Source organism: Pseudophryne corroboree, chromosome 10, assembly GCF_028390025.1.
Source record: "Pseudophryne corroboree isolate aPseCor3 chromosome 10, aPseCor3.hap2, whole genome shotgun sequence".
In the NCBI taxonomy this organism is placed as follows: Eukaryota; Metazoa; Chordata; class Amphibia; order Anura; family Myobatrachidae; genus Pseudophryne; species Pseudophryne corroboree.
The window spans coordinates 171,261,734-171,405,912 of NC_086453.1; the positions used below are offsets into that span (position 1 = coordinate 171,261,734).

Sequence of the window (144,179 nt, forward strand, 5' to 3'; positions counted from 1 at the left end):
ATGCACCTTTATTTTTACAGCACACAGAACAGTGCTGCTTTATTATTACAGCACACAGGACAGGGCCACAGTACCCCTTTACTTTTTCCTCCAAATTTTTGAACTACATTTTACAGGGCAGTACCCTTTTATTTTTACAGCACACAGAACAGTGCCCCTTTATTTTTACAGCACACAGAACAGTGCTGCGTTATTGCTACAGCACACAGGACAGGGCCACAGTACCCCCTTACTTTTTCCTCCGAATTTTTGTATTCCATTTTACAGGGCAGTACCCTTTTAATTTTATAGCACACAGAACAGTGCCCCTTTATTTATACAGCATACAGGAAAGGGCACCTTTATTTTTACAGCACACAGAACAGTGCCCCTTTATTTTTACAGCACACAGGACAGGGCCCGTTTAGTTTTTACAGCACACAACGCAGGGCAACAGCAACCCTTTATTTGTACAGCACAAAGAACAGTGCCCCTTTATTTTTACAGCACACAGGACAGGGACACAGCACCCCTTTATTTTACAGCACACTGAACAGTGTCCCTTTTTTACAGCACCCAGAACAGTGTCCCTTTATTTTTACAGCACACTGTTCAGGGACCCATTATTTTTACAGCACATAAAACAGTGCCCCTTTTTTAAAGCACACAGAACAGGGCCACAGCACCCTTTTATTTTTACAGCACACAGGACAGTGCCCCTTAATTTTTACAGCACAGGGACACAGCACCCCTTTATTTTTACTGCACACAGAATAGTGCCCCTTTATTTTTACAGCATACAGGACAGGGACCCTTTATTTTTACAGCACACAGCACAGTGAACATTTATTTTTACAGCACATAGTACAGGGCCACAGCACCCTCTTATTTTTACAGCACACAGAAAAGTTCCTCTTTATTTTTACAGCATACAGGACAGGGCCCCTTTATTTTTACAGCACACAGAACAGTGCCCCTTTATTTTTACAGCACACAGGACAGGGCCCATTTAGTTTTTACAGCACACAACGCAGGGCAACAGCAACCCTTTATTTGTACAGCACAAAGAACAGTGCCCCTTTATTTTTACAGCACACAGGACAGGGACACAGCACCCCTTTATTTTATAGCACACTGAACAGTGTCCCTTTTTTACAGCACCCAGAACAGTGTCCCTTTATTTTTACAGCACACTGTTCAGGGACCCATTATTTTTACAGCACATAAAACTGTGCCCCTTTTTTAAAGCACACAGAACAGGGCCACAGCACCCTTTTATTTTTACAGCACACAGAACAGTGCCCCTTTATTTTTACAGCACACAGACCAATGCACCTTTATTTTTACAGCACACAGAACAGTGCTGCTTTATTATTACAGCACACAGGACAGGGCCACAGTACCCCTTTACTTTTTCCTCCAAATTTTTGAACTACATTTTACAGGGCAGTACCCTTTTATTTTTACAGCACACAGAACAGTGCACCTTTATTTTTACAGCACACAGAACAGTGCTGCGTTATTGCTACAGCACACAGGACAGGGCCACAGTACCCCTTTACTTTTTCCTCCGAATTTTTGTATTCCATTTTACAGGGCAATACCCTTTTAATTTTATAGCACACAGAACAGTGCCCCTTTATTTTTACAGCATACAGGAAAGGGCACCTTTATTTTTACAGCACACAGAATAGTGCCCCTTTATTTTTACAGCACACTGTTCAGGGACCCATTATTTTTACAGCACGTAAAACAGTGCCCCTTTTTTTAAAGCACACAGAACAGGGCCACAGCACCCTTTTATTTTTACAGCACACAGAACAGTGCCCCTTTATTTTTACAGCATAGAGGAAAGAGCCCTTTATTTTTACAGCACACAGAACGATGCACCTTTATTTTTACAGCACACAGAACAGTGCTGCTTTATTATTACAGCACACAGGACAGGTCCACAGCACCCCTTTATTTTTACAACACACAGGACAGGGTCATAGAACCCCTTTATTTTGACAGCACACAGAACTGTGCTGCTTCATTTTTACAGCACACAGGAGAAATCCACAGCACCCCCTTATTTTTACAACACACAGGACAGTGCTGCTTTATTATTACAGCACACAGGACAGGGCCACAGTACCCCTTTACTTTTTCCTCCAAATTTTTGAACTACATTTTACAGGGCAGTACCCTTTTAATTTTATAGCACACAGAACAGTGCCCCTTTATTTTTACAGCATACAGGAAAGGGCACCTTTTTTTACAGCACACAGAATAGTGCCCCTTTATTTTTACAGCACACTGTTCAGGGACCCATTATTTTTACAGCACATAAAACAGTGCCCCTTTTTTTAAAGCACACAGAACAGGGCCACAGCACCCTTTTGTTTTTACAGCACACAGAACAGTGCCCCTTTATTTTTACAGCATAGAGGAAAGAGCCCATTATTTTTACAGCACACAGAACGATGCACCTTTATTTTTACAGCACACAGAACGATGCACCTTTATTTTTACAGCACACAGAACAGTGCACCTTTATTTTTACAGCACACAGAACAGTGCTGCGTTATTGTTACAGCACACAGGACAGGGCCACAGTACCCCTTTACTTTTTCCTCTGAATTTTTGTATTCCATTTTACAGGGCAGTATCCTTTTAATTTTATAGCACACAGAACAGTGCCCCTTTATTTTTACAGCATACAGGACAGGGCCCCTTTATTTTTACAGCACACAGAATAGTGCCCCTTTAGTTGGACTGCACTCCTTTATTTTTACAGCACACAGAACAGTGCTGCTTTATTTTTACAGCACACAGGACAGGGCCACAGCACCCCTTTATTTTTACAACACACAGGACAGGGTCATAGCACCCCTTTATTTTTAAAGCACACAAAACAGGGTCTCTTTATTTTTATAGCACCCCGTTATTTTTACAGCACACCGAACAGTGCCCCTTTATTTATACAGCACACAGCACAAGACCACAGCACCCCTTTATGTTTACAGCACAGGACAGTGCCTCTTAATTTTTACAGCACAGGGACACAGCACCCCATTATTTTTACTGCACACAGAATAGTGCCCCTTTATTTTTACAGCATACAGGACAGGGACCCTTTATTTTTACAGCACACAGCACAGTGAACACTTGTTTTTACAGCACATAGGACAGAGCCACAGCACCCTTTTATTTTTACAGCACACAGAAAAGTTCCTCTTTATTTTTACAGCATACAGGACAGGGCCCCTTTATTTTTACAGCATAGAGGAAAGAGCCCTTTATTTTTACAGCACACCGACCAATGCACCTTTATTTTTACAGCACACAGAACAGTGCTGCTTTATTATTACAGCACACAGGACAGGGCCACAGTACCCCTTTACTTTTTCCTCCAAATTTTTGAACTACATCTTACAGGGCAGTACCCTTTTAATTTTATAGCACACAGAACAGTGCCCCTTTATTTTTACAGCATACAGGAAAGGGCCCCTTTATTTTTACAGCACACAGAACAGTGCCCCTTTATTTTTACAGCACACAGGACAGGGCCCGTTTAGTTTTTACAGCACACAACGCAGGGCAACAGCAACCCTTTATTTGTACAGCACAAAGAACAGTGCCCCTTTATTTTTACAGCACACAGGACAGGGACACAGCACACCTTTATTTTACAGCACACTGAACAGTGTCCCTTTTTTACAGCACCCAGAACAGTGTCCCTTTATTTATACAGCACACAGCACAAGACCACAGCACCCCTTTATGTTTACAGCACAAGACAGTGCCCCTTAATTTTTACAGCACAGGGACACAGCACCCCTTTATTTTTACTGCACACAGAATAGTGCCCCTTTATTTTTACAGCATACAGGACAGGGACCCTTTATTTTTACAGCACACAGCACAGTGAACATTTATTTTTACAGCACATAGTACAGGGCCACAGCACCCTTTTATTTTTACAGCACACATAGTAGTTCCTCTTTATTTTTACAGCATACAGGACAGGGCCCCTTTATTTTTACAGCACACAGAACAGTGCCCCTTTATTTTTACAGCACACAGGACAGGGCCCGTTTAGTTTTTACAGCACACAACGCAGGGCAACAGCAACCCTTTATTTGTACAGCACAAAGAACAGTGCCCCTTTATTTTTACAGCACACAGGACAGGGACACAGCACCCCTTTATTTTACAGCACACTGAACAGTGTCCCTTTTTTACAGCACCCAGAACAGTGTCCCTTTATTTTTACAGCACACTGTTCAGGGACCCATTATTTTTACAGCACATAAAACTGTGCCCCTTTTTTAAAGCACACAGAACAGGGCCACAGCACCCTTTTATTTTTACAGCACACAGAACAGTGCCCCTTTATTTTTACAGCACACAGACCAATGCACCTTTATTTTTACAGCACACAGAACAGTGCTGCTTTATTATTACAGCACACAGGACAGGGCCACAGTACCCCTTTACTTTTTCCTCCAAATTTTTGAACTACATTTTACAGGGCAGTACCCTTTTATTTTTACAGCACACAGAACAGTGCACCTTTATTTTTACAGCACACAGAACAGTGCTGCGTTATTGCTACAGCACACAGGACAGGGCCACAGTACCCCTTTACTTTTTCCTCCGAATTTTTGTATTCCATTTTACAGGGCAGTACCCTTTTAATTTTATAGCACACAGAACAGTGCCCCTTAATTTTTACAGCATACAGGAAAGGGCACCTTTATTTTTACAGCACACAGAACAGTGCCCCTTTATTTTTACAGCACACAGGACAGGGCCCATTTAGTTTTTACAGCACACAACGCAGGGCAACAGCAACCCTTTATTTGTACAGCACAAAGAACAGTGCCCCTTTATTTTTACAGCACACAGGACAGGGACACAGCACCCCTTTATTTTACAGCACACTGAACAGTGTCCCTTTTTTACAGCACCCAGAACAGTGTCCCTTTATTTTTACAGCACACTGTTCAGGGACCCATTATTTTTACAGCACATAAAACAGTGCCCCTTTTGTAAAGCACACAGAACAGGGCAAAGCACCCTTTTATTTTTACAGCACACAGAACAGTGCCCCTTTATTTTTACAGCATAGAGGAAAGAGCCCTTTATTTTTACAGCACACAGACCAATGCACCTTTATTTTTACAGCACACAGAACAGTGCTGCTTTATTATTACAGCACACAGGACAGGGCCACAGTACCCCTTTACTTTTTCCTCCAAATTTTTGAACTACATTTTACAGGGCAGTACCCTTTTATTTTTACAGCACACAGAACAGTGCACCTTTATTTTTACAGCACACAGAACAGTGCTGCGTTATTGCTACAGCACACAGGACAGGGCCACAGTACCCCTTTACTTTTTCCTCCAAATTTTTGTATTCCATTTTACAGGGCAGTACCCTTTTCATTTTATAGCACACAGAATAGTGCCCCTTTATTTTTACAGCACACTGTTCAGGGACCCATTATTTTTACAGCACATAAAACAGTGCCCCTTTTTTTAAAGCACACAGAACAGGGCCACAGCACCCTTTTATTTTTACAGCACACAGAACAGTGCCCCTTTATTTTTACAGCATAGAGGAAAGAGCCCTTTATTTTTACAGCACACATAACGATGCACCTTTATTTTTACAGCACACAGAACAGTGCTGCTTTATTATTACAGCACACAGGACAGGTCCATAGCACCCCTTTATTTTTACAACACACAGGTCAGGGTCATAGAACCCCTTTATTTTGACAGCACAGAACTGTGCTGCTTCATTTTTACAGCACACAGGAGAAATCCACAGCACCCCCTTATTTTTACAACACACACGACAGTGCTGCTTTATTATTACAGCACACAGGACAGGGCCACAGTACCCCTTTACTTTTTCCTCCAAATTTTTGAACTACATTTTACAGGGCAGTACCCTTTTAATTTTATAGCACACAGAACAGTGCCCCTTTATTTTTACAGCATACAGGAAAGGGAACCTTTATTTTTAAAGCACACAGAATAGTGCCCCTTTATTTTTACAGCACACTGTTCAGGGACCCATTATTTTTACAGCACATAAAACAGTGCCCCTTTTTTTTAAAGCACACAGAACAGGGCCACAGCACCCTTTTATTTTTACAGCACACAGAACACTGCCCCTTTATTTTTACAGCATAGAGGAAAGAGCCCTTTATTTTTACAGCACACAGAACGATGCACCTTTATTTTTACAGCACACAGAACAGTGCTGCTTTATTATTACAGCACACAGGACAGGGCCACAGTACCCCTTTACTTTTTCCTCCAAATTTTTGAACTACATTTTACAGGGCAGTACCCTTTTATTTTTACAGCACACAGAACAGTGCACCTTTATTTTTACAGCACACAGAACAGTGCCCCTTTATTTTTACAGCACACAGAATAGTGCCCCTTTAGTTTGACTGCACTCCTTTATTTTTACAGCACACAGAACAGTGCTGCTTTATTTTTACAGCACACAGGACAGGGCCACAGCACCCCTTTATTTTTACAACACACAGGACAGGGTCATAGCACCACTTTATTTTTAAAGCACACAAAACAGGGTCTCTTTATTTTTATAGCACCCCTTTATTTTTACAGCACACCGAACAGTGCCCCTTTATTTATACAGCACACAGCACAAGACCACAGCACCCCTTTATGTTTACAGCACATGACAGTGCCCCTTAATTTTAACAGCACAGGGACACAGCACCCCTTTATTTTTACTGCACACAGAATAGTGCCCCTTTATTTTTACAGCATACAGGACAGGGACCCTTTATTTTTACAGCACACAGCACAGTGAACATTTATTTTTACAGCACATAGGACAGGGCCACAGCACCCTTTTATTTTTACAGCACACAGAAAAGTTCCTCTTTATTTTTACAGCATACAGGACAGGGCCCCTTTATTTTTACAGCACACAGAACAGTGCCCCTTTATTTTTACAGCACACAGGACAGGGCCCGTTTAGTTTTTACAGCACACAACGCAGGGCAACAGCAACCCTTTATATGTACAGCACAAAGAACAGTGCCCCTTTATTTTTACAGCACACAGGACAGGGACACAGCACCCCTTTATTTTATAGCACACTGAACAGTGTCCCTTTTTTACAGCACCCAGAACAGTGTCCCTTTATTTTTACAGCACACTGTTCAGGGACCCATTATTTTTACAGCACATAAAACAGTGCCCCTTTTTTTAAAGCACACAGAACAGGGCCACAGCACCCTTTTATTTTTACAGCACACAGAACAGTGCCCCTTTATTTTTACAGCATAGAGGAAAGAGCCCTTTATTTTTACAGCACAAAGAACAATGCACCTTTATTTTTACAGCACACAGAACAGTGCTGCTATATTATTACAGCACACAGGACAGTGCTGCGTTATTGTTACAGCACACAGGACAGGGCCACAGTACCCCTTTACTTTTTCCTCTGAATTTTTGTATTCCATTTTACAGGTCAGTACCCTTTTAATTTTATAGCACACAGAACAGTGCCCCTTTATTTTTACAGCATACAGGACAGGGCCCCTTTATTTTTACAGCACACAGAATAGTGCCCCTTTAGTTTGACTGCACTCCTTTATTTTTACAGCACACAGAACAGTGCTGCTTTATTTTTACAGCACACAGGACAGGGCCACAGCACCCCTTTATTTTTACAACACACAGGACAGGGTCATAGCACCCATTTATTTTTAAAGCACATAAGACAGGGTCTCTTTATTTTTATAGCACCCCTTTATTTTTACAGCACACCGAACAGTGCCCCTTTATTTATACAGCACACAGCACAAGACCACAGCACCCCTTTATGTTTACAGCACAGGACAGTGCCCCTTAATTTTTACAGCACAGGGACACAGCACCCCTTTATTTTTACTGCACACAGAATAGTGCCCCTTTATTTTTACAGCATACAGGACAGGGACCCTTTATTTTTACAGCACACAGAACAGTGTCCCTTTATTTATACAGCAAACAGCACAAGACCGCAGCACCCCTTTATGTTTACAGCACACAGAACAGTGGCAAAGCACCCCTTTATTTTTTAAATCACAAAAGGACAGGGTCACACCACCCATTTATTTTTACAGCACTCAGTACGGGTTCACTACGATATGCCGGCGGTCGGGCTCCCGGCGACCAGCATACCGGCGCCGGGAGCTTAACCGCTGGCTTACCGACAGTGTGGCGAGCGCAAATGAGACCCTTGCGGGTCGCTATGCTCGCCACGCTACGGGCACGGTGGCGTGCTACGTGCGCCCCACTATTTTATTCTCCCTCCAGGAGGGTCGTGGAACCCTACAAGGGAGAATAAGTGTCGGTATGCCGGCTGTTGGGATCCCGGCGCCGATATACTGTGCGCCGGGATCCCATCAGTCAGCATACAGAAGACCACCACTCAGTAGAGTGCCCCTTTCTTTTATAGCATACAGGTCAGAGCCTCTATATTTTTACAGCACACAGAACATTGCTGCTTTATTTTTACTGCACCTCTTTATTTTTAAAGCACAAAGAACAGTGCCCCTTTATTTTTACAGCATACAGGACCCCTTTATTTTTACAGCACACAGAATAGTGCCCCTTTATTTTGACTGCACTACTTTATTTCTATGGCACACAGAACAGTGCCCCTTTATTTTTACAGCATATAGGACAGGACCCCTTTATTTTTACAGTACACAGAACAGTGTCGCTCTATTTTTACAGCACACAGGACAGGGACCCATTATTTTTACATGACACAGAACAGTGCCGCTTTATTTTTACAGCACACAGGACAGGTCCACAACACCCCTTTATTTTTACAACACACAGGACAGGGTCATAGAACCCCTTTATTTTGACAGCACACAGAACTGTGCTGCTTCATTTTTACAGCACACAGGGGAAATCCACAGCACCCCTTTATTTTTACAACACACAGGACAGGGTCATAGCACCCCTTTATTTTTACAGCACACAGAACAGTGCCCCTTAAATTTACAGCACACAGGAAAGGACTACAGCCCCCCTTTAATTTTTGCAGCACACAGGACAGGGACACAGCACCTTTTTCTTTTTACAGCACACAGAACAGTGCCCCTTTATTCTTACAGCATACAGGAAAGAGCCCTTTTATTTTGACAACACACAGAACAGTGTCCCTTTATTTTTTACAGCATATAGGACAGGGCCTCTTTATTTTTATAGCACACAGAACAGTGCACCTTTATTTTTACAGCACAGAGAGCAGTGCTGCTTTATCTTTACAGCACAGAGGACCTGGCCACAGCACCCCTTTATTTTTACAACACACAGGACAGGGTCATAGCATCCCTTTATTTTTACAGCACACAGAACAGTATCGCTTTATTTATACAGCACAAGACCACAGCACCCCTTTATGTTTATAGCACACAGAACAGTGCCCCTTTAATTTTACAGCACACAGGATAGGGCCACAGCACCCGTTTATTTTGACAGCACACAGAATAGTGCCCCTTTATTTTGACAGCATACAGGACAGTACCCCTTTAAGTTTACAGCACAGGGCCACAGCACCCCTTTATTTTTATGGCACACAGAACAGTGCCCCTTTATTTTTCAACATACAGGACAGGAACCCTTTATATTTACAGCACACAGTACAGTGCCCGGTTAGTTTTTACAGCACACAACGCAGGGCCACAGCACCCCTTTATTTGTACAGCAACAGAAAAGTGCCCCTTTATTTTTACAGCACACAGAACACAGCCCTTTTATTTTTACTGCACCCCTTTATTTTTAAAGCACACAGAACAGTGCACCCTTTTTTTTAAAGCACACAGACAGGACGCCTTTATTTTTACAGCATATAGGACAGTGCCCGTTTATTTTTACAGCTCACAGGACAGGGACCCATTATTTTTATACCACACAGAACAGTGCTGCTTTATTTTTACAACACACAGGACAGGAACATAGCACCCCTTTATTTTTACAGCACACAGGAAAGGAATACAGCACCCCTATATTTTTTCCAGCACACAGGACAGGAAAACGGCACCTTTTTATTTTTACAGCACACAGAACAGTGCCCCTTTTATTTTTACAGCATACAGGAAAGATCACTTTTATTTGACCTTTTATTTATTCCTCCAAATTTTTCTACTCCATTTTACAGGGCAGTGCCCCTTTATTTTTACAGCACACAGAACAGTGAACATTTATTTTTACAGCACATAGGACAGGGCCACAGCACCCTTTTATTTTTACAGCACACAGAAAAGTTCCTCTTTATTTTTACAGCATACAGGACAGGGCCCCTTTATTTTTACAGCACACAGAACAGTGCCCCTTTATTTTTATAGCACACAGGACAGGGCCCGTTTAGTTTTTACAGCACACAACGCAGGGCCACAGCAACCCTTTATTTGTACAGCACACAGAACAGTGCCCCTTTATTTTTACAGCACATAGGACAGGGACACAGCACCCCTTTATTATACAGCACACTGAACAGTGTCCCTTTTTTACAGCACCCAGAACAGTGTCCCTTTATTTTTACAGCTTATAGGACAGGGCACCTTTATTTTTACTGCACACAGAACAGTGCCCCTTTATTTTTACAGCACACTGTTCAGGGACCCATTATTTTTACAGCACATAAAACAGTGCCCCTTTTTTTTAAGCACACAGAACAGGGCCACAGCACCCTTTTATTTTTACAGCACACAGAACAGTGCCCCTTTATTTTTACAGCATAGAGGAAAGAGCCCTTTATTTTTACAGCACACAGAACGATGCACCTTTATTTTTACAGCACACAGAACAGTGCTGCTTTATTATTACAGCACACAGGACAGGGCCACAGTACCCCTTTACTTTTTCCTCCAAATTTTTGTACTACATTTTACAGGGCAGTACCCTTTTATTTTTACAGCACACAGAACATTGCACCTTTATTTTTACAGCACACAGAACAGTGCTGCGTTATTGTTACAGCACACAGGACAGGGCCACAGTACCCCTTTACTTTTTCCTCCGAATTTTTGTATTCCATTTTACAGGGCAGTACCCTTTTAATTTTATAGCACACAGAACAGTTCCCCTTTATTTTTACAGCATACAGGACAGGGCCCCTTTATTTTTACAGCACACAGAATAGTGCCCCTTTAGTTTGACTGCACTCCTTTATTTTTACAGCACACAGAACAGTGCTGCTTTATTTTTACAGCACACAGGACAGGGCCACAGCACCCCTTTATTTTTACAACACACAGGACAGGGTCATAGCACCCCTTTATTTTTAAAGCACACAAAACAGGGTCTCTTTATTTTTATAGCACCCCTTTATTTTTACAGCATACAGGACAGGGATCCTTTATTTTTACAGCACACAGGACAGGTCCACAACACCCCTTTATTTTTACAACACACAGGACAGGGTCATAGAACCCCTTTATTTTGACAGCACACAGAACTGTGCTGCTTCATTTTTACAGCACACAGGGGAAATCCACAGCACCCCTTTATTTTTACAACACACAGGACAGGGTCATAGCACCCCTTTATTTTTACAGCACACAGAACAGTGCCCCTTAAATTTACAGCACACAGGAAAGGACTACAGCCCCCCTTTAATTTTTGCAGCACACAGGACAGGGACACAGCACCCTTTTCTTTTTACAGCACACAGAACAGTGCCCCTTTATTCTTACAGCATACAGGAAAGAGCCCTTTTATTTTGACAACACACAGAACAGTGCCCCTTTATTTTTACAGCACACTGTTCAGGGACCCATTATTTTTACAGCACATAAAACAGTGCCCCTTTTTTTTAAGCACACAGAACAGGGCCACAGCACCCTTTTATTTTTACAGCACACAGAACAGTGCCCCTTTATTTTTACAGCATAGAGGAAAGAGCCCTTTATTTTTACAGCACACAGAACGATGCACCTTTATTTTTACAGCACACAGAACAGTGCTGCTTTATTATTACAGCACACAGGACAGGGCCACAGTACCCCTTTACTTTTTCCTCCAAATTTTTGTACTACATTTTACAGGGCAGTACCCTTTTATTTTTACAGCACACAGAACATTGCACCTTTATTTTTACAGCACACAGGACAGGGCCACAGTACCCCTTTACTTTTTCCTCCGAATTTTTGTATTCCATTTTACAGGGCAGTACCCTTTTAATTTTATAGCACACAGAACAGTTCCCCTTTATTTTTACAGCATACAGGACAGGGCCCTTTTATTTTTACAGCACACAGAATAGTGCCCCTTTAGTTTGACTGCACTCCTTTATTTTTACAGCACACAGAACAGTGCTGCTTTATTTTTACAGCACACAGGACAGGGCCACAGCACCCCTTTATTTTTACAGGACAGGGTCATAGCACCCCTTTATTTTTAAAGCACACAAAACAGGGTCTCTTTATTTTTATAGCACCCCTTTATTTTTACAGCACACCGAACAGTGCCCCTTTATTTATACAGCACACAGCACAAGACCACAGCACCCCTTTATGTTTACAGCACAAAGGGCAGTACCCCTTAATTTTTACAGTACAGGGACACAGCACCCCTTTATTTTTACTGCACACAGAATAGTTCCCCTTCATTTTTACAGCATACAGGACAGGGACCCTTTATTTTTACAGCACACAGAACAGTGTCCATTTATTTATACAGCAAACAGCACAAGACCGCAGCACCCCTTTATGTTTACAGCACACAGAACAGTGGCAAAGCACCCCTTTATTTTTTAAATCACAAAAGGACAGGGTCACACCACCCATTTATTTTTACAGCACTCAGTACAGGTTCACTACGATATGCCAGCGGTCGGGCTCCCGGCGACCAGCATACCGGCGCCGGGAGCCCAACCGCTGGCTTACCGACAGTGTGGCGAGCGCAAATGAGCCCCTTGCGGGTCGCTGCGCTCGCCACGCTACGGGCACGGTGGCGTGCTACGTGCGCCCCACTATTTTATTCTCCCTCCAGGAGGGTGGTGGAACCCTACAAGGGAGAATAAGTGTCGGTATGCCGGCTGTTGGGATCCCGGCGCCGATATACTGTGTGCCGGGATCCCATCAGTCAGCATACAGAAGACCACCACTCAGTAGAGTGCCCCTTTCTTTTATAGCATACAGGTCAGAGCCTCTATATTTTTACAGCACACAGAACATTGCTGCTTTATTTTTACTGCACCTCTTCATTTTTAAAGCACAAAGAACAGTGCCCCTTTATTTTTACAGCATACAGGACCCCTTTATTTTTACAGCACACAGAATAGTGCCCCTTTATTTTGACTGCACTACTTTATTTCTATGGCACACAGAACAGTGCCCCTTTATTTTTAAAGCATATAGGACAGGACCCCTTTATTTTTACAGTACACAGAACAGTGTCGCTCTATTTTTACAGCACACAGGACCGGGACCCATTATTTTTACATGACACAGAACAGTGCCGCTTTATTTTTACAGCACACAGGACAGGTCCACAACACCCCTTTATTTTTACAACACACAGGACAGGGTCATAGAACCCCTTTATTTTGACAGCACACAGAACTGTGCTGCTTCATTTTTACAGCACACAGGAGAAATCCACAGCACCCCTTTATTTTTACAACACACAGGACAGGGTCATAGCACCCCTTTATTTTTACAGCACACAGAACAGTGCCCCTTAAATTTATAGCACACAGGAAAGGACTACAGCCCCCCTTTAATTTTGGCAGCACACAGGACAGGGACACAGCACCCTTTTCTTTTTACAGCACACAGAACAGTGCCCCTTTATTCTTACAGCATACAGGAAAGAGCCCTTTTATTTTGACAACACACAGAACAGTGTCCCTTTATGTTTTACAGCATATAGGACAGGGCCTCTTTATTTTTATAGCACACAGAACAGTGCACCTTTATTTTTACAGCACAGAGAGCAGTGCTGCTTTATCTTTACAGCACACAGGACCTGGCCACAGCACCCCTTTATTTTTACAACACACAGGCAGAGCCGAAACTAGGGAGGGGCTAGGGGGGCATGTGACACGGGCGCGGGATTGGATAGGGCGCTGGGATCAGCTGCGTCTGACACAGCAGAGAATCTAGTGAAGAAAAATGGGATTTGTAGTCATGTGTGCTACTGCTTACACTTTATGCGGTAGCATAGAGACTACAAATCCCATGAGGCATTGCACCCTGCAGTAAGATGGCCGCCGCTGCTCGAGCTAGGGAGTCAGGGTAACGTCTAGTTTCCCTTCCTCAGCTGCAAGCCGGAAAAGTATACCAGCCGCCCGCCCGCCCTAGCTATGAATGTGGTCATGCTGCTGACCTTTCTCTGGCCCCACACAGCATTGCATTCAGCGTTTCAGCCCGCTGACAGCACAGTGATGGATGGAAGCAGGACGGTGAGAGGATCGGAGGTAAACACACACACACGCACACACGCACACACGCACACACACACACACACACACACTCACTGTGACTGGTGTTAACCCCTGCAGCTCATTTAAACTAAACTTATATACAGTATATTGCCCTAATCTATAATGCTGAGACTGCTCATCTTCACCACTGTGACAGCTACAAATTTTATATACATTACATACATTTTATATATATATATATATATATATATATATATGCGGGTGTATGTGGCTGCGTACATATATACACACGTATGTATGTATGTATATATATATATATATATACCATGTGTGTATTACGGGGGTCTGCTGGTCTGAGGGATAACTGTTTTGTGTTTAGTTGTTTGTTTCTTACTTATTTTTTTTTCTATTTTATTTTATTATTATTATTATTATTATTATTTTATATATATATATATATAAATAATTTATATAAATAATTTATTATTATTATTATTATTATTATTATTATTACATTTTTATTTATTTATTAAAAAAAAAATTATTTATTTATTTTTTTTTTTGTGGGGGGGGCGCTAAATTTCTGTCTTGCCCCGGGTGCCGTTAGTCCTAGTTTCGGCCCTGACACAGGACAGGGTCATAGCATCCCTTTATTTTTACAGCACACAGAACAGTGCCGCTTTATTTATACAGCACAAGACCACAGCACCCCTTTATGTTTATAGCACACAGAACAGTGCCCCTTTAATTTTACAGCACACAGGACAGGGCCACAGCACCCGTTTATTTTGACAGCACACAGAACAGTGCCCCTTTATTTTGACAGCATACAGGACAGTGCCCCATTATTTTTACAGCACAGGTCCACAGCACCCCTTTATTTTTACTGCACACAGAACAGTGTCCCCTTATTTTTCAACATAAGGGACAGGGACCCTTTATATTAACAGCACACAGAACAGTGCCTGGTTAGTTTTTACAGCACAAAACGCAGGGCCACAGCACCCCTTTATTTGTACAGCAACATAAAAGTGCCCCTTTATTTTTACAGCACGCAGAACACAGCCCTTTTATTTTTACTGCACCCCTTTATTTTTAAAGCACACAGAACAGTGCACCCTTTTTTTAAAGCACACAGACAGGACCCCTTTATTTTTACAGCATATAGGACAGTGCCCCTTTATTTTTACAGCTCACAGGACAGGGACCCATTATTTTTACACCACACAGAACAGCGCCGCTTTATTTTTACAACACACAGGACAGGAACATAGCACCCCTTTATTTTTACAGCACACAGGAAAGGAATACAGCACCCCTATATTTTTTCCAGCACACAGGACAGGAAAATGGCACCTTTTTATTTTTACAGCACACAGAACAGTGCCCCTTTCATTTTTACAGCATACAGGAAAGATCCCTTTTATTTTGACAACACACAACAGTATCCCTTTATTTTTAGAGCATATAGGACAGGGCCCCTTCATTTTTATAGCACACAGATCAGTGCACCTTTATTTTTACAGCACACAGAGCAGTGCTGCTTTATTTTTACAGCACACAGGACAGGGCCACAGTGACCCTTTATTTTTTCCTCCAAATTTTTCTACTCCATTTTACAGGGCAGTGCCCCTTTATTTTTACAGCACACAGAACAGTGAACATTTATTTTTACAGCACATAGGACAGGGCCACAGCACCCTTTTATTTTTACAGCACACAGAAAAGTTCCTCTTTATTTTTACAGCATACAGGACAGGGCCCCTTTATTTTTACAGCACACAGAACAGTGCCCCTTTAGTTTGACTGCACTCATTTATGTTTATAGCACACAGAACAGTGCTGCTTTATTTTTACAGCACACAGGACAGGGCCACCACACCCCTTTATTTATACAGCACAAGACCACAGCACCCCTTTATGTTTACAGCACACAGGACAGTGCCCCTTTATTTTTACAGCACACAGGACAGGAACACAGCACCAATTTATTTTACAGCACACTGAACAGTGTCCCTTTTTTACTGCACCCAGAACAGTGTCCCTTTATTTTTACATCACACTGTTCAGGGACCCATTATTTTTACAGCACATAAAACAGTGCCCTTTTTTTAAAGCACACAGAACATAGCCACAGCACCCTTTTATTTTTACAGCACACAGAACAGTGCCCCTTTCTTTTTACAGCATAGAGGAAAGAGTCCTTTATTTTTACAGCATACAGAACGATGCACCTTTATTTTTACAGCACACAGAACAGTGCTGCTTTATTATTACAGCACACAGGACAGGGCCACAGTACCCCTTTACTTTTTCCTCCAAATTTTTGTACTACATTTTACAGGGCAGTACCCTTTTATTTTTAAAGCACACAGACAGGACCCCTTTATTTTTACAGCATATAGGACAGTGCCCCTTTATTTTTACAGCTCACAGGACAGGGACCTATTATTTTTACACCACACAGAACAGCGCTGCTTTATTTTTACAACACACAGGACAGGAACATAGCACCCCTTTATTTTTACAGCACACAGGAAAGGAATACAGCACCCCTATATTTTTTCCAGCACACAGGACAGTGCCCCTTTATTTTTACAGCACAGGGACACAGCACCCCTTTATTTTTACTGCACACAGAATAGTGCCCCTTTATTTTTACAGCATACAGGACAGGGACCCTTTATTTTTACAGCACACAGAACAGTGTCCCTTTATTTATACAGCAAACAGCACAAGACCGCAGCACCCCTTTATGTTTACAGCACACAGAACAGTGGCAAAGCACCCCTTTATTTTTTAAATCACAAAAGGACAGGGCCACACCACCCATTTATTTTTACAGCACTCAGTACGGGTTCACTACGATATGCCGGCGGTCGGGCTCCCGGCGACCAGCATACCGGCGCCGGGAGCCCAACCGCTGGCTTACCGATAGTGTGGAGAGCGCAAAAGAGCCCCTTGCGGGTCGCTGCGCTCGCCACGATATGGGCACGGAGGCGCGCTATGTGCGCCCCACTATTTTATTCTCCCTCCAGGGGGGTCGTGGACCCCTACGAGGGAGAATAAGTGTCGGTATGCCGGCTGTCGGGATCCCGGCGCCGGTATACTGTGCGCTGGGATCCCATCAGTCGGCATACAGAAGACCACCACTCAGTAGAGTGCCCCTTTCTTTTATAGCATACAGGTCAGAGCCCGTATATTTTTACAGCACACAGAACATTGCCGCTTTATTTTTACTGCACCTCTTCATTTTTAAAGCACAAAGAACAGTGCCCCTTTATTTTTACAGCATAAAGGACCCCTTTATTTTTACAGCACACAGAATAGTGCCCCTTTATTTTGACTGCACTACTTTATTTCTATGGCACACAGAACAGTGCCCCTTTATTTTTACAGCATATAGGACAGGATCCTTTTATTTTTACAGCACACAGAACAGTGTCACTCTATTTTTACAGCACACAGGACAGGGACCCATTATTTTTACATGACACAGAACAGTGCCGCTTTATTTTTACAGCACACAGGACAGGTCCACAGCACCCCTTTATTTTTACAACACACAGGAGAGGGTCATAGAACCCCTTTATTTTTACAGCACACAGAACTGTGCTGCTTCATTTTTACAGCACACAGGAGAAATCAGGACAGTGCCCCTTTATTTTTACAGCACAGGGCCACAGCACCCCTTTATTTTTACTGCACACAGAACAGTGCCCCCTTATTTTTCAACATAAGGGACAGGGACCCTTTATATTTACAGCACACAGAACAGTGCCTGGTTAGTTTTTACAGCACAAAACGCAGGGCCACAGCACCCCTTAATTTGTACAGCAACAGAAAAGTGCCCCTTTATTTTTACAGCACGCAGAACATAGCCCTTTTATTTTTACTGCACCCCTTTATTTTTAAAGCACAGAGAACAGTGCACCCTTTTTTTAAAGCACACAGACAGGACCCCTTTATTTTTACAGCATATAGGACAGTGCCCCTTTATTTTTACAGCTCACAGGACAGGGACCCATTATTTTTACACCACACAGAACAGCGCCACTTTATTTTTACAACACACAGGACAGGAACATAGCACCCCTTTATTTTTACAGCACACAGGAAAGGAATACAGCACCCCTATATTTTTTTCAGCACACAGGACAGGAAAACTGCACCTTTTTATTTTTACAGCACACAGAACAGTGCCCCTTTCATTTTTACAGCATACAGGAAAGATCCCTTTTATTTTGACAACACACAACAGTATCCTATATGCTGTAAAAATAAAGGGACAGGGCCCCTTCATTTTTATAGCACACAGATCAGTGCACCTTTATTTTTACAGCACACAGAGCAGTGCTGCTTTATTTTTACAGCACACAGTACAGGGCCACAGTGACTCTTTATTTTTTCCTCCAAATTTTTCTACTCCATTTTACAGGGCAGTGCCCCTTTATTTTTACAACACACAGAACAGTGAACATTTATTTTTACAGCACATAGGACAGGGCCACAGCACCCTTTTATTTTTACAGCACACAGAAAAGTTCCTCTTTATTTTTACAGCATACAGGACAGTGCCCCTTTATTTTTACAGCACACAGAACAGTGCCCCTTTATTTTTACAGCACACAGGACAGGAACACAGCACCCCTTTATTTTACAGCACACTGAACAGTGTCCCTTTTTTACAGCACCCAGAACAGTGTCCCTTTATTTTTACAGCACACTGTTCAGGGACCCATTATTTTTACAGCACATAAAACAGTGCCCTTTTTTTAAAGCACACAGAACAGGGCCACAGCACCCTTTTATTTTTACAGCACACAGAACAGTGCCCCTTTATTTTTACAGCATACAGGACAGGGCCCCTTTATTTTTACAGCACACAGAATAGTGCCCCTTTAGTATGACTGCACTCCTTTATTTTTACAGCACACAGAACAGTGCTGCTTTATTTTTACAGCACACAGGACAGGGCCACCGCACCCCTTTATTTATACAGCACAAGAACACAGCACCCCTTTATGTTTACAGCACACAGGACAGTGCCCCTTTATTTTTACAGCACACAGGACAGGAACACAGCACCCCTTTATTTTACAGCACACTGAACAGTGTCCCTTTTTTACAGCACCCAAAACAGTGTCCCTTTATTTTTACATCACACTGTTCAGGGACCCATTATTTTTACAGCACATAAAACAGTGCCCTTTTTTTAAAGCACACAGAACATGGCCACAGCACCCTTTTATTTTTACAGCACACAGAACAGTGCCCCTTTATTTTTACAGCATAGAGGAAAGAGCCCTTTATTTTTACAGCATACAGAACGATGCACCTTTATTTTTACAGCACACAGAACAGTGCTGCTTTATTATTACAGCACACAGGACAGGGCCACAGTACCCCTTTACTTTTCCTCCAAATTTTTGTACTACATTTTACAGGGCAGTACCCTTTTATTTTTTACAGCACACAGAACAGTGCACCTTTATTTTTACAGCACACAGAACAGTGCTGCATTATTGTTACAGCACACAGTACAGGGCCACAGTACCCCTTTACTTTTTCCTCCAAATTTTTGTATTCCATTTTACAGGGCAGTACCCTTTTAATTTTATAGCACACAGAACAGTGCCCCTTTATTTTTACAGCACACAGGACAGGGCACCTTTATTTTTACAGCACACAGAATAGTGCCCCTTTATTTTTACAGCACACTGTTCAGGGACCCATTATTTTTACAGCACATAAAACAGTGCCCCTTTTTTTAAAGCACACAGAACAGGGCCACAGCACCCTTTTATTTTTACAGCACACAGAACAGTGTCCCTTTATTTTTACAGCATAGAGGAAAGAGCCCTTTATTTTTACAGCACACAGAACGATGCACCTTTATTTTTACAGCACACAGAACAGTGCTGCTTTATTATTACAGCACACAGGACAGGGCCACAGTACCCCTTTACTTTTTCCTCCAAATTTTTGTACTACAATTTACAGTGCAGTACCCTTTTATTTTTACAGCACACAGAACAGTGCACCTTTATTTTTACAGCACACAGGACAGGGCCCCTTTATTTTTACAGCACACGGAATAGTGCCCCTTTAGTTTGACTGCACTCCTTTATTTTTACAGCACACAGAACAGTGCTGCTTTATTTTTAAAGCACACAGGACAGGGCCACAGCACCCCTTTATTTTTACAACACACAGGACAGGGTCATAGCACCCCTTTATTTTTAAAGCACACAAGACAGGGTCTCTTTATTTTTATAGCACCCCTTTATTTTTACAGCACACCGAACAGTGCCCCTTTATTTATACAGCACACAGCACAAGACCACAGCACCCCTTTATGTTTACAGCACACAGGACAGTACCCCTTAATTTTTACAGCACAGGGACACAGCACCCCTTTATTTTTACTGCACACAGAATAGTTCCCCTTTATTTTTACAACATACAGGACAGGGACCCTTTATTTTTACAGCACACAGAACAGTGTCCCTTTATTTATACAGCAAACAGCACAAGACCGCAGCACCCCTTTATGTTTACAGCACACAGAACAGTGGCAAAGCACTACTTTTTTTTTTAAATCACAAAAGGACAGGGTCACACCACCCATTTATTTTTACAGCACTCAGTACGGGTTCACTACGATATGCCGGCGGTTGGGCTCCCGGCGACCAGCATACCGGTGCCGGGAGCCCAACCGCTGGCTTACCGACAGTGTGGCGAGCGCAAATGAGCCCCTTGCGGGTCGCTGTGCTCGCCACGCTACGGGCACGGTGGCGTGCTACGTGCACCCCACTATTTTATTCTCCCTCCAGGAGGGTCGTGGAACCCTACAAGGGAGAATAAGTGTCGGTATGCTGGCTGTTGGGATCCCGGCACCGATATACTGTGTGCCGGGATCCCATCAGTCAGCATACAGAAGACCACCACTCAGTAGAGTGCCCCTTTCTTTTATAGCATACAGGTCAGAGCCTCTATATTTTTACAGCACACAGAACATTGCTGCTTTATTTTTACTGCACCTCTTTATTTTTAAAGCACAAAGAACAGTGCTCCTTTATTTTTACAGCATACAGGACCCCTTTATTTTTACAGCACACAGAATAGTGCCCCTTTATTTTGACTGCACTACTTTATTTCTATGGCACACAGAACAGTGCCCCTTTATTTTTACAGCATATAGGACAGGACCCCTTTATTTTTACAGTACACAGAACAGTGTCGCTTTATTTTTACAGCACACAGGACAGGGACCCATTATTTTTACATGACACAGAACAGTGCCGCTTTATTTTTACAGCACACAGGACAGGTCCACAACACCCCTTTATTTTTACAACACACAGGACAGGGTCATAGAACCCCTTTATTTTGACAGCACACAGAACTGTGCTGCTTCATTTTTACAGCACACAGGAGAAATCCACAGCACCCCTTTATTTTTACAACACACAGGACAGGGTCATAGCACCCCTTTATTTTTACAGCACACAGAACAGTGCCCCTTAAATTTACAGCACACAGGAAAGGACTACAGCCCCCCTTTAATTTTTGCAGCACACAGGACAGGGACACAGCACCCTTTTCTTTTTACAGCACACAGAACAGTGCCCCTTTATTCTTACAGCATACAGGAAAGAGCCCTTTTATTTTGACAACACACAGAACAGTGTCCCTTTATTTTTTACAGCATATAGGACAGGGCCTCTTTATTTTTATAGCACACAGAACAGTGCACCTTTATTTTACAGCACACAGAGCAGTGCTGCTTTATCTTAACAGCACACAGGAGAAATCCACAGCACCCCTTTATTTTTACAACACACAGGACAGGGTCATAGCATCCCTTTATTTTTACAGCACACAGAACAGTGCCGCTTTATTTATACAGCGCAAGACCACAGCACCCCTTTATGTTTATAGCACACAGAACAGTGCCCCTTTAATTTTACAGCACACAGGACAGGGCCACAGCACCCGTTTATTTTGACAGCACACAGAACAGTGCCCCTTTATTTTGACAGCATACAGGACAGTGCCCCTTTATTTTTACAGCACAGGGCCACAGCACCCCTTTATTTTTACTGCACACAGAACAGTGCCCCCTTATTTTTCAACATAAGGGACAGGGACCCTTTATATTTACAGCACACAGAACAGTGCCTGGTTAGTTTTTACAGCAAAAAACGCAGGGCCACAGCACCCCTTTATTTGTACAGCAACAGAAAAGTGCCCCTTTATTTTTACAGCACGCAGAACACAGCCCTTTTATTTTTACTGCACCCCTTTATTTTTAAAGCACAGAGAACAGTGCACCCTTTTTTTTAAAGCACACAGACCGGACCCCTTTATTTTTACAGCATATAGGACAGTGCCCCTTTATTTTTACAGCTCACAGGACAGGGACCCATTATTTTTACACCACACAGAACAGCACCGCTTTATTTTTACAACACACAGGACAGGAACATAGCACCCCTTTATTTTTACAGCACACAGGAAAGGAATACAGCACCCCTATATTTTTTCCAGCACACAGGACAGGAAAACTGCACCTTTTTATTTTTACAGCACACAGAACAGTGCCCCTTTCATTTTTACAGCATACAGGAAAGATCCCTTTTATTTTGACAACACACAACAGTATCCCTTTATTTTTACAGCATATAGGACAAGGCCCATTCATTTTTATAGCACACAGATCAGTGCACCTTTATTTTTACAGCACACAGAGCAGTGCTGCTTTATTTTTACAGCACACGGGATAGGGCCACAGTGACCCTTTAATTTTTCCTCCAAATATTTCTACTCCATTTTACAGGGCAGTGCCCCTTTTATTTTTACAGCACACAGAACAGTGAACATTTATTTTTACAGCACATAGGACAGGGCCACAGCACCCTTTTATTTTTACAGCACACAGAAAAGTTCCTCTTTATTTTTACAGCATACAGGACAGGGCCCCTTTATTTTTACAGCACACAGAACAGTGCCCCTTTATTTTTACAGCACACAGGACAGGAACACAGCACCCCTTTATTTTACAGCACACTGAACAGTGTCCCTTTTTTACAGCACCCAGAACAGTGTCCCTTTATTTTTACAGCACACTGTTCAGGGACCCATTATTTTTACAGCACATAAAACAGTGCCCCTTTTTTAAAGCACACAGAACAGGGCCACAGCACCCTTTTATTTTTACAGCACACAGAACAGTGCCCCTTTATTTTTACAGCATAGAGGAAAGAGCCCTTTATTTTTACAGCACACAGAACGATGCACCTTTATTTTTACAGCACACAGAACAGTGCTGCTTTATTATTACAGCACACAGGACAGGGCCACAGTACCCCTTTACTTTTTCCTCCAAATTTTTGTACTACATTTTACAGGGCAGTACCCTTTTATTTTTACAGCACACAGAACAGTGCACCTTTATTTTTACAGCACACAGAACAGTGCTGCGTTATTGTTACAGCACACAGGACAGGGCCACAGTACCCCTTTACTTTTTCCTCCAAATTTTTGTATTCCATTTTACAGGGCAGTACCCTTTTAATTTTATAGCACACAGAACAGTGCCCCTTTATTTTTACAGCATACAGGACAGGGCACCTTTATTTTTACAGCACACAGAATAGTGCCCCTTTATTTTTACAGCACACTGTTCAGGGACCCATTATTTTTACAGCACATAAAACAGTGCCCCTTTTTTTTAAAGCACACAGAACAGGGCCACAGCACCCTTTTATTTTTACAGCACACAGAACAGTGTCCCTTTATTTTTACAGCATAGAGGAAAGAGCCATTTATTTTTACAGCACACAGAACGATGCACCTTTATTTTTACAGCACACAGAACAGTGCTGCTTTATTATTACAGCACACAGGACAGGGCCACAGTACCCCTTTACTTTTTCCTCCAAATTTTTGTACTACATTTTACAGGGCAGTACCCTTTTATTTTTACAGCACACAGAACAGTGCACCTTTATTTTTACAGCACACAGAACAGTGCTGCGTTATTGTTACAGCACACAGGACAGGGCCACAGTACCCCTTTACTTTTTCCTCTGAATTGTTGTATTCCATTTTACAGGGCAGTACCCTTTTAATTTTGTAGCACACAGAACAGTGCCCCTTTATTTTTACAGCATACAGGACAGGGCCCCTTTATTTTTACAGCACACAGAATAATGCCCCTTTAGTTTGACTGCACTCCTTTATTTTTACAGCACACAGAACAGTGCTGCTTTATTTTTACAGCACACAGGACAGGGCCACAGCACCCCTTTATTTTTACAACACACAAGAAGGGTCATAGCACCCCTTTATTTTTAAAGTACACAAAACAGGGTCTCTTTATTTTTATAGCACCCCTTTATTTTTACAGCACAGCGAACAGTGCCCCTTTATTTATACAGCACACAGCACAAGACCACAGCACCCCTTTATGTTTACAGCACAGGACAGTGCCCCTTAATTTTTACAGCACAGGGACACAGCACCCCTTTATTTTTACTGCACACAGAATAGTGCACCTTTATTTTTACAGCATACAGGACAGGGATCCTTTATTTTTACAGCACACAGAACAGTGTCCCTTTATTTATACAGCAAACAGCACAAGACCGCAGCACCCCTTTATGTTTACAGCACACAGAACAGTGGCAAAGCACCCCTTTATTTTTTAAATCACAAAAGGACAGGGCCACACCACCCATTTATTTTTACAGCACTCAGTACGGGTTCACTACGATATGCCGGCGGTCGGGCTCCCGGCGACCAGCATACCGGCACCGGGAGCCCAACCGCTGGCTTACCGATAGTGTGGAGAGCGCAAATGAGCCCCTTGCGGGTCGCTGCGCTCGCCACGCTATGGGCACGGAGGCGCGCCCCACTATTTTATTCTCCCTCCAGGGGGGTCGTGGACCCCTACGAGGGAGAATAAGTGTCGGTATGCCGGCTGTCGGGATCCCGGCGCCGGTATACTGTGTGCTGGGATCCTATCAGTCGGCATACAGAAGACCACTACTCAGTAGAGTGCCCCTTTCTTTTATAGCATACAGGTCAGAGCCCGTATATTTTTACAGCACACAGAACATTGCCGCTTTATTTTTACTGCACCTCTTCATTTTTAAAGCACAAAGAACAGTGCCCCTTTATTTTTTACAGCATACAGGACCCCTTTATTTTTACAGCACACAGAATAGTGCCCCTTTATTTTGACTGCACTACTTTATTTCTATGGCACACAGAACAGTGCCCCTTTATTTTTACAGCATATAGGACAGGACCCCTTTATTTTTACAGCACACAGAACAGTGTCGCTCTATTTTTACAGCACACAGGACAGCGACCCATTATTTTTACATGACACAGAACAGTGCCGCTTTATTTTTACAGCACACAGGACAGGTCCACAGCACCCCTTTATTTTTTACAACACACAGGACAGGGTCATAGAACCCCTTTATTTTTACAGCACACAGAACTGTGCTGCTTCATTTTTTACAGCACACAGGAGAAAACCACAGCACCCCTTTATTTTTACAACACACAGGACAGGGTCATAGCACCCCTTTATTTTTACAGCACACAGAACAGTGCCCCTTTATTCTTACAGCATACAGGAAAGAGCCCTTTTATTTTGACAACACACAGAACAGTGTCCCTTTATTTTTTACAGCATATAAGACAGGGCCTCTTTATTTTTATAGCACACAGAACAGTGCACCTTTATTTTTACAGCACACAGAGCAGTGCTGCTTTATCTTTACAGCACACAGGACCTGGTCACAGCACCCCTTTATTTTTACAACACACAGGACAGGGTCATAGCTTCCCTTTATTTTACAGCACACATAACAGTGTCACTTTATTTATACAGCACAAGACCACAGCACCCCTTTATGTTTATAGCACACAGAACAGTGCCCCTTTAATTTTACAGCACACAGGACAGGGCCACAGCACCCATTTATTTTGACAGCACACAGAACAGTGCCCCTTTATTTTGACAGCATACAGGACAGTGCCCCTTTAATTTTACAACACAGGGCCACAGCACCCCTTTATTTTTACTGCACACAGAACAGTGCCCCTTTATTTTTCAACATACAGGACAGGGACCCTTTATATTTACAGCACACAGTACAGTGCCCGGTTAGTTTTTACAGCACACAACGCAGGGCCACAGCACCCCTTTATTTGTACAGCAACAGAAAAGTGACCCTTTATTTTTACAGCACGCAGAACACAGCCCTTTTATTTTTACTGCACCCCTTTATTTTTAAAGCACACAGAACAGTGCACCCTTTTTTTTAAAGCACACAGACAGGACGCCTTTATTTTTACAGCATATAGGACAGTGCCCCTTTATTTTTACAGCTCACAGGACAGGGACCCATTATTTTTACACCACACAGAACAGTGCTGCTTTATTTTTACAACACACAGGACAGGAACATAGCACCCCTTTATTTTTACAGCACACAGGAAAGGAATGCAGCACCCCTATATTTTTTCCAGCACACAGGACAGGAAAACGGCACCTTTTTATTTTTATAGCACACAGATCAGTGCACCTTTATTTTTACAGCACACAGCAGTGCTGCTTTATTTTTACAGCACACAGTTCAGGGCCACAGTGACATTTTATTTATTCCTCCAAATTTTTCTACTCCATTTTACACGGCAGTGCCCCTTTATTTTTACTGCACACAGAACAGTGAACATTTATTTTTACAGCACATAGGACAGGGCCACAGCACCCTTTTATTTTTACAGCACACAGAAAAGTTCCTCTTTATTTTTACAGCATACAGGACAGGGCCCCTTTATTTTTACAGCACACAGAACAGTGCCCCTTTATTTTTATAGCACACAGGACAGGGCCCGTTTAGTTTTTACAGCACACAACGCAGGGCCACGGCAACCCTTTATTTGTACAGCACACAGAACAGTGCCCCTTTATTTTTACAGCACATAGGACAGGGACACAGCACCCCTTTTTTATACAGCACACTGAACAGTGTCTCTTTTTTACAGCACCCAGAACAGTGTCCCTTTATTTTTACAGCTTATAGGACAGGGCACCTTTATTTTTACAGCACACAGAACAGTGCTGCTTTATTATTACAGCACACAGGACAGGGCCACAGTACCCCTTTACTTTTTCCTCCAAATTTTTGTACTACATTTTACAGGGCAGTACCCTTTTATTTTTACAGTACACAGAACATTGCACCTTTATTTTTACAGCACACAGAACAGTGCTGCGTATTTGTTACAGCTCACAGGACAGGGCCACAGTACCCCTTTACTTTTTCCTCCGAATTTTTGTATTCCATTTTACAGAACAGTACCCTTTTAATTTTATAGCACACAGAACAGTGCCCCTTTATTTTTACAGCATACAGGACAGGGCCCCTTTATTTTTACAGCACACAGAATAGTGCCCCTTTAGTTTGACTGCACTCCTTTATTTTTACAGCACACAGAACAGTGCTGCTTTATTTTTACAGCACACAGGACAGGGCCACAGCACCCCTTTATTTTTACAACACACAGGACAGGGTCATAGCACCCCTTTATTTTTAAAGCACACAAAACAGGGTCTCTTTATTTTTATAGCACCCCTTTATTTTTACAGCACACCGAACAGTGCCCCTTTATTTATACAGCACACAGCACAAGACCACAGCACCCCTTTATGTTTACAGCACACAGGACAGTACCCCTTAATTTTTACAGCACAGGGACACAGCACCCCTTTATTTTTACTGCACACAGAATAGTTCTTCTTTATTTTTACAGCATACAGGAAAGGGCACCTTTATTTTTACAGCACACAGAATAGTGCCCCTTTATTTTTACAGCACACTGTTCAGGGACCCATTATTTTTACAGCACATAAAACAGTGCCCCTTTTTTAAAGCACACAGAACAGGGCCACAGCACCCTTTTATTTTTACAGCACACAGAACAGTGCCCCTTTATTTTTACAGCATAGAGGAAAGAGCCCTTTATTTTTACAGCACACAGAACGATGCACCTTTATTTTTACAGCACACAGAACAGTGCTGCTTTATTATTACAGCACACAGGACAGGGCCACAGTACCCCTTTACTTTTTCCTCCAAATTTTTGTACTACATTTTACAGGGCAGTACCCTTTATTTTTACAGCACACAGAACAGTGTCCCTTTATTTATACAGCAAACAGCACAAGACCGCAGCACCCCTTTATGTTTACAGCACACAGAACAGTGGCAAAGCACCCCTTTATTTTTTAAATCACAAAAGGACACGGCCACACCACCCATTTATTTTTACAGCACTCAGTACGGGTTCACTACGATATGCCGGCGGTCGGGCTCCCGGCGACCACCATACCGGCGCCGGGAGCCCAACCGCTGGCTTACCGATAGTGTGGAGAGCGCAAATGAGCCCCTTGCGGGTCGCTGCGCTCGCCACGATATGGGCACGGAGGCGCGCTATGTGCGCCCCACTATTTTATTCTCCCTCCAGGGGGGTCGTGGACCCCTACGAGGGAGAATAAGTGTCGGTATGCCGGCTGTCGGGATCCCGGCGCCGGTATACTGTGCGCTGGGATCCCATCAGTCGGCATACAGAAGACCACCACTCAGTAGAGTGCCCCTTTCTTTTATAGCATACAGGTCAGAGCCCGTATATTTTTACAGCACACAGAACATTGCCGCTTTATTTTTACTGCACCTCTTCATTTTTAAAGCACAAAGAACAGTGCCCCTTTATTTTTACAGCATACAGGACCCCTTTATTTTTACAGCACACAGAATAGTGCCCCTTTATTTTGACTGCACTACTTTATTTCTATGGCACACAGAACAGTGCCCCTTTATTTTTACAGCATATAGGACAGGATCCTTTTATTTTTACAGCACACAGAACAGTGTCACTCTATTTTTACAGCACACAGGACAGGGACCCATTATTTTTACATGACACAGAACAGTGCCGCTTTATTTTTACAGCACACAGGACAGGTCCACAGCACCCCTTTATTTTTACAACACACAGGAGAGGGTCATAGAACCCCTTTATTTTTACAGCACACAGAACTGTGCTGCTTCATTTTTACAGCACACAGGAGAAATCAGGACAGTGCCCCTTTATTTTTACAGCACAGGGCCACAGCACCCCTTTATTTTTACTGCACACAGAACAGTGCCCCCTTATTTTTCAACATAAGGGACAGGGACCCTTTATATTTACAGCACACAGAACAGTGCCTGGTTAGTTTTTACAGCACAAAACGCAGGGCCACAGCACCCCTTAATTTGTATAGCAACAGAAAAGTGCCCCTTTATTTTTACAGCACGCAGAACACAGCCCTTTTATTTTTACTGCACCCCTTTATTTTTAAAGCACAGAGAACAGTGCACCCTTTTTTTAAAGCACACAGACAGGACCCCTTTATTTTTACAGCATATAGGACAGTGCCCCTTTATTTTTACAGCTCACAGGACAGGGACCCATTATTTTTACACCACACAGAACAGCGCCACTTTATTTTTACAACACACAGGACAGGAACATAGCACCCCTTTATTTTTACAGCACACAGGAAAGGAATACAGCACCCCTATATTTTTTTCAGCACACAGGACAGGAAAACTGCACCTTTTTATTTTTACAGCACACAGAACAGTGCCCCTTTCATTTTTACAGCATACAGGAAAGATCCCTTTTATTTTGACAACACACAACAGTATCCTATATGCTGTAAAAATAAAGGGACAGGGCCCCTTCATTTTTATAGCACACAGATCAGTGCACCTTTATTTTTACAGCACACAGAGCAGTGCTGCTTTATTTTTACAGCACACAGTACAGGGCCACAGTGACTCTTTATTTTTTCCTCCAAATTTTTCTACTCCATTTTACAGGGCAGTGCCCCTTTATTTTTACAACACACAGAACAGTGAACATTTATTTTTACAGCACATAGGACAGGGCCACAGCACCCTTTTATTTTTACAGCACACAGAAAAGTTCCTCTTTATTTTTACAGCATACAGGACAGTGCCCCTTTATTTTTACAGCACACAGAACAGTGCCCCTTTATTTTTACAGCACACAGGACAGGAACACAGCACCCCTTTATTTTACAGCACACTGAACAGTGTCCCTTTTTTACAGCACCCAGAACAGTGTCCCTTTATTTTTACAGCACACTGTTCAGGGACCCATTATTTTTACAGCACATAAAACAGTGCCCTTTTTTTAAAGCACACAGAACAGGGCCACAGCACCCTTTTATTTTTACAGCACACAGAACAGTGCCCCTTTATTTTTACAGCATATAGGAAAGAGCCCTTTATTTTTACAGCACACAGAACGATGCACCTTTATTTTTACAGCACACAGAACAGTGCTGCTTTATTATTACAGCACACAGGACAGGGCCACAGTACCCCTTTACTTTTTCCTCCAAATTTTTGTACTACATTTTACAGGGCAGTACCCTTTTATTTTTACAGCACACAGAACAGTGCACCTTTATTTTTACAGCACACAGAACAGTGCTGCGTTATTGTTACAGCACACAGGACAGGGCCACAGTACCCCTTTACTTTTTCCTCCGAATTTTTGTATTCCATTTTACAGGGCAGTACCCTTTTAATTTTATAGCACACAGAACAGTGCCCCTTTATTTTTACAGCATACAGGACAGGGCCCCTTTATTTTTACAGCACACAGAATAGTGCCCCTTTAGTATGACTGCACTCCTTTATTTTTACAGCACACAGAACAGTGCTGCTTTATTTTTACAGCACACAGGACAGGGCCACCGCACCCCTTTATTTATACAGCACAAGAACACAGCACCCCTTTATGTTTACAGCACACAGGACAGTGCCCCTTTATTTTTACAGCACACAGGACAGGAACACAGCACCCCTTTATTTTACAGCACACTGAACAGTGTCCCTTTTTTACAGCACCCAAAACAGTGTCCCTTTATTTTTACATCACACTGTTCAGGGACCCATTATTTTTACAGCACATAAAACAGTGCCCTTTTTTTAAAGCACACAGAACATGGCCACAGCACCCTTTTATTTTTACAGCACACAGAACAGTGCCCCTTTATTTTTACAGCATAGAGGAAAGAGCCCTTTATTTTTACAGCATATAGAACGATGCACCTTTATTTTTACAGCACACAGAACAGTGCTGCTTTATTATTACAGCACACAGGACAGGGCCACAGTACCCCTTTACTTTTCCTCCAAATTTTTGTACTACATTTTACAGGGCAGTACCCTTTTATTTTTTACAGCACACAGAACAGTGCACCTTTATTTTTACAGCACACAGAACAGTGCTGCATTATTGTTACAGCACACAGTACAGGGCCACAGTACCCCTTTACTTTTTCCTCCAAATTTTTGTATTCCATTTTACAGGGCAGTACCCTTTTAATTTTATAGCACACAGAACAGTGCCCCTTTATTTTTACAGCATACAGGACAGGGCACCTTTATTTTTACAGCACACAGAATAGTGCCCCTTTATTTTTACAGCACACTGTTCAGGGACCCATTATTTTTACAGCACATAAAACAGTGCCCCTTTTTTTAAAGCACACAGAACAGGGCCACAGCACCCTTTTATTTTTACAGCACACAGAACAGTGTCCCTTTATTTTTACAGCATAGAGGAAAGAGCCCTTTATTTTTACAGCACACAGAACGATGCACCTTTATTTTTACAGCACACAGAACAGTGCTGCTTTATTATTACAGCACACAGGACAGGGCCACAGTACCCCTTTACTTTTTCCTCCAAATTTTTGTACTACAATTTACAGTGCAGTACCCTTTTATTTTTACAGCACACAGAACAGTGCACCTTTATTTTTACAGCACACAGGACAGGGCCCCTTTATTTTTACAGCACACGGAATAGTGCCCCTTTAGTTTGACTGCACTCCTTTATTTTTACAGCACACAGAACAGTGCTGCTTTATTTTTAAAGCACACAGGACAGGGCCACAGCACCCCTTTATTTTTACAACACACAGGACAGGGTCATAGCACCCCTTTATTTTTAAAGCACACAAGACAGGGTCTCTTTATTTTTATAGCACCCCTTTATTTTTACAGCACACCGAACAGTGCCCCTTTATTTATACAGCACACAGCACAAGACCACAGCACCCCTTTATGTTTACAGCACACAGGACAGTACCCCTTAATTTTTACAGCACAGGGACACAGCACCCCTTTATTTTTACTGCACACAGAATAGTTCCCCTTTATTTTTACAACATACAGGACAGGGACCCTTTATTTTTACAGCACACAGAACAGTGTCCCTTTATTTATACAGCAAACAGCACAAGACCGCAGCACCCCTTTATGTTTACAGCACACAGAACAGTGGCAAAGCACTACTTTTTTTTTTAAATCACAAAAGGACAGGGTCACACCACCCATTTATTTTTACAGCACTCAGTACGGGTTCACTACGATATGCCGGCGGTCGGGCTCCCGGCGACCAGCATACCGGTGCCGGGAGCCCAACCGCTGGCTTACCGACAGTGTGGCGAGCGCAAATGAGCCCCTTGCGGGTCGCTGTGCTCGCCACACTACGGGCACGGTGGCGTGCTACGTGCACCCCACTATTTTATTCTCCCTCCAGGAGGGTCGTGGAACCCTACAAGGGAGAATAAGTGTCGGTATGCTGGCTGTTGGGATCCCGGCACCGATATACTGTGTGCCGGGATCCCATCAGTCAGCATACAGAAGACCACCACTCAGTAGAGTGCCCCTTTCTTTTATAGCATACAGGTCAGAGCCTCTATATTTTTACAGCACACAGAACATTGCTGCTTTATTTTTACTGCACCTCTTTATTTTTAAAGCACAAAGAACAGTGCTCCTTTATTTTTACAGCATACAGGACCCCTTTATTTTTACAGCACACAGAATAGTGCCCCTTTATTTTGACTGCACTACTTTATTTCTATGGCACACAGAACAGTGCCCCTTTATTTTTACAGCATATAGGACAGGACCCCTTTATTTTTACAGTACACAGAACAGTGTCGCTTTATTTTTACAGCACACAGGACAGGGACCCATTATTTTTACATGACACAGAACAGTGCCGCTTTATTTTTACAGCACACAGGACAGGTCCACAACACCCCTTTATTTTTACAACACACAGGACAGGGTCATAGAACCCCTTTATTTTGACAGCACACAGAACTGTGCTGCTTCATTTTTACAGCACACAGGAGAAATCCACAGCACCCCTTTATTTTTACAACACACAGGACAGGGTCATAGCACCCCTTTATTTTTACAGCACACAGAACAGTGCCCCTTAAATTTACAGCACACAGGAAAGGACTACAGCCCCCCTTTAATTTTTGCAGCACACAGGACAGGGACACAGCACCCTTTTCTTTTTACAGCACACAGAACAGTGCCCCTTTATTCTTACAGCATACAGGAAAGAGCCCTTTTATTTTGACAACACACAGAACAGTGTCCCTTTATTTTTTACAGCATATAGGACAGGGCCTCTTTATTTTTATAGCACACAGAACAGTGCACCTTTATTTTACAGCACACAGAGCAGTGCTGCTTTATCTTAACAGCACACAGGAGAAATCCACAGCACCCCTTTATTTTTACAACACACAGGACAGGGTCATAGCATCCCTTTATTTTTACAGCACACAGAACAGTGCCGCTTTATTTATACAGCGCAAGACCACAGCACCCCTTTATGTTTATAGCACACAGAACAGTGCCCCTTTAATTTTACAGCACACAGGACAGGGCCACAGCACCCGTTTATTTTGACAGCACACAGAACAGTGCCCCTTTATTTTGACAGCATACAGGACAGTGCCCCTTTATTTTTACAGCACAGGGCCACAGCACCCCTTTATTTTTACTGCACACAGAACAGTGCCCCCTTATTTTTCAACATAAGGGACAGGGACCCTTTATATTTACAGCACACAGAACAGTGCCTGGTTAGTTTTTACAGCAAAAAACGCAGGGCCACAGCACCCCTTTATTTGTACAGCAACATAAAAGTGCCCCTTTATTTTTACAGCACGCAGAACACAGCCCTTTTATTTTTACTGCACCCCTTTATTTTTAAAGCACAGAGAACAGTGCACCCTTTTTTTAAAGCACACAGACAGGACCCCTTTATTTTTACAGCATATAGGACAGTGCCCCTTTATTTTTACAGCTCACAGGACAGGGACCCATTATTTTTACACCACACAGAACAGCACCGCTTTATTTTTACAACACACAGGACAGGAACATAGCACCCCTTTATTTTTACAGCACACAGGAAAGGAATACAGCACCCCTATATTTTTTCCAGCACACAGGACAGGAAAAATGCACCTTTTTATTTTTACAGCACACAGAACAGTGCCCCTTTCATTTTTACAGCATACAGGAAAGATCCCTTTTATTTTGACAACACACAACAGTATCCCTTTATTTTTACAGCATATAGGACAGGGCCCATTCATTTTTATAGCACACAGATCAGTGCACCTTTATTTTTACAGCACACAGAGCAGTGCTGCTTTATTTTTACAGCACACGGGATAGGGCCACAGTGACCCTTTAATTTTTCCTCCAAATATTTCTACTCCATTTTACAGGGCAGTGCCCCTTTTATTTTTACAGCACACAGAACAGTGAACATTTATTTTTACAGCACATAGGACAGGGCCACAGCACCCTTTTATTTTTACAGCACACAGAAAAGTTCCTCTTTATTTTTACAGCATACAGGACAGGGCCCCTTTATTTTTACAGCACACAGAACAGTGCCCCTTTATTTTTACAGCACACAGGACAGGAACACAGCACCCCTTTATTTTACAGCACACTGAACAGTGTCCCTTTTTTACAGCACCCAGAACAGTGTCCCTTTATTTTTACAGCACACTGTTCAGGGACCCATTATTTTTACAGCACATAAAACAGTGCCCCTTTTTTAAAGCACACAGAACAGGGCCACAGCACCCTTTTATTTTTACAGCACACAGAACAGTGCCCCTTTATTTTTACAGCATAGAGGAAAGAGCCCTTTATTTTTACAGCACACAGAACGATGCACCTTTATTTTTACAGCACACAGAACAGTGCTGCTTTATTATTACAGCACACAGGACAGGGCCACAGTACCCCTTTACTTTTTCCTCCAAATTTTTGTACTACATTTTACAGGGCAGTACCCTTTTATTTTTACAGCACACAGAACAGTGCACCTTTATTTTTACAGCACACAGAACAGTGCTGCGTTATTGTTACAGCACACAGGACAGGGCCACAGTACCCCTTTACTTTTTCCTCCAAATTTTTGTATTCCATTTTACAGGGCAGTACCCTTTTAATTTTATAGCACACAGAACAGTGCCCCTTTATTTTTACAGCATACAGGACAGGGCACCTTTATTTTTACAGCACACAGAATAGTGCCCCTTTATTTTTACAGCACACTGTTCAGGGACCCATTATTTTTACAGCACATAAAACAGTGCCCCTTTTTTTTAAAGCACACAGAACAGGGCCACAGCACCCTTTTATTTTTACAGCACACAGAACAGTGTCCCTTTATTTTTACAGCATAGAGGAAAGAGCCATTTATTTTTACAGCACACAGAACGATGCACCTTTATTTTTACAGCACACAGAACAGTGCTCTTTATTATTACAGCACACAGGACAGGGCCACAGTACCCCTTTACTTTTTCCTCCAAATTTTTGTACTACATTTTACAGGGCAGTACCCTTTTATTTTTACAGCACACAGAACAGTGCACCTTTATTTTTACAGCACACAGAACAGTGCTGCGTTATTGTTACAGCACACAGGACAGGGCCACAGTACCCCTTTACTTTTTCCTCTGAATTGTTGTATTCCATTTTACAGGGCAGTACCCTTTTAATTTTGTAGCACACAGAACAGTGCCCCTTTATTTTTACAGCATACAGGACAGGGCCCCTTTATTTTTACAGCACACAGAATAATGCCCCTTTAGTTTGACTGCACTCCTTTATTTTTACAGCACACAGAACAGTGCTGCTTTATTTTTACAGCACACAGGACAGGGCCACAGCACCCCTTTATTTTTACAACACACAAGAAGGGTCATAGCACCCCTTTATTTTTAAAGTACACAAAACAGGGTCTCTTTATTTTTATAGCACCCCTTTATTTTTACAGCACAGCGAACAGTGCCCCTTTATTTATACAGCACACAGCACAAGACCACAGCACCCCTTTATGTTTACAGCACAGGACAGTGCCCCTTAATTTTTACAGCACAGGGACACAGCACCCCTTTATTTTTACTGCACACAGAATAGTGCACCTTTATTTTTACAGCATACAGGACAGGGATCCTTTATTTTTACAGCACACAGAACAGTGTCCCTTTATTTATACAGCAAACAGCACAAGACCGCAGCACCCCTTTATGTTTACAGCACACAGAACAGTGGCAAAGCACCCCTTTATTTTTTAAATCACAAAAGGACAGGGCCACACCACCCATTTATTTTTACAGCACTCAGTACGGGTTCACTACGATATGCCGGCGGTCGGGCTCCCGGCGACTAGCATACCGGCGCCGGGAGCCCAACCGCTGGCTTACCGATAGTGTGGAGAGCGCAAATGAGCCCCTTGCGGGTCGCTGCGCTCGCCACGCTATGGGCACGGAGGCGCGCCCCACTATTTTATTCTCCCTCCAGGGGGGTCGTGGACCCCTACGAGGGAGAATAAGTGTCGGTATGCCGGCTGTCGGGATCCCGGCGCCGGTATACTGTGTGCTGGGATCCCATCAGTCGGCATACAGAAGACCACTACTCAGTAGAGTGCCCCTTTCTTTTATAGCATACAGGTCAGAGCCCGTATATTTTTACAGCACACAGAACATTGCCGCTTTATTTTTACTGCACCTCTTCATTTTTAAAGCACAAAGAACAGTGCCCCTTTATTTTTTACAGCATACAGGACCCCTTTATTTTTACAGCACACAGAATAGTGCCCCTTTATTTTGACTGCACTACTTTATTTCTATGGCACACAGAACAGTGCCCCTTTATTTTTACAGCATATAGGACAGGACCCCTTTATTTTTACAGCACACAGAACAGTGTCGCTCTATTTTTACAGCACACAGGACAGCGACCCATTATTTTTACATGACACAGAACAGTGCCGCTTTATTTTTACAGCACACAGGACAGGTCCACAGCACCCCTTTATTTTTTACAACACACAGGACAGGGTCATAGAACCCCTTTATTTTTACAGCACACAGAACTGTGCTGCTTCATTTTTTACAGCACACAGGAGAAAACCACAGCACCCCTTTATTTTTACAACACACAGGACAGGGTCATAGCACCCCTTTATTTTTACAGCACACAGAACAGTGCCCCTTTATTCTTACAGCATACAGGAAAGAGCCCTTTTATTTTGACAACACACAGAACAGTGTCCCTTTATTTTTTACAGCATATAAGACAGGGCCTCTTTATTTTTATAGCACACAGAACAGTGCACCTTTATTTTTACAGCACACAGAGCAGTGCTGCTTTATCTTTACAGCACACAGGACCTGGTCACAGCACCCCTTTATTTTTACAACACACAGGACAGGGTCATAGCTTCCCTTTATTTTACAGCACACATAACAGTGCCACTTTATTTATACAGCACAAGACCACAGCACCCCTTTATGTTTATAGCACACAGAACAGTGCCCCTTTAATTTTACAGCACACAGGACAGGGCCACAGCACCCATTTATTTTGACAGCACACAGAACAGTGCCCCTTTATTTTGACAGCATACAGGACAGTGCCCCTTTAATTTTACAGCACAGGGCCACAGCACCCCTTTATTTTTACTGCACACAGAACAGTGCCCCTTTATTTTTCAACATACAGGACAGGGACCCTTTATATTTACAGCACACAGTACAGTGCCCGGTTAGTTTTTACAGCACACAACGCAGGGCCACAGCACCCCTTTATTTGTACAGCAACAGAAAAGTGCCCCTTTATTTTTACAGCACGCAGAACACAGCCCTTTTATTTTTACTGCACCCCTTTATTTTTAAAGCACACAGAACAGTGCACCCTTTTTTTTAAAGCACACAGACAGGACGCCTTTATTTTTACAGCATATAGGACAGTGCCCCTTTATTTTTACAGCTCACAGGACAGGGACCCATTATTTTTACACCACACAGAACAGTGCTGCTTTATTTTTACAACACACAGGACAGGAACATAGCACCCCTTTATTTTTACAGCACACAGGAAAGGAATGCAGCACCCCTATATTTTTTCCAGCACACAGGACAGGAAAACGGCACCTTTTTATTTTTATAGCACACAGATCAGTGCACCTTTATTTTTACAGCACACAGCAGTGCTGCTTTATTTTTACAGCACACAGTTCAGGGCCACAGTGACATTTTATTTATTCCTCCAAATTTTTCTACTCCATTTTACACGGCAGTGCCCCTTTATTTTTACAGCACACAGAACAGTGAACATTTATTTTTACAGCACATAGGACAGGGCCACAGCACCCTTTTATTTTTACAGCACACAGAAAAGTTCCTCTTTATTTTTACAGCATACAGGACAGGGCCCCTTTATTTTTACAGCACACAGAACAGTGCCCCTTTATTTTTATAGCACACAGGACAGGGCCCGTTTAGTTTTTACAGCACACAACGCAGGGCCACGGCAACCCTTTATTTGTACAGCACACAGAACAGTGCCCCTTTATTTTTACAGCACATAGGACAGGGACACAGCACCCCTTTTTTATACAGCACACTGAACAGTGTCTCTTTTTTACAGCACCCAGAACAGTGTCCCTTTATTTTTACAGCTTATAGGACAGGGCACCTTTATTTTTACAGCACACAGAACAGTGCCCCTTTATTTTTACAGCACACTGTTCAGGGACCCATTATTTTTACAGCACATAAAACAGTGCCCCTTTTTTAAAGCACACAGAACAGGGCCACAGCACCCTTTTATTTTTACAGCACACAGAACAGTGCCCCTTTATTTTTACAGCATAGAGGAAAGAGCCCTTTATTTTTACAGCACACAGAACGATGCACCTTTATTTTTACAGCACACAGAACAGTGCTGCTTTATTATTACAGCACACAGGACAGGGCCACAGTACCCCTTTACTTTTTCCTCCAAATTTTTGTACTACATTTTACAGGGCAGTACCCTTTTATTTTTACAGCACACAGAACAGTGCACCTTTATTTTTACAGCACACAGAACAGTGCTGCGTTATTGTTACAGCACACAGGACAGGGCCACAGTACCCCTTTACTTTTTCCTCTGAATTGTTGTATTCCATTTTACAGGGCAGTACCCTTTTAATTTTGTAGCACACAGAACAGTGCCCCTTTATTTTTACAGCATACAGGACAGGGCCCCTTTATTTTTACAGCACACAGAATAATGCCCCTTTAGTTTGACTGCACTCCTTTATTTTTACAGCACACAGAACAGTGCTGCTTTATTTTTACAGCACACAGGACAGGGCCACAGCACCCCTTTATTTTTACAACACACAAGAAGGGTCATAGCACCCCTTTATTTTTAAAGTACACAAAACAGGGTCTCTTTATTTTTATAGCACCCCTTTATTTTTACAGCACAGCGAACAGTGCCCCTTTATTTATACAGCACACAGCACAAGACCACAGCACCCCTTTATGTTTACAGCACAGGACAGTGCCCCTTAATTTTTACAGCACAGGGACACAGCACCCCTTTATTTTTACTGCACACAGAATAGTGCACCTTTATTTTTACAGCATACAGGACAGGGATCCTTTATTTTTACAGCACACAGAACAGTGTCCCTTTATTTATACAGCAAACAGCACAAGACCGCAGCACCCCTTTATGTTTACAGCACACAGAACAGTGGCAAAGCACCCCTTTATTTTTTAAATCACAAAAGGACAGGGCCACACCACCCATTTATTTTTACAGCACTCAGTACGGGTTCACTACGATATGCCGGCGGTCGGGCTCCCGGCGACCAGCATACCGGCGCCGGGAGCCCAACCGCTGGCTTACCGATAGTGTGGAGAGCGCAAATGAGCCCCTTGCGGGTCGCTGCGCTCGCCACGCTATGGGCACGGAGGCGCGCCCCACTATTTTATTCTCCCTCCAGGGGGGTCGTGGACCCCTACGAGGGAGAATAAGTGTCGGTATGCCGGCTGTCGGGATCCCGGCGCCGGTATACTGTGTGCTGGGATCCCATCAGTCGGCATACAGAAGACCACTACTCAGTAGAGTGCCCCTTTCTTTTATAGCATACAGGTCAGAGCCCGTATATTTTTACAGCACACAGAACATTGCCGCTTTATTTTTACTGCACCTCTTCATTTTTAAAGCACAAAGAACAGTGCCCCTTTATTTTTTACAGCATACAGGACCCCTTTATTTTTACAGCACACAGAATAGTGCCCCTTTATTTTGACTGCACTACTTTATTTCTATGGCACACAGAACAGTGCCCCTTTATTTTTACAGCATATAGGACAGGACCCCTTTATTTTTACAGCACACAGAACAGTGTCGCTCTATTTTTACAGCACACAGGACAGCGACCCATTATTTTTACATGACACAGAACAGTGCCGCTTTATTTTTACAGCACACAGGACAGGTCCACAGCACCCCTTTATTTTTTACAACACACAGGACAGGGTCATAGAACCCCTTTATTTTTACAGCACACAGAACTGTGCTGCTTCATTTTTTACAGCACACAGGAGAAAACCACAGCACCCCTTTATTTTTACAACACACAGGACAGGGTCATAGCACCCCTTTATTTTTACAGCACACAGAACAGTGCCCCTTTATTCTTACAGCATACAGGAAAGAGCCCTTTTATTTTGACAACACACAGAACAGTGTCCCTTTATTTTTTACAGCATATAAGACAGGGCCTCTTTATTTTTATAGCACACAGAACAGTGCACCTTTATTTTTACAGCACACAGAGCAGTGCTGCTTTATCTTTACAGCACACAGGACCTGGTCACAGCACCCCTTTATTTTTACAACACACAGGACAGGGTCATAGCTTCCCTTTATTTTACAGCACACATAACAGTGCCACTTTATTTATACAGCACAAGACCACAGCACCCCTTTATGTTTATAGCACACAGAACAGTGCCCCTTTAATTTTACAGCACACAGGACAGGGCCACAGCACCCATTTATTTTGACAGCACACAGAACAGTGCCCCTTTATTTTGACAGCATACAGGACAGTGCCCCTTTAATTTTACAGCACAGGGCCACAGCACCCCTTTATTTTTACTGCACACAGAACAGTGCCCCTTTATTTTTCAACATACAGGACAGGGACCCTTTATATTTACAGCACACAGTACAGTGCCCGGTTAGTTTTTACAGCACACAACGCAGGGCCACAGCACCCCTTTATTTGTACAGCAACAGAAAAGTGCCCCTTTATTTTTACAGCACGCAGAACACAGCCCTTTTATTTTTACTGCACCCCTTTATTTTTAAAGCACACAGAACAGTGCACCCTTTTTTTTAAAGCACACAGACAGGACGCCTTTATTTTTACAGCATATAGGACAGTGCCCCTTTATTTTTACAGCTCACAGGACAGGGACCCATTATTTTTACACCACACAGAACAGTGCTGCTTTATTTTTACAACACACAGGACAGGAACATAGCACCCCTTTATTTTTACAGCACACAGGAAAGGAATGCAGCACCCCTATATTTTTTCCAGCACACAGGACAGGAAAACGGCACCTTTTTATTTTTATAGCACACAGATCAGTGCACCTTTATTTTTACAGCACACAGCAGTGCTGCTTTATTTTTACAGCACACAGTTCAGGGCCACAGTGACATTTTATTTATTCCTCCAAATTTTTCTACTCCATTTTACACGGCAGTGCCCCTTTATTTTTACAGCACACAGAACAGTGAACATTTATTTTTACAGCACATAGGACAGGGCCACAGCACCCTTTTATTTTTACAGCACACAGAAAAGTTCCTCTTTATTTTTACAGCATACAGGACAGGGCCCCTTTATTTTTACAGCACACAGAACAGTGCCCCTTTATTTTTATAGCACACAGGACAGGGCCCGTTTAGTTTTTACAGCACACAACGCAGGGCCACGGCAACCCTTTATTTGTACAGCACACAGAACAGTGCCCCTTTATTTTTACAGCACATAGGACAGGGACACAGCACCCCTTTTTTATACAGCACACTGAACAGTGTCTCTTTTTTACAGCACCCAGAACAGTGTCCCTTTATTTTTACAGCTTATAGGACAGGGCACCTTTATTTTTACAGCACACAGAAGAGTGCTGCTTTATTATTACAGCACACAGGACAGGGCCACAGTACCCCTTTACTTTTTCCTCCAAATTTTTGTACTACATTTTACAGGGCAGTACCCTTTTATTTTTACAGTACACAGAACATTGCACCTTTATTTTTACAGCACACAGAACAGTGCTGCGTTATTGTTACAGCTCACAGGACAGGGCCACAGTACCACTTTACTTTTTCCTCCGAATTTTTGTATTCCATTTTACAGAACAGTACCCTTTTAATTTTATAGCACACAGAACAGTGCCCCTTTATTTTTACAGCATACAGGACAGGGCCCCTTTATTTTTACAGCACACAGAATAGTGCCCCTTTAGTTTGACTGCACTCCTTTATTTTTACAGCACACAGAACAGTGCTGCTTTATTTTTACAGCACACAGGACAGGGCCACAGCACCCCTTTATTTTTACAACACACAGGACAGGGTCATAGCACCCCTTTATTTTTAAAGCACACAAAACAGGGTCTCTTTATTTTTATAGCACCCCTTTATTTTTACAGCACACCGAACAGTGCCCCTTTATTTATACAGCACACAGCACAAGACCACAGCACCCCTTTATGTTTACAGCACACAGGACAGTACCCCTTAATTTTTACAGCACAGGGACACAGCACCCCTTTATTTTTACTGCACACAGAATAGTTCTTCTTTATTTTTACAGCATACAGGAAAGGGCACCTTAATTTTTACAGCACACAGAATAGTGCCCCTTTATTTTTACAGCACACTGTTCAGGGACCCATTATTTTTACAGCACATAAAACAGTGCCCCTTTTTTAAAGCACACAGAACAGGGCCACAGCACCCTTTTATTTTTACAGCACACAGAACAGTGCCCCTTTATTTTTACAGCATAGAGGAAAGAGCCCTTTATTTTTACAGCACACAGAACGATGCACCTTTATTTTTACAGCACACAGAACAGTGCTGCTTTATTATTACAGCACACAGGACAGGGCCACAGTACCCCTTTACTTTTTCCTCCAAATTTTTGTACTACATTTTACAGGGCAGTACCCTTTATTTTTACAGCACACAGAACAGTGCACCTTTATTTTTACAACACACAGAACAGTGCTGCATTATTGTTACAGCACACAGGACAGGGCCACAGTACCCCTTTACTTTTTCCTCTGAATTTTTGTATTCCATTTTACAGGTCAGTACCCTTTTAATTTTATAGCACACAGAACAGTGCCCCTTTAGTATTACAGCATACAGGACAGAGCCCCTTTATTTTTACAGCACACGGAATAGTGCCCCTTTAGTTTGACTGCACTCCTTTATTTTTACAGCACACAGAACAGTGCTGCTTTATTTTAACAGCACACAGGACAGGGCCACAGCACCCCTTTATTTTTACAACACACAGGACAGGGTCATAGCACCCCTTTATTTTTAAAGCACACAAAACAGGGTCTCTTTATTTTTATAGCACCCCTTTATTTTTACAGCACACTGAACAGTGCCCCTTTATTTATACAGCACACAGCACAAGACCACAGCACCCCTTTATGTTTACAGCACACATGACAGTGCCCCTTAATTTTTACAGCACGGGGACACAGCACCCCTTTATTTTTACTGCATACAGAATAGTGCCCCTTTATTTTTACAGCACACAGAACAGTGTCCCTTTATTTATACAGAAAATAGCACAAGACCGCAGCACCCCTTTATGTTTACAGCACACATGACGGTGCCCCTTAATTTTTACAGCACAGGGACACAGCACCCCTTTATTTTTACTGCACACAGAATAGTGCCCCTTTATTTTTACAGCATACAGGACAGGGACCCTTTATTTTTACAGCACACAGAACAGTGCTGCGTTATTGTTACAGCACACAGGACAGGGCCACAGTACCCCTCTACTTTTTCCTCTGATTTTTTGTATTCCATTTTACAGGGCAGTACCCTTTTAATTTTATAGCACACAGAACAGGGCCCCTTTATTTTTACAGCACACAGAATAGTGACCCTTTAGTTTGACTGCACTCCTTTATTTTTAAAGCACACAGAACAGTGCTGCTTTATTTTTACAGCACACAGGACAGGGCCACAGCACCCCTTTATTTTTACAACACACAGGACAGGGTCATAGCACCCCTTTATTTTTAAAGCACACAAAACAGGGTCTCTTTATTTTTATAGCACCCCTTTATTTTTACAGCATACAGGACAGGGACCCTTTATTTTTACAGCACACAGAACAGTGTCCCTTTATTTATACAGCAAACAGCACAAGACCACAGCACCCCTTTATGTTTACAGCACACAGAACAGTGGCAAAGCACCCCTTTATTTTTTAAATCACAAAAGGACAGGGCCACACCACCCATTTATTTTTACAGCACTCAGTACGTGTTCACTATGATATGCCGGCGGTCGGGCTCCCGGCGACCAGCATACCGGCGCCGGGAGCCCAACCGCTGGCTTACCGATAGTGTGGAGAGCGCAAATGAGCCCCTTGCGGGTCACTGCGCTCGCCACGCTATGGGCACGGAGGCGCGCTATGTGCGCCCCACTATTTTAATCTCCCTCCAGGGGGGTCGTGGACCCCTACGAGGGAGAATAAGTGTCGGTATGCTGGCTGTCGGGATCCCGGCGCCGGTATACTGTGCGCTGGGATCCCATCAGTCGGCATACAGAAGACCACCACTCAGTAGAGTGCCCCTTTCTTTTATAGCATACAGGTAAGAGCCCGTATATTTTTACAGCACACAGAACATTGCCGCTTTATTTTTACTGCACCTCTTCATTTGTAAAGCACAAAGAACAGTGCCCCTTTATTTTTACAGCATACAGGACCCCTTTATTTTTACAGCACACAGAATAGTGCCCCTTTTTTTTGACTGCACTACTTTATTTCTATGGCACACAGAACAGTGCCCCTTTATTTTTACAGCATATAGGACAGGACCCCTTTATTTTTACAGCACACAGAACAGTGTCGCTCTATTTTTACAGCACACAGGACAGGGACCCATTATTTTTACATGACACAGAACAGTGACACTTTATTTTTACAGCACACAGGACAGGTCCACAGCACCCCTTTATTTTTACAACACACAGGACAGGGTCATAGAACCCCTTTATTTTTACAGCACACAGAACTGTGCTGCTTCATTTTTACAGCACACAGGAGAAATCCACAGCACCCCTTTATTTTTACAACACACAGGACAGGGTCATAGCACCCCTTTATTTTTACAGCACACAGAACAGTGCCCCTTTATTCTTACAGCATACAGGAAAGAGCCCTTTTATTTTGACAACACACAGAACAGTGTCCCTTTATTTTTTACAGCATATAGGACAGGGCCTCTTTATTTTTATAGCACACAGAACAGTGCACCTTTATTTTACAGCACACAGAGCAGTGCTGCTTTATCTTTACAGCACACAGGACCTGGCCACAGCACCCCTTTATTTTTACAACACACAGGACAGGGTCATAGCATCCCTTTATTTTTACAGCACACAGAACAGTGCTGCTTTATTTATACAGCACAAGACCACAGCACCCCTTTATGTTTATAGCACACAGAACAGTGCCCCTTTAATTTTACAGCACACAGGACAGGGCCACAGCACCCATTTATTTTGACAGCACACAGAACAGTGCCCCTTTATTTTGACAGCATACAGGACAGTGCCCCTTTAATTTTACAGCACAGGGCCACAGCACCCCTTTATTTTTACTGCACACAGAACAGTGCCCCTTTATTTTTCAACATACAGGACAGGGACCCTTTATATTTACAGCACACAGTACAGTGCCCAGTTAGTTTTTACAGCACACAACGCAGGGCCACAGCACCCCTTTATTTGTACAGCAACAGAAAAGTGCCCCTTTATTTTTACAGCACGCAGAACACAGCCCTTTTATTTTTACTGCACCCCTTTTTTTTTAAAGCACACAGAACAGTGCACCCTTTTTTTTAAAGCACACAGACAGGACGCCTTTATTTTTACAGCATATAGGACAGTGCCCCTTTATTTTTACAGCTCACAGGACAGGGACCCATTGTTTTTACACCACACAGAACAGTGCTGCTTTATTTTTACAACACACAGGCAGGAACATAGCACCCCTTTATTTTTACAGCACACAGGAAAGGAATACAGCACCCCTATATTTTTTCCAGCACACAGGACAGGAAAACGGCACCTTTTTATTTTTACAGCACACAGAACGGTGCCCCTTTTTATTTTTACAGCATACAGGAAAGATCCCTTTTATTTTGACAACACACAGAACAGTATCCCTCTATTTTTACAGCATATTGGACAGGGCCCCTTCATTTTTATAGCACACAGATCAGTGCACCTTTATTTTTACAGCACACAGCAGTGCTGCTTTATTTTTACAGCACACAGGACAGGGCCACAGTGACCTTTTATTTATTCCTCCAAATTTTTCTACTCCATTTTACAGGGCAGTGCCCCTTTATTTTTACAGCACACAGAACAGTGAACATTTATTTTTACAGCACATAGGACAGGGCCACAGCACCCTTTTATTTTTACAGCACACAGAAAAGTTCCTCTTTATTTTTACAGCATACAGGACAGGGCCCCTTTATTTTTACAGCACACAGAACAGTGCCCCTTTATTTTTATAGCACACAGGACAGGGCCCGTTTAGTTTTTACAGCACACAACGCAGGGCCACAGCAACCCTTTATTTGTACAGCACACAGAACAGTGCCCCTTTATTTTTACAGCACATAGGACAGGGACACAGCACCCCTTTATTATACAGCACACTGAACAGTGTCCCTTTTTTACAGCACCCAGAACAGTGTCCCTTTATTTTTACAGCTTATAGGACAGGGCACCTTTATTTTTACAGCACACAGAACAGTGCCCCTTTATTTTTACAGCACACTGTTCAGGGACCCATTATTTTTACAGCACATAAAACAGTGCCCCTTTTTTTTAAAGCGCACAGAACAGGGCCACAGCACCCTTTTATTTTTACAGCACACAGAACAGTGCCCCTTTATTTTTACAGCATAGAGGAAAGAGCCCTTTATTTTTACAGCACACAGAACGATGCACCTTTATTTTTACAGCACACAGAACAGTGCTGCTTTATTATTACAGCACACAGGACAGGGCCACAGTACCCCTTTACTTTTTCCTCCAAATTTTTGTACTACATTTTACAGGGCAGTACCCTTTTATTTTTACAATACACAGAACATTGCACCTTTATTTTTACAGCACACAGGACAGGGCCACAGTACCCCTTTACTTTTTCCTCCGAATTTTTGTATTCCATTTTACAGGGCAGTACCCTTTTAATTTTATAGCACACAGAACAGTGCCCCTTTATTTTTACAGCATACAGGACAGGGCCCCTTTATTTTTACAGCACACAGAATAGTGCCCCTTTAGTTTGACTGCACCCCTTTATTTTTACTGCACACAGAACAGTGCCCCTTTATTTTTCAACATACAGGACAGGGACCCTTTATATTTACAGCACACAGTACAGTGCCCGGTTAGTTTTTACAGCACACAACGCAGGGCCACAGCACCCCTTTATTTGTACAGCAACAGAAAAGTGCCCCTTTATTTTTACAGCACGCAGAACACAGCCCTTTTATTTTTACTGCACCCCTTTATTTTTAAAGCACACAGAACAGTGCACCCTTTTTTTAAAGCACACAGACAGAACCCCTTTATTTTTACAGCATATAGGACAGTGCCCCTTTATTTTTACAGCTCACAGGACAGGGACCCATTATTTTTACACCACACAGAACAGTGCTGCTTTATTTTTACAACACACAGGCAGGAACATAGCACCCCTTTATGTTTACAGCACACAGGAAAGGAATACAGCACCCCTATATTTTTTCCAGCACACAGTCAGGAAAACGGCACCTTTTATTTTTACAGCACACAGAACAGTGCCCCTTTTATTTTTACAGCATACAGGAAAGATCCCTTTTATTTTGACAACACACAGAACAGTATCCCTTTATTTTTACAGCATATAGGACAGGGCCCCTTCATTTTTATAGCACACAGATCAGTGCACCTTTATTTTTACAGCACACAGCAGTGCTGCTTTATTTTTACAGCACACAGGACAGGGCCACAGTGACCTTTTATTTATTCCTCCAAATTTTTCTACTCCATTTTACAGGGCAGTGCCCCTTTATTTTTCAACATACAGGACAGGGACCCTTTATATTTACAGCACACAGAACAGTGCCCGGTTAGTTTTTACAGCACACAACGCAGGGCCACAGCACACCTTTATTTGTGCAGCAACAGAAAATTGCCCCTTTATTTTTACAGCACGCAGAACACAGCCCTTTTATTTTTACTGCACCCCTTTATTTTTAAAGCACACAGAACAGTGCACCCTTTTTTTAAAGCACACAGACAGGACCCCTTTATTTTTACAGCATATAGGACAGTGCCCCTTTATTTTTACAGCTCACAGGACAGGGACCTATTATTTTTACACCACACAGAACAGCGCTGCTATATTTTTACAACACACAGGACAGGAACATAGCACCCCTTTATTTTTACAGCACACAGGAAAGGAATACAGCACCCCTATATTTTTTCCAGCACACAGGACAGGAAAACGGCACCTTTTATTTTTACAGCACACAGAACAGTGCCCCTTTTATTTTTACAGCATACAGGAAAGATCCCTTTTATTTTGACAACACACAGAACAGTATCCCTTTATTTTTACAGTATATAGGACAGGGTCCCTTCATTTTGATAGCACACAGATCAGTGCACCTTTATTTTTACAGCACACAGCAGTGCTGCTTTATTTTTACAGCACACAGGACATGGCCACAGTGACCTTTTATTTATTCCTCCAAATTTTTCTACTCCATTTTACAGTGCAGTGCCCCTTTATTTTTCAACATACAGGACATGGACCCTTTATATTTACAGCACACAGAACAGTGCCCGGTTAGTTTTTACAGCACACAACGCAGGGCCACAGCACACCTTTATTTGTGCAGCAACAGAAAAGTGCCCCTTTATTTTTACAGCACACAGGACAGGGCCACATTGACCTTTTATTTATTCCTCCAAATTTTTCTACTCCATTTTACAGGGCAGTGCCCCTTTATTTTTACAGCACACAGAACAGTGAACATTTATTTTTACAGCACATAGGACAGGGCCACAGCACCCTTTTATTTTTACAGCACACAGAAAAGTTCCTCTTTATTTTTACAGCATACAGGAAAGGGCCCCTTTATTTTTACAGCACACAGAACAGTGCCCCTTTATTTTTACAGCACACAGGACAGGGCCCGTTTAGTTTTTACAGCACACAACGCAGGGCCACAGCAACCCTTTATTTGTACAGCACACAGAAAAGTGCCCCTTTATTTTTACAGCACACAGGACAGGGACACAGCACCCCTTTATTTTACAGCACACTGAACAGTGTCCCTTTTTTACAGCACCCAGAACAGTGTCCCTTTATTTTTACAGCTTATAGGACAGTGCCCCTTTATTTTTACAGCACACTGTTCAGGGATCCATTATTTTTACAGCACATAAAACAGTGCCCCTTTTTTTTAAAGCACACAGAACAGGGCCACAGCACCCTTTTATTTTTACAGCACACAGAACAGTGCCCCTTTATTTTTACAGCATAGATGAAAGAGCCCTTTATTTTTACAGCACACAGAACGATGCACCTTTATTTTTACAGCACACAGAACAGTGCTGCTTTATTATTACAGCACACAGGACAGGGCCACAGTACCCCTTTACTTTTTCCTCCAAATTTTTGTACTACATTTTACAGGGCAGTACCCTTTTATTTTTACAGCACACAGAACAGTGCACCTTTATTTTTGCAGCACACAGAACAGTGCTGCATTATTGTTACAGCACACAGGACAGGGCCACAGTACCCCTTTACTTTTTCCTCCGAATTTTTGTATTCCATTTTACAGGGCAGTACCCTTTTAATTTTATAGCACACAGAACAGTGCCCCTTTATTTTTACAGCACACATGACAGGGCCCCTTTATTTTTACAGCACACAGAATAGTGCCCCTTTAGTTTGACTGCACTCCTTTATTTTTACAGCACACAGAACAGTGCCTCTTTATTTATACAGCACACAGCACAAGACCACAGCACCCCTTTATGTTTACAGCACACAGGACAGTACCCCTTAATTTTTACAGCACAGGGACACAGCACCCCTTTATTTTTACTGCACACAGAATAGTGCCCCTTTATTTTTACAGCATACAGGACAGGGACTCTTTATTTTTACAGCACACAGAACAGTGTCCCTTTATTTATACAGCAAACAGCACAAGACCGCAGCACCCCTTTATGTTTACAGCAGACAGAACAGTGGCAAAGCACCCCTTTATTTTTTAAATCACAAAAGGACAGGGCCACACCACCCATTTATTTTTACAGCACTCAGTACAGTGCCCCTTTCTTTTATAGCATACAGGTCACAGCCCCTATATTTTTACAGCACACAGAACATTGCCGCTTTATTTTTACTGCACCTCTTTATTTTTAAAGCACAAAGAACAGTGCCCCTTTATTTTTACAGCATACAGGACCCCTTTATTTTTACAGCACACAGAATAGTGCCCCTTTATTTTGACTGCACTACTTTACTTCTACGGCACACAGAACAGTGCCCCTTTTTTTTACAGCATATAGGACAGGACCCCTTTATTTTTACAGCACACAGAACAGTGTCGCTTTATTTTTACAGCACACAGGACAGGGACCCATTATTTTTACATGACACAGAACAGTGCCGCTTTATCTTTACAGCACACACGATAGGTCCACAGCACCCCTTTATTTTTACAACACACAGGACAGGGTCATAGCACCCCTTTATTTTTACAGCACACAGAACAGTGTCCCTTAAATTTACAGCACACAGGAAAGGACTACAGCCCCCCTTTAATTTTTGCAGCACACAGGACAGGGACACAGCACCCTTTTATTTTTACAGCACACAGAACAGTGCCCCTTTATTTTTACAGCATACAGGAAAGAGCCCTTTTATTTTGACAACACACAGAACAGTGTCCCTTTATTTTTTACAGCATATAGGACAGGGCCTCTTTATTTTTATAGCACACAGAAGAGTGCACCTTTATTTTTACAGCACACAGAGCAGTGCTGCTTTATTTTTACAGCACACAGGACATGGCCACAGCACCCCTTTATTTTTACAACACACAGGACAGGGTCATAGCACCCCTTTATTTTTACAGCACACAGAACAGTGCCGCTTTATTTATACAGCACAAGACCACAGCACCCCTTTATGTTTATAGCACACAGAACAGTGCCCTTTTAATTTTACAGCACACAGGACAGGGACACAGCACCCCTTTATTTTACAGCACACTGAACAGTGTCCCTTTTTTACAGCACCCAGAATAGTGTCCCTTTATTTTTACTGCATATAGGACAGGGCACCTTTATTTTTACAGCACACAGAACAATGCCCCTTTATTTTTACAGCACACTGTTCAGGGACCCATTATTTTTACAGCACATAAAACAGTGCCCCTTTTTTAAAGCACAGAGAACAGGGCCACAGCACCCTTTTATTTTTACAGCACACAGAACAGTGCCCCTTTATTTTTACAGCATAGAGGAAAGAGCCCTTTATTTTTACAGCACACAGAACGATGCACCTTTATTTTTACAGCACACAGAACAGTGCTGCTTTATTATTACAGCACACAGGACAGGGCCACAGTACCCCTCTACTTTTTCCTCCAAATTTTTGTACTACATTTTACAGGGCAGTACCCTTTTATTTTTATAGCACACAGTGCAGTGCACCTTTATTTTGACAGCATACAGGACAGTGCCCCTTTATTTTACAGCACAGGGCCACAGCACCCCTTTATTTTTATTGCACACAGAAAAGTGCCCCTTTATTTTTACAGCACGCAGAACACAGCCCTTTTATTTTTACTGCACCCCTTTATTTTTAAAGCACACAGATCAGTGAACCCTTTTTTTAAAGCAGACAGACGGGACCCCTTTATTTTTACAGCATATAGGACAGTGCCCCTTTATTTTTACAGCTCACTGGACAGGGACCCATTTATTTTACACCACACAGAACAGCGCCACTTTATTTTTACAACACACAGGACAGGAACATAGCACCCCTTTATTTTTACAGCACACAGGAAAGGAATACAGCACCCCTATATTTTTTCCAGCACACAGGACAGGAAAATGGCACCTTTTTATTTTTACAGCACACAGGAAAGATCCCTTTTATTTTGACAACACACAGAACAGTATCCCTTTTACAGCATATAGGACAGGGCCCCTTCATTTTTATAGCACACAGATCAGTGCACCTTTATTTTTACAGCATATAGGACAGGGCACCTTTAATTTTACAGCACACAGAACAGTGCCCCTTTATTTTTACAGCACACTGTTCAGGGACCCATTATTTTTACAGCACATAAAACAGTGCCCCTTTTTTTTTTTAAAGCACACAGAACAGGGCCACAGCACCCTTTTATTTTTACAGCACACAGAACAGTGCCTCTTTATTTTTACAGCATAGAGGAAAGAGCCCTTTTATTTTTACAGCACACAGAACGATGCACCTTTATTTTTACAGCACACAGAACAGTGCTGCTTTATTATTACAGCACACAGGACAGGGCCACTTTCCCCCGCTTTACTTTTTCCTCCAATTTTTGTACTACATTTTACAGGGCAGTACCCTTTTATTTTTACAGCACACAGAACAGTGCACCTTTATTTTTACAGCACACAGAACAGTGCTGCGTTATTGTTACAGCACACAGGACAGGGCCTCAGTACCCCTTTACTTTTTCCTCTGAATTTTTGTATTCCATTTTACAGGGCAGTACCCTTTTAATTTTATAGCACACAGAACAGTGCACCTTTATTTTTACAGCACACAGGACAGGGCCATCGCACCCCTTTATTTTACAAGACACTGGACAGGGTCATAGCACCCCTTTATTTTTTCCAGCACACAAAACAGGGCCTCTTTATTTTATAGCACACAGCACAAGACCAAAGCACCCCTTAATGTTTACAGCACACAGAACAGAGGCAGTTTATTTTTACAGAACCCCTTTATTTTTACAGCACACAGAACAGAGCTTCTTTATTTTTACAGCATAGAGGAAAGAGCCCTTTTATTTTTACAGCACATAGAACGATGCACCTTTATTTTTAAAGCACACAGAACAGTGCTGCGTTATTGTTACAGCACACAGGACAAGGCCACAGTACCCCTTTACTTTTTCCTCCAAATTTTTGTATTCCATTTTACAGGGCAGTACCCTTTTATTTTTACAGCACACAGAACAGCGCACCTTTATTTTTACAGCACACAGGACAGGGCCATAGCACCCCTTTATTTTTACAACACACCGGACAGGGTCATAGCACCCCTTTATTTTTACAGCACACAAAACAGGGCCTCTTTATTTTATAGCACACAGCACAAGACCAAAGCACCCCTTTATGTTTACAGCACACAGAACAGAGGCAGTTTATTTTTATAGCAACCCTTTATTTTTACAGCACACAGAACAGTGCCCCTTTATTTTTACAGCACACAGGACAGGGCCATAGCGCCCCTTTTTTGACAGCACACAGAACGGTGCCCCTTTATTTTGACAGCACACAGCACAGGGCCACAGCACCCCTTTATGTTTACAGCACACCAATCATTGCCACTTTATTTTTAATGCACTCTTATTTTTACAGCACACAGAACAGTGCCCATTTATTTTTACATCACATAGCACCCCTTTATTTTTACAGCCACACAGAATAGAGCCTGTTTATTTTTACAGCATACAGGACAGGGCCCCTTTATTTTTACAGCACACAGGTCAGGGCCTGTTTAGTTTTTACAGCACACAATGCAGGGCCACAGCAACCCTTTTTTTGTACAGCACAGAGAACAGTGCCCCTTTATTTTTACAGCACACAGAATAGTGCCGCTTTATTTTTACAGCACACAGGACAGGGCCACAGCACACCTTTATTTTTACAACACACAGGACAGGGCCTCTTTATTTTTAGAGCACCCCTTTATTTTTACAGCACAGAACAGTGCCCATTTATTTTTATAGCACACAGCACAAGACCACAGCACCCCTTTATGTTTACAGCATACAGAAGAGAGGCACTTTATTATTACAGCACATAGGACAGGGCCACAGCACCCCTTTATTTTTACAACACACAGGACAGTGTCATAGCACCCCTTTATTTTTTCAGCACACAAAACAGGGCCTCTTTATTTTTATAGCACCCCTTTATTTTTACCAAAGAAAAAATATATGAAGCGCCTGTGTCTATATTAAACAAATTACTGCTTTAAAAAGTATTGAACCCACGTTCACTTCACTCTAGGGGCTGTATACACCCCTGTATTTTAACAATAGTTAAACAACAAAAAAAAGGGGAAAGAGAAAGCGCTCATGGGATCATACTAAATACCTTATAAGTAGATTCAGAGCCGGTAAATAAATTCATTCAAAAATGTATTATTAATATCTGCTAAAATTAACATAAAATGAATAATTAAATAATATAACATAATTAAAAACACCATATGAATCAATAATTTACTAGCTGGCCAGCAGTATCTATTGGCAATAGTAAGAATAAACTCCCCTCAGTGAGATATCAGTGTACTTAGAGAGCTTGTCTGTTACACTGTCAGCATATTATAACTTTGTATCAGTCAGCGTTTTATAACTTTGTATCAGTCAGTAACAGAAACTGTTGCACGCTGGAGAGTGTGGAGATATACGGCTGTGAGCAGCGTGTACAAAGTGTCCAATTACCTCCTTTATTAATACAGCGGTGTGGTCCTGCCCCAAAAGCAGAGCCTCCTCGGGTATGATTTATATGTCCACAGGGGTTGCCTTTATCTTGTCACCAGCTGTAAAAGGATGATGTTCCATGGGAGGAGAGTACTGAATCTAACCCCTGAAGATTACGCTTATTCCAGCAGGGGTGATTAAATTGATGGCGGGTTGGACAGATGACAAAGTCCAAAAGCGGTCCCGCTGTGCTAAGCCGTGCACCTCCGTGTTTGCCGAAAACACTGCTGCAGCTACAAGAAAGTGGGCAGAGACAGACGCGTTTCGTCACGGAATCACGTGACTTTTTCAAAGTGATACCTCCTAACCCACAGGGAGTTACTTTTTAGACACTTTAATTAGTACCTACAGCTGTGAAACTACACAGGGAATTTTCCATTCGAACAGATATACATAATTGCTAGCGTTTTACCGGCTCTGTAAAAATCATTCGGATGTTACATAACCTGTGTAACATAAAAGTTTATATATATTTAGTTGCCTCAATAGCATATATATGTATTAAAAACAACTGTTAATAATAATGAAAATAGTAATTCAAAAAACACACACACAAAACGGATCAAAAGGAGCAGCATAACGAGAGGAATTATATAAAAAAATCTACAAATAACATTATAGACCAGTACCAGATACCATAATATATACATAGTCTGATTATACTAAACCGATAAAGATCCCAAACATATGTTTTCCATAAAGAACCTTTAAATGGAACAGACTGTTTTTACTATGTCCTAAGGAATAGCTTAGCTGATTTAACACAGCCCCATTATACATGTATATAAGCATAGAATTAGGCATAGAATTAGGATATATAAATTAAACAAAACAAACCATTATCTTAGATTAAACAACAAAGGCTTGGAATGAAAAATCTAAAGATCTATTTCTATAGACTCATTTAATCCTACAGGAACAAGAGTCTTCAGTTTATGTATCCAATAATTTTCTCTTATGCATAATTTTCTATATCTATCCCCACCTCTCTTGGTGGGATTAATGTGTTCTATACCTATCAGTGTAATATCCTTAGCATTTTTAGCATGATGTTCTAAAAAATGTCTGGAAACGCTATGGAACAAAAAACCCTTCTCAATGTTATGCTTATGTTCCTGAAATCTGATCCTCAATTTACACGTTGTCCTACCAACGTAAATGAGACCACAGGTACAAACCAGGATATAGACAAGATATGTGCTATTACAGTTAATAAATTATTTAATAATGAATTCCTCATGAGTAGATGATTCAAAAGTATGCATGTTATTTTTAATAAAAGAACAGGTGATACTTTTTCCCTGTCCACATCTGTAGCAACCCATAGGTTTTGATGGGAGCCACTGTGTGGATAAATGTAGATTTCCAGATTCACCCGCTCTTTTGTCAATAAAGAAACTAGGAGAAATGTGTTGTTGTAAACTTTCAGATGTCTTAAAAATCACAGATGGCATATCCCCAATTTCAGTTCTAAGGACTTTGTCTGAAAGGAGGATAGGGAAATTATTAAACATTATTTTCTTTATTTTTTCAGCCGCGTTATTGTATTTACAAACAAAATGCGGATTGCTTTTATTTAAAAATGATTTTTTAGTTTTATGTACCAATATGTCTTCCCTGTTTAGTTTATTAACCCTCTCTATTGCTGAATCAATGAGGGGTTTAGGATACCCTCTCTCTAATGATGATGAAGTAAGTTCATATGCTTGATGTTCATAATCAGTATAATTACTACAATTGCGTCGTATACGACACAATTGTCCATACGGAATATTTTTTACCCAGGGTTTAAAATGCATACTATTGTAATGCAAAAAATTGTAATTGTCTACCTTTTTTCAAAAGGTTTTAGTGACAATTATATCATCTATTATGGACGCTCTGTCCATAATGTCGAGGAAAGAGACAGAGGTCCGATCAATAGTGCACGTGAACTGTAAATTATAATCATTTTGATTGAGCAGTGAAGTGAAATCAGTGAAAAGTGAAAAATCCCCATCAAAAATAAAAAACAAATCATCTATATAGCGGCCATAGTAGATGAGATACGCGCCAAAGTCCCGCCCCCAAAGGTTAGCGTCTTCAAACGCTCACATATAGATGTTGGCAAAACTCGTCGCAAACCTCGTCCCCATGGCCGTGCCAAGTGTCTGTAAATAAAATTCATTATTAAACAAAAAATAATTGTGTGACAAAATAAAAGTGATAGAATCTATAATGAACCTTTGCAATCTGGCTGATAGTGTATCAGACACTGGAAAACAAAAGATTGTGTCTGTGCGCTTCAGTGACTCCAATTATAGTGATACAAGTGAGTATTTGCCTCTAATAATAAACCAAGAGACTTCTTAAATTCTTATAATTTTACTAAAAACAAATCACATTACACTTATATATGTACATTTATTAAAACATATAATAAAATATATAGTAAAATATATCTGCTCAATTGCTAATATATTTCAACCGGAGTGCATTCCTGACTAGAAGGTTATAATGTGTAGCTACTTTGACTTAATTGGTTAGCCCGTATTTCTTACAGAGATAACCTAATGTTGGAAATCAATATTCAGCTGTTTATATTGCCATTAGTGCCACATTTTTCTCATCACTAAATGCCGGTTTATAGATATATAGAAAATAGTAAAAGGTCTCCACTTAACCTATCACTGGTGTCCCAGTGCAGGATAAGTCCTTCCTGATGTGTTTTGCCCAACCAAACGGGGTTATAATTACCCTTTCCTGGGAATGTTCTCCGCTTTGAGCACTATAGCACAAGTGCAAAGAGTGATTACGAGGTGAATACCTTTAGGAGTTCCCGGCTGGTGGGCAGCGTTTACAAGCACACAGTCAGCTGTAATGGAGACTTTGACAGGTTGTCAGTGCTGCACTGGGCAGCGTTCAGGGAGCCACAGTTACGGTGTGCCGGAGGTGTAAGTGTCCTCAGTGTAAAAAGCAACTGTGAGCGGCAGTCGAATGGCACAGAGGATGCGGCAAGGTAAGCGGCAGAATCCGGCACAATGGAAGACGGATTACTTTTTCTATTTTCTATTTTTACTATTTTCTATATATCTATAAACCGGCATTTAGTGATGAGAAAAATGTGGCACTAATGGCAATATAAACAGCTGAATATTGATTTCCAACATTAGGTTATCTCTGTAAGAAATACGGGCTAACCAATTAAGTCAAAGTAGCTACACATTATAACCTTCTAGTCAGGAATGCACTCCGGTTGAAATATATTAGCAATTGAGCAGATATATTTTACTATATATTTTATTATATGTTTTAATAAATGTACATATATAAGTGTAATGTGATTTGTTTCTAGTAAAATTATAAGAATTTAAGAAGTCTCTTGGTTTATTATTAGAGGCAAATACTCACTTGTATCACTATAATTGGAGTCACTGAAGCGCACAGACACAATCTTTTGTTTTCCAGTGTGTGATTTAGGCTCTTGCAAAGCCTTAGTTTGTGCAGCTAGTGTCTACCTAATATAAGTGAATTAAATAAAATAAATATTTTGCGCCTGGGATTTGGGTGCTAAATACACCCTTTGTTGTGATAGTGTATCAGAGATACTTAATTGATGTTCGACAACTGAGACGCCTTTGGCATGTGGAATGTTAGAATAAAGTGACTGAACGTCACATGTTACAAAGAAATACAAATTTTTCCATTTTATTGAAGAGATCTTATTTAAAAAGAATGTTGTATCTTTGATATGTGAACGTAACGAGATTGCATAAGGTTGTAAAAAGAAATCCAAAAAATTTGATAAATTAGCAGTGAGGGAACCCACTCCCGAAATAATAGGTCTACCCGGGGGTGTGATAAGGGTTTTGTGTATCTTGGGGAGGTGATAATAGGTAGCTGTGACTGGGTGCGTTGGTATCAGATATCGTGCCTCTTCCCTCGACAGCGCTCCCTCCCCATATGCATCATTAACCAATATAGTCAAGGCAACAAGATATTCATTAGTAGGATTCGATTTTATTTTTCTATAAAATCCAATATCTTCCAGTTGTTTATTAGCCTCTAATAAATAATCTGAAGTGTTTTGAATAACTATACCTCCTCCCTTGTCAGCCGGCTTAATGACAAGGGAGGAGTCTTTAGTCAATTTCCTGAGAGAAGCTCTCTCTTTTCTTTCCAGGTTTTGCCTATATTTTGAACGTTTGGATTCCCTTATACACAGAGTATTGAACTCATCTAGAGTCTTTTTATAAAAAACATCTATCTGAGTACTCCTGTGTTGTAACGGAAAGAACTGAGACTTAGTTTTAAATTTTGAGTGTCTATTAATAGACCTATCCTGATCATATAACCTTACAGTTTCACTAGGAGAATTATTCTCCTGTAGCAATGACTCAAGCATATCAATACCTGTGCTGTCTGTTTCATCTAATACTATGGAAATGCCTTGTTCCTTATTTTATATTATGTTGTTATTAGCAAAATACCTCTTCCTGGCTAAGGTGCGAATGTACCTGTTTTAATCAACAAAAAGATTAAAAAATTCTGGGGGTTTTGAGGGGGCAAATTTCAAACCCTTACTCAATAATTTAATATCTGTTGTTGTGAGGGATTTAGAGGAAAGATTATGAATACTGCAACTATTTAATTCCCCAGATCTCTTTTTTTCCCCTGTATTCTGTATCCTCCTCGATTTCCTCTGTGCTGGGTTCTCTTCTTCTTTTTGGAGTCTCTGTCTGTAATGGATTGTATCTGTTGTATTGATGATGAGAGAGTGTCTTGTGTCTCCACTGGTTTTTCCCTAAAAAAAGATGTAGTATATTTGGCTGATTTCTGTTCCTGATTAGTTTGTTTGGGTCTTACTACTTGTTCATCTTTTTGTGTATAAGTCTTTGTCTCAGATTTTTGTGTGGACTTAATACTTCTAGGTGATACGTATCTGGGATTTATTGCCTCAGGTCTTGAATCTCTAACTCCTTTCTGCAGGTTAAGGTCCCTTGATCGAGAGTGATTAACAAATCTAGATCCTATATTCGATCTGCTACGTGGTCTCCCTCTCAGGGATTGTTTCTTATTATAGGAACGTACTCAATTGGTGTTATAGTCGTCCACATCTCTCTCAAATTTCCTACTTTTAGTTTTAGATCATTATGTCTATATTGCGGATGATCTGAAAAAGTCATTAACATTTTCTTAGTGTCCTCTATCTCTCTTGATATAAGATCTATCCTTTCATTTCGATATTTTATAAGAAGGTCCATAAGAGAGAAGGAACAACTGTCCAATATTGAGTCCCAATTTTCTTTTAGAAGTGGATCATCAATAAAGGAAAGAGTTTTGAAGATCCTGAGCCCCCTAGGTATTTTTTGAGATTTTACATATTTTTGCAAAGTGGTCATATCCCACCAGTGTCGTGTTTCAGCTTTTAAAAAGTATGACCCCTTTATTTTTACAGCACAGAACAGTGCCCATTTATTTTTATAGCACACAGGACAGGGCCACAGCACCCCCTTATTTTGACAGCACACAGAACAGTGCCCCTTTATTTTGACAGCATACAGGACAGTGCCCCTTTATTTTTACCGCACAGGGCCACAGCACCCCTTTATTTTTACAGCACACAGAACAGTGACCCTTTATTTTTACAGCATACAGGACAGGGACCCTTTATATTTACAGCACACAGAAGAGTGCCAGTTTAGTTTTTACAGCACACAACGCAGGACCACAGCACACCTTTATTTGTACAGCACACAGAACAGTTCCCCTTTATTTTTACAGCACACAGGACAGGGCCATACCACCCATTTATTTTTACAGCACACAGAACAGTACTCCTTTATTTTGACTGCACACAGAACAATGATCCTTTATTTTTAAGCATATAGGACAGGTCCACTTTATTTTTACAGCACACAGAACAGTGCCCCTTTATTTTTACAGCACACAGGACAGTGCTCCTTTATTTTTACCCCACCCCTTTTTCTTTTACAGCACACAGTACAGGTCCCTTTTATTTTTACGGTACACAGAACAATGCCTCTTTATTTTTATAGCACACAGGACAGGGCCACAGCACATCTTTATTTTTACAGCACACACAACAGTGTCCCTTTTTTTTTTTACAGCACACAGAATAGTGTCCCTTTATTTTTACAGCACCCCTTTATGTTTGCAGCACACAGAACAGGTCAACAGTATCCCTTTATTTTTACAACACACAGAACAGTGCCCCTTTATTTTTTACAGCACACAGAACAGTGACCCTTTATTTTTACAGCACCCCTTTATTTTTACAGGACACAGAACAGTGCCCCTTTGTTTTTATAGCACAGAAATCAGTGCCCCCATACAGCACAGGACTGCAGCACCCCTTTACAGCACCCCAAACAGTACAGGACACCACTGCAAGACAGCACCCCTGTACAACACAGGACAGCAACACCCCTAACAGCACAGGACAGCACACCATAACAGCACCCCTGTACAGCACAGGACAACAGCACCCCTAATAGCACAGGTCAGTACCTGATCTCTGAGATCTGATCCCACTCATCCATAGTATATACAGTGCATCTGGAAAGTATTCACATAGCTTCACTTTTTCCACATTTTGTTATGTTACAGACTTATTCCAAAGTGGAATAAATTATGTTTTCCCCCTCAAAATTCTACACACAATGGGGGTTATTCCGAATTGATCACTCACTGCCAGTTTTTGCAGTGCAGCGATCAGGTGAAAAAATGGCATTTATGCGAATGCATTTGCCCCACAATGCGCACACACGACGTACGGGTACATAGCCCTTTGTGGTTGTGCTCAGGTTCTAGCAAAGTTTTTCTTCGCACTGGCAGCTACTAGAAGATTGACAGGAAGGGGGCATTACTTCGTGTCAATTGACCGTTTTCAGGGAGAGTTTGCAAAAATGCAGGCGTGTCTGAAAAAACACAGGCGTGGCTGGGTGTTCACTGGGCGGGTGTATGATGTCAAATCTGGACACGAATAGGCTGAAGTAATCACAAGCGCTGAGTAGGTTCAGAGCTACTCTGAAACTGCACAAACTGTTTTTGCAGAGCTCGGCTGCACATGCGCTCGGCACTTCTGTTAAGCTAAAATACACTCCCCAGTGGGTGGTGGCATAGCGTTTGCATGGCTGCTAAAACTAGCTAGTGAGCGATCAACTCAGAGTGACCCCTAATACCCCATAATGACAACATGAAAAAAGTTTTTCTGAGATTTTTAAAATTTATTACAAATAAAAAAAACTAAGAATTACATGTACATAAGTATTCACAGCCTTTGTTCAATACTATGTTGAGGCACCTTTGGCAGCAATTACAGCCTAAAGTCTTTTTTAATATGATGCTACAAGCTTGGCACAGCTATATTTGGGCAGTTTCACCCATTCCTCTTTGCAGCACCTCTCAAGCTCCATCAAGTTGGTTGGGAAGCGTCAGTGCACAGCCATTTTCAGATCTCTCCAGAGATGCTCAATTAGATTTAAGTCTGGGATCTGGATGGGCCTTTCAAGGACATTCACAGAGTTGTCCTGAAGCCACTCCTTTGATACAGATGTAGCCACCTTTATCTTGACTGTTTCTCCGCCGAGACGGGCGTTTAGTCACGCTAAGGCGATAGCTGAGTTTAATCACAGGTAGGCGCGTTGAGGCGATCTAGATACTCATCATGCATTACACATCTCCACCACTGTGTGGCTAATGCTCCACTAATCCAGTACTTTCGATCGTACAGTATAGCGGCGGATTGATCTACAGCTCTGGCAATACTGTAGGCGTAACGGGAGGCGGTGGAAAAAGTATGGAGTACTGTATGTGTATGGAGACGCAACTACAGTAATTGTGTAAAAGGAAGAATGTACAGGACAATGTATAAACACCGTGCTTTTAAAATACATGAGCGTCTGGGAATGGAGGGCTACAGTAGCTAGCAGGAGGCGGTGGAAAATACCGTGCTTTACAAATGCGAGCGTCCGAGTCCTCTAAGGCATAAACCAACACCAATGGGGTGGGGGCCGGGCGCTGTTTGCAGTACTTTCACACATGAAATTGGGAGTCTCTCATGAGGCGTCATGGGCTAAGGGTGAAGGCTCCCACCTCCCACGCTGGGGGTCCAGGGTTCGAGACGTGATGTGCCTTCTTTTTTTTTTTATTGTAATAATACACTGTATTATTTTATCTACATTGTAAGACAGTCAATGGAAAGGTGCACACAAGTTACATATAAATCAGAGTACATCTGCAGGAGCGATTCTTTACGCTAAATGCAACTAAACAGCGGGAATGAAATGAGGGTATTCTGACGCTACTAACTGAGCAAAACAGTACTGTAGATCTTCAACGTTTGTGTATTGCACATGACCTGAATTCCCTCCCTGTGCAGGCTCCCAGGGGGAAGGGCGATGGGGGTAGGGGGAGACGATGGGAAATACTGTACTGTGCCTTTGAAATGCAATTACATGAGCGTCCGAGTCTACTACGGCATACTGTAAACCAACACCAATGGGAAGGAAATGCCAACCATTTTTTTTATGTGTTCCCGTGACATTCATTTAAAAAAAAAAAATTCTCTTTAATACATCCAATGGAAGGATGCACACAGGTTTCACATAAATCAAAGTACATCTGCAGGAGCGATTCTTTACGGTAAATGCAACTGCACAACGGTACTGAGTAGAAATGAGTGTATTCTGACGCTACTAAGTGAGCAAAACAGTACTATACAGTAGATATTCGGCGTTTGTGTATTGCACATGACCTGAATTCCCTCCCTGTCTACTGCATGATCTGTGCAGGCTCCCAGGGGGGAAGGGCAATAGGCTAGCAGGAGGCGGTGGAAAATACCGTGCTTTACAAATGCGAGCGTCCGAGTCCTCTAAGGCATAAACCAACACCAATGGGGTGGGGGCCGGGCGCTGTTTGCAGTACTTTCACACATGAAATTGGGAGTCTCTCATGAGGCGTCGTGGGCTAGGGGTGAAGGCTCCCACCTCCCTCGCTGGGGGTCCAGGGTTCGAGACGTGATGTGCCTTCTTTTTTTTTTTTTTTTTATTGTAATAATACACTGTATTATTTTATCTACATTGTAAGACAGTCAATAGAAAGGTGCACACAAGTAACATATAAATCAGAGTACATCTGCAGGAGCGATTCTTTACGCTAAATGCAACTAAACAGCGGTAATGAAATGAGGGTATTCTGACGCTACTAACTGAGCAAAACAGTACTGTAGATCTTCAGCGTTTGTGTATTGCACATGACCTGAATTCCCTCCCTGTGCAGGCTCCCAGGGGGGAAGGGCGATGGGGGTAGGGGGAGACGATGGGAAATACTGTACTGTGCCTTTGAAATGCAATTACATGAGCGTCCGAGTCCACTACGGCATACTGTAAACCAACACCAATGGGAAGGAAATGCCAACCATTTTTTTTATGTGTTCCCGTGACATTCATTTAAAAAAAAAAAATTTCTCTCTAATACATCCAATGGAAGGATGCACACAGGTTTCACATAAATCAAAGTACATCTGCAGGAGCGATTCTTTACGCTAAATGCAACTGCACAACGGCAATGAGTAGAAATGAGTGTATTCTGACGCTACTAAGTGAGCAAAACAGTACTATACAGTAGATATTCGGCGTTTGTGTATTGCACATGACCTGAATTCCCTCCCTGTCTACTGCATGATCTGTGCAGGCTCCCAGGGGGGAAGGGCAATAGGCTAGCAGGAGGCGGTGGAAAATACCGTGCTTTACAAATGCGAGCGTCCGAGTCCTCTAAGGCATAAACCAACACCAATGGGGTGGGGGCCGGGCGCTGTTTGCAGTACTTTCACACATGAAATTGGGAGTCTCTCATGAGGCGTCGTGGGCTAGGGGTGAAGGCTCCCACCTCCCACGCTGGGGGTCCAGGGTTCGAGACGTGATGTGCCTTCTTTTTTTTTTTTATTGTAATAATACACTGTATTATTTTATCTACATTGTAAGACAGTCAATGGAAAGGTGCACACAAGTTACATATAAATCAGAGTACATCTGCAGGAGCGATTCTTTACGCTAAATGCAACTAAACAGCGGGAATGAAATGAGGGTATTCTGACGCTACTAACTGAGCAAAACAGTACTGTAGATCTTCAGCGTTTGTGTATTGCACATGACCTGAATTCCCTCCCTGTGCAGGCTCCCAGGGGGAAGGGCGATGGGGGTAGGGGGAGACGATGGGAAATACTGTACTGTGCCTTTGAAATGCAATTACATGAGCGTCCGAGTCTACTACGGCATACTGTAAACCAACACCAATGGGAAGGAAATGCCAACCATTTTTTTTATGTGTTCCCGTGACATTCATTTAAAAAAAAAAAATTCTCTTTAATACATCCAATGGAAGGATGCACACAGGTTTCACATAAATCAAAGTACATCTGCAGGAGCGATTCTTTACGGTAAATGCAACTGCACAACGGTACTGAGTAGAAATGAGTGTATTCTGATGCTACTAAGTGAGCAAAACAGTACTATACAGTAGATATTCGGCGTTTGTGTATTGCACATGACCTGAATTCCCTCCCTGTCTACTGCATGATCTGTGCAGGCTCCCAGGGGGGAAGGGCAATAGGCTAGCAGGAGGCGGTGGAAAATACCGTGCTTTACAAATGCGAGCGTCCGAGTCCTCTAAGGCATAAACCAACACCAATGGGGTGGGGGCCGGGCGCTGTTTGCAGTACTTTCACACATGAAATTGGGAGTCTCTCATGAGGCGTCGTGGGCTAGGGGTGAAGGCTCCCACCTCCCTCGCTGGGGGTCCAGGGTTCGAGACGTGATGTGCCTTCTTTTTTTTTTTTTTATTGTAATAATACACTGTATTATTTTATCTACATTGTAAGACAGTCAATAGAAAGGTGCACACAAGTAACATATAAATCAGAGTACATCTGCAGGAGCGATTCTTTACGCTAAATGCAACTAAACAGCGGGAATGAAATGAGGGTATTCTGACGCTACTAACTGAGCAAAACAGTACTGTAGATCTTCAGCGTTTGTGTATTGCACATGACCTGAATTCCCTCCCTGTGCAGGCTCCCAGGGGGGAAGGGCGATGGGGGTAGGGGGAGACGATGGGAAATACTGTACTGTGCCTTTGAAATGCAATTACATGAGCGTCCGAGTCCACTACGGCATACTGTAAACCAACACCAATGGGAAGGAAATGCCAACCATTTTTTTTATGTGTTCCCGTGACATTCATTTAAAAAAAAAAAAATTCTCTCTAATACATCCAATGGAAGGATGCACACAGGTTTCACATAAATCAAAGTACATCTGCAGGAGCGATTCTTTACGCTAAATGCAACTGCACAACGGCAATGAGTAGAAATGAGTGTATTCTGACGCTACTAAGTGAGCAAAACAGTACTATACAGTAGATATTCGGCGTTTGTGTATTGCACATGACCTGAATTCCCTCCCTGTCTACTGCATGATCTGTGCAGGCTCCCAGGGGGGAAGGGCAATAGGCTAGCAGGAGGCGGTGGAAAATACCGTGCTTTACAAATGCGAGCGTCCGAGTCCTCTAAGGCATAAACCAACACCAATGGGGTGGGGGCCGGGCGCTGTTTGCAGTACTTTCACACATGAAATTGGGAGTCTCTCATGAGGCGTCGTGGGCTAGGGGTGAAGGCTCCCACCTCCCACGCTGGGGGTCCAGGGTCCGAGACGTGATGTGCCTTCTTTTTTTTTTTTTATTGTAATAATACACTGTATTATTTTATCTACATTGTAAGACAGTCAATGGAAAGGTGCACACAAGTTACATATAAATCAGAGTACATCTGCAGGAGCGATTCTTTACGCTAAATGCAACCAAACAGCGGGAATGAAATGAGGGTATTCTGACGCTACTAACTGAGCAAAACGTACTGTAGATCTTCAGCGTTTGTGTATTGCACATGACCTGAATTCCCTCCCTGTGCAGGCTCCCAGGGGGGAAGGGCGATGGGGGTAGGGGAAGACGATGGGAAATACTGTACTGTGCCTTTGAAATGCAATTACATGAGCGTCCGAGTCCACTACGGCATACTGTAAACCAACACCAATGGGAAGGAAATGCCAACCATTTTTTTAATGTGTTCCCGTGACATTCATTTAAAAAAAAAATTCTCTCTAATACATCCAATGGAAGCATGCACACAGGCTTCACATAAATCAAAGTACATCTGCAGGAGCGATTCTTTACGCTAAATGCAACTGCACAACGGCAATGAGTAGAAATGAGTGTATTCTGACGCTACTAAGTGAGCAAAACAGTACTATACAGTAGTGATGAGCACCGGAAATTTTTCGGGTTTTGTGTTTTGCTTTTGGGTTCGGTTCCGCGGCCGTGTTTTGGGTTCGAACGCGTTTTGGCAAAACCTCACCGAATTTTTTTTGTCGGATTCGGGTGTGTTTTGGATTCGGGTGTTTTTTTAAAAAAACCCTAAAAAACAGCTTAAATCATAGAATTTGGGGGTCATTTTGATCCCAAAGTATTATTAACCTCAATAACCATAATTTCCACTCATTTTCAGTCTATTCTGAACACCTCACACCTCACAATATTATTTTTAGTCCTAAAATTTGCACCGAGGTCGCTGGATGGCTAAGCTAAGCGACCCAAGTGGCCGATACAAACACCTGGCCCATCTAGGAGTGGCACTGCAGTGTCACGCAGGATGGCCCTTCCAAAAAACACTCCCCAAACAGCACATGACGCAAAGAAAAAAAGAGGCGCAATGAGGTAGCTGTGTGAGTAAGCTAAGCGACCCTAGTGGCCGACACAAACACCTGGCCCATCTAGGAGTGGCACTGCAGTGTCACGCAGGATGGCCCTTCCAAAAAACACTCCCCAAACAGCACATGACGCAAAGAAAAAAAGAGGCGCAATGAGGTAGCTGTGTGCGTAAGCTAAGCGACCCTAGTGGCTGACACAAACACCTGGCCCATCTAGGAGTGGCACTGCAGTGTCACGCAGGATGGCCCTTCCAAAAAACACCCCCCAAACAGCACATGACGCAAAGAAAAATGAAAGAAAAAAGAGGTGCAAGATGGAATTGTCCTTGGGCCCTCCCACCCACCCTTATGTTGTATAAACAGGACATGCACACTTTAACCAACCCATCATTTCAGTGACAGGGTCTGCCACACGACTGTGACTAAAATGACGGGTTGGTTTGGACCCCCACCAAAAAAGAAGCAATTAATCTCTCCTTACACAAACTGGCTCTACAGAGGCAAGATGTCCACCTCATCATCATCCTCCGATATATCATCGTGTACATCCCCCTCCTCACAGATTATCAATTCGTCCCCACTGGAATCCACCATCTCAGCTCCCTGTGTACTTTGTGGAGGCAATTGCTGCTGGTCAATGTCTCCACGGAGGAATTGATTATAATTCATTTTAATGAACATCATCTTCTCCACATTTTCTGGATGTAACCTCGTACGCCGATTGCTGACAAGGTGAGCGGCGGCACTAAACACTCTTTCGGAGTACACACTTGTGGGAGGGCAACTTAGGTAGAATAAAGCCAGTTTGTGCAAGGGCCTCCAAATTGCCTCTTTTTCCTGCCAGTATAAGTACGGACTGTCTGACGTGCCTACTTGGATGCGGTCACTCATATAATCCTCCACCATTCTTTCAATGGGGAGAGAATCATATGCAGTGACAGTAGACGACATGTCCGTAATCGTTGTCAGGTCCTTCAGTCCGGACCAGATGTCAGCATCAGCAGTCGCTCCAGACTGCCCTGCATCACCGCCAGCGGGTGGGCTCGGAATTCTGAGCCTTTTCCTCGCACCCCCAGTTGCGGGAGAATGTGAAGGAGGAGATGTTGACAGGTCGCGTTCCGCTTGACTTGACAATTTTGTCACCAGCAGTTCTTTGAACCCCTGCAGACTTGTGTCTGCCGGAAAGAGAGATCCAAGGTAGGTTTTAAATCTAGGATCGAGCACGGTGGCCAAAATGTAGTGCTCTGATTTCAACAGATTGACCACCCGTGAATCCTTGTTAAGCGAATTAAGGGCTCCATCCACAAGTCCCACATGCCTAGCGGAATCGCTCTGTGTTAGCTCCTCCTTCAATGTCTCCAGCTTCTTCTGCAAAAGCCTGATGAGGGGAATGACCTGACTCAGGCTGGCAGTGTCTGAACTGACTTCACGTGTGGCAAGTTCAAAAGGTTGCAGAACCTTGCACAACGTTGAAATCATTCTCCACTGCGCTTGAGACAGGTGCATTCCACCTCCTATATCGTGCTCAGTTGTATAGGCTTGAATGGCCTTTTGCTGCTCCTCCAACCTCTGAAGCATATAGAGGGTTGAATTCCACCTCGTTACCACTTCTTGCTTCAGATGATGGCAGGGCAGGTTCAGGCGTTTTTGGTGGTGCTCCAGTCTTCTGTACGTGGTGCCTGTACGCCGAAAGTGTCCCGCAATTCTTCTGGCCACCGACAGCATCTCTTGCACGCCCCTCTCGTTTTTTAAATAATTCTGCACCACCAAATTCAAGGTATGTGCAAAACATGGGACGTGCTGGAATTTGCCCAGATTTAATGCACACACAATATTGCTGGCGTTGTCCGATGCCACAAATCCACAGGAGAGTCCAATTGGGGTAAGCCATTCTGCGATGATCTTCCTCAGTTGCCGTAAGAGGTTTTTAGCTGTGTGCGTATTCTGGAAAGCGGTGATACAAAGCGTAGCCTGCCTAGGAAAGAGTTGGCGTTTGCGAGATGCTGCTACTGGTGCCGCCGCTGCTATTCTTGCGGCGGGAGTCCATACATCTACCCAGTGGGCTGTCACAGTCATATAGTCCTGAGTCTGCCCTGCTTCACTTGTCCACATGTCCGTGGTTAAGTGGACATTGGGTACAACTGCATTTTTTAGGACACTGGTGAGTCTTTTTCTGAGGTCTGTGTACATTTTCGGTATCGCCTGCCTAGAGAAATGGAACCTAGATGGTATTTGGTACCGGGGACACAGTACCTCCAACAAGTCTCTAGTTGCCTCTGCAGTTATGATGGATACCGGAACCACGTTTCTCACCGCCCAGGATGCCAAGGCCTCAGTTATCCGCTTTGCAGCAGGATGACTGCTGTGATATTTCATCTTCCTCGCAAAGGACTGTTGGACAGTCAATTGCTTGGTGGAAGTAGTAAAAGTGGTCTTACGAGTACGACTTCCCCTCTGGGATGACCATCGACTCCCAGCAGCAACAACAGCAGCGCCATCGGAGGAATCCCAGGCAGGAGAGGACTCGTCAGAATTGCCAGTGACATGGCCTGCAGGACTATTGGCATTCCTGGGGAAGGAGGAAATTGACACTGATGGAGTTGGTGGGGTGGTTTGCGTGAGCTTGGTTACAAGAGGAATGGATTTACTGGTCAGTGGACTGCTTCCGCTGTCGCCCAAAGTTTTTGAACTTGTCACTGACTTATGATGAATGCGCTGCAGGTGACGTATAAGGGAGGATGTTCCGAGGTGGTTAACGTCCTTACCCCTACTTATTACAGCTTGACAAAGGCAACACACGGCTTGACAAATGTTGTCCGCATTTCTGTTGAAATACTTCCACACCGAAGAGCTGATTTTTTTGGTATTTTCACCAGGCATGTCAATGGCCCTATTCCTCCCACGGACAACAGGTGTCTCCCCGGGTGCCTGACTTAAACAAACCACCTCACCATCAGAATCCTCCTGGTCAATTTCCTCCCCAGCGCCAGCAACACCCATATCCTCCTCATCCTGGTGTACTTCAACACTGACATCTTCAATCTGACTATCAGGAACTGGACTGCGGGTGCTCCTTCCAGCACTTGCAGGGGGCGTGCAAATGGTGGAAGGCGCATGCTCTTCACGTCCAGTGTTGGGAAGGTCAGGCATCGCAAACGACACAATTGGACTCTCCTTGTGGATTTGTGATTTCGAAGAACGCACAGTTCTTTGCTGTGCTTTTGCCAGCTTGAGTCTTTTCATTTTTCTAGCGAGAGGCTGAGTGCTTCCATCCTCATGTGAAGCTGAACCACTAGCCATGAACATAGGCCAGGGCCTCAGCCGTTCCTTGCCACTCCGTGTGGTAAATGGCATATTGGCAAGTTTACGCTTCTCCTCCGACAATTTTATTTTAGATTTTTGAGTCCTTTTTTTACTGATATTTGGTGTTTTGGATTTTACATGCTCTGTACTATGACATTGGGCATCGGCCTTGGCAGACGACGTTGCTGGCATTTCATCGTCTCGGCCATGACTAGTGGCAGCAGCTTCAGCACGAGGTGGAAGTCGATCTTGATCTTTCCCTATTTTTGGAACCTCAACATTTTTGTTCTCCATATTTTAATAGGCACAACTAAAAGGCACCTCAGGTAAACAATGGAGATGGATGGATACTAGTATACTTATGGATTGACGAGCGACTGCCGACACAGAGGTAGCTACAGCCATGGACTACCGTACTGCATCTGCTGCTAATATAGACTGGATGATAATGAGATATAAAATATATATATATCACTACTGCAGCCGGACAGGTATATATTATATAATGACGGACCTGCTGGACACTGTCAGCACTGCAGACTCCTAAAGTAAGCTACTAGTATCAAGAAGATAGAAAAAAAAAACACCACAGGTAGGTGGTATACAATTATGGATGGACGAGTGACTGCCGACACAGAGGTAGCTACAGCCGTGGACTACCGTACTGCGTCTGCTGCTAATATAGACTGGATGATAATGATATAAAAAAAATATATATATGTCACTACTGCAGCCGGACAGGTATATATTATATAATGACGGACCTGCTGGACACTGTCAGCTCAGCACTGCAGACTCCTAAAGTAAGCTACTAGTAGTATCAAGAAGATAGAAAAAAAGAAAAAAACACCACGGGTAGGTGGTATACAATTATGGATGGACGAGCGACTGCCGACACAGAGGTAGCTACAGCCGTGGACTATCGTACTGCGTCTGCTGCTAATATAGACTGGATGATAATGATATAAAAAATATATATATATATCACTACTGCAGCCGGACAGGTATATATTATATAATGACGGACCTGCTGGACACTGTCAGCTCAGCACTGCAGACTCCTAAAGTAAGCTACTAGTATCAAGAAGATAGAAAAAAAGAAAAAAACACCACGGGTAGGTGGTATACAATTATGGATGGACGAGCGACTGCCGACACAGAGGTAGCTACAGCCGTGGACTACCGTACTGCGTCTGCTGCTAATATAGACTGGATGATAATGATATAAAAATATATATATATATATATATATATATCACTACTGCAGCCGGACAGGTATATATTATATAATGACGGACCTGCTGGACACTGTCAGCTTAGCACTGCAGACTCCTAAAGTAAGCTACTAATAGTATCAAGAAGATAGAAAAAAAAAAAACACCACAGGTAGGTGGTATACAATTATGGATGGACGAGCGACTGCCGACACAGAGGTAGCTACAGCCGTGGACTACCGTACTGCGTCTGCTGCTAATATAGACTGGATGATAATGATATAAAATATATATATATATATCACTACTGCAGCCGGACAGGTATATATTATATAATGACGGACCTGCTGGACACTGTCAGCTCAGCACTGCAGACTCCTAAAGTAAGCTACTAGTAGTATCAAGAAGATAGAAAAAAAAAAAAAAACACCACAGGTAGGTGGTATACAATTATGGATGGACGAGCGACTGCCGACACAGAGGTAGCTACAGCCGTGGAATACCGTACTGCGTCTGCTGCTAATATAGACTGGATGATAATGAGATATAAAATATATATATATCACTACTGCAGCCGGACAGGTATATATTATATAATGACGGACCTGCTGGACACTGTCAGCTCAGCACTGCAGACTCCTAAAGTAAGCTACTAGTATCAAGAAGATAGAAAAAAAAAACACCACGGGTAGGTGGTATACAATTATGGATGGACGAGCGACTGCCGACACAGAGGTAGCTACAGCCGTGGACTACCGTACTGCGTCTGCTGCTAATATAGACTGGATGATAATGATATAAAATATATATATATATCACTACTGCAGCCGGACAGGTATATATTATATAATGACGGACCTGCTGGACACTGTCTGCTCAGCACTGCAGACTCCTAAAGTAAGCTACTAGTAGTATCAAGAAGATAGAAAAAAAAAAAACACCACAGGTAGGTGGTATACAATTATGGATGGACGAGCGACTGCCGACACAGAGGTAGCTACAGCCGTGGACTACCGTACTGCGTCTGCTGCTAATATAGACTGGATGATAATGAGATATAAAATATATATATATCACTACTGCAGCCGGACAGGTATATATTATATAATAACGGACCTGCTGGACACTGTCAGCTCAGCACTGCAGACTCCTAAAGTAAGCTACTAGTATCAAGAAGATAGAAGAAAAAAAACACCACGGGTAGGTGGTATACAATTATGGATGGACGAGCGACTGCCGACACAGAGGTAGCTACAGCCGTGGACTACCGTACTGCGTCTGCTGCTAATATAGACTGGATGATAATGATATAAAATATATATATATATATCACTACTGCAGCCGGACAGGTATATATTATATAATGACGGACCTGCTGGACACTGTCAGCTCAGCACTGCAGACTCCTAAAGTAAGCTACTAGTATCAAGAAGATAGAAAAAAAAAAACACCACGGGTAGGTGGTATACAATTATGGATGGACGAGCGACTGCCGACACAGAGGTAGCTACAGCCGTGGACTACCGTACTGTGTCTGCTGCAGTGCTAATATAGACTGGATGATAATGATATAAAAAATATATATATATCACTACTGCAGCCGGACAGGTATATATTATATAATGACGGACCTGCTGGACACTGTCAGCAGAATGCGTTTATAGAATAAAAACACCACACGATGAGTGTTTAACTTTTTCAGGCAGACAATCACAATATACTGGTGGTCAGTGGTCACTGGTCAGTCACACTGGCACTGGCAGTGGCACTCTGGCAGCAAAAGTGTGCACTGTTAAAATATGTACTCCTGCTATAACTGCTCCCCAGTCTCCCCCACAATTAAGCTGTGTGAGGAGTGAGCACTCAGCACAGTCAGATATACAGTATTACATAGATGATGCAGCACACTGAGGGCACACTGAGGCTGAGCACAGATATGGTATGTGACTGTGTCACACTGTGTATCGTTTTTCTTCAGGCAGAGAATGGATTAATTAAACTGGTGGTCACTGGTCACACTATCAGCAAGTAGTACTCCTAATATGCTCCCCAAAATTAGTAAATCAAGTGTCTCTACTCTCTACTACTCTCTAGTCTACTCTAAACGGAGAGGACGCCAGCCACGTCCTCTCCCTATCAATCTCAATGCACGTGTGAAAATGGCGGCGACGCGCGGCTCCTTATATAGAATCCGAGTCTCGCGATAGAATACGAGCCTCGCGAGAATCCGACAGCGGGATGATGACGTTCGGGCGCGCTTGGGTTAACCGAGCAAGGCGGGAAGATCCGAGTCTGCCTCGGACCCGTGTAAAAAGCGTGAAGTTCGGGGGGGTTCGGTTTCCGAGAAACCGAACCCGCTCATCCCTACTATACAGTAGATATTCGGCGTTTGTGTATTGCACATGACCTGAATTCCCTCCCTGTCTACTGCATGATCTGTGCAGGCTCCCAGGGGGGAAGGGCAATAGGCTAGCAGGAGGCGGTGGAAAATACCGTGCTTTACAAATGCGAGCGTCCGAGTCCTCTAAGGCATAAACCAACACCAATGGGGTGGGGGCCGGGCGCTGTTTGCAGTACTTTCACACATGAAATTGGGAGTCTCTCATGAGGCGTCGTGGGCTTGGGGTGAAGGCTCCTAGGAACCTTTTCTAGTTCCACGATATCCATTTTGTAGTATGGTGCCCAAAATTGTGCATCCTACCCACCCTCCACTAGCCTAAACCTCCAATCATACTCTGAATCCAGACTCAGCATTTTGAATGTCGGGATCCAGACAGCAGGTGTTTTAAATACAGGTACAGTACAGTACTGTATGTCCCCTACCACTGGATAATCATTCTGCTCCTACTGTATTATGAATATCTCTCTGCCTCCTGTAGCACTGTACTACTGTAGACTACTGTGCAATTTTGTAGTAACTGTACTCTACTGTATTTTGTTTATAATCTTTTTTTTATTTTCCACTCAGTAATTATTGACAGTCAGGAGGAGGAAGAGGAAGAGGAAGAGGAGAAGCCCTCTCCCCAACTTGGTAAGTAAACTGCAGTATTGTACTCTACTGTACTGTACATTGTGTTAAACCAATGCATTGGGTTTACGTGACCAGCAGTCAGGATTCCAGCGTTCAGGCGACAGACAGTGGCATCCTGATTGCAGCAATCCCAACAGGGTGAGGTACGGTATCCTAAACCTCCTCCACTACCCCCTAAATCTGGCCTCGACATTCTCGTCTCTGTGTGCAAAATCTACTCTCCTCCAACCTGACTGAATTTTTGTTATCCTGTATTCAACACAGAATACAAAAGTATATTTCATGTAATTTTTGTTTTCACAGGCCCTACACTGTCACAGGCCGTGGCGGAGGAGGAGGAGTACTCCCTGTCCCCCACCACACTGCACCCATCAAGTAAGTCCAGTCTGGTACATCTTGACTCTGTAGAGCCAGTTTGAGCAAGGAGAGATTGATTGCTTCTTTTTTTGGTGGTGTCCCAAACCAATCAGTCATTTCAGCCAGAGTCGTGTGGCAGACCCTGTGGCTGAAATGATGGGTTTGTTAAAGTGTGCATGTCCTGTTTATACAACACAACGGTGGGAGTGCCCAAGGACAATTCCATCTTGCGCCTTTTTTTTTATTTATTTATCTTTGCATCATGTGATGTTTTTTTAAAAATTTTATAAGTGCCATCCTGTCTGACACTGCAGTGCCACTCCTAGATGGGCCAGGTGTTTGTGCCGCCCTCTTGGGTCACTTACAGTAGCTTAGTCATCCAGCGACCTCGTTGCACATTTTAGGACTAAAAATAATATTGTGAGGTGTGAGGTGTTCAGAATAGACTGGAAATGAGTGGAAATTATGGTTATTGCGGTTAATAATACTATAGGCTCAAAATTTCACACAAATTCTATGATTTAAGCTGTTTTTGAGGGTTTTTTTTTTTTTAAACACCCAAATCCAAAACGCATCTGAATCCGACAAAAATTCGATCTTCTCCGACCTTTCAGAAATCTCCTGATAATTTGCTCTCTGTTTCTGCCTTTGAAAACTTCTGCTAGGCTAACGTGTTCCAGCTCATTGACACAGTTTCGTCATACAGTATTTGATCGGTAATTCTTTCATTTACGGTTTACAATTATTTATATACGTAAATGATGAATGTCCCTGTGCATTGCTCCCTGGCCTGTACAATTTATCCCGGTGTATTTTAAAATGTATACCATCTCTCACTCCATATCCGAGCGCTGCCACGTGCTGGGGGTTCACGGTTGGCGGCCATTTTGTCAGGATGCTCAGCGATCGAGCTCGGTATAACGGAATGTGCATAGACCTCGCTTATCCCGGTGTATTTTAGCTACTGGATTGTGACGCTCCTTCAGCATTGCCCCCTGGCCTGTAAAATGTATACCATCTCTTACTCCATATCCGAGCGCTGCCACGTGCTGGGGGTTCACGGTCGGCGGCCATTTTGTCAGGTTGCTCAGCGATCGAGCTCGGTATAACGTAATGTGCATAGACCTCGCTTATCCCGGTGTATTTTAGCTACTGGATTGTGACGCTCCTTCAGCATTGCCCCCTTGCCTGTAAAATGTATACCATACTGTATCTCACTCCATATCCGAGCGCTGCCACGTGCTGGGGGTTCACGGTCGGTGGCAATTTTGTCAGGTTGCTCAGCGATCGACCTCGGTATAACGTAATGTGCATAGACCTCGCTTATCCCAGTGTATTTTAGCTAGGGGATTGTGACGCTCCTTCAGCATTGCCCCCTGGCCTGTAAAATGTATACCATACTGTATCTCACTCCATATCCGAGCGCTGCCACGTGCTGAGGGTTCACGGTCAGCGGCCATTTTGTCAGGTTGCTCAGCGATTGAGCTCGGTATAACGTAATGTGCCCTCGCTTATCCCGGTGTATTTTAGCTAGGGGATTGTGACGCTCCTTCAGCATTGCCCCTTGGCCTGTAAAACTCATGCCATCTCTCACTCCATATCTGAGCGCTGCCACGTGCTGGGGGTTCACGGTCGGCGGCGATTTTTAGTGTGCATAGAACTCGCTTATCCACATAGGCCCCTGTGTTTTTAACTACTATATTGAGATGCACATTTCTAGGCCTACAGTATTTAATATACAGTAAGCAGCATTGTTGTTAGGCAATAATTGAAGAATTTACATACAGTACTGACATGTACTGTATGTAATGCTTGTACATCATGTCAGTCGCCCCTTATGCTGTACACTACTGTAAGTCTCACAGGGCCCATGCACTTCCAAGGAGGGTTATTTACTGTATCTGTTTCATACAGGAAACTAATTGCAGTCCATAACACTGAAGTGGTATTTTCAGTACTGTACAGCATACACTACTAAAATTTGAACATCAGGTACTGTATAGTAAACATGTACAGTATTAACTTCTATCATAAAACTCTTATAAATTTTCAGATGTGTAAATTTTAGACTACAGTATTCACAAATGTTTTTTCTCCATACAGTGTTAGGGTCTCCTGCCCTGTGCTGCCACGTCGTCATGGCAACTGGGAGACAAGTGCTAGCGGAGTAACCTGAGCGCAGCCGATACTCCGGTTCGGGTCTTTTGCTGTGCAGTGGTTACAGGCTCTGTGCACGGCAGGGGATCCGGTGCTGGTTTTTGTGCCCACAGTCTGTGAGGTCTGAGTGGGGCGTGGACAGCACCTGCTTTATAAGGCCTCTTCTCAGGTTAAGCAGATGCTGCTGAATCTTTGTTGGTTAGTCAGTTCCTGAAAGTTAGCCAGTACTGTGTAGCTTTGTATTTGTTGTTGCTTACTGCAAATAGGCCTGGGGATTTGGTACTACACTCTGCCAATCCAGACCTAGCAGTAAGACTGGAGTCAGTCGTTTAGCTTGCTGGGGTTCTTTTACTACTCTGTGAACTTAGCAAGTTTGCGGCTGTATTCTAAGACTTGCCTGCCTAAATCCTGTCTCACTGTGTAAGGTGTCAGGTGTCAGTTTAGTGGCAGTAAGCTGAACCTGTGCACTGCAAGTGAGAATTAGGATTGTGGAGACTCTCCTTGTGTCTATCATTCCATCTCTGACCAAGGAGTTTACTGCCATACCCGTTGGTAACCCTTTAGGGTTTTGCTGTTGCCCTTAGCAACAGCATTTTGGGTTCTCTACGTATTAAAACACAACATCTTGCTTTTCCCATCTGAGCATTACTAATACTAGGGAGACACCCAGTTCCTTAGCCTCTGGGCTTCTCTGTTCACTTTGTGTGTATTTTGTTACCCTATCACCTTCTGTGTCTGTCTGTGAGTTCATTTGCTTTGCATACCTATCCGTTCAGACACCAGTACATTCCTGCAGGCACTGGAGTGCATAACAGTTCTGACACCAGTACATTCCTGCAGGCACTGGTGTGCATAACATATTCAGCAGCCTAATACTCCTGTTGAAATTTTGTGGAATATGGAGCATACCCCTCAAAATACGTTGCAACAGGTGGTCGATCAGGTGCAGGTCCTGACTCGACAATTTAATGATTTGTCCATTAAAATGCACACCTCCCAGGCCGCTGGCGGAGCTCCCGCAGCAGCAGCACCTTCAGGGGTTAAGGAGCCGAAAGTAAATCTCCCGGATCGTTTTTCTGGAGATCGCTCGCAGTTCTTTTGTTTCAAGGAGAGCTGCAAGCTATACTTCCGGCTTAGGCCTCAGTCTTCTGGATCGGAGATTCAGCGGGTGGGCATAGTGATTTCCTTGCTACAAGGAGACCCACAGGTCTGGGCATATGGGTTGCAGCCTGACTGTCCGTCGCTTAAAAGTGTTGATGCTTTTTTTACGGCACTGGGCATGTTGTATGATGAACCTGACAAGACGGCCTCAGCCGAGGCTCAGATTTCGATCCTTAAGCAAGGGCGAAGGCCAGTTGAAGTTTACTGTACGGAGTTTCGGAGGTTGGCCCATGATACCCAGTGGAATGACCCAGCCCTGAGACACCAGTACCGAAGAGGTCTTTCTAACCAGATAAAGGACCAACTGGTACAATATCCCTTGCCTGATAGCTTGGATCAGCTCATGCAGTTATCCATCCGGGTGGATAGACGGCTGAGAGAGCGTAGGCTTGAAAGGGAGACTGAGGTTTCCTTCTTTCCCAAGGGAACCTCAGACTCTGAGGAATTTTCCGAGGAGCCTATGCAGATTGGGGCTACCCGCCTCTCCTCGCGTGAGAAGACGCGGAGGAGACAGCAGGGGTTGTGTTTGTACTGTGGGAATAAAGGTCATGTGGTAGTATCATGCCCAGAAAAGCCGGAAAACTTCAGGGCCTGAGGGTGATGGGAAATATCCTGTCAGGCCAGAAGTCAGAATTTCCCAAGAAGACTTTTATCATTCCGGTGACCTTGAAGATCCTCGGTCAAACTGTCAAGACTGAGGCCTTTGTGGACAGTGGAGCCGACTGGGTTTTTATGGACCGCCAATTCGCCCTGAAACACTCTGTTCCCTTAGTACCCTTGGCATCGGAAATTGAGATTTGTGGGTTAAACGGGGAACCATTATCCCAAGGTAAAATTACCTCTTGCACTAGCCAGATTTCTTTGTTTATTGGAGCCACACACTCTGAAAAATTGTCCTTTTATGTGACTGTCTGTACTTTTGCCCCATTGGTGTTGGGGTTACCCTGGTTAAGGGCCCACAATCCTCAATTTGACTGGGTCTCTGGGGAGATTCTTAGTTGGGGTACTGATTGTTTCAGGAGTTGCTTGAGCCTTCCAGTTAGGCTCTCGCAGCTAAGTTTGCCAGAATTGCCAGGGTGTTATGCAGATTTTGCGGACGTGTTCTCCAAAAAAGTTGCAGAGGTACTACCTCCCCATCGCCCCTATGACTGTGCCATTGATTTGTTGCCAAATGCTAAGCTTCCCAAGAGCAGGTTGTACTCCCTGTCACATCCTGAGACTCAGGCTATGGCAGAGTACATTCAGGAGAACTTGGCTAAGGGATTTATCAGACCTTCACAGTCTCCAGTTGGGTCGGGGTTCTTCTTCGTGGGTAAAAAGGACGGTTCGTTGCGACCCTGCATCGACTTCAGGGAATTGAACCGTATCACGATTAAAAACTCATACCCACTGCCTCTCATTTCGGTCTTGTTTGACCAGCTTCGTACTGCCACCATTTTTTCTAAGATTGACCTACGCGGTGCGTACAATCTAATCCGAATAAGAGAGGGGGATGAATGGAAGACTGCCTTTAATACCCACTCAGGGCATTATGAATATTTGGTGATGCCTTTTGGGCTCTGTAATGCCCCGGCAGTCTTCCAGGATTTCATGAATGATGTGCTCAGGGAATATTTGGATATATTCTTAGTTGTATACTTAGATGACATCCTAATCTTCTCCCATTCCCTGGAGGAACATCGGAAGCATGTACGCTTAGTCCTCCAGAAACTCAGAGACCACCGGCTTGGGGCGAAGCTGGAGAAGTGCGAATTTGAAGTTCAGCAAATCGCATTTCTAGGATATATTATCTCCCCAGAAGGTTTCCAAATGGAGGGTTTCAAGGTACAGGCAGTCCTGGATTGGGTGCAGCCCACTAGTTTGAAGGCGCTTCAGCGTTTCCTGGGCTTTGCGAATTTTTATAGACGATTTATCGCTGGATTTTCGTCTATAGTGGCGCCTTTGGTGGCACTCACTAAGAAAGGGGCGGATGTTGCTGATTGGTCTTGTGAGGCTAAAGCGGCTTTTGCCCGTCTCAAAAGGGCATTTGTATCGGCCAAGGTGCTGCGACACCCAGATCCAGAGCGTCCTTTTGTGGTGGAGGTGGATGCCTCTGAGATGGGTATTGGGGCAGTGCTTTCTCAGATGGGAGTGTCTGATAATCGCCTTCATCCCTGTGCTTACTTTTCCCGTAAATTTTCGCCTGCCGAGATGAATTATGACGTGGGTAACCGGGAATTGTTGGCTATTAAGGATGCACTCGAGGAGTGGAGACACTGGCTTGAGGGGGCTAAGTTTGTGGTCTCAATTCTCACTGACCATAAGAATCTGGCATATTTAGAGTCAGCGAAGCGTCTCAATGCCAGGCAGGCACGATGGGCTTTGTTTTTTGCTCGCTTTAATTTTTTGATAACATATCGCCCTGGGTCAAAAAACATCAAGGCTGATGCGCTCTCGCTGAGTTTTGCTCCAATCCAGGAGACCACCGAGGAGCCGTTGCCCATTGTGTCCCCATCATGTATTAAAGTGGGCATTACCCAGGACCTCTTATCATTAGTCCTTAGAGCACAGGAGCAGGCTCCTCCAGACCTTCCGGTAGGTCTTTTGTTTGTACCTCCTAGGTTAAGACAGCGAGTGTTCCTGGAATTCCATGCCAAGAAGTCGGCAGGTCACCCGGGTATTGCCAGAACTCGGGAGTTGCTATCTAGGGCGGTGTGGTGGCCCTCGGTGGCTAAGGATGTGGATCAGTGGGTTCGGGCATGTGACATCTGTGCCCGAAATAAGACTCCTAGAGGGGTTCCTGTTGGCCCATTACATCCACTCTCTATCCCATCTAAGCCATGGACCCACATTTCAATGGATTTTGTGGTGGACTTGCCCAAATCGTCGGGGATGACAGCCATTTGGGTTGTCGTTGACAGGTTTTCGAAGATGGCGCACTTCGTTCCACTGGTTGGGCTGCCATCGGCCAGACGCCTGTCTGAATTATTTATGCTGCATGTTGTGCGTCTCCACGGGTTGCCACTTGATGTGATCTCTGACCGCGGATCCCAGTTTGTGGCCAAATTCTGGAGGGCATTTTGTTCCGATCTCCAGATTTCTGTCAGCTTGTCGTCAGGCTACCATCCGCAGTCTAATGGGCAGACTGAAAGGGTGAACCAGTCCTTGGAGCAGTTCCTCAGGTGTTATGTCTCCAAGTGTCAGACTGACTGGGTTGCTCATCTGTCCATGGCGGAGTTTGCCTATAACAACGCGGCTCACTCTGCTACAGGGATCTCTCCCTTCCTTTGTGTGTATGGGCATCATCCTAAGGCCAATTCTTTTGACCCCCTGGATTCCACGCCTGGTGGTTCCTCTGTGGTTTCGGTCCTTAGAGGTATTTGGCGGAAAGTGAAGAAAGCCCTTGTGTCTGTGTCATTAGTGACCAAAAGGGTTTTTGATAAGCGGAAAAGACCCTGCAGCTTCAAATTAGGAGACTTCGTCTGGTTGTCTACCAAGAATTTGAAGTTGAGACAGCCATCTCATAAGTTAGGCCCCCGGTTTATCGGCCCTTATAAGATCACCAGGGTTATCAATCCGGTGGCATTTCAGTTAGATCTGCCCCGTTCTTTGGGTATCACTAAAACATTTCATTGTTCCCTTTTAAAACGGGCGATTAGTAATCCTTCTTCCAGTGGAAGACCTTCCCCTCTTCTGATACGTGGCCAGAGGGAGTTTGTTGTTGAAAGGATTCTTGACTCCAAGATGGTTCGGGGTCGGCTGTCATTTTTGGTGCACTGGAAGGGGTATGGCCCGGAGGAGCGGTCGTGGGTGCGCAGTTGTGATCTTCATGCCCCCAGACTGATACGCTCTTTCTTCTCGCAGTTCCCCGATAAACCCGGTGGTAGGGGTTCTTTGACCCCTCGTCAGAGGGGGGGTACTGTTAGGGTCTCCTGCTCTGTGCTGCCACGTCGTCATGGCAACCGGGAGACAAGTGCTAGCGGAGTAACCTGAGCGCAGCTGATACTCCGGTTCACAAATGTTTTTTCTCCATACACTGTTAGGGTCTCCTGCCCTGTGCTGCCACGTCGTCATGGCAACCGGGAGACAAGTGCTAGCGGAGTAACCTGAGCGCAGCTGATACTCCGGTTCGGGTCTTTTGCTGTGCAGTGGTTACAGGCTCTGTGCACGGCAGGGGATCCGGTGCTGGTTTTTGTGCCCACAGTCTGTGAGGTCTGAGTGGGGCGTGGACAGCACCTGCTTTATATAAGGCCTCTTCTCAGGTTAAGCAGATGCTGCTGAATCTTTGTTGGTTAGTCAGTTCCTGAAAGTTAGCCAGTACTGTGTAGCTTTGTATTTGTTGTTGCTTACTGCAAATAGGCCTGGGGATTTGGTACTACACTCTGCCAATCCAGACCTAGCAGTAAGACTGGAGTCAGTCGTTTAGCTTGCTGGGGTTCTTTTACTACTCTGTGAACTTAGCAAGTTTGCGGCTGTATTCTAAGACTTGCCTGCCTAAATCCTGTCTCACTGTGCAAGGTGTCAGGTGTCAGTTTAGTGGCAGTAAGCTGAACCTGTGCACTGCAAGTGAGAATTAGGATTGTGGAGACTCTCCTTGTGTCTATCATTCCATCTCTGACCAAGGAGTTTACTGCCACACCCGTTGGTAACCCTTTAGGGTTTTGCTGTTGCCCTTAGCAACAGCATTTCAGGTTCTCTACGTATTAAAACACAACATCTTGCTTTTCCCATCTGAGCATTACTAATACTAGGGAGACACCCAGTTCCTTAGCCTCTGGGCTTCTCTGTTCACTTTGTGTGTATTTTGTTACACTATCACCTTCTGTGTCTGTCTGTGAGTTCATTTGCTTTGCATACCTATCCGTTCAGACACCAGTACATTCCTGCAGGCACTGGAGTGCATAACAGTTCTGACACCAGTACATTCCTGCAGGCACTGGTGTGCATAACATACAGGAATTATAGTTGGACAACATGCCAGTAACTATCAACAAAACGATGAGCAAGATAATCGCCAACATGAAAAAAGAAAATAAAACCATCAAAGAGATCCATGCATGGCTCAAGGAAAGTGGCATTATAGTCACTTTAGAAACGGTGCGCTATCATGCATTCGAGAGAACAACGCCCAGATTTGTATTTCCTACAAAATGCACATGGTACGTACTGTACACTACTGTAATGTTTAAATGACTTGCTTTATACCATAGACAATTTTTTGGAAATAAAAAAAAAACTTCATCTATTGTAACTGTGATTGTGCTGTTCATTAATTCATATTTTTCATACTGTATTGTACTGTAGGAGAGTGCAACAAATTGTGGAGGAACTAACTCTTGAGGATGATGAGCGTACTGCTTTGCAAATAAAACGAATTCTCCATTCCAAGTATGACCTGGACATATCGGCCACCAGCATCAGAAGGATGCGACGGAAAATGGGATGGACCTTTGGCGCAACAAGGTAAAATACTGAAAGCAGTATAAACCATACAGTAAATGCACTGTTAATAATCCCTTGATACGTGATATAACAATGCCATAAATCATTATACAGAGTGTGTACTTTATACTATATACAGTATGTGTGTGTGTGTGTGTGTGTGTGTATACTGTATATATTCTATCCCAAAAGAGATACCTACTGTATAGGCACTCAGAGACAGCAATGAAGCATTGCCGGCTTATTGTGATGATTACATTCTGTATAGTGTTTGTGTGTGTGTGTGTGTGTGTGTGTGTGTGTGTGTGTGTGTGTGTGTGTGTGTGTGTATGTACAGTATGTATATATATATATTACTCTGTATATACCTTAATGTATGTACAGTTTAATATATACAGTAGGTATATAATACAGTATACTGTACATACAGTCTACTGTATATACAGTAATCTGTAAATCTGTAATTTCATAACTGTATCTGATTTCATTATTTTTGGCTCTTCACAGGATATCTCCAATGATAAGAGATGTGAATAAAGAAAAGAGAGTGGAACAGGCACGGCGATGGATTGAGAGTGATGAAACATTTGATGATGTCATTTTCACAGATGAATCGTCTGTTGCCCTTGAGCGGTTCTCCAGAATGTCATTCTGGAAACGTAACCATATCTCATTAAAACCACGCCCAAAGCATCCATTGAAAGTCCATGTATGGGGAGGCATATCACGATTAGGAGCTGGTCCCCTATTATTTTTCGAAGGTACAGTACTATACTTTATTCTGTGCCTGTGTTCTGTAAAAATACATGCTGTACTGTAGAGTACATGTAACTGCACAATAAAAGGAGTTGCTTATTAATGAACAAAATTTTTTTATTTCTGTAGGGATCATGGATAAGAAATTTTTCCAAGAAACAATAGTAGAGGGATGTATGGTGCCATTTGTGAATAAATATTACCCAACTCACCATAGGATATTCCAAGACAATGATCCTAAACACTCCGCCTCAGCCAAATTTATGGAAGAGAAAGGTATGAATTGGGAACGCACACCTCCAGAGTGAGTATTCTTTCAACAGTGTACAAGTAAAATTTTGGATAGCACTCTAGTACTGTAAATTTATTTTTTTGTTTAACAGTACAATATTGTATGTTTAATTTTCTCTATTTACTGTAATGTCATTATTTTTTTCTATACGCTTTTTTTTTTTTTTTATATAGATCACCAGACATGAACCCAATCGAATTAGTGTGGGCTCAATTGAAGAGGTACATTAGGAGTGTTGCGAAGCCAACAACAAAACAGCAGCTGTTGGATGGGATAAAGAAATTTTGGCTAGAAGTACTCACACCTGAACATTGTAATAATTCTATAAATCACCTGTATAAAGTATTACCTGTTGTAGTCGAAAGAAATGGTCAAGCCACAAATATGTAGTTCTGTACTGTATATTCTGTTTAAAATTTAAAATTGGTGCATTATTAAAAAAAATTATAAATTTGCCTTTGATTATTGCATAAACTAATGTAGAATATTATACAGTAGTAATGTTATTGATGTATATGAACAGTTATTTTCAGTTTTATAAGTCCTGAATAAGAGTACTGTACATTTTGATCAGTGCAGTACATGGAATCGGATGTTGTAATAAATACTTTTTTTTACATTAATATTGATGCTTTTCCAATAAATATTCAATTTTACAGTATGGTACGGTACAGTACATGAGGGTACCTGTACAGTATGATACGTCATTATGGGGGAGAAATACTGTATCCACTAAATGTACAGTAAAATGTTTTTTTCTTATTACAAACACACAAATGCATCTCAGATGGAAATATGCTTTACACAGCAGACAGCTTATGGTGACAGAACTTCCCTACTGTATCCCCACCGATAGTCGTGGTTTATTTTAGATTGCCTAATGAGACACTCCTGCAGCATTGCCAATGATTCATGTAAAACCTGTGTGCAAACAGTATCTGTATTGAATGCAAAGTACAGTAAGAGTACAGTATACAGTATTATCAGAGCCATACCTGACCAACATGATGCCCTAGGCTAGATTTTGGCTGATGCCCTCTTGCACAGATGCTACGTAGTTCCGCCTCTAACCCTGCACCCCTTTCCCAGCACCATCACCCATTTTGGCGCTCCTACCCCCTATAATCTAAATAAGAACAATGTGCACATTTAGTGCCAGCCCAAAACAGTGTACAGTATGTTCTTGCTGGGAAGGGGCATGGTAACACAATAATACCCCAAGATGAAATGACACAACACAGTACTGCAACTTTATTCACATTATATCATGCAGTAGTGTCTCTTATTCTCATTACATCATATCATAGTACCACATTACTCCTAACAGTATTGCCCCTTATTCACATTACACCCCACCACATTCATCTTTATTTACATTAGACCACAGGTTCTCAAACTCAGTCCTCAGGACCCCACACAGTGCATGTTTTGCAGGTCTCACAGAATCACAAGTGAAAAAATTAGCTCCACCTACTGTATGGACCTTTTAAAATGTGTCAGTTAGTAATTAATACACCTGTGCACTTGCTGGTTTACCTGTAAAACATGCACTGTGTGGGGTCCTGAGGACCGAGTTTGAGAACCACTGCATTAGACCATGCAGTAGTGCCCTTTCCTTATGTTACACCAGAAAATATTGTAGTACACCTTATACACATACAGTACAGTAATGCCACACATTAGTAATGCATTTCATATTTACATTTTCTGATTTAATTTCATAGAGCCGCAGTCACTCACAGAATATAGGCATGTACTGTAGCATCTCATTTTATTCAGCAGAAGCTGATTATTCCCGTTTGGCTAGTTTGCGCCTCTGTACAGTATATTACAATAGAAAAAAGTTATAGTGTCAGTGAAAAAAGCACCTCATGACAGATACTGTACACAAGCTCATGTCTAAATACTGTATACTGTAAGCAGTGACATTAAGGGGTACAGTATATTCAATTGTGGTCGAATTCCGAAAAAATGGACACGGGATCCCCCATCTTTTTAGAACCAGCACCGGGCTCTGCGTCTGGTCCTGGTGCAAAAAATAAGGGGGACAAAAAAGCGTAGGGGTTCCCCGTATTTTTTGAACCAGCACTGGGCTCCACTAGCTGGACAGATAATGCACAGCCGGGGGACACTTTTATACCGGTCCCTGCGGCCGTGGCATTAAATACCCAACTAGTCACCCCTGGCCGGGGTACCCTGGAGGAGTGGGGACCCCTTAAATCAAGGGGACCCCCCCTCCAGCCACTCGATTATCTCTATCGCCCCTGTGTATTGTAGCTAGGGGATTGTGACGCTCCTTCAGCATTGCCCCGTAGCCTGCAATATCTGTGCTGTTATTTGCTCCATAGCTGAGTGCCTCCTAGGAGCTAGGAGTCACAGGCGGTAGCCATTTCTATTGAGTCTTCCCTGCTATAGAATTGTATGTGTACCGTACGGTGCACAGAACCTTTACAGTAGAAACTCTCCTGCAGCTTGGGGGACAAAAAGCATAGGGGTTCCACCTATTTTTTTAACCAGCACCAGGCTCCACTAGCTGGACAGATAATGCACAGCCGGGGGACACTTTTATACCGGTCCCTGCGGCCGTGGAATTAAATACCCAACTAGTCACACCTGGCCGGGGTACCCTGGAGGAGTGGGGACCCCTTAAATCAAGGGGACACCCCATCCAGCCACTCGATTATCCCTATCGCCCCTGTGTATTGTAGCTAGGGGATTGTGACGCTCCTTCAGCATTGCCCCATAGCCTGCAAAATCTGTGCTGTTACTTGCTCCATAGCTGAGTGCCTCCTAGGAGCTACTGTAGGAGTCACAGGCGGTAGCCATTTCAATTGAGTCTGCCCTGCTATAGAATTGTATGTGTACCGTACGGTGCATATAACCTTTACAGTAGAAACTCTCCTGCAGCTTTGGCCTGCTTTATGTAAAACTTGTGTTTTGTCAGTTTGCTATGCGATCGAGCCCGGTGTAACGTACTGTAATGTGCATAGACCTCGCTTATCTCTGTGTATTTTGGCTAGGGGATTGTGACGCTCCTTCAGCATCGCCCCGTAGCCTGCACAACTTATGCCATTTCTCACTCCATACCCGACTGCTGCCTGCCACGAGGTGGGGGTTCAGGGGTAGTGGTCATTTTGCCAGTGTGCTATGCGATTGAGTCCGGTGTACCGTAATACTGTATGCAAACCTACAGTAGCTTATCCCCATCGCCCCTGTGTATTTTGGCTAGGGGATTGTGACACTCCTTCAGCATTGCCCCATAGCCTGCAAAAGGGTTCAGGGGCGGCGGCCATTTTGCCAGTGTGCTATGCGATCGAGTCCGGTGTACCATAATGTGCATACTGTACTGTAAATCTCGCTTATTCCTGTTGCCCCTGTGTATTTTAGCTAGGGGATTGTGACGCTCCTTCAGCATTGCCCCATAGCCTGTACAATCTGGACTATTACTTGCTCCGTAGCCTAGGGCCTCTGTGGGGCAAGGAGTCATACAGTAGGTGGTAGCCATTTCTATGGAGTCTGCCCAGCTACAGAATTGTATGTGTACTTTACGGAGCATAGAACCTTAACAGTAGAACCACTCATGCAGCTTTGCCCTGGTTTATGTGAATAAAAATAATAATAAAGTGTCTGAAAAAAACTAACATGCATTCGTATGCGATCGAGTCCGGTGTACCATAATGTGCATACTGTACTGTAAATCTCGCTTATTCCTGTTGCCCCTGTGTATTTTAGCTAGGGGATTGTGACGCTCCTTCAGCATTGCCCCATAGCCTGTACAATCTGGACTATTACTTGCTCCGTAGCCTAGGGCCTCTGTGGGGCAAGGAGTCATACAGTAGGTGGTAGCCATTTCTATGGAGTCTGCCCAGCTACAGAATTGTATGTGTACTGTACGGAGCATAGAACCTTAACAGTAGAACCGCTCATGCAGCTTTGCCCTGGTTTATGTGAATAAAAATAATAATAAAGTGTCTGAAAAAAACTAACATGCATTCGTATGCGATCGAGTCCGGTGTACCATAATGTGCATACTGTACTGTAAATCTCGCTTATTCCTGTTGCCCCTGTGTATTTTAGCTAGGGGATTGTGACGCTCCTTCAGCATTGCCCCATAGCCTGTACAATCTGGACTATTACTTGCTCCGTAGCCTAGGGCCTCTGTGGGGCAAGGAGTCATACAGTAGGTGGTAGCCATTTCTATGGAGTCAGTCCAGCTACAGAATTGTATGTGTACTGTACGGAGCATAGAACCTTAACAGTAGAACCGCTCATGCAGCTTTGCCCTGGTTTATGTGAATAAAAATAATAATAAAGTGTCTGAAAAAAACTAACATGCCTTCGTACTTTAGGAATCGAACCCGGGACTCTGAGTATAGGAAGCGAAACACTTCACCACTTCGCTGCAGACAAATGAATAAATCCATTGGTTTTGATTATGCTGTAATGGCTACGGGATTAGGACGATAACATACTGTACAAAATTCCTAATCTTGAGAGGCAATAGTGAACTTCTAACACATCCATTTGCAACAGTGTACACTACTGGTTTTATGTTGTTTTGTCTGCGGGACTTGGACGCTCACATACAGTATTCATAAAGTACTGTAGATGGATCATATACTGTATGCTGTACTATTTGCGTCTGTGTCGTATATACAGTACTGTATTAAATAATGCAGCGTAATGAGTATTTACTGTATGCAGCGTAATGAGACGCCTTAGTAAAGTAGTCCTTATTATATATTTCAGTATTGTATTTTACGGGAGACCACACGCATGCTCAGTGGTGATTGTAAAAAGCGACATCTGGTGGCTGATCGCAGGTATTACACGTAAAGGTAACGCCAAACGCTCTGTCTGCCTCCGTGCGATTAGGTACGCCTCTCTGTGACTAGGCGCGCCTCCCTACGCTGCATATGCTCGATCGGGACAAACGCCTCAGCCACTCAAGATAAAGGTGGCTACATCTGTATCTTGGCTGTGTGCTTACGGTTGTTGTTCTGCTGAAAGATGAACCGTTGCCCCAGTCTGAGGTCAAGAGCCCTCTGGAGCAGGTTTTTAGCCAGCATGTCTCTATACATTGCTGCATTCATTTTTCCCTCTATCCTGACTAGTCTCCCAGTTCCTGCTACTGAAAAACATCCCAACAGTATGATTCTGCCACCACCATGCTTCACTGTAGGGATGGTGCATGGTTTCCTCCAAACATGACGCCTGGCATTCACGCCAAAGAGTTCAGTTTTTGTCTCATCAGACCAGAGAATTTTGTTTTTCATGGTCTTAAAGTTCTTCAGGTGCATTATGGTACACTCCAGGCAGGCTGCCATGTGCTTTTTACTAAGAATCGGCTTCCATCTGGCCACTCTACCATACAGGCATGATTGGTGAATTGCTGCAGAGATGGCTGTCCTTTTGAAAGTTTCTCCTCTCTCCACAGAGAAATGCTGTAGCTCTGACAGAGTGACTATCGGGTTCTTGGTCATAGAAACATAGAAACATAGAATTTGACAGAAAAGAACCACTTGGCCCATCTAATTATTTCCATTTATCAGATGATTGAAGCCACTGTTCTCATTGGGACCTTCAAAGCAACAGATATTTTTCTGTACCCTTCCCCAGATTTGTACCTCGAGACAATCCTGTCTCGGAGGTCTACAGACAATTCCTTTGATTGCATGCTTGGTTTGTGCTCAGACATGTACTGTCAAATGTGGGACCTTATATAGACAGGTGTGTGCCTTTCCAAATCACATCCAATCAACTGAATTTACCAAAGGTGGACTCCAGTTACGCTGTAGGAACATCTCAAGGATGATCAGTGTAAACAGAATGCACCTGAGCTCAATTTTGAGCTTCATGTGCAACATGCTATCTGTAAAGTTGTGTACTCACAACTACTACTGAGGAACAGATTATCCATGTGTGTCTTTTCAGCAATATTTGCATTACAGTGTTTTAACATATTTATACATTTAAACAACCCTGTTTGTGTTGTCACATTAAAAGGAACTTAAACATGACATGTTGGGTGCAATACCTGCATACAGCCAGTGTTTGTATAATGCATAGCACTAATGCTACAGTAACAGAATATGTAACACTACACAGTTAGGAACATAGAACAAATATTATTTTTAAATTACATTTTGTATTTTTCCCAAAAACATCTAAATATCTAAAATATATTAGACATAAAACAAACATAACTTTTTTTTTAAATAATAAAAAAAACAAATGCACAGGGAGAAGCATCAGTTCTGCAAGCACACCAACAATCACCTGGCCATGCAGAGGAAGAGTTAACAGGGCCCACAGTACCAATTTAGCAGATAGGCTCTTGACATTCAAATCCCTCAAGCAATGTTCTAAAGTCATCATGGGCAAAACAAATATGGGGACAGCAACTTAAGAGGGCATCTGGCAAGACATTACAGATGTCAGCATCGCAGTCTTCTCTTTGCCAGCTAAAGGGGGACTTCAGGTGAGGGCATGCGGCGGCTTGATCTGCAAGTTCCCTGGCTAGAGGTGTTACAATCCTGGCCAGGGATGGAGGATGTTGCAGATGAGGTGATGGGCCTCAGACTTTGGCCCAAAATGGAGGCTATCTCCTGCATGCCTTGCCCGATTGTAGAGGCCAACTCACACAGCTCCAAGAGCAACTGTTCCGTCCTCTCACCTTTTTTTCTTATGGCTATGAAAAGCTCCTGGTTGCTTGGGGAGGGGCTCAGCAGCCTCCTCCAGGTCTGCTGGTGACTCTGGGGCACCCTCCCCAGAGTGTGGTTCAGACTATTATTAAAGTAATATGAAAGTAAAATTGTATAACCTACAAAATGCCAATGCTAAGTTTGCTTTATGTTTGCTTATTTTTCATATGAGGAGGAACTGCTCACGCATCCTGGGGAGGGGGCTCATCTGAACAATAATCATCTCCTCATCTGAAAAATAAGCAAACACAAAGCAAACTTAGCACTGGCATTTTGCAGGTTATTAAATGTTACTTCCATTTTACGTTAATAATTACCTCGGTCAGCATGCGGGACCTCAATGGCAGGCATGTCCGTGTCCATATCAGACACGCTTGTCACCTCCTCTTTGGCAACACACCCCAATGCCATCCCCTCCAATGGGGTGTATTTCAAAGTCTGAGGGGTTCATCCACCACCTGTCTCCCTCGCATCTCGCATGTCACCAGCATGCACCCATCTTTAAAAAAAATAAAAATACCATACAAGTGTGGATATAATAATTAAAAAATGCAGTCCAAAAAACCCCACTAGAGTATCTGAGTTTACCTCATTTGTCTTTCATGTCTAACACTTACAGTTCTATATACACTTATACATACACTAATAAAAACACTTCTACATACTGTCCTTGAGATATGTTCAGTATGCATATGCACACATTTACTGTTTACTGAGCTATTATTCGTACTGGCAACAATTAGCACATAAAGCCTATACTTATTATGCATACCGTCTTTTCACCTCCTGTGATGTACAAACGATGGGCTCCTCCACATTGACAGCATCTGTAATCTCTTGCCAGATCTGCTCTTTCGTGGCTGCTCCTATATTCTTCGGCCCATGATGCAGTTTATCCATTGTTTGAGTTACCAGAATGTCAAGCTCCCTCCTGCCAGTGGTTGTCTTGTTTTTTTTCTCCTTCTCCTGCGTTGCCTGAGATTAGGATTCCTGAGACTGGTAATTGGGCCCTGCTTCCTCTTCATCTGCATGCCTAGGTGCTTGCTGGTGTTGTGCAGCTGCTGCTTCTCTCTCTGCTATTCTACTTCTCTCAGCTTCCACTCGCAGTGACTTTGGTGAGGTGTCTGTCAATCAGATCCATGATAAAGTTCATTTTGTGGATGGAAATGAGGTAGTTTTATATCAGAATGCACCCACGGGGGGGTTATTGCTGTGCAGGTGCTGTTTGCATAATTTAGCAACTAGGACAACTAATTGGGCAGTTTATTTAAGGAAATGGGTTGTATCTGTGTATTGTGGGTTTTGTGGATAGAGAGGAGACATGAGGCAGGAGCAAGTTATAATTTTTCATATAATACTTCATTACTTATCACTACTCATTACTTATCACTAGTAAGTGTCCTATTTTATTGTGTGTTTCCAATTTAGCAGATATATGAATGTGGACTAAGTCTTTTAATATTCTTTTACCTATAGGATTTTTTTAGTTGCATTTTTTGTTATTTTGGTATTCCAGTTCCACCCTTTTGATAGTTGTCCTCATGGAAAATATTACACCTGTATGTATTTGTTGTTACAAACTTATATTTGGCTCAATTTGGTTTTCCTTTTTGTAAAAAAATGTTTTAATCCATTTTGCTTCAGCTGTGTTAATGTTTCATTTTTATAGCCAATCCCAACATGGTCCTTTCCTCTAAGGCAAAGGCGGCCTGCAAGGGATAAGATCTATCACACCCATGTCACCCTATTTGGTTTGCCTGATTATGAGGTGGTGCGCCACTATAGACTTCCACCTCATTTCATTCTGGATACTCTAGAGAGTGTAATAGGCAGTGATCTAGAAAGCCAAACAAACATTCCTACAGCAATTCCCCCACTGACCGTTCTTATTTGTGCTAGAGATGAGCGCCGGAAATTTTTCGGGTTTAGTGTTTTGGTTTTGGGTTCGGTTCCGCGGCCGTGTTTTGGGTTCGACCGCGTTTTGGCAAAACCTCACCGAATTTTTTTTGTCGGATTCGGGTGTGTTTTGGATTCGGGTGTTTTTTTCAAAAAACACTAAAAAACAGCTTAAATCATAGAATTTGGGGGTCATTTTGATCCCAAAGTATTATTAACCTCAAAAACCATAATTTACACTCATTTTCAGTCTATTCTGAATACCTCATACCTCACAATATTATTTTTAGTCCTAAAATTTGCACCTAGGTCGCTGGATGACTAAGCTAAGCGACCCTAGTGGCCGACACAAACACCGGGCCCATCTAGGAGTGTCACTGCAGTGTCACGCAGGATGGCCCTTCCAAAAAACACTCCCCAATCAGCACATGACGCAAAGAAAAAAAGAGGCGCAATGAGGTAGCTGTGTGAGTAAGATAAGCGACCCTAGTGGCCGACACAAACACCGGGCCCATCTAGGAGTGTCACTGCAGTGTCACGCAGGATGTCCCTTCCAAAAAACCCTCCCCAAACAGCACATGACGCAAAGAAAAAAGAGGCGCAATGAGGTAGCTGTGTGAGTAAGATAAGCGACCCTAGTGGCCGACACAAACACCGGGCCCATCTAGGAGTGTCACTGCAGTGTCACGCAGGATGTCCCTTCCAAAAAACCCTCCCCAAACAGCACATGACGCAAAGAAAAAAAGAGGCGCAATGAGGTAGCTGTGTGAGTAAGATAAGCGACCCTAGTGGCCGACACAAACACCGGGCCCATCTAGGAGTGTCACTGCAGTGTCACGCAGGATGTCCCTTCCAAAAAACCCTCCCCAAACAGCACATGACGCAAAGAAAAAAAGAGGCGCAATGAGGTAGCTGTGTGAGTAAGATAAGCGACCCTAGTGGCCGACACAAACACCGGGCCCATCTAGGAGTGTCACTGCAGTGTCACGCAGGATGTCCCTTCCAAAAAACCCTCCCCAAACAGCACATGACGCAAAGAAAAAAAGAGGCGCAATGAGGTAGCTGTGTGAGTAAGATAAGCGACCCTAGTGGCCGACACAAACACCGGGCCCATCTAGGAGTGGCACTGCAGTGTCACGCAGGATGTCCCTTCCAAAAAACCCTCCCCAAACAGCACATGACGCAAAGAAAAAAAGAGGCGCAATGAGGTAGCCGTGTGAGTAAGATAAGCGACCCTAGTGGCTGACACAAACACCGGGCCCATCTAGGAGTGGCACTGCAGTGTCACGCAGGATGTCCCTTCCAAAAAACCCTCCCCAAACAGCACATGACGCAAAGAAAAATTAAAGAAAAAAGAGGTGCAAGATGGAATTGTCCTTGGGCCCTCCCACCCACCCTTATGTTGTATAAACAGGACATGCACACTTTAACCAACCCATCATTTCAGTGACAGGGTCTGCCACACGACTGTGACTGAAATGACGGGTTGGTTTGGACCCCCACCAAAAAAGAAGCAATTAATCTCTCCTTGCACAAACTGGCTCTACAGAGGCAAGATGTCCACCTCATCATCATCCTCCGATATATCACCGTGTACATCCCCCTCCTCACAGATTATCAATTCGTCCCCACTGGAATCCACCATCTCAGCTCCCTGTGTACTTTGTGGAGGCAATTGCTGCTGGTCAATGTCTCCACGGAGGAATTGATTATAATTCATTTTAATGAACATCATCATCTCCACATTTTCTGGATGTAACCTCGTACGCCGATTGCTGACAAGGTGAGCGGCGGCACTAAACACTCTTTCGGAGTACACACTTGTGGGAGGGCAACTTAGGTAGAATAAAGCCAGTTTGTGCAAGGGCCTCCAAATTGCCTATTTTTCCTGCCAGTATAAGTACGGACTGTGTGACGTGCCTACTTGGATGCGGTCACTCATATAATCCTCCACCATTCTTTCAATGGTGAGAGAATCATATGCAGTGACAGTAGACGACATGTCCGTAATCGTTGTCAGGTCCTTCAGTCCGGACCAGATGTCAGCATCAGCAGTCGCTCCAGACTGCCCTGCATCACCGCCAGCGGGTGGGCTCGGAATTCTGAGCCTTTTCCTCGCACCCCCAGTTGCGGGAGAATGTGAAGGAGGAGATGTTGACAGGTCGCGTTCCGCTTGACTTGACAATTTTCTCACCAGCAGGTCTTTCAACCCCAGCAGACTTGTGTCTGCCGGAAAGAGAGATCCAAGGTAGGCTTTAAATCTAGGATCGAGCACGGTGGCCAAAATGTAGTGCTCTGATTTCAACAGATTGACCACCCGTGAATCCTTGTTAAGCGAATTAAGGGCTCCATACACAAGTCCCACATGCCTAGCGGAATCGCTCCGTGTTAGCTCCTCCTTCAATGTCTCCAGCTTCTTCTGCAAAAGCCTGATGAGGGGAATGACCTGACTCAGGCTGGCAGTGTCTGAACTGACTTCACGTGTGGCAAGTTCAAAGGGCATCAGAACCTTGCACAACGTTGAAATCATTCTCCACTGCACTTGAGACAGGTGCATTCCACCTCCTATATCGTGCTCAATTGTATAGGCTTGAATGGCCTTTTGCTGCTCCTCCAACCTCTGAAGCATATAGAGGGTTGAATTCCACCTCGTTACCACTTCTTGCTTCAGATGATGGCAGGGCAGGTTCAGTAGTTTTTGGTGGTGCTCCAGTCTTCTGTACGTGGTGCCTGTACGCCGAAAGTGTCCCGCAATTCTTCTGGCCACCGACAGCATCTCTTGCACGCCCCTGTCATTTTTTAAATAATTCTGCACCACCAAATTCAAGGTATGTGCAAAACATGGGACGTGCTGGAATTTGCCCAGATTTAATGCACACACAATATTGCTGGCGTTGTCCGATGCCACAAATCCACAGGAGAGTCCAATTGGGGTAAGCCATTCCGCGATGATCTTCCTCAGTTGCCGTAAGAGGTTTTCAGCTGTGTGCGTATTCTGGAAAGCGGTGATACAAAGCGTAGCCTGCCTAGGAAAGAGTTGTCGTTTGCGAGATGCTGCTACTGGTGCCGCCGCTGCTGTTCTTGCGGCGGGAGTCCATACATCTACCCAGTGGGCTGTCACAGTCATATAGTCCTGACCCTGCCCTGCTCCACTTGTCCACATGTCCGTGGTTAAGTGGACATTGGGTACAGCTGCATTTTTTAGGACACTGGTGACTCTTTTTCTGATGTCTGTGTACATTTTCGGTATCGCCTGCCTAGAGAAATGGAACCTAGATGGTATTTGGTACCGGGGACACAGTACCTCCAACAAGTCTCTAGTTGGCTCTGCAGTAATGATGGATACTGGAACCACGTTTCTCACCACCCAGGATGCCAAGGCCTCAGTTATCCGCTTTGCAGCAGGATGACTGCTGTGATATTTCATCTTCCTCGCAAAGGACTGTTGGACAGTCAATTGCTTACTGGAAGTAGTACAAGTGGTCTTCCGACTTCCCCTCTGGGATGACCATCGACTCCCAGCAGCAACAACAGCAGCGCCAGCAGCAGTAGGCGTTACACGCAAGGATGCATCGGAGGAATCCCAGGCAGGAGAGGACTCGTCAGAATTGCCAGTGATATGGCCTGCAGGACTATTGGCATTCCTGGGGAAGGAGGAAATTGACACTGAGGGAGTTGGTGGTGGGGTGGTTTGCGTGAGCTTGGTTACAAGAGGAAGGGATTTACTGGTCAGTGGACTGCTTCCGCTGTCACCCAAAGTTTTTGAACTTGTCACTGACTTATTATGAATGCGCTGCAGGTGACGTATAAGGGAGGATGTTCCGAGGTGGTTAACGTCCTTACCCCTACTTATTACAGCTTGACAAAGGCAACACATGGCTTGACAAATGTTGTCCGCATTTCTGGTGAAATACTTCCACACCGAAGAGCTTATTTTTTTGGTATTTTCACCAGGCATGTCAACGGCCCTATTCCTCCCACGGACAACAGGTGTCTCCCCGGGTGCCTGACTTAAACAAACCACCTCACCATCAGAATCCTCCTTGTCAATTTCCTCCCCAGCGCCAGCAACACCCATATCCTCCTCATCCTGGTGTACTTCAACACTGACATTTTCAATCTGACTATCAGGAACTGGACTGCGGGTGCTCCTTCCAGCACTTGCAGGGGGCGTGCAAATGGTGGAAGGCGCATGCTCTTCACGTCCAGTGTTGGGAAGGTCAGGCATCGCAACCGACACAATTGGACTCTCCTTGTGGATTTGGGATTTCGAAGAACGCACAGTTCTTTGCGGTGCTTTTGCCAGCTTGAGTCTTTTCAGTTTTCTAGCGAGAGGCTGAGTGCTTCCATCCTTCTGTGAAGCTGAACCACTAGCCATGAACATAGGCCAGGGCCTCAGCCGTTCCTTGCCACTCCGTGTGGTAAATGGCATATTGGCAAGTTTACGCTTCTCCTCCGACAATTTTATTTTTGGTTTTGGAGTCCTTTTTTTACTGATATTTGGTGTTTTGGATTTGACATGCTCTGTACTATGCCATTGGGCATCGGCCTTGGCAGACGACGTTGCTGGCATTTCATCGTCTCGGCCATGACTAGTGGCAGCAGCTTCAGCACGAGGTGGAAGTGGATCTTGATCTTTCCCTAATTTTGGAACCTCAACATTTTTGTTCTCCATATTTTAATAGGCACAACTAAAAGGCACCTCAGGTAAACAATGGAGATGGATGGATACTAGTATACAATTATGGATGGACTGCCGAGTGCCGACACAGAGGTAGCTACAGCCGTGGACTACCGTACTGTGTCTGCTGCTAATATAGACTGGATGATTGATAATGAGATGAAATCAATATATATATGTATGTATATATAATATCACTAGTACTGCAGCCGGACAGGTAGATAATATATTTATTAGGTATTGGTAATGATGACTGATGACGGACCTGCTGGACACTGTCAGCTCAGCAGCACCGCGGACTGCTACAGTAAGCTACTATACTATAGTAGTATGTACAAAGAAGAAAGAAAAAAAAAACCACGGGTAGGTGGTATACAATATTATATATATATATATATATATATATATATATTATATACAATTATATATATATTAAACTGGTGGTGATTGATTATTAAACTGGTGGTCAGGTCACGTTGCAACTTGCAACTAGTACTCCGAGTCCTAAGCAGACAATCACAAAATATATTATTATACTGGTGGTCAGTGTGGTCACAACAATGGCAGTGTGGCACTGACTCTGGCAGCAAAAGTGTGCACTGTACGTTATATGTACTCCTGAGTCCTGCTCTCAGACTCTAACTGCTCCCCACTGTCAGTGTCTCCCCCACAAGTCAGATAATACACTTACAGTCACACTATCTAATCTATAAATATCACTTCAGCAAGTAGTATAGTAGTATACAGTATAGTAGTACTCCTCCTAATAATGCTCCCCAAAATACTGTGTCTCTCTCTTCTCTAAACGGAGAGGACGCCAGCCACGTCCTCTCCCCCTATGACTCTATAATATCACTTCAGCAAGTAGTATAGTAGTATACAGTATAGTAGTACTCCTCCTAATAATGCTCCCCAAAATACTGTGTCTCTCTCTTCTCTAAACGGAGAGGACGCCAGCCACGTCCTCTCCCTATGACTCTATAAATATCACTTCAGCAAGTAGTAGAGTAGTATACAGTATAGTAGTACTCCTCCTAATAATGCTCCCCAAAATAGTATACTGTGTCTCTCTCTTCTCTAAACGGAGAGGACGCCAGCCACGTCCTCTCCCTATGACTCTATAAATATCACTTCAGCAAGTAGTATAGTAGTATACAGTATAGTAGTACTCCTCCTAATAATGCTCCCCAAAATACTGTGTCTCTCTCTTCTCTAAACGGAGAGGACGCCAGCCACGTCCTCTCCCTATGACTCTATAAATATCACTTCAGCAAGTAGTAGAGTAGTATACAGTATAGTAGTACTCCTCCTAATAATGCTCCCCAAAATACTGTGTCTCTCTCTTCTCTAAACGGAGAGGACGCCAGCCACGTCCTCTCCCTATGACTCTATAAATATCACTTCAGCAAGTAGTAGAGTAGTATACAGTATAGTAGTACTCCTCCTAATAATGCTCCCCAAAATACTGTGTCTCTCTCTTCTCTAAACGGAGAGGACGCCAGCCACGTCCTCTCCCTATGACTCTATAAATATCACTTCAGCAAGTAGTATAGTAGTATACAGTATAGTAGTACTCCTCCTAATAATGCTCCCCAAAATACTGTGTCTCTCTCTTCTCTAAACGGAGAGGACGCCAGCCACGTCCTCTCCCTATGACTCTCAATGCACGTGTGAAAATGGCGGCGACGCGCGGCTCCTTATATAGAATCCGAGTCTCGCGAGAATCCGACAGCGGGATGATGACGTTCGGGCGTGCTCGGGTTAACCGAGCAAGGCGGGAGGATCCGAGCCTGCTCGGACCCGTGGAAAAAAGCTGAAGTTCGGGCGGGTTCGGATTCAGAGGAACCGAACCCGCTCATCCCTAATTTGTGCTACACTTTTGCACCTCAGGATCCTTTCAACACATTTTTGGGGTGTTGGGAGGCATCTCCCAGACCTCATTTTGTAGGATCCTGAGGCGCATCATTTCTGCTTTTCTTAAAAGGACCAAGCAGTTCATATGAATGCCATTGGATGAGGAGTCCCTAGCTGTGGCCAAGCAGCAATTTTGTGTTATTGCTGGCTTCCCACACATTAAAGGGGTAGTGGATGATGCACACATTCCATTTGTGACTCTAACACATAATTAACTTATATTTAGGAATAGAAAAATGTTCCATTCTTTAGTTTGTGGCCTATCCCTCCAGATCCTTTACCTGAATACCTGATACTTAGGAAGTACCCATGATCCTTATATGATTCAATGATGATAGGTCGTGGTGCATGGCTTTGGGTAAGTGTTTATTACATAATTTGTAAAAGTTACTGTGTGTATTGTGCTGCCTTGAATATTTTTTTGGGGGTATTTTTTTTCTTTACAGGAGATAGTGTCTATCCTTGCACCCCCTAGCTCATAACTCCTTATAGCACACCTACACCAGGTCCACAATCAGATTATAATGCCGTGCTTACATCCACCAGACAGGTGGTGGAGCGTACCTTTGGCATTTTAAAAGGCAGTTTTAGGGTGTTTCCACAGCACTGGTGGTGACCTCATGTATTTGCAAGATAGTGGTCCTGTGTGCAATATTGCATAATATTGCTATAAGGAGTCTTGTTGCTTTGCCACTGTCAAGATTTTGACTGTATTTCTCATGTTCTGTGGCTTACCTTTGCTAATTCTGCAAACAGGCATCTGCTTCTCATGCAAACTACAGTCTTGATTACTTGCTCGTTAGCACCTGAGCAGGAATTCCACTGTGTGTGTAATTGCCAAGATCCAGTGTTCAGCAACCAGGCTCTCTGTTCATCACACCCAGCTTGCAGTAAAGTCTTTACATGCTGTTCCTGCATAGCTCTCTCAGCATAAGGTCTGCTTCCTAGTGTTTGGGCCACATCAGAGCCTGAGCCTTGAGTACTGCCAGAGCCGGCCATAGGCAAACTAGGCAATTGCCTAGGGCATTTGATATGCCTAGGGGCATCAGCAGCTTCTGCTGATTAAAATGATATGCGGCATGCTTATATTCTGTATGTAGCAATCATATGCAGATACAGCCACAGTCTCACACAGTATATAGGCATGCTGCATATCAGTTTAATCAGCAGGAGCTGCTTGTGCATCCTAGCCACATAGCAATGCAAATAAGATGCATTTTCATTAAAAAAAAAGGTGCCCAACGTTAGCATTGATGCAAGATTTTTGAGGACACATCTGTATCCAAGCAGAGGCAGAGGTCACAGTGTTAATGGCAGTGTGAGTGCTGTGTGCATGTAACTGGGTTGGTTGTGCAGTAGTGTTCGGAATATGTGTAAGGAGCATTATGTGTGTCATGTAAAAATGCATTAATAATGTGCAACATATGTGTAAAGGGCCACTATGTGTGTCATTATGGGGGTAATTCCAAGTTGATCGCAGCAGGATTTTTGATAGCAATTGGGCAAAACCATGTGCACTGCAGGGGAGGCAGATATAACATGTGCAGAGAGAGTTAGATTTGGGTGGGTTATTATATTTCTGTGCAGGGTAAATACTGGCTGCTTTATTTTTACACTGCAAATTAGATTGCAGATTGAACACATCCCACCCAAATCTAACTCTCTCTGCACATGTTATATCTGCCTCCCCTGCAGTGCACATGGTTTTGCCCAATTGCTAACACAAATCCTGCTGCGATCAACTTGGAATTACCCCCTATGTGTATAAGGGCATTAATAATGTGCGGCATATGTGTAACAGGGTACTACTGTATGTGTGTCATTATGTGTATAGGGGCACTAATAATGTGCAGCAAATGTGTAGGGGCACTATGTGTGTCATTATGTGTATAAGGTGCTCTACTATGTGGCGTTGCATATAGGAAGGGCACTACTGTGTCGTCTAATGTGAATAAAGAGCAATGAGGTGTGGTGTAATGTGAATAAGGAGCAATTCAGTGTGATGTAATGTGAATAAGGGGATCTACTGTGAGGAGTAACATTTATAAGGTAAAGTGATACTACTGTGGGATGTAATATGAATTATGGACACTATCGCAAGATAAAATGTGAATAAAGTTGCAGTACTGTGTGGCGTAATTGGAATTGGGGTTACTATTGTGTGGCCATGCCCCTTCCCAGCAAGAAGATGCCCCTTTTTGGGCTGTGCGTCAAATGTGTGAACTGTTCCTATTTAAAATATAGGGGGTACAAGGACTGCTATGGGTGAGGGGTGATGGTGCTGGGAAAGAGGTGCAAGGTCAGAGGCAGAACCAGCGGTGGTGCTAGGGGGCACCAGCCAAAATCTTGCCTAGGGCATCATATTGGTTAGGGCCGGCTCTGAGTACTGCTGGGACAAGTCCTGATCACCTGACTGCAGCACAGCCAATTGTGTGACTGACTGACCTTCCCTACACCACCTGATCATCCCAGCCAATCCCTGCACACTGGTTCCTATAAGAAAGCTGGGTAAGGACTGCCTGATCGCCAGTGCCATTATTGTCATACCCTGTATGGATGGTTGCTCTCAGCTGCTTCCAGGTTACCTTGCTCCAGGAGATTCCATTCTGCCCTGAGACCTGAGTTCCATCCTGCTTGCAGCTCTGCCTGGCTCCATCGGTGTTCTGCCATCGATACTCATCACCATTGGTGTTCCACCATTGATACTCATCGCCATCGATCAACAGCTCCATCGGTGTTCCGCCATCGATCTCTAGCTCCATCGGTGTTCCGCCATCGATCTCTAGCTGCATTGGTGCCCCGCCATCGATCTCTAGCTGCATTGGTGCCCTACCATCAAAATCCAGTACCATTGGTATCCTTTCTCCAGTGGTCCGTAACATTGTGTTTTCCTTTATATTGACGCCATCAGTGGTTTACACTACAACTGTGTCTTCTATTGTGTGCTCATTAAATTGGGACTTCCTCAGTGGTTCACACTGCATCTCATATTACATCTTGCCATCGATATTACATATGCTTCTGCATTACCTTGTTCCTGTGCCAGTGTTACAGCATCATCTGTGATACCGATCATTGATTCTAATACCATCTGCCGCTATCTGTACCATCTTGCGTGCTGAATAAAAGACTTGTTTTATTGTATATTCTCCTCCATTCTGGTCAAGCCTTCGGGCCTACGCTCAAGTTTACCATATCCTGGTTATGTATCAAAGCTCCCAGATTTGCATTCCAGTCAGCCCCTATGCCTGAGATCTCCACTGGTCAGAGCCGGACCTCAGGCGTCACAGCCACAAGCAGACATATTACCGGCAGATGATGAGGAGCCAGGGGTTGGCTGTTTTGTGGGCCCTGAGAACAGGTGGGACCATCTAACAAGAGACAGAGTAGTAGTAAGTTTTTCCAGGTATGTCTAAAATACCTTATATTTTTTTTTTTTCAAAATAATTGATACATTTATCTACTGATCCATAAAGTAAACTAAAATGGATGTTGTGAATTATGCTGTTTATTGTATCCAATATTTACATATTTCATTTAATTTGGTCCTTTTATTAAACATATACTGCATACCATGATATTGATGGTACCGTTTTAATAATTAATGTTCTCTTGCACTCAATCTATTTGGGCTATATACCGACAAACACCAGTTTATGTGCCTATTTAAGTATTTTTAAGTCTGCCTCACATATATTAACCATAGTGATTGAGAATTGATGTCCAAACTAGTGATGAGCGGGTTCGGTTTCTCGGAAACCGAACCCCCCCGAACTTCACCTTGTTTACACGGGTCCGAGGCAGGTTAGAACCTTCCCGCCTTGCTCGGCTAACCCGATCGCGCCCGAACGTCATCATCCCGCTGTCGGATTCTCGCGAGATTCGGATTCTATATAAGCAGCCGCGCGTCGCCGCCATTTTCACTCGTGCATTGGAGATGATAGGGAGAGGACGTGGCTGGCATCCTCTCCGTTTATTGTAGAAGACAGTTGATTGGTTGTTTATTGCTTAATTGTGGGGAGGATTGGGGAGCAGCTGTTAGGAGTACAGTGCAGAGTTTTGCTGATAAGTGACCACCAGTTTTTATCCGTTCTCTGCCTGAAAAAAACACTCCATACCATATCTGTGCTCAGTGTGCTGCATAATATATCTGTGCTGAGTGCTCACACTGCTTAATTGTGGGGACTGGGGAGCAGCTATAGCAGGAGTACAGTGCAGAGTTTTGCTGACAGTGACCACCAGTATACGTTGTCTGCCTGAAAAAAAACTCCATATCTGTGCTCAGTGTGCTGCTTTATAGTGGGGACTGGGGACCACCAGCATAATTAATATTATATAGGAGGAGTACAGTGCAGAGTGCACTGCTGTACCTACCTCTGTGTCGTCATCCATTAAGTATACTATCCATCTACATTCTATACCTGTGGTGCATTTTAGTTTTGCAGTTTACCTCTGTGTCGTCACTCGTCATCCATTAAGTATACTATCCATCTACATTCTATACCTGTGGTGCATTTTAGTTTTGCAGTTTGCTGACAGTGTCCACCAGTATACTATATATAGCAGTACGGTAGGCCACTGCTGTGTACCTACCTCTGTGTCATCACTCATCATCCATTAAGTATACTATCCATCTACATTCTATACCTGTGGTGCATTTTAGTTTTGCAGTTTGCTGACAGTGTCCACCAGTATACTATATATAGCAGTACGGTAGGCCACTGCTGTGAACCTACCTCTGTGTCATCACTCGTCATCCATTAAGTATACTATCCATCTACATTCTATACCTGTGGTGCATTTTAGTTTTGCAGTTTGCTGACAGTGTCCACCAGTATACTATATATAGCAGTACGGTAGGCCACTGCTGTACCTACCTCTGTGTCGTCACTTGTCATCCATTAAGTATACTATTATCCATCTACATTCTATACCTATGGTGCATTTTAGTTTTGCGCAGTAAATATAGTAGTAGGCCATTGCTATTGATACTGGCATATAATTCCACACATTAAAAAATGGAGAACAAAAATGTGGAGGTTGAAGGGAAAGATCAAGATCCACTTCCACCTCGTGCTGAAGCTGCTGCCACTAGTCATGGCCGAGACGTCGTCTGCCAAGGCCGATGCCCAATGTCATAGTAGAGAGCATGTAAAATCCAAAACACAAAAGTTCAGTAAAATGACCCAAAAATCAAAATTAAAAGCGTCTGAGGAGAAGCATAAACTTGCCAATATGCCATTTACGACACGGAGTGGCAAGGAACGGCTGAGGCCCTGGCCTATGTTCATGGCTAGTGGTTCAGCTTCACATGAGGATGGAAGCACTCATCCTCTCGCTAGAAAAAAGAAAAGACTTAAGCTGGCAAAAGCACTGCAAAGAACTGTGCGTTCTTCAAAATCACAAATCCCCAAGGAGAGTCCAATTGTGTCTGTTGCGATGCCTGACCTTCCCACAACACTGGACGGGAAGAGCTTGCGCCTTCCACCATTTGCATGCCCCCTGCAAGTGCTGGAAGGAGCACCCGCAGTCCAGTTCCTGATTGTCAAATTGAAGATGTCACTGTTGAAGTACACCAGGATGAGGATATGGGTGTTGCTGGAGCTGGGGAGGAAATTGACAAGAAGGATTCTGAAGGTGAGGTGGTTTGTTTAAGTCAGGCACCCAGGGAGACACCTGTTGTCCGTGGGAGGAATATGGCCATTGACATGCCTGATCAAAATACAAAAAAAATCAGCTCTTCGGTGTGGAATTATTTCAACACAAATGCGGACAACAGGTGTCAAGCCGTGTGTTGCCTTTGTAAAGCAGTAATAAGTAGGGGTAAGGACGTTAACCACCTCGGAACATCCTCCCTTATACGTCACCTGCAGCGCATTCATCATAAGTCAGTGACAAGTTCAAAAACTTTGGGTGACAGCGGAAGCAGTCCACTGACCACTAAATCCCTTCCTCTTGTAACCAAGCTCCTGCAAACCACACCACCAACTCCCTCAGTGTCAATTTCCTCCTTACCCAGGAAAGCCAATAGTCCTGCAGGCCATGTCACTGTCAAGTCTGACGAGTCCTCTCCTGCCTGGGATTCCTCCGATGCATCCTTGAGTGTAACGCCTACTGCTGCTGGTGCTGCTGTTGTTGCTGCTGGGAGTCGATCTTCATCCAAGAGGGGAAGTCGGAAGACCACTTGTACTACTTCCAGTAAGCAATTGACTGTCCAACAGTCCTTTGCGAGGAAGATGAAATATCACAGCAGTCATCCTGCTGCAAAGCATATAATTCAGGCCTTGGCAGCCTGGGCGGTGAGAAACGTGGTTCCGGTATCCATCGTTAATTCAGAGGCAACTATAGACTTGATTGAGGTACTGTGTCCCCGGTACCAAATACCATCTAGGTTCCATTTCTCTAGGCAAGCGATACCGAAAATGTACACAGACCTCAGAAAAAGACTCACCAGTGTCCTAAAAAATGCAGTTGTACCCAATGTCCACTTAACCACGGACATGTGGACAAGTGGAACAGGGCAGACTCAGGACTATATGACTGTGACAGCCCACTGGGTAGATGTATTGCCTCCCGCAGCAATAACAGCAGCGGCGGCACCAGTAGCAGCATCTCGCAAACGCCAACTCGTTCCTTGGCAGGCTACGCTTTGTATCACCGCTTTCCAGAATAGGCACACAGCTGACAACCTCTTACGGCAACTGAGGAAGATCATCGCAGAATGGCTTACCCCAATTGGACTCCCCTGGGGATTTGTGACATCGGACAACGCCAGCAATATTGTGCGTGCATTACATCTGGGCAAATTCCAGCATGTCCCATGTTTTGCACATACATTGAATTTGGTGGTGCAGAATTATTTAAAAAATGACAGGGGCGTGCAAGAGATGCTGTCGGTGGCCCGAAGAATTGCGGGCCACTTTCGGCATTCAGGCACCGCGTACAGAAGACTGGAGCACCACCAAACATTCCTGAAAGTGCCCTGCCATCATCTGAAGCAAGAGGTGGTAACGAGGTGGAATTCAACCATCTATATGCTTCAGAGGATGGAGGAGCAGCAAAAGGCCATTCAAGCCTATACATCTGCCCACGATATAGGCAAAGGAGGGGGAATGCACTAGAGATGAGCGCCTGAAATTTTTCGGGTTTTGTGTTTTGGTTTTGGGTTCGGTTCCGCGGCCGTGTTTTGGGTTCGACCGCGTTTTGGCAAAACCTCACCGAATTTTTTTTGTCGGATACGGGTGTGTTTTGGATTCGGGTGTTTTTTTCAAAAAACACTAAAAAACAGCTTAAATCATAGAATTTGGGGGTCATTTTGATCCCAAAGTATTATTAACCTCAAAAACCATAATTTACACTCATTTTCAGTCTATTCTGAATACCTCACACCTCACAATATTATTTTTAGTCCTAAAATTTGCACCGAGGTCGCTGTGTGAGTAAGATAAGCGACCCTAGTGGCCGACACAAACACCGGGCCCATCTAGGAGTGGCACTGCAGTGTCACGCAGGATGTCCCTTCCAAAAAACCCTCCCCAAACAGCACATGACGCAAAGAAAAAAAGAGGCGCAATGAGGTAGCTGTGTGAGTAAGATTAGCGACCCTAGTGGCCGACACAAACACCGGGCCCATCTAGGAGTGGCATTTTTGTTCTCCATATTTTAATAGGCACAACTAAAAGGCACCTCAGGTAAACAATGGAGATGGATGGATTGGATACTAGTATACAATTATGGACGGGCTGCCGAGTGCCGACACAGAGGTAGCCACAGCCGTGAACTACCGCACTGTACTGTGTCTGCTGCTAATATATAGACTGGTTGATAAAGAGATAGTATACTCGTAACTAGTATGTATGTATAAAGAAAGAAAAAAAAACCACGGTTAGGTGGTATATACAATTATGGACGGGCTGCCGAGTGCCGACACAGAGGTAGCCACAGCCGTGAACTACCGCACTGTACTGTGTCTGCTGCTAATATATAGACTGGTTGATAAAGAGATAGTATACTCGTAACTAGTATGTATGTATAAAGAAAGAAAAAAAAACCACGGTTAGGTGGTATATACAATTATGGACGGGCTGCCGAGTGCCGACACAGAGGTAGCCACAGCCGTGAACTACCGCACTGTACTGTGTCTGCTGCTAATATATAGACTGGTTGATAAAGAGATAGTATACTCGTAACTAGTATGTATGTATAAAGAAAGAAAAAAAAACCACGGTTAGGTGGTATATACAATTATGGACGGGCTGCCGAGTGCCGACACAGAGGTAGCCACAGCCGTGAACTACCGCACTGTACTGTGTCTGCTGCTAATATAGACTGGTTGATAAAGAGATAGTATACTCGTAACTAGTATGTATGTATAAAGAAAGAAAAAAAAACCACGGTTAGGTGGTATATACAATTATGGACGGGCTGCCGAGTGCCGACACAGAGGTAGCCACAGCCGTGAACTACCGCACTGTACTGTGTCTGCTGCTAATATATAGACTGGTTGATAAAGAGATAGTATACTCGTAACTAGTATGTATGTATAAAGAAAGAAAAAAAAACCACGGTTAGGTGGTATATACAATTATGGACGGGCTGCCGAGTGCCGACACAGAGGTAGCCACAGCCGTGAACTACCGCACTGTACTGTGTCTGCTGCTAATATAGACTGGTTGATAAAGAGATAGTATACTACTAATATTATATACTGGTGGTCAGGTCACTGGTCACTAGTCACACTGGCAGTGGCACTCCTGCAGCAAAAGTGTGCACTGTTTAATTTTAATATAATATTATGTACTCCTGGCTCCTGCTATAACCTATAACTGGCACTGCAGTAGTGCTCCCCAGTCTCCCCCACAATTATAAGCTGTGTGAGCTGAGCAGTCAGACAGATATATAATATATATATATAGATGATGCAGCACACTGGCCTGAGCCTGAGCAGTGCACACAGATATGGTATGTGACTGACTGAGTCACTGTGTGTATCGCTTTTTTCAGGCAGAGAACGGATATATTAAATAAACTGCACTGTGTGTCTGGTGGTCACTCACTATATAATATATTATGTACTCCTGGCTCCTGCTATAACCTATAACTGGCACTGCAGTAGTGCTCCCCAGTCTCCCCCACAATTATAAGCTGTGTGAGCTGAGCAGTCAGACAGATATATATAATATTATATATAGATAATAGATGATGCAGCACACTGGCCTGAGCCTGAGCAGTGCACACAGATATGGTATGTGACTGAGTCACTGTGTGCTGTGTATCGCTTTTTTCAGGCAGAGAACGGATTATAAATAAAAGTGGTGGTCACTGGTCACTATCAGCAAAACTCTGCACTGTACACTACTGAGTACTCCTAATGTTCCCCAAAATTAGTAAATCAAGTGTCTCTCTAATCTATTCTAATTCTAAACGGAGAGGACGCCAGCCACGTCCTCTCCCTATCAATCTCAATGCACGTGTGAAAATGGCGGCGACGCGCGGCTCCTTATATAGAATCCGAGTCTCGCGATAGAATCCGAGCCTCGCGAGAATCCGACAGCGTCATGATGACGTTCGGGCGCGCTCGGGTTAACCGAGCAAGGCGGGAAGATCCGAGTCGCTCGGACCCGTGAAAAAAAACATGAAGTTCTGGCGGGTTCGGATTCAGAGAAACCGAACCCGCTCATCTCTAGAATGCACCTGACTCAAGCGCAGTGGAGAATGATTTTAACGTTGTGCAAGGTTCTGCAACCCTTTGAACTTGCCACACGTAAAGTCAGTTCAGACACTGCCAGCCTGAGTCAGGTCATTCCCCTCATCAGGCTTTTGCAGAAGAAGCTGGAGACATTGAAGGAGGAGCTAAAACAGAGCGATTCCGCTAGGCATGTGGGACTTGTGGATGGAGCCCTTAATTCGCTTAACCAGGATTCACGGGTGGTCAATCTGTTGAAATCAGAGCACTACATTTTGGCCACCGTGCTCGATCCTAGATTTAAAACCTACGTTGTATCTCTCTTTCCGGCAGACACAAGTCTGCAGAGGTTCAAAGACATGCTGGTGAGAAAATTGTCAAGTCAAGCGGAACGTGACCCGTCAACATCTCCTCCTTCACATTCTCCCGCAACTGGGGGTGCGAGGAAAAGGCTAAGAATTCCTAGCCCACCCGCTGGCGGTGATGCAGGGCAGTCTGGAGCAAGTGCCACTGCTGACATCTGGTCCGGACTGAAGGACCTGCCAATGATTACTGACATGTCGTCTACTGTCACTGCATATGATTCTCTCACCATGGAAAGAATGGTGGAGGATTATATGAGTGACCGCATCCAAGTAGGCACGTCACACAGTCCGTACGTATACTGGCAGGAAAAAGAGGCAATTTGGAGGCCCTTGCACAAACTGGCTTTATTCTACCTAAGTTGCCCTCCCTCCAGTGTGTACTCCGAAAGAGTGTTTAGTGCAGCCGCTCACCTTGTCAGCAATCGGCGTACGAGGTTACTTCCAGAAAATGTGGAGAAGATGATGTTCATCAAAATGAATTATAATCAATTCCTCCGTGGAGACATTCACCAGCAGCAATTGCCTCCAGAAAGTACACGGGGACCTGAGATGGTGGATTCCAGTGGGGACGAATTAATAATCTGTGAGGAGGGGGATGTACACAGTGAAAGGGATGAGAAAACGGAGGATGATGATGAGGTGGACATCTTGCCTCTGTAGAGCCAGTTTGTGCAAGGAGAGATTGAGTGCTTCTTTTTTGGTGGGGGCCCAAACCAACCAGTCATTTCAGTCACAGTCATGTGGCAGACCCTGTCGCTGAAATGATGGGTTCGTTAAAGTGTGCATGTCCTGTTTATACAACATAAGGGTGGGTGGGAGGGCCCAAGGACAATTCCATCTTGCACCTCTTTTTTTTTTCTTTCATTTTTCTTTACATCATGTGCTGTTTGGGGACAATTTTTTGGAAGTGCCATCCTGTCTTGATTGACACTGCAGTGCCACTCCTAGATGGGCCAGGTGTTTGTGTCGGCCACTTGTGTCGTTTAGCTTAGTCAAACAGCCACCTTGGTGCGCCTCTTTTTTTTTTTCTTTGCATCATGTGCTGTTTGGGGACAATTTTTTGGAAGTGCCATCCTGTCTTGATTGACACTGCAGTGCCACTCCTAGATGGGCCAGGTGTTTGTGTCGGCCACTTGTGTCGCTTAGCTTAGTCAAACAGCCACCTTGGTGCGCCTCTTTTTTTCTTTGCATCATGTGCTGTTTGGGGACAATTTATTGGAAGTGCCATCCTGCCTGACACTGCAGTGCCACTCCTAGATGGGCCAGGTGTTTGTGTTGGCCACTTGTGTCGCTTAGCTTAGTCACACAGTGACCTTGCTGCGCCTCTTTTTTTCTTTGCATCATGTGCTGTTTGGGGACAATTTTTTTGAAGGGCCATCCTGCCTGACACTGCAGTGCCACTCCTATATGGGCCAGGTGCTTGTGTCGGCCACTTTGTCGCTTAGCTTAGCCATCCAGCGACCTCGGTGCAAATTTTAGGACTAAAAATAATATTGTGAGGTGTTTAGAATAGACTGGAAATGAGTGGAAATTATGGTTATTGAGGTTAATAATACTATGGGATCAAAATGACCCCCAAACTCTATGATTTAAGCTGTTTTTTAGGGTTTTTTGAAAAAAACACCCGAATCCAAAACACACCCGAATCCGACAAAAAATTTTCGGTGAGGTTTTGCCAAAACGCGTCCGAATCCAAAACACGGCCGCGGAACCTAACCCAAAACCAAAACACAAAACCCGAAAAATTTCCGGTGCACATCACTAGTCCAAACACCATCAATGTTTTTGAAACATTGATGGATTATGTTAACTGAAGCTTAATTTTTCCATTGATGTGGGATGAGATGATTTGTGTACATTGTTGGCAAATCATTAGCCTTTTTATTTTAAGTAAGGTTTTTGACACCCAAGGTGGCAGGACACAGTTCATTGGTCCAGTCACAAAAATCGTAAAGGCAGGCTCTGCTTGGACCATTGCCCACTTAGTACCCTGAAATGGATGACCATTGTCTGTTTCAACCATCCATGGTCATCCATTGCATACTATTCTGTCACTGATGTTCACTTGCTAAATCACCATCGATGCTAAATTCACCATCGATGTAAACCAGAAATAAGGACTCCATCTCTTGAGTGTTTTCCATATGTATGAGCTATTTCTTACTTCTGCATCATGCTGTATTCGTTGATTTTGTTCAACAATGGAAACCGTGAGGATGCCATGTGTCTTAAGCAGACCCACAATGATTATAAGCTTGTGACATGACAAAATTTCATTTGTAGATTATTTACTAATACTTTATATGTTTTCACTCCATAATGAACACTTGGAATGTACAGTTGAAAGAGAAACCAAATCGTATTGGTGAGATATTGCGAATTTACAGATTGTAAGTTGCAAACGTTCGCATTTGCGGTCTCATTTGCATTCTCATCCACATTCTTTCAGTATGTGAATTCCCAATTGCATCAATAAAGTTTATTGTCATTTTTCAGCATTACAGTTACTGACCAATCAATAGGAGGCTGACTATATAAATATTTGCAATTTACATTAATACACCATTGGCACCAAGCGAGTTGCCGCATTCACAGTGCCGCATTCACTTCAGTTATGGGCCCTTATGTGCCCAACACTAGAAAGGATGCGGCTTACACGGAGGTCCGTCAGAAGATCTAGCTTCAGACTGACACAAGGCAGACTGTCATCTAATTAGAACGGCGGTGGTCCGACCTCTGCCGCCAATAGCTGCAATGACTTGCGGAATTACACGAGCAGATCCTTGCCAGAAATTAGATATATGCAGTATGCACACATCTTGCATACTGCAGCATTCCCGTGTGTACTGTATGTGCTTAGCCTGTTGTATGGAGAGAGATAAAATGGAAGGCAGTGATGTGTTTTGATGTGTCCATGGCTCCTAAATAACATTGTAATACCATGAGTTATCTGCTCTCTCATTGTTATTTGTTCTTTTTAATATTATTTTCATTATTCTTGCTATTATTAGTATTAATAGTATTATTACTAGTAGAATTATTAATAGTAGTACTAATCATAGTAATTTTTAAAGTTGAATTTAACCACACCAAGCATGTTTGGCATCCACTTTTTCAATGTTACCATTTAGAATGAGTGAGCTTTTAAAAATGATGAAACACAAATATGATGTAGTTATACTTAAATTCACTTTTTTTTATCTTAGCTACTGGTAAAAAAAAAAATGTTTATGTAACACAGGAATGTTACTGGATAATTAAACCTGTGTTTCTCTCTCCTTAGGCAGAACTGTTATGCACACCAGTGCCAGCAGGAATGTACTGGTGTCTGAACGGTGAGGGATGCAAAACAAATGAACTCACAGACAGACTGGGGAATATGACATTACATATACAGGAGGTGATAGGGTAACAAAATAAACACAAAGTGAACAGAGAAGCCCAAAGGCTAAGAAACTGGGTGTCTCCCTAGTATTAGGAATGCTCAGATGGAAAGAAGCGAGATGTAGTGATTTAATACGTAGAGAACCCGAAATGCTGTTGCTAAGGGCAACAGCAAAACCCTAAAGGGTTACCAACGGGTGTGGCAGTAAACTCCTTGGTCAGAGATGGAATAATAGACACAAGGAGAGTCTCCACAATCCTAGTCCTCACTTGCAGTGCACTGGTTCAGCTTACTGCCACTAAACTGACACCTGAACACCTTGCACAGTGAGAAAGGATTTTGGCAGGCAAGTCTGAGAATACAGCCGCAAACTTGCTAGGTTCACAGAGTAGCAAAAGAACCCCAGCAGGTTAAACGACTGACTCCAGTCTTACTGCTAGGTCTGGATTGGCAGAGTGCAATACCAAATCCCAAGGCCTATTTGCAGTAAGCAACAAACAAATACAAAGTTTACACAGTACTAGCTAGCTTTCAGGAACTGACTAACCAACAAAGATTCAGCAGCATCTGCCTAACCTGAGAAGAGGGTTTATATAGCAGGTGCTGTCCATGCCCCACTCAGACCTCACAGACTGTGAGCACAAAAACCAGCACCGGATCCCCTGCCGTGCACAGAGCCTGTAACCACTGCACAGCAAAAGACCCGAACCGGAGTATCAGCTACGCTCAGGTTACTCCGCTAGCACTTGTCTCCCGGTTGCCATGACGACGTGGCAGCACAGAGCAGGAGACCCTAACAGTACCCCCCCCTCTGACGAGGGGTCAAAGAACCCCTACCACCGGGTTTATCGGGGAACTGCGAGAAGAAAGAGCGTAACAGTCTGGGGGCATGAAGATCACAACTGCGCACCCACGACCGCTCCTCCGGGCCATACCCCTTCCAGTGCACCAAAAATGACAGCCGACCCCGAACCATCTTGGAGTCAAGAATCCTTTCAACAACAAACTCCCTCTGGCCACGTATCAGAAGAGGGGACGGTCTTCCACTGGAAGAAGGATTACTAATCGCCCGTTTTAAAAGGGAACAATGAAATGTTTTATTGATACCCAAAGAACGGGGTAGATCTAACTGAAATGCCACCGGATTGATAACCCTAGTGATCTTATAAGGACCGATGAACCGGGGGCCTAACTTATGACATGGCTGTCTCAACTTCAAATTCTTGGTAGACAACCAGACGAAGTCTCCTAATTTGAAGCTGCAGGGTCTTTTCCGCTTATCAAAAACCCTTTTGGTCACTAATGACACAGACACAAGGGCTTTCTTCACTTTCCTCCAAATACCCATAAGGGCCGAAACCACAGGAGTCCAGGGGGTCAAAAGAATTGGCCTTAGGATGATGCCCATACACACAAAGGAAGGGAGAGATCCTTGTAGCAGAGTGAGCCGCGTTGTTATAGGCAAACTCCGCCATGGACAGATGAGCAACCCAGTCAGTCTGACACTTGGAGACATAACACCTGAGGAACTGCTCCAAGGACTGGTTCACCCTTTCAGTCTGCCCATTAGACTGCGGATGGTAGCCTGACGACAAGCTGACAGAAATCTGGAGATCGGAACAAAATGCCCTCCAGAATTTGGCCACAAACTGGGATCCGCGGTCAGAGACCACATCAAGTGGCAACCCGTGGAGGCGCACAACATGCAGCATAAATAATTCAGACAGGCGTCTGGCCGATGGCAGCCCAACCAATGGAACGAAGTGCGCCATCTTCGAAAACCTGTCAACGACAACCCAGATGGCTGTCATCCCCGAGGATTTGGGCAAGTCAACCACAAAATCCATTGAAATGTGGGTCCATGGCTTAGATGGAATAGAGAGTGGATGTAATGGGCCAACAGGAACCCCTCTAGGAGTCTTATTTCGGGCACAGATGTCACATGCCCGAACCCACTGATCCACATCCCTAGCCACCGAGGGCCACCACACCGCCCTAGATAGCAACTCCCGAGTTCTGGCAATACTCAGGTGACCTGCCGACTTCTTGGCATGGAATTCCAGGAACACTCGCTGTCTTAACCTAGGAGGCACAAACAAAAGACCTACCGGAAGGTCTGGAGGAGCCTGCTCCTGTGCTCTAAGGACTAATGACAAGAGGTCCTGGGTAATGCCCACTTTAATACATGATGGGGACACAATGGGCAATGGCTCCTCGGTGGTCTCATGGATTGGAGCAAAACTCCGCGAGAGCGCATCAGCCTTGATGTTTTTTGACCCAGGGCGATATGTTATCAAAAAATTAAAGCGAGCAAAAAACAAAGCCCATCGTGCCTGCCTGGCATTGAGGCGCTTCGCTGACTCTAAATATGCCAAATTCTTATGGTCGGTGAGAATTGAGACCACAAACTTAGCCCCCTCAAGCCAGTGTCTCCACTCCTCGAGTGCATCCTTAATAGCCAACAATTCCCGGTTACCCACGTCATAATTCATCTCGGCAGGCGAAAATTTACGGGAAAAGTAAGCACAGGGATGAAGGTGATTATCAGACACCCCCATCTGAGAGAGCACTGCCCCAATACCCATCTCAGAGGCATCCACCTCCACCACAAAAGGACGCTCTGGATCTGGGTGTCGGAGCACCTTGGCCAAGACAAATGCCCTTTTGAGACGGGCAAAAGCCGCTTTGGCCTCACAAGACCAGTGAGCAACATCCGCCCCTTTCTTAGTGAGTGCCACCAAGGGCGCCACTATAGACGAAAATCCAGCGATAAATCGTCTATAAAAATTTGCAAAGCCCAGAAAACGCTGAAGCGCCTTCAAACTAGTGGGCTGCACCCAATCCAGGACTGCCTGTACCTTGGAACCCTCCATTTGGAAACCTTCTGGGGAGATAATATATCCTAGAAATGCGATTTGCTGAACTTCAAATTCGCACTTCTCCAGCTTCGCCCCAAGCCGGTGGTCTCTGAGTTTCTGGAGGACTAAGCGTACATGCTTCCGATGTTCCTCCAGGGAATGGGAGAAGATTAGGATGTCATATAAGTATACAACTAAGAATCTATCCAAATATTCCCTGAGCACATCGTTCATGAAGTCCTGGAAAACTGCCGGGGCATTACAGAGCCCAAAAGGCATCACCAAATATTCATAATGCCCTGAGTGGGTATTAAAGGCAGTCTTCCATTCATCCCCCTCTCTTATTCGGATTAGATTGTACGCACCGCGTAGGTCAATCTTAGAAAAAATGGTGGCAGTACGAAGCTGGTCAAACAAGACCGAAATGAGAGGCAGTGGGTATGAGTTTTTAATCGTGATACGGTTCAATTCCCTGAAGTCGATGCAGGGTCGCAATGAACCGTCCTTTTTACCCACGAAGAAGAACCCCGACCCAACTGGAGACTGTGAAGGTCTGATAAATCCCTTAGCCAAGTTCTCCTGAATGTACTCTGCCATAGCCTGAGTCTCAGGACGTGACAGGGAGTACAACCTGCTCTTGGGAAGCTTAGCATTCGGCAACAAATCAATGGCACAGTCATAGGGGCGATGGGGAGGTAGTACCTCTGCAACTCTTTTGGAGAACACGTCCGCAAAATCTGCATAACATCCTGGCAATCCTGGCAAAATTAGCTGCGAAAGCCTGACTGGAAGGCTCAAGCAACTCCTGAAACAATCAGTACCTTAACTAAGAATCTCCCCAGAAACCCAGTCAAATTGAGGATTGTGGGCCCTTAACCAGGGTAACCCCAACACCAATGGGGCAAAAGTATAGACAGTCACATAAAAGGACAATTTTTCAGAGTGTGTGGCTCCAATAAACAAAGAAATCTGGCTAGTGCAAGAGGTAATTTTACCCTGGGATAATGGTTCCCCGTTTAACCCACAAATCTCAATTTCCGATGCCAAGGGTACTAAGGGAACAGAGTGTTTCAGGGCGAATTGGCGGTCCATAAAAACACCGTCGGCCCCACTGTCCACAAAGGCCTCAGTCTTGACAGTTTGACCGAGGATCTTCAAGGTCACCGGAATGATAAAAGTCTTCTTGGGAAATTCTGACTTCTGGCCTGACAGGATATTTCCCATCACCCTCAGGCCCTGAAGTTTTCCGGCTTTTCTGGGCATGATACTACCACATGACCTTTATTCCCACAGTACAAACATAACCCCTGCTGTCTCCTCCGCGTCTTCTCACGCGAGGAGAGGCGGCTAGCCCCAATCTGCATAGGCTCCTCGGAAAATTCCTCAGAGTCTGAGGTTCCCTTGGGAAAGAAGGAAACCTTGGTCTCCCTTTCAAGCCTGCGCTCTCTCAGCTGTCTATCCACCCGAATGGATAACTGCATGAGCTGATCCAAGCTATCAGGCAAGAGATATTGTACCAGTTGGTCTTTTAACTGGTTAGAAAGACCTCTTCGGTACTGGTGTCTCAGGGCTGGGTCATTCCACTGGGTATCATAGGCCAACCTTCGAAACTCCGTACAATAAAGCTCAACTGGCCTTCGCCCTTGCTTAAGGATCGAAATCTGAGCCTCGGCTGAGGCCGTCTTGTCAGGGTCATCATACAACATGCCCAGTGCCGTAAAAAAAACATCAACACTTTTAAGCGACGGACAGTCAGGCTGCAACCCATATGCCCAGACCTGTGGGTCTCCTTGTAGCAAGGAAATCACTATGCCCACCCGCTGAATCTCTGACCCAGAAGACTGAGGCCTAAGCTGGAAATATAGCTTGCAGCTCTCCTTGAAACAAAAGAACTGCGAGCGATCTCCAGAAAAATGATCCGGGAGATTTACTTTCGGCTCCTTAACCAATGAAGGTACTGCTGCTGCGGGAGCTCCGCCAGCGGCCTGTGAGGTGTGCATTTTAATGGACAAATCATTAAATTGTCGAGTCAGGACCTGCACCTGATCGACCACCTGTTGCAAAGTATTTTGAGGGGTATGCTCCATATTCCCACAAAATTTCAACAGGAGTATTAGGCTGCTGAATATGTTATGCACACCAGTGCCAGCAGGAATGTACTGGTGTCTGAACGGTGAGGGATGCAAAACAAATGAACTCACAGACAGACTGGGGAATATGACATTACATACACAGAAGGTGATAGGGTAACAAAATAAACACAAAATGAACAGAGAAGCCCAAAGGCTAAGAAACTGGGTGTCTCCCTAGTATTAGGAATGCTCAGATGGAAAGAAGCGAGATGTAGTTATTTAATACGTAGAGAACCCGAAATGCTGTTGCTAAGGGCAACAGCAAAACCCTAAAGGGTTACCAACGGGTGTGGCAGTAAACTCCTTGGTCAGAGATGGAATAATAGACACAAGGAGAGTCTCCACAATCCTAGTCCTCACTTGCAGTGCACTGGTTCAGTTTACTGCCACTAAACTGACACCTGAACACCTTGCACAGTGAGAAAGGATTTTGGCAGGCAAGTCTGAGAATACAGCCGCAATCTTGCTAGGTTCACAGAGTAGCAAAAGAACCCCAGCAGGTTAAACGACTGACTCCAGTCTTACTGCTAGGTCTGGATTGGCAGAGTGTAATACCAAATCCCAAGGCCTATTTGCAGTAAGCAACAAACAAATACAAAGTTTACACAGTTCTAGCTAGCTTTCAGGAACTGACTAACCAACAAAGATTCAGCAGCATCTGCCTAACCTGAGAAGAGGGTTTATATAGCAGGTGCTGTCCATGCCCCACTCAGACCTCACAGACTGTGAGCACAAAAACCAGCACCGGATCCCCTGCCGTGCACAGAGCCTGTAACCACTGCACAGCAAAAGACCCGAACCGGAGTATCAGCTACGCTCAGGTTACTCCGCTAGCACTTGTCTCCCGGTTGCCATGACGACGTGGCAGCACAGAGCAGGAGACCCTAACAAGAACACAATGCCATCAAAATGCAAGAGAGCCAGAACCCTTGCCACCTGTATCTCCCCTCCAAAACTCCTCCCTCTCTCCACCCCCCCCCCCTCCACGGCACCTCCTCCTTTCCACCTCAACCTGCACCTCCCCCTCTCCACCTCAACCTCCACCCCCCTCCAAAGAACCTCCTCTTCTCACCTCAACCTCCATCCCCCCTCTCCACCTTAACCACCATACCCCCTCCAAAGTACCTCCCTCTCTCCACCTCAACCTCCACCCCCCCCTCCAAAGCACCTCCTCTTCTCCACCTCAACCTCCACCCCCCCTCCAAAGCACCTCCTCTTCTTCTCCACCTCAACCTCCATCCCCCCTCCAAAACACCTCCCCATCTAACCTCCATCACCCTTTCGAGATCCCTCCCCCATACAACCGCCATCAGGGATTGAAGAGGAGGAAGAGGCTGCAGCTATTGGGGAAAGAAAGCACAATAATGTATATTTTGTAAACTTTTTGTTCATTTTACAGTTTCTTATAATGCGTAACATATTCCATTGCACTTTACAAGTGGAAACAACAGTGAGAACACAAACTGGCTAATAACAGACATAGAGGTAGGAAGGCCCTACTTGCAATCTTACAATCTATAGGGAATTAGGAAGGATACACAATGATATGGGAGGTACACACGGAGAGATCCGTTCTTAAAATCTAAGAATTCTGACTAGATTGCTTAGATTTTAAGCACGGATCTCTCGTGTGTATGCCCCACAGTGATAGCAATGCGCGGCCCTGTGCGGTGCTAGCGTCGGCGCAAGATTGGCCTGCATGCAGGCACAATCTAGCACATCACTCATTTCATTGAAATGAGTTTCCCCCCATCCGCCTCCCTCGCTCAGCACACATCGCGCTGTGCGGGACAGGGGGAGAGATGTGTGCTGAGTGGTCACTGATAGATTGCTCAGCACACATCTCTGGACGTGTGTAGGGCCCTATCTATAGCACTGTCATAGTGGGCCCCAACACATTGCAAAGACAGTCCTGATGTAATGTAATTAGATATAAATGCTTCTGAAGGTCATGTGGGTGGGTCGTTAATTTAATAGTCTTACCTGAAGAAGTGACTTTTCATGGAACGCTTAAAAATTTGGAGGATAGCGGAGAGTCTTATCATGTGTGGGAGAACATTCCATAAGGTGGGTGTTGGATAATTAAAGTCCTGCAATTGTGAATGGGAATGAGTGATCCGTGCAGATGACAGATGCAGATCGTGAGCCTAATTAAGCCATGATTGTAGATGTACTCAATATAGCATATCTACAATCCTCTTCCCTGACATGACGGAGGACGCCCAGCACAGGGCTAGTCTGCCCCGCATGTCAGGTCCTGTCTCGCCGCACAGCGGTAATGCTTTTGTACTTGAAGAGTAGCAGCTTCTGTATGCTGGCAGGGAGCTACTTGTCACTGCCTGGGTCGCAGCAGCTGCATGTGACATCATGCAGCCATCGCGGCCCACCCCCTGCACGGTCCAGGCACGCCTGCTTTGTCCGGACCATTCCCCTAAAATATTGGCCAAACGCCACTGGCCCGGCCCCTCCCACCCAGTGACTGCCTCTGCCTGTCAATTAGGCAGAGGCGATCGCAGGGATGAGATGGCCGTTGGCTGTCTGGCATGCACCAGTGAACTGCGTCACCGGCGCATGCGCAGTTCAGACCTTATCGGCTGCTGTGCAAAAATGCACAGCACCAATCAGGTCTGAATCAGGCCCCTTGTGCAGAGCGGAGAGGTCAAGTTGGGTGTTTTTTTGAGATAAGCAAAGAGATATATGTTGATATATGATGTATGTATTTTATGAAAAATCTTTATATCTGAGTAGAAGTATTTTAAACTGAATATGCAGAATATGGAAAAACAATGGAGGAACTGATATGTGGATATGCAGACAATGAACATCTTGGTCGGAAAATTGGCCCTGCAGTTGCATTCATAATGGATTGTAGTGGTGACGCTTTTCTTGGGAAGACCAGAAAGGAGACTATTGCAATAATCAATGCAGCAAATAATGAGTGCATGGATTTCAGTGTTTGTAGTGTTTCGTGTAATTACGGTCACATTTGGGATGTTTTTTAGATGTATGTAACATAATTTGGAGATAGATTAAATATGTGGCTCAAATGACAGTTCAGAGTCAAGGATGACTCCTAGACAGTGAGCTTGTGAAGTGTTTATTTTCATTCCTTCAATCAGGGCCAGTGCTAGGGTGTTCGGTGCCCCCCTGCAAGCTATAAATTTGCGCCCTTCCATACTTTACAGAGGGACAGCACACAAAGAAGAAGGGTGTGTGGTCTCACAAAGATGTGACGTGGCCACACAATAGTATCCCCATTTCTTTTTCATCCACTAGGGGTCACTGGAGTACTCTCGGGATATTGACGGTTCCGCAGGAAACAAGGCACTGAATAAATTAAATTTGGAACTACTTCCCCCCTCCATATCCCAGAGTACCTCAGTGTTTTTTCGGTGCTCACAGAGCAACAAGGTTGTGTTGAGATTATCCACACTTATTTGGATTTTTTGAATTTTTCTTTTTATCTTTTCCACATCCCTTCCCCCCTTCCAATAGGCGTGGGTCCGGGATAGTGGAAGCTGCTACAAGCAGCTGTGGCATGTCGGGCCTCTCTAAAAAGAGCTCCCTCACAAACCACGTGCAGGACTACCTGCAGGAAAGGCTGGACGTATCTTACAGAAGAAGCCCAGTCACAGCCCCTCACCACAGGGTCCAGGTATGTTGGGGATGGGGTGGTCAGCTCACGCTGCCGCCCCGCTGTGTGGGGACACTGTGATTAGGTGAGAGCGCCCGCTTCCAGCGCCCGCTGCCGTTTCCAGCACCCGCTACCTGGTGACTGCTGAGATGCCTCCCGCCACTTCCGGAGCCGCGCCGGCCACGATCTCCATGCATAGGCCGCTGCAGCACGCTCCCCAGCTCCCACGACCGCTTCCTCTCCAGCTTGTATGTAAGCCTGGCTCCGTGTAATAGACAGCGATACACGGAGCACGGGGGGGGGGGGGGGGGGAGCACACAGCAAGGGGAGAAGAGTGCTATTAGCAGCAGCAGCGCTGCATGTGTATTAGAATAGGCTATTAAGCCTTTTTTAACAGGATTCACTTATAATGTTTCTTACACTAAAGGTTTGAATACAACATAAGAATGTTTTTATTTAAATCTCTTGGATAAGTTATAAGTCTGCACTTTGTGTTATACTGTAAGCATGAGGGACATATTTAACCATGCTTCCTGTTTTTCCTGTTGTGTTTCCAGAATTTGCTGTACTACATCTCTACTCCATTGAAGGTGCAGGGTTGTAGGGGGATTTTGGGATTCAGGTTTCATATTGCTGGCGTGCACTGCACTTGGCCAGATATATATATATATATATATATATATATATATATATATATAGAGACACCATAGTGCTATTTACTGAGTCGGGCAGGTTGTCTGTCTTGTATTTTGTATTGTTTGTCTGCATGAGAGTAAAACACCAGCTAAAACTAAAAAGCAGTTTCACTGCAGGGTCTGTAACAGGATCTACCACATGTACAGTATGTTATGTGAATTTAGCTACAAATACAATTTCCGCTCCGGTTGCAAAACCAGTTTCATCCCCGTACCCTCAATGGGCTATGCTTGCAGATGTTCTGGCTGGATTGCAATCAGGAATGGCCGCCAATCGGCAAGAGCGGGAGGCGGCAAGATCGGAGTCTAGGGTGAGACCACTAGAAATACCGGAGGGGTCTCAGCCTTACCAAAAGTCCAAGTCCTCTTTGGGTAGAAGGGATAATTTTCATTTGTCTTATAATTTACCAGTGTCTGCTATGTTGTTTTCTGACGATTCTATGCCAGACCTCTGCGCAGGATGAGGGTGAGGAGGGTGAAGTAGACCAGCAGTCAGATGGTGACGATTTTGACAGCCGGGGCATTGATAATCTCACCAGAGCAGTGCGTCAGTCTCTGAAGTTTACAGAAACTGAGGAGTCTCTGACAAATGATGAGGTCATCTTTACTAAACGACAGAGAACTCCAATGTGTTTTCCTGTTTCGGAATCTCTTAATAAGATGTTGCTAGAAACACGAAAGAAAACAGCTACATGGGAGAATCCGCCATTGGTGGATTCATCTGTGTCTAAACTTACAAAGAAATTAACCATACCAGTACCAACTGCTACTATGCTTAAGGACCCTTCGGACCGTAAAATAGAATGTATGCTAAAGTCCAGGTATATAGCAGCAGGGGTATTGCTTAGACCTGGGTTGGTTGGCATTTGGGTAACTAAGGCGTTAATGGTATGGATAACAGAACTCAAGTCTGCCTTATACTTCTCGCTGATCAAATCGGGGAAGCTGCGGACTATCTATGTACAGCTTCTACTGACGTGTCAGCTCACTTCTCGCCTTACATCATCGCTGGTTACAGCACGACGAGCGCTCTGGCTGCGTTCTTGGCAGGCGGAGGTTTAAAAAAGGTATAGAGGCGTTACCTTACGTTGGCGAGAAGTTGTTTGGTCCTGAATTGGACAAATGGATTTCTGAGGCCACGGGAGGAAAGTCTGTTTTCTTAGCATTGCCTCCAACAGTACCTAGAAGGAGATATTCTGGACCTGCATTCAAATCCTTTAGACCTCAGTACTTTCGCGGGCGTGGCAGAGGAACGGCAACACCTGGTAGACGAGGTCGGGGACGTGGTTTCCAACAAATCAACACCACTCGTCAGGACGCTAAGGTCACCGGCAAGCCAGTGGCATGACGGGCTCCCAGCCCATCTCGGATCTCCAATTGTGGGAGCACGCCTTCAGACAGTTGGCGTGGTTTCAGATGTCCACAGATGAATGGATCCACAATTTAGTGTTAAAAGGTTACAAAATAGAGTTTGACTGTCTCCCGCATTCCGGTCCCTGTACGCCAACAGGGTCAGGGTTATTATTCCAGTCTGTTTGTAGTACCCAAGCTGGATGGCTCGGTCAGGTCAATATTGAACTTAAAGGGTCTCAATCAGTACGTCACTTACTACAAATTCAAGTTTGAATCTCTGCGTTCAGTAATCGCAGGTCTAGAGCCACAGGAATTCATGATTGCGCTGGATCTCAGGGATGCGTACTTACACATTCCGATTTGGCCACCTCATCAGAGGTTCTTGCGATTTGCAATACGGCAGAACCATTACCAGTTTCAGGCTTTACCGTTTGGCCTCTCGTCAGCGCCTTGGGTATTCACCAAGGTGATGTCTGTGATGATAACTCATCTCAGATCCCTAGGAGCGATAATAGTTCCGTACTTGGACGATTTGCTCATCAAAGCTCTGTCTCAACAAATGCTCCTTCAACAGGCGTTACATACATAGTAACATAGTATCTGAGGTTGAAAAAAGACAATTGTCCATCGAGTTCAACCTATTTGTGGTCTCCTATGCATGATGATTTGACTAAAATTTCTGACTGATGCTGCTGTCAGCCGTTGCATTTTATCCCTATTTATAGTAGCTATCTAACCCATTCTTAAAGGTGTTTGCAGATTCCGCCATTACAACTCCCTCAGGCAGGGAATTCCAAACACGTATTGTCCTTACCGTGAAAAAGCCTTTAAGCAGTATTGTGCGGAATCTCCTCTCCTCTAACCTGAGCGAGTGTCCACGAGTCCTCTATGTTGATCTAACCAAAAACAGGTCCCGCGCAAGCTCTGTGTATTGTCCCCTTATATATTTGTAGATGTTGATCATATCCCCTCTTAGTCTCCGCTTTTCCAATGTAAACATGCCTAGTCTTTCAAGCCTTTCCTTGTATTCCATCGTCTCCATGCCCTTAATTAGTTTGGTCGCCCTCCTCTGTACCTTTTCTAGCTCCAGGATATCCTTTTTGTAGTACGGTGCCCAGAATTGTACACAGTATTCAAGGTGTGGCCTCACTAGTGATTTATATAACGGGAGTATAATACTCTCGTCCCTAGCATCAATACCCCGTTTTATGCATGCTAATATCTTATTAGCCTTCTTTGCTGCAGTCCTACTTTGGGTACTACTGCTTAGCTTGCTATCTATGAGGACACCTAAGTCCTTTTCCAGTACAGAATCCCCTAATTTTACCCCATTTAGTAGGTAGGTGTAATTTTTGTTCTTGTTGCTAACATACAATGTACTGGTTCACCACGGTTGGATTGTCAACTTCAAGAAATCGCATCTAATTCCATCTCAACGACTTTAATTCCTAGGTATGATTCTCGATACGGTAAATCAAAGAATTTACCTACCAGTGCAGAAAGTACAGGTCATTCGTCATCTGGTACAATTAGTGCTCAAGCCACGCACAGTCTCGGTTCATTTGTGCATTCGCCTCTTAGGCACAATGGTGGCGGCTTTCGAAGCGCTTCAGTTCGGAAGATTTCACTCACATCCTTTTCAACTGGATGTGCTCGCACAGTGATCGGGCTCGCATCTGAAGATTCACCGCAGGGTGAGGGTGTCGCCACGGGCCATAGTGTCTCTACTCTGGTGGCTCAAAGTGTAGAATCTAACCACAGGGAAATGGTTCGGCGCCTGGAATTGGATAATTATCATGGCAGACGCGAGTCTCAGAGGTTGGGGAGCTGTAGTTCAAAATTATCAGCTCCAGGGTCTCTGGGCGGATCACGAAAGATTGCTGTCTATAAATGTCCTGGAACTCCGGGCAATTTACAATGCGCTACGACAAGCAGTGCACATGCTTCGGTCTCAGACTGTTCAGGTGCAGTCAGACAATGCGACGGCGGTCGCATACATCAACAAACAAGGAGGAACGAAAAGCCGCATGGCAATGCGGGAAGTAGCTCGAATCCTCAATTGGGCCGAGTATCACCAAGTGATATTGTCGGCAGTATTAATTCCAGGAGTGGACAACTGGGAGGCGGATTATCTCAACCGTCGGGATTTTCATCCAGGAGAATGGGCATTAAATCCAGAGGTGCTTCACATGCTGGTCCAGAGGTGGGGTCACCCTCAAGTCGACCTGATGGCATCTCGCCACAATCATCAAATGCCCCAGTACATGTCCAGAACGAGAGATCCAAAGGCAGTGGCGGTGGATGCTCTCACAATCACGTGGCCATACAGCCTCGTGTATCTGTTTCCACCGTTTCCGCTGTTCCCCCTGTTACTAAAACGGATCAAAAGAGAGTCCGTCACAGTCATACTAGTGACACCTCATTGGCCTCGGAGAGCTTGGTTCTCGGATCTCCGCGGACTACTCGCAGACGATCCTTGGCCGCTCCCACTGCGTTCGGACCTGTTACAACAGGGTCCATTCCTTTACCCCGATTTAGCGCGGCTGCGTTTGATGGGGTGGCTGTTGAGACCGCCATCTTAAGAAGAGAGGGCATTGCAGAATCAGTTATACCAACCATGTTACGAGCTAGGAACCGGTTACGGCAGGCCATTATTACAGAATTTGGTGTGCCTATATAGGTTGTTGTGAAGCTCGGAAGTTTCCAACTTCATCCTTCAAGTTATCCCGTCTTTTGTTATTTCTACAGATGGGGTTAGATGGAGGTCTGCGTTTATCCACACTAAAAGTGCAGATATCTGCGTTGTCAATTTACTTTCAGAGAAGATTGGCTCTATTGCCGTCGGTACACACTTTTCTGCAAGGTGGCCTCAGAGTACAGCCTCCATTCACTCCACCTACTGCGCCATGGGACTGGAATCTGGTTTTAGATTTCTTACAGTCTTCATATTTTGAACCCTTACAACAAGTGGATATTAAGTTTCTCACTTGGAAAACAATTTTTCTCCTAGCCTTGGCTTCGGCAAGGCGTGTTTCAGATTTGGGTGCCTTGTCATGCAAGCCGCCGTATTTAGTGTTTCATGATGACAGAGCGGAACTTCGGACGAATCCCGCTTTCCTACCAAAAGTAGTGTCCTCCTTTCACATCAATCAACCAATTGTTGTTCCTGTGTTAACAGGAGATTCTGAAACCTTGGATGTGGTATGCACACTACGCGTTTATGATCCCGAACGTCTACAGTTCGTAAGACGGATACGTTGTTTGTTTTCTGCGATGCTACCAAGATGGGTTGGCCAGCTTCTAAGCAGACCTTATCCAGATGGATAAAACTGACCATACGTCAGGCTTACCTTCATGCTAGGTTACAGCCACCTACATCAGTAACAGCTCATTCCACACGTTCTGTGGGAACGTCATGGGCAGCTGCTCGTGGAGCTTCTACGACACAGCTTTGCTGTGCGGCTACATGGTCTTCAGTGCACACGTATGTGCGCTTTTACAAGTTTGATACTTATGCAGCATCAGCATCTAGCTTTGGCCGCCTAGTGTTACAGGTGCCAAACAGCTCTCCTGCCCAGGGGGGAAACTTTGGTACGTCCCAAGAGTACTCCAGTGACCCCTAGTGGATGAAAAAGAAAATAGGATTTTGGTACTTACCAGGTAAATCCTTTTCTTTGAATCCATAGGGGGCACTGGACGCCCACCCAGAGCAGTTTTCCTGGTATGTGGTAAGTTCAGGGGATCTTATGGTAACACACTCTCACTAACTGGTTCAAATTATCAAGTTCTATCGGTTATGGTGTCAACTGTTAGTTGTCAGTAACGTTATGTGTCAACTTTATTGTTGTACGTTTTGTTATATGCAATTCTTCATTGTCAACCTCTCTATAGCTCCTGTTCGGCTCAGTAAAAAACACTGAGGTACTCTGGGATATGGAGGGGGGAAGTAGTTCCAAATTTAATTTGTTCAGTGCCTTGTTTCCTGCGGAACCGTCCATATCCCAAGAGTACTCCAGTGCCCCCTATGGATTCAAAGAAAAGGATTATCTGGTAAGTACCAAAATCCTATTTTCAAATTACTCCACACAGTAGCATAATCGTATTCACATTACACCGCATGCAGTAGCACCGCTTATACGCATAGTGCACCCAGTAGTAGCGCAACTGGCACGCATATTGCCCCCAGTAGTAGCGCAGATAACACGCATAGTGCCCTGAGGAGTAGCGCTGCTTATATGCATAGTGCCCTAGTAAGAGTGCCACTGACATGCATAGTGCCCCCAGTAGTTGTGCTGTTTATACACAGTGCCCCCAGTAGTTGTGCTGCTTATACATAGTGCCCCTGTGGATACCAAGCAACAGTGCAGTAACTAGACATCTTAGCGCTGTGTGCAAGTAGCGGCATCGGAGCCCCCTCTATGTAAAACAGGGGCAGTGCGCACAAAAAATATAGGGGCATGGCTTCATGGGGAAGGGGTGTAGCCACAAAATAATACCAATTTATATAACTGTGCACAGTAGTCTCCATTATTCAAAGTACGCCGCACAGTAACACCACTACATTAGGTAGAGCCCCTTTTACACATTACGGCGGACAGATTTCCCTTTTTACACATTACAGCAGACAGCGTCCCGTTTTTACACATTACAGCACACAGTCCCCCTTCTTACACATAACGCAGACAGTCCCCCTTTTTACACATTACGGCAGACAGCGTCCCGTTTTTACACATTACAGCACACAGTCCCCCTTCTTACACATAACGCAGACAGTCCCCCTTTTTACACATTTCGGCAGACAGCGTCCCGTTTTTACACATTACAGCACACAGTCCCCCTTTTTACACATAACGGAAGACAGTCCCCCTTTTTACACATTACGGCAGACAGCGTAGTGACCCCAGTAGTTGTGCTGCTTATGCACAGTGCAGTGCCCCCAGAAGTAGCTCCACTTAGACATACAGTATAGTGCTCCTAGTAATACTTATTCATAATCCCCCCAATAGTAGTGCCACCTACACACACAATCTTCTCTCTTTTGTTTTTTTTACTTTTCCCAACTTATTACACTGAAGTTGGAGATCGGAACCAATTCATACGTTATGTGTTGGACAACACATGGAGGAGTACATGAGGGCCCTGCTTGAAAGCACTATTTTGTTAAAAAAAACAATATTTGTATAAAAAAACACACAAGTAAACATTTAAATATACCTATTGTGTGTGGTGTGTTTTTTAAAAAACATAATCATATATAGTTTCATGTGTATTTTACCGAATTAATCTATCCTCTGTTTTTTCTAATATCTCAATTTAATTTATGTGTCTTTCCATATCTTTTTCTCACTATGTTGATAATGTTGGTGCCTTACTTGCTTAGTGACATTGAACAATTAGGTTGTCAAACTTTCCAATTTGCAGTGTTGGAACACTTTATTGTTTAATGACACATTGGGTGTGATTCAGACCTGATCGCTACTGTGGGCGATCAGGTAGTAACTGCGCTTGCGTATGCACCACAGTGCGCACGTGTGTTGGACAACAACAAAGGGCATTACCGGTAAGCGACGGGATGGTGCAAAGAATCCGATCGCACTGGCGTTCGCAAGGTGATTGACAGGAGAAGGCCATTTGTGAGTGATAACTGTCCATTTATTGGGAGTTAACGGAAAAACGCCGACGTGTCCAAGCGTTTTCAGGGAGGGTGTCTCATGTCAGCTCTGGCCCCGATTAGCCTTTTCTCATCGTACTGTAGGAGTAAGTCCCGGGCTGCGCAGAGACTGCACAAAGTGGATGTTTTCAGCTCTGCATACACATGGAATCGCACACTTGCACGGCAAAATTACACTTCTCCTGAAAGCGGCGACTATCTAAACGCAGGACAGCAAAGTTTGCAGCCCAACCATTAGGTCTGAATCACCCCATAGATTCCTTAGGCAATTTTTTTTTTTTTTAAAGGCCTGTTTGTGATTGTACGCTACCTTGTGATCACTACGCACATGTGCGAACAGATACATAATAGCATTGCTGCTGTGTGATGAAGTATAGTCACCTCCTCTTTTGTGCAGCATCTTTTTTTTGTGCAAGCATGCGTTTTGGGAGTGTTTTTGTGTATGTTCGCACACGTGCGCACTGATTGCACACAACCGCAGATGAGTGTGCTAACGCATACTGTTGTGTTCAGGTCTGAATAAGGCCCTTAGTACTAGGCATAGAAACAAAAGAGCAGTTGCACCATACAACTGTTATAATTCTAATAAAAATGTAATAATTATACAGGGATGTAATTATGTGACCACCGGTCACAATACTGACGGCTGCATCCTGCCCTTCTCTAAATCCCAACAGTCATCATGCTGACTGTTAGGGACTATTCCCACTCGTGGATGTCCACGACCCCCATAACGTGGGAATAGAACCAGTGGTGCAGCTCGCCACCGATCCCGCATTGTGGCGAGCGCAGTGAGCCCACACTGGCTTCGGGGCACTCGCCCCTCGCCCACCAGCATTCTGCTGTTGGGATCCCGCGGTCGGTATGTTGACTGCCGGGATCCCCAGTGCCAGTAAGGGATACCCAATGCATTACACATCGTATATGAGGTTTTTGGCATACAATAGGCCAATATTGTGAGCCTACCCATCAATCGTCAAGGTTTCTTCATCAAGTAAGTCCCTAACATTTATAGGGGTTCCCCTCTGGGGTGCAGGGCAACCCCAAACCACCCTAGGGTACCACACAAATAAAAGTATCAGTGTTAGGTAAGTGAAAGTAGCTTCTCAGCATTAAAAAGGGATAGCAGTGACATATCAGTGTTAAGTACTGTAAGTGAGAGTAGCTGCTCCGTGTTAGAAATGTTCAAAAAGTGAAAAATACTGTAAATGTGTGAAAATTTTATATAAATGAAAAACAAACACAGAAAGATATGTGTTAAAATTAAATGTTAAATAGTCATGACCCGAAGCGGCCCAGCTAGAGCTATCCCAGGAGCCCCACGACCCAAAAGTTCACTCCACAACTGACTTGCTATTTTTATACTAAATGCATAAAGATCTTACCTGTAGCTTTTGTATGCAAACTGTGCAGTCAGCAAATGCTAGTTCCCTATTTAAAAACATTAAAGACAGGTGGGGAGGGATGCAAATCCAGATTGAAGGAGTCTCGGCCTTCAGGTGTATAGACATACACATAATATTGCATATATTAGGGGGAGGGGGCATGGATCTGTATGATGCTGTACTCCTTCTCTTTCCAAATGTGGGGTTGAGCAGCCGAAGTACAGTATAGCAGGTGGAATACAAATTGAGGTTGCTACTGTGGAAGTGGAAGGGCATGAGGAGGATATTTGTGTATCTGACATCGGCTCTAATGAGGATGTTGATGATGATGAGGACATTGTTTGTGTAAGTCAATCACCAGTGAAAGCGGGTATCCAGCTGTGACTGCAAAACTGGGACTGAAACAGCCAAGTTCTGTCTGTGAGACTGCGGCATGTGGAGCTTCCGTCTGTCAGAGGAGATCTGCTCCATCAGATGGTCGGAGATACCAGGATAACAACTCACTCCTGCATTATGCTGCAGCAGCCTGCAAACTAATCAGCTGCTGATTCATATTATTCAAGGTGGCGAGAAAAACACTGTAATACTTGTGGGTCTACTTATCACATTTGGATTTATATATGGTAGCGTATGAGACTTCCTGTAGAGACTGTGGGGCAGATGTATTAACCTGGAGAAGGCATAAGGAAGTGATAAACCAGTGATATGTGCAAGGTGATAAAGGCACCAGCCAATCAGATCCTAACTGTTAATTTACATATTGGAACTGATTGGCTGGTGTCTTTATCACCTTGCACATATCACTGGTTTATCACTTCCTTATGCCTTCTACAGGTTAATACATCTGCCCCTGTGTGCTTTATGCAGTTGGAACCCTGCAAACATGTATTACCAAATGAGCATAATATTCTAGATAAATAGATATAGATAAATGTTTTATATTTTAAGGGTTGAAGACCTCAATTGTGTTACTTAATTGGACACAGCAAAGCAGCTTTTCTCATTTGGAGAATGTGCAGTAGGAGTATTGAGAGAGGAAACCAATTTTACGCTGTGATCATCAAACATGCGAGTAATGCCATTGACAGTAACCTTAAGTTTATCTTGCAATAGTAATGAGAATGGGCTACATTTCTCATAAAGGAGTTTGCAAATGGGGGAAAATTCCCTCCACCTCTGGGAGACTGATGCTGAAAAAACTTGGAATATCAGAATCTTATGGCTGCCTACCAGTAAGGAATCATATGACGTTACTGTTAGGCAGGTGATCCCATACCTCCCAACATGGCCCTCTCCAGGAGGGACACATTGCTCTGCTCCTGCACTTTTCTCTTAATTTATGATTGCCAGCACCTGTACTGAAACACCTTTCTTATCCATTAACCTGTTCAACACAGGTGCCGGCAATCATAAATTAAGAGAAAAGTCCAGAAGCAGAGCATTGTGTCCCTCCTGGAGAGGGTTATGTTGGGAGGAATGAATTCCTTGTCTCCAAAATTGAAATGCTTAGCATAACAGGTGTAGGACAATTAACAGAAGAACCTAAAGCTGGTCATACACCTACAGATTTGTCAGATCTGGCTGGTTGGAATGAAAATCTCGTAATGGATGAGAGCAAATGACAACTGACCATTTGCTCCCAAACACTGGAATACAGACAAAAATGGTCAATCAGACAAATTGTTTAAATCCACGTCCGTTTTTGTCAGTTTTATGGCATTAAGGAGCAAGTGGCCAACTGTCATTTGTACTCATTCATTACCAGGTTTTGATTCCAACTGTCTATATCTGACAATAAATCTTTAGGTGTATGGGCAGCATTAGCAGTAGATAATCCCGCAGATCTGGACCCTTGACAGCGTTAGTGATCCCTATCAGTGCCAGATTAATGTCCACATGGGACTGGAGTTGAAATTTATGAAGGGCCTATTGTGTGCAGTGGGTGTGACCAGCACAGCGGGGGTTGGGTGGTGTGACTACTATTGTGGATGTGTGGTTTGCACAGAGTGTGGTCTGTGCCATAGGATGTGGCTAGCAGCATGGATGGTACATTTACCGCCTTCCATCAACCACTTTAATTTCTCTCCCCTCTTTGATCATATATATGTATGCTCGTACCAAAAAACTATGTGGGCTTAATACCACATGATTCAAACATATACTGCAGTGCAGCATAGCAGGAGGGCAGAGCATAGGGGGGTGGGACAGTGGTTTGGAGGTGGCTTAAGATAATATATTCTAATATATAGTAAACTAATATATAAATATACATTAAACTACTATATATATAGTGCTTAAACCCTTCAGAATTGTCTATATTTTTGCTGAAATTTGCCCTAAAACTACCTCAGATTTTCCCACAAGTCCTAAAAGTAAATAAAGAGAACCAAATCCAACAAATGAGACAAAAACATTAGTCATGAGTGCCAAAAGTATGTGAACCTTTAGGCTAGGGTCAGACATAACATTTTTGCAGGACCCGTTATGTAGCACCCGGGTCTGGTGAAAATGCTAGGTGAATTCACCCATAGCCTTTTCGCCAGATGCCACAAAATGGCATCCGGCCAGTGCCGCTACCGGATTTCAAGTAGAACACGGAAAAGACGCACTGTGTTATCTAGTGATGAGCGGGTTCGGTTTCTCGGAAACCGAACCCCCCCGAACTTCACCCTTTTTACACGGGTCCGAGCCATACTCGGATTCTCCCGTATGGCTCGGTTAACCCGAGCGCGCCCGAACATCATCATCCCGCTGTCGGATTCTCGCGAGATTCGGATTCTATATAAGCAGCCGCGCGTCGCCGCCATTTTCACTCGTGCATTGGAAATGTTAGGGAGAGGACGTGGCTGTCGTCCTCTCCATTATTGTTGAACTTGATTGTGCTTTATTGCTTAATTGTGGGGAGGACTGGGGAGCAGCTGTATAATATAGGAGGAGTACAGTGCAGAGTTTTGCTGATCAGTGACCACCAGTTTTATCCGTTCTCTGCCTGAAAAAAACGCTCCTTACCTGTGCTCAGTGTGCTGCATATATCTGTGCTCACACTGCTTAATTGTGGGGACTGGGGAGCAGCTGTATTATATAGCAGGAGTACAGTGCAGAGTTTTGCTGATCAGTGACCACCAGTTTTATCCGTTCTCTGCCTGAAAAAAACGCTCCTTACCTGTGCTCAGTGTGCTGCATATATCTGTGCTCACACTTCTTAATTGTGGGGACTGGGGAGCAGCTGTATTATATAGCAGGAGTACAGTGCAGAGTTTTGCTGATCAGTGACCACCAGTTTTATCCGTTCTCTGCCTGAAAAAAACGCTCCTTACCTGTGCTCAGTGTGCTGCATATATCTGTGCTCACACTGCTTAATTGTGGGGACTGGGGAGCAGCTGTATTATATAGCAGGAGTACAGTGCAGAGTTTTGCTGACAGTGACCACCAGTATACGTTGTCTGCCTGAAAAACACTCCATATCTGTGCTCAGTGTGCTGCTTTATTGTGGGGACTGGGGACCACCAGTATAATATTATATAGGAGGAGTACAGTGCAGAGTTTTGCTGACTAGTGACCACCAGTATATAATATAAAGCATTACGGTACAGTAGGCCACTGCTGTACCTACCTCTGTGTCGTCATTAAGTATACTATCCATCTACATTCTATACCTGTGGTGCATTTTAGTTTTGCAGTTTGCTGACACAGTGACCACCAGTATATATAGCAGTACGGTACGGAAGGCCACTGCTGTACCTACCTCTGTGTCGTCATTAAGTATACTATCCATCTACATTCTATACCTGTGGTGCATTTTAGTTTTGCAGTTTGCTGACACAGTGACCACCAGTATATATAGCAGTACATTACGGAAGGCCACTGCTGTACCTACCTCTGTGTCGTCATTAAGTATACTATCCATCTACATTCTATACCTGTGGTGCATTTTAGTTTTGCAGTTTGCTGACACAGTGACCACCAGTATATATAACAGTACGGTACGGAAGGCCACTGCTGTATCTACCTCTGTGTCGTCATTAAGTATACTATCCATCTACATTCTATACCTGTGATGCATTTTAGTTTTGCAGTTTGCTGACACAGTGACCACCAGTATATATAGCAGTACGGTACGGAAGGCCACTGCTGTACCTACGTCTGTGTCGTCATTAAGTATACTATCCATCTTCATTCTATACCTGTGGTGCATTTTAGTTTTGCATTTGCTGACACAGTGACCACCAGTATATATAGCAGTACGGTCCGGAAGGCCACTGCTGTACCTACCTCTGTGTCATCATTAAGTATACTATCCATCTACATTCTATACCTGTGGTGCATTTTAGTTTTGCAGTTTGCTGACACAGTGACCACCAGTATATATAGCAGTACGGTACGGAAGGCCACTGCTGTACCTACCTCTGTGTCGTCATTAAGTATACTATCCATCTACATTCTATACCTGTGCTGCATTTTAGTTTTGCAGTTTGCTGACACAGTGACCACCAGTATATATAGCAGTACGGTACGGAAGGCCACTGCTGTACCTACCTCTGTGTCGTCATTAAGTATACTATCCATCTACATTCTATACCTGTGGTGCATTTTAGTTTTGCAGTTTGCTGACACAGTGACCACCAGTATATATAGCAGTACGGTACGGAAGGCCACTACTATACCTACCTCTGTGTCATCATTAAGTATACTATCCATCTACATTCTATACCTGTGGTGCATTTTAGTTTTGCAGTTTGCTGACACAGTGATCACCAGTATATATAGCAGTACGGTACGGAAGGCCACTGCTGTACCTACCTCTGTGTCGTCATTAAGTATACTATCCATCTAAATTTTATACCTGTGGTGCATTTTAGTTGTGCGCAGTATATATAGTAGTAGGCCATTGCTATTGATACTGGATTATAATTCCACACATTAAAAAATGGAGAACAAAAATGTGGAGGTTAAAATAGGGAAAGATCAAGATCCAGTTCCACCTCGTGCTGAAGCTGCTGCCACTAGTCATGGCCAAAATGATGAAATGCCATCAACGTCGTCTGCCAAGGCCGATGCCCAATGTCATAGTAGAGAGCATGTAAAATCCAAAAAACAAAAGTTCAGTAAAATGACCCAAAAATCAAAATTGAAAGCGTCTGATGAGAAGCGTAAACTTGCCAATATGCCATTTACGACACGGAGTGGCAAGGAACGGCTGAGGCCCTGGCCTATGTTCATGGCTAGTGGTTCAGATACACATGAGGATGGAAGCACTCATCCTCTCGCAAGAAAAATGAAAAGACTTAAGCTGGCAAAAGCACAGCAAAGAACTGTGCGTTCTTCTAAATCACAAATCCCCAAGAAGAGTCCAATTGTGTCGGTGGCGATGCCTGACCTTCCCAACACTGGACGGGAAGAGCTTGCGCCTTCCACCATTTGCACGCCCCCTGCAAGTGCTGGAAGGAGCACCCGCAGTCCAGTTCCTGATAGTCAAATTGAAGATGTCACTGTTGAAGTACACCAGGATGAGGATATGGGTGTTGCTGGCGCTGGGGAGGAAATTGACAAGGAGGATTTGATGGTGAGGTGGTTTGTTTAAGTCAGGCACCCGGGGAGACACCTGTTGTCCGTGGGACGAATATGGCCATTGACATGCCTGGTCAAATTACAAAAAAAATCAGCTCTTCGGTGTGGAATTATTTCAACACAAATGCGGACAACAGGTGTCAAGCCGTGTGTTGCCTTTGTCAAGCTGTAATAAGTAGGGGTAAGGACATTAACCACCTCGGAACATCCTCCCTTATACGTCACCTGCAGCGCATTCATCATAAGTCAGTGACAAGTTCAAAAACTTTGGATGATAGCGGAAGCAGTCCACTGACCACTAAATCCCTTCCTCTTGTAACCATCATCCCGCGTACAGAAGACTGGAGCACCACTAAACAATCCTGAACCTGCCCTGCCATCATCTGAAGCAAGAGGTGGTGACGAGGTGGAATTCAACCCTCTATATGCTTCAGAGGATGGAGGAGCAGCAAAAGGCCATTCATGCCTATACATCTGCCCACGATATAGGCAAAGGAGGGGGAATGCACCTGACTCAAGCGCAGTGGAGAATGATTTCAACGTTGTGCAAGGTTCTGCAACCCTTTGAACTTGCCACACGTGAAGTCAGTTCAGACACTGCCAGCCTGAGTCAGGTCATTCCCCTCATCAGGCTTTTGCAGAAGAAGCTGGAGACATTGAAGGAGGAGCTAGAACAGAGCGATTCCGCTAGGCATGTGGGACTTGTGGATGGAGCCCTTAATTCGCTTAACCATGATTCACGGGTGGTCAATCTGTTGAAATCAGAGCACTACATTTTGGCCACCGTGCTCGATCCTAGATTTAAAACCTACGTTGTATCTCTCTTTCCGGCAGACACAAGTCTGCAGAGGTTCAAAGATCTGCTGGTGAGAAATTGTCAATTCAAGCGGAACGTGACCCGTCAACATCTCCTCCTTTACATTCTCCCGCAACTGGGGGTGCGAGGAAAAGGCTAAGAATTCTGAGCCCACCCGCTGGCGGTGATGCACGGCAGTCTGGAGCGAGTGCTGACATCTGGTCCGGACTGAAGGACCTGCCAACGATTACAGACATGTCGTCTACTGTCACTGCATATGATTCTCTCACCATTGAAAGAATGGTGGAGGATTATATGAGTGACCGCATCCAAGTAGGCACATCAGACGTACGTATACTGGCAGGAAAAAGAGGCAATTTGGAGGCCCTTGCACAAACTGGCTTTATTCTACCTAAGTTGCCCTCCCTCCAGTGTGTACTCCGAAAGAGTGTTTAGTGCAGCCGCTCACCTTGTCAGCAATCGGCGTACGAGGTTACTTCCAGAAAATGTGGAGAAGATGATGTTCATCAAAATTAATTATAATCAATTCCTCCGTGGAGACATTCACCAGCAATTGCCTCCAGAAAGTACACAGGGATCTGAGATGGTGGATTCCAGTGAGGACGAATTAATAATCTGTGAGGAGGGGGATGTACACAGTGAAAGGGGTGAGGAATCGGAGGATGATGATGAGGAGGACATCTTGCCTCTGTAGAGCCAGTTTGTGCAAGGAGAGATTGATTGCTTCTTTTTTGGTGGGGGCCCAAACCAACCAGTCATTTCAGTCACAGTCGTGTGGCAGACCCTGTCGCTAAAATGATGGGTTCGTTAAAGTGTGCATGTCCTGTTTATACAACATAAGGGTGGGTGGGAGGGCCCAAGGACAATTCCATCTTGCACCTCTTTTTTCTATCATTTTTCTTTGCATCATGTGCTGTTTGGGGACAATTTTTTTGAAGTGCCATCCTGTCTGCCACTGCAGTGCCACTCCTAGATGGGCCAGGTGTTTGTGTCGGCCACTTGTGTCGCTTAGTTTAGTCACACAGCGATCTTGGTGCTCCTCTTTTTTTTTCTTTGCATCATGTGCTGTTTGGGGACTATTTTTTTGAAGTGCCATCCTGTCTGACACTGCAGTGCCACTCCTAGATGGGCCAAGTGTTTGTGTCGGCCACTTGTGTCGCTTAGCTTAGCCATCCAGCGACCTCGGTGCAAATTTTAGACTAAAAATAATATTGTGAGGTGTGAGGTGTTCAGAATAGACTGGAAATGAGTGGAAATTATGGTAATTGAGGTTAATAATACTATGGGATCAAAATGACCCCCAAATTCTATGATTTAAGCTGTTTTTTAGGGTTTTTTGAAAAAAACACCCGAATCCAAAACACACCCGAATCCGACAAAAAAATTTCGGTGAGGTTTTGCCAAAACGCGTCCAAATCCAAAACACGGCCGCGGAACCGAATCCAAAACCAAAACACAAAACCCGAAAAATGTCCGGTGCACATCACTAGTGTTATCACACACATTGAAATGCATGTGTTCTACTTGAAGGCCCTCATTCCGAGTTGTTCGCTCGCAAGGCGATTTTAGCAGTATTGCACACGCTAAGCCGCCGCCTACTGGGAGTGAATCTTAGCTTCTTAAAATTACGAACGAAAGATTCGCAATATTGCGATTACACATCTCGTAGCAGTTTCAGAGTAGCTTCAGACTTACTCGGCATCTGCGATCAGTTCAATGCTTATCGTTCCTGGTTTGACGTCACAAACACACCCAGCGTTCGCCCAGACACTCCTCCGTTTCTCCAGCCACTCCCGCGTTTTTACCGGAAACGGTAGCGTTTTTTCCCACACGCCCATAAAACGGCCTGTTTCCGCCCAGTAACACCCATTTCCTGTCAATCACACTACGATCGCCTGAGCGAAGAAAAAGCCGTGAGTAAAAATCCTACCTTCATAGCAAATTTACTTGGCGCAGGCGCAGTGCGGACATTGCGCATGCGCACTAAGCGGAAAAACGCTGCGATGCGAAGAAATTTTCCGAGCGAACGACTCGGAATGACCTCCGAAATCTGGTCGTCCTGTCATCCTGCTCAACCGCAGCAAGCAGTTGGTTCTGGTGGATGCAGCACCGCCACATTTGTGTGTGCACCACATAGGAGCCCATGTGCAGGCTCCTTCCTGCCAAGTGGGTCCTGTAAAAAAGCAATGTGTGACCCAAGCCTTAGCAGATATTTTGAAGGTAAATTTAGAGTGAGATATGTATTTTTAATCTATGGGATGACAATCAGGTGTGAGTTGACAACTTTTCTTTTTAAAAGAACAGAGATCTATCAAAATCTGAAGTTCACAACACGTTTGTGGAAGTGTATTGTCACAATCCTGACTAAGGGGGTCATTCAGATCTGATCGCTGCTGTGTGTTTTCAGACAGCAAGTGATCAGGTCTTAACAGCACATTCGTATGTACCACAATGTGCATGCGCGTCGGACAACAACAACAGGCTTTGCTGGTCAGCAACGTTCGCAAGGTGATTGACAGGAGGAAGCCGTTTGTGAGTGGTAACTGATCGTTTACTGGGAGTGTTCAGGAAAACTCAGGCATGCCCAAGCGTTTTCAGGGAGTGTGTCTGACATCAGCTCCAGCCCTGATCAACCTTATTCTATCACACTGGAGGAGTAAGTCCTGGGCTGCGCAGAAACTGCACACACTGAGTTTTAGCAGCTCGACGTACACATAGCATCGCACACTTGCATGGCAAAATACACTACCCCTGTAGGCGGCGACTGAACGCAGGACAGCAAAAATCGCAGTCCAGCTATCAGATCTGAATGACCCCCTAAATTCTCTTATGGTTTCTGTCTTACCACTGCCTTCTCTCCTGCAATTCTGCACACAAGCTGCAGTCTGTGTAAACTCCTGTGTGAGAATTCCTCTATGAGAGTAATCTGTAGGAGTTGATGATCAGCAGTTGTCCTCTCCCTGCTCATTGTGCAATTTCTCAATAAAGTCTATTCATGCTGTCTTTGCACAGCATTCATCCTTCCCTCGGCTGTTTCAGCTATCCAGCTACCCTGCTCTGCAGCGCACCTGTGCTCAAGCATTTACCTGTGTTCCAGCTATCCAGCTACCCTGCTTTGCATTTCACCTGTGCTCAAGCATTCACCTGTGTCGCGGCTGTTCTGGCTATCCAGCTTACCCTGCTCTGCAGTGTACCTGTGCTCAAGCATCAAGCCATGTCCCGGCTATTCCAGCTATCCAGCTACTCTGCTCTGTAGTACACCTGTGCTCAAGCATTCAAGCCATGCCCAGGCTATCTCAGGTATCCAGCTATCCTGCTCTGCTGTGCATCTGTGGTCAAACATCAAGCCTTGTCCTGCCTATTTCAGCTATTCAGCTATCCTGCTCTGCCGTGCACCTGTGGTTGAGCATCAAGCCATGTGCCGGCTATCTCAACTGTCCAGCTATCCTGTTCTGTGTATAAGGGGCTACCTAGTGCAATGTGTTTAAGGGGCTACCTAGTGCAACGTGTATAAGGGACTCGACCTGGTGCAATGTGTATAAGAAGCTCTACCTGGCGCAATGTGTATACAGCAGTCCCCTCCCCCCTCCACATCACAGCAGCGGCGTAGCACAGCATTCTCCCCTCCCACTACCGCATTAATGCATCCACCATTGGAGGGTGGATGGACATGCGGGTTGGGAGGAATGGCTGTAGAGGCACCGAGCTCCTGAACAAAGGTACAGCAGAGTTATTAAGCCATTGTCATCAACCATTGTGCTTTGGGGAGGGGAATATCATTGTGCCTAGAGGCAGCCTGAACCCTAAATCTGGCTCTGCAAGCATCGAGCCATGTGCCGGTCATCTCAGCTATTCAACTACCCGACTACACTGTGCATCTGTGTTCAAGCATTAGGGGCCTAATTCAGAGTTGATCGCAGCAGCAAATTTGTTAGCAGTTGGACAAAACCATGGGGGTCATTCCGAGTTGATCGCTCGCTAGTTCATTTTAGAAGCCGTGCAAGCGCATTGTTGCCGTCCACCGGGGAGTGTATTTTCGCTTTGTAGAAGTGCAAACGCTTGTGCAGCAGAGCGGCTGCAAAAAAATTTTTGTGCAAAACAAGACCAGCCCTGTAGTTACTCTTCGCGTGCGTTGATTCTAACGACGGAGGGACAGCTTTTGACGTTACACACCCACCCAGCATTCGCCCAGCCATGCCTGCGTTTTCCACGACACGCCTGTGTTTTTCTAAGCACTCCCTAAAAATGGTCGGTTGCCACCCAGAAACACCCACTTCATGTCAATCTTCTTGCGTTGTGCCGTGCGACTGAAAGCTTCGCTAGAACCTGTGCAAAACCAGTCTAGTGATGTGCACCGGAAATTTTTCGGGTTTTGTGTTTTGGTTTTGGATTCGGTTCCGCGGCCGTGTTTTGGATTCGGACACATTTTGGCAAAACCTCCCTGAAATTTTTTTGTCAGATTCGGGTGTGTTTTGGATTTGGGTGTTTTTTTTACAAAAAACCCTCAAAAACAGCTTAAATCATAGAATTTGGGGGTCATTTTGATCCCATAGTATTATTAACCTCAATAACCATAATTTCCACTCATTTTCAGTCTATTCTGAACACCTCACACTTCACAATATTATTTTTAGTCCTAAAATTTGCACCGAGGTCGCTGGATGACTAAGCTAAGCGACCCAAGTGGCCGACACAAACACCTGGCCCATCTAGGAGTGGCACTGCAGTGTCAGACAGGATGGCACTTCAAAAAAATAGTCCACAAACAGCACATGATGCAAAGAATAAAAGAGGCGCAATGAGGTAGCTGTGTGACTAAGCTAAGCGACCCAAGTGGCCGACACAAACACCTGGCCCATCTAGGAGTGGCACTGCAGTGTCAGACAGGATGGCAGATTTAAAAAATAGTCCCCGAACAGCACATGATGCAAAGAAAAAAAGAGGTGCACCAAGGTCGCTGGATGGCTAAGCTAAGCGACCCAAGTGGCCGACACAAACACCTGGCCCATCTAGGAGTGGCACTGCAGTGTCAGACAGGATGGCACTTCAAAAAAATAGTCCCCAAACAGCACATGATGCAAAGAAAAAAAGAGGCACAATGAGGTAGCTGTGTGACTAAGCT

General features: G+C 44.0%; 1 long non-coding RNA gene across 1 annotated transcript; it reads left to right on the forward strand.

Moving 5' to 3' along the window:
* Positions 1–14,255: 14,255 nt before the first annotated feature.
* On the forward strand, positions 14,256–86,017 carry LOC134965126 (uncharacterized). Its single transcript, XR_010188334.1, has 5 exons — positions 14,256–14,442; positions 76,108–76,170; positions 76,474–76,545; positions 85,129–85,287; positions 85,774–86,017. It is a non-coding gene; the product is annotated as an uncharacterized LOC134965126 (long non-coding RNA).
* The last annotated feature ends 58,162 nt before the right edge of the window (positions 86,018–144,179 follow it).